General features: G+C 42.8%; 5 protein-coding genes and 1 long non-coding RNA gene across 18 annotated transcripts in view; 2 read left to right on the top strand and 4 right to left on the bottom strand.

Moving 5' to 3' along the window:
* Positions 1 to 9,684: 9,684 nt before the first annotated feature.
* Positions 9,685 to 15,435, bottom strand: il1b (interleukin 1 beta). Its single transcript, XM_002932572.5, has 7 exons — positions 14,520 to 15,435; positions 14,358 to 14,416; positions 13,880 to 13,925; positions 12,755 to 12,974; positions 11,881 to 12,060; positions 11,541 to 11,686; positions 9,685 to 10,424 (listed from the first exon to the last, which is right to left on the bottom strand). The coding sequence occupies exons 2-7, from the start codon at positions 14,402 to 14,404 to the stop codon at positions 10,203 to 10,205; spliced, it is 861 nt and encodes a 286-aa protein (XP_002932618.1). The 5' UTR covers positions 14,405 to 14,416; positions 14,520 to 15,435; the 3' UTR covers positions 9,685 to 10,202.
* Positions 15,436 to 21,582: 6,147 nt separating this feature from the next.
* On the bottom strand, positions 21,583 to 26,218 carry LOC101733873 (platelet binding protein GspB-like). The gene is made up of 3 exons (XM_031899283.1): positions 25,997 to 26,218; positions 23,044 to 23,657; positions 21,583 to 21,923 (listed from the first exon to the last, which is right to left on the bottom strand). Exons 1-3 carry the CDS (start codon positions 26,082 to 26,084, stop codon positions 21,717 to 21,719), a joined length of 909 nt encoding a protein of 302 aa, XP_031755143.1. The 5' UTR covers positions 26,085 to 26,218; the 3' UTR covers positions 21,583 to 21,716.
* A 216-nt stretch (positions 26,219 to 26,434) lies between these two features.
* Positions 26,435 to 31,178, bottom strand: LOC116409785. Its single transcript, XR_004222066.1, has 3 exons — positions 31,083 to 31,178; positions 30,614 to 30,718; positions 26,435 to 26,629 (listed from the first exon to the last, which is right to left on the bottom strand). It is a non-coding gene; the product is annotated as an uncharacterized LOC116409785 (long non-coding RNA).
* Positions 31,179 to 49,226: 18,048 nt separating this feature from the next.
* LOC116409784 lies at positions 49,227 to 58,036 on the top strand. Of its 3 annotated transcripts, none has more exons than XM_031899281.1 (7): positions 49,227 to 49,314; positions 51,309 to 51,351; positions 52,336 to 52,384; positions 52,838 to 53,000; positions 54,322 to 54,504; positions 56,511 to 56,626; positions 57,642 to 58,036. In XM_031899281.1, exons 2-7 carry the CDS (start codon positions 51,338 to 51,340, stop codon positions 57,972 to 57,974), a joined length of 858 nt encoding a protein of 285 aa, XP_031755141.1. In that variant the 5' UTR covers positions 49,227 to 49,314; positions 51,309 to 51,337; the 3' UTR covers positions 57,975 to 58,036. The 3 variants fall into 3 exon arrangements, with proteins under 3 accessions (XP_031755141.1, XP_031755142.1, XP_031755140.1); XM_031899282.1 differs by lacking the exon at positions 49,227 to 49,314 and adding an exon at positions 49,345 to 49,574; XM_031899280.1 differs by lacking the exon at positions 49,227 to 49,314 and having other exon boundaries at positions 50,786 to 51,351.
* A 9,871-nt stretch (positions 58,037 to 67,907) lies between these two features.
* On the top strand, positions 67,908 to 103,867 carry psd4 (pleckstrin and Sec7 domain containing 4). 2 transcript variants are annotated; one of them, XM_004912561.4, is made up of 17 exons: positions 67,908 to 68,206; positions 83,907 to 85,005; positions 89,233 to 89,415; positions 90,246 to 90,375; positions 92,387 to 92,744; positions 93,226 to 93,399; positions 95,208 to 95,288; positions 95,511 to 95,623; positions 96,363 to 96,421; positions 99,837 to 99,926; positions 100,126 to 100,169; positions 100,552 to 100,721; positions 100,835 to 100,905; positions 101,429 to 101,574; positions 101,915 to 102,059; positions 102,500 to 102,643; positions 102,731 to 103,867. In XM_004912561.4, exons 2-17 carry the CDS (start codon positions 84,013 to 84,015, stop codon positions 102,986 to 102,988), a joined length of 3,159 nt encoding a protein of 1,052 aa, XP_004912618.1. In that variant the 5' UTR covers positions 67,908 to 68,206; positions 83,907 to 84,012; the 3' UTR covers positions 102,989 to 103,867. The 2 variants fall into 2 exon arrangements, with proteins under 2 accessions (XP_004912618.1, XP_004912619.1); XM_004912562.4 differs by lacking the exon at positions 67,908 to 68,206 and adding an exon at positions 76,593 to 76,696.
* Positions 103,868 to 110,794: 6,927 nt separating this feature from the next.
* pax8 (paired box 8) overlaps positions 110,795 to 112,781 on the bottom strand; it is a 17,932-nt gene continuing 15,945 nt past the window's right edge. For all 10 annotated transcript variants that reach the window (XM_031898084.1, XM_031898085.1, XM_012959282.3 and 7 more), the window contains 1 exon segment: positions 110,795 to 112,781. This exon segment is cut by the window's right edge and continues 452 nt beyond it. The gene's annotated coding sequence lies outside the window, so the exon portion shown is untranslated.

Raw genomic sequence — 112,781 nt, 5'->3', positions numbered from 1 at the left:
GCCCTCTCGGATCCTGATGAGACTATACACCCCACGGAGATCCAACTTAGAGAAAATCTTGACCCCTTTAAGTTGGTCGAAAAGTTCTGAAATAAGGGGTAAAGGGTATCTGTTTTTAACAGTTATTTTATTGAGACCCCGATAGTCAATACAGGGACGGAGTCCACCGTCCTTCTTTTCGACAAAGAAGAAGCCAGCTCCTGCTGGGGAGGTAGAAGGACGGATAAATCCACGCTGGAGGTTCTCGGAGATATACTCCTTCATGGCAGCCGTCTCTGCAGGGGATAAAGGATAGGTCCGCCCACGGGATGGCATGGTTCCAGGAAGGAGATCAATAGGGCAGTCATACCGCCGATGCGGGGGAAGAAATTCTGCTGACTTTTTGCAAAAAACATCAGAGAAGTCCCTGTAGACGGAGGGCAAGGCTGAAAGACTCGTAGAGGAGACTGTAACCCGCTGGAGTGGCTGAGGAATTAAACAATGTCTTTGGCAGTACTGACTCCAACGAGAGATTTGACCAGATGACCAATCAATGGAGGGGTTATGAAGTCGTAACAATGGCAACCCCAGCACAACAGGAGAAGAAGGACATGGGATGATCAGGAATGACATCTTTTCCAGATGTAGTGCTCCAATCTGGACGGATAGTTCACCGGTGGTTAAAGTGATGGTGTCCGTGGAGAGGGGTCTGTCATCAATGGCAAACACCCGAATAGGAGGAGTCACTGGAAAGAGAGGAATGACAACCTTTTTTGCGAATGCCACGTCCATAAAGTTTCCTGCAGCTCCGGAATCAAGGAAGGCTGGGACTGGAATTGCCTGTGAGGACAACCGGATCTGCACAGGAACATGAAATTGGTGAGATTGTTCCGCTGACTTAGGAACAATACTACCAGCAAAAGAAACAACAGTCTTACTTGAAGCAGGAGTATTCCCCAGCTTGACAGGGCAGGAAGCCGCTAAGTGGGATTGTCCGCCGCAGTATAGACATAGGCCAGAAAGGCGTCTTCGAAGCTTCTCTTGTGCAGTCAGTCGAGCCTTCCCAAGTTGCATGGGTTCCTCCGAAGGGGAAGTGGTAAACTGCGGAGAAGATGGGGGTATCATAGGGTTCTGGAAGCGCGGTGCCAGGACTGGATGAGACTTTTTATTCCGCTCTTTATCAGCTTGGTGTTCTTTAAGGCGGGTGTCCACCCTCATAGCGAGAGCAATCAAATCTTCAAGGGAGTCAGGTAGATCTCTGGATACCAGGTCATCCTTCAGGCGGATGATAGGCCTTGGTAGAAGACTGCCTTATAAGCCTCCTCATTCCAGGATGTTTCCGCCATGAGGGTTCTAAAGTCTATGGCATACTCACTGGCACCCAGATTGCCCTGGCGGATCTGCGGATCAAGTACTTGCCCGATTCTGACTTGCTGGGATTCACACGCCTCCATACGGGACGCCAGCCCGCGAAGGGCTCTTCCGACGTCCGGTACAGCTTCCTCAGGATCCATGGCCCGAGTATAATGTCAGCGGGGGCCTCCGGCACCCACAGGGAGGGTGTAGTCAGGATCAAGGAGGAAGGCCGCTTCCAGCGAGTCCGAGCGAAGTACAGATGCGGGGTAATCCAATAGAGAGGTCAGGTTCAGGCAAAGGTCACTTGAGGCAGGCAGCAAGGTTCAAAGTCAGGAACAGGCAATGGAACAGCAACAGGAAAGCAGAGCAGACAATTAGAGACCCAGAAACACAATAGGAATATTGAGCTATACTCGGGCATTGAACCTGGGTCTCTGGCGTCCTTTTAAGTTTGAATTTGGCGCCATAGCGCGTGACGTCATCGCGCCGGCGTCCTTGCGCCCACGTGGAGCCCTGGGCGCCGCCATCTTGGATTCGCCGCGCCGAGAAGGAAGACGCCGCAGCACACCAGGAGCAGGTAGGAAGCGGCGATTCATGACATGCATGCCCTTCAGATTTTTCATCCTCTCTCTCTTTTGATGCGGCCATTATTCACAGACCATCGGCTGCCACAATTTCTTCTTATCTGACTTTGAAACTTGGCTTTCTTTCTTCCTCTGAACTGACAGCTCTGCAGTTGTCCTTGGTGATTTGCCATATCGATGATCTTTGGCACATTGACCCTCTTTCTGGATCTATATTAGGCTAAAAAAAACATCCATCAAGTTTAAAATTTTGTCTAAAGGTGCCTCACTGCTAGTTGATATAGAGGAGGACAAAAAGCCCCTGCTGAAGCCTCTCTAATTTGCCTCAGAGAGGAAAAAAGTCCTTCCTGACCCAAGATGGCAACCAGACCAGTCCATGGATCAAATTATACTAATAGCTATTTATATATCTATCTAATATCTGTGCATCTGCCAGTGCTAATACAACCACTTCAGGGAGAGAATTCCACCACATCACAGCAAGGCAGAAGTTCTAAGCACTGAGCCACCATGTTATTTTGATTATAGTGTCCCTTAAATAAATAACATCATAAATTATTTACTCAGTAACTAACCCACACCCACAGGCCGAGGAACCCCAAAAGCTAGATGCAGAGTAAAAACTGGAGAAGCAGGGTCCAGAATGGGGATCGTGGTCACAGGGTGGGTTTGGCTGGGATTTCAGGGGTAACAGGTCCTTACAAGAATCCCCTCCCACAATTTTGTGTTTGCTCCCCACTAATAATATCACTGTATTCACAATTATCCACAACAGAATAAGATTACAAAAAAACCTCTGGAAATAATGAACTGAGACTTAATTAAAGTATCAAATAAGACTCAACATTTTTTCCTTAATGAACAGAAAAAGGTGTGTGCAAACCTGCTGAACAAAAGAATTTGGCCGTTCCGGTCACTCTTCCCCTCAACCTATACTTTCTGTGTGTTATTACAATCCCTGTTATTGCACATATGTACTATGACACAATCACACTTACTGGAAAATTCTGCCAATTAGTAGGTGTGTCTTCTGCTCCTCCCTGTTCCTTCCTAGAGCCTTCCCACAGTGGAACAATAACTTGCCATGCATGAATTATTTACTGGAATAAGATAATGATAACAAGTTGAAGATTATGCATGGCCTTAGATGCTTTGTAGAAAGTGAATTCTTTTGCAAATACCTGTAAGCAGCCCATGCATTTTGTAGCCTGGTATGCAAAGCAGCTAAATATATCTCTTTGTAATCAGTGAGAGTACTGCTGTCATGATTTAAAATAGTTGTTGCCTTTTTGATATTGTCCTCACAGAGATACACAGGACTGGGGCATAATATGGCTGCCTCCTGCTCTCTGCAGTGTCAAACTAAACAGGGAAAACAAGGAAACAGAAGCTCCTCCATGTTTGCTCCTTGCAAGGCAGATAATTTGATTACCAGTGCATAGATAAACAGGAATCCATTAGCCAGAACATTTGCCTGTGTTTTAATTGGCAGAGGTTGCTTCCTCCTCCTCTAGGTATGTTCACTGTGTCGAAAACCTGGAATTTAAGTTGACTAATAGAGTGTTTTGCCTGGTGGAAGTGCACTGATACTAGTAATGTGGTTTGGAAACTGGTAATTGATCTGTGTTTGGAAGTACGGTCTGCTGTGTACTTTCCCCTACATTAGACCACATGGACATTTCAGAAGGTACTATATATCACACAGGTTGATTCACAGGTGAAGAAGTGCTTAATTGCATAGTTTTGCAAGTGTGAGGATGATGAAAAAACAAACGCCCTTCTTTCTTTACACTATGTACAGTGTAAACAAGGAAATGTACTTGGGATTATTTAAGAACCGTTGTGTGTTAATCTTAAAACTCCCAATGTTGAAAGGTGATCATGAAGGTCCTTTCTCCTTTTGTAAGCAATTATGGGTGGTCTCTGGAAAAAGGGAATATGGGGTAGACACGACTGAGGAATGTAGCAGTGTTTTGGCATTATATTAGACTTATGTTGAATTTGCTCACAAATTATCAATGTAACCTAAATAGAGAATGCAGTGTTTAAGATAAACTTGATTCTGATACACATAGGTGTGTGTATATAAATCACAGTCTTTATATTTATAAAAACTTTTATATATATATATATATATGTATATATATATATATATATATATATATATATATATATATAAACAAAAAAAAAGGGAATAAAAGGCTGCACTCCTTCTCCTACATTAAAAATATTCCTGTATTGGTTTATTAAAACCAAGGGTGGCTGCCGTGGTACACAGGCCTGACGCGTTTCAGGTATAAACCCATAATCATTGGCATATCATTATACATGACAATGACCCCTGGTGGATAGAAGCGCGCAAATATGCATATGGAGCAATAAATATTTTTTTATATTTTTATATGTAATGCGCATCACTAAATTTACAATTTTAAACAGGCTCAGTGCACCCTGCCTAATGATTTAAAATTTAGTGGTGAGTACAACTCATTGTAGCTCCCACCCACCCTTTCCAGCTACAGTCAGGTGATCCCAGTGGCGGCCAATAAAAGGGCAACCATTTGGGGCTTTTAACTTTGAAAGCAAGTAAGTTGCAGGTAAAACTTGGTTCCTGTGTAAAATGTCTATTGTAGCAGTAGAATTCTTAAGGAATCAGCTGAAAGTGAAGACTGACCAGACCAGGGATGACAGGGTTGACCAGCTTGAATATATTGCAACATATGGACAAACAATATGGACAAACAAAGACTTTACTTAGTGAACAGCATTGATTACAATGTTTTTGAACAATATTTGCTATTAGTTTCACTATTTGAACAACCACCCTCTCCAAATTACATCATAATTAGTGAAAAAAGCTTGAATTCCTTGCTAGTTCGATCTTAATGTGTTGTTCCCAATTCACCACTAGGTGTCATCCTTGTGAAGTTTTAGTTCATGCTCAAAACAGAAAAAAAAAAGTATTAGCAATTTCTGTACATTTCTGTCTATATGTATGTGTATTTTGTTCTTTGCATTCTTTTTATAAAAATTCAATCTCTGCAGTTACATATTTTGTAGATTCAGCTTTTTCAAACAAGAAAAGGTAGCAGAAGTAAAACAGAACAAAGACAATTATAGATCACTGATGTATTATTTATGGAGTAACGGTTTCACTGTTTAATAAATATGTAACTTGGGTTGATTTATGTTATGAATATCTCACATCTTTGTAAATATTTTCTATTCCATTCTAGTGGAATTTCTGACTCAAAGTCTAAATTAGAAGATACTTCCTTTCTATCCTTTAAAAGGATAGGTGCCTGTTGTTGTTTTCATAGTCGTGCTAGTACTAGTTTACTAGCTTATTAGTGGCTTATTTCCTAAGGCCGGATACATATGTAGTAACAAGGTTTCTGGAGAGTTCAGCCAAATATCCTTTGTGACATCTGAAAGAATTGTATTGTGGCTGACTAAAAGGGCTAGTCAACCATAACAAAGGTCAGCAGGTATAGAGCATATCTTATTCTTTTCCCAATCTTGCCAACATAAGGACAATACACCTGGAAGCATTTTAGAGAACTTACATGGCATTAAGTATCAATTATATAGTATCTTGTAAAGGTTTTTGTGAAAAAGCATTCAGCCAATCGTCATTAGAGATTTTTATTTCTCTAGTATTTGCCTCCCATTTCTAGGTCAGGCGTTATAATGAATTATTTCAGTTCTGCTAGAAGAAGACCTTTCTTAATACCAGACTCAGAAGACAACATCTTCTCAATTGTAGTTAGGGGGGCACAATTTTTTCAGTGGTAAAGAGTTTAAAAATTCTCTCAATTGCATATACCCTTAAAATTCTGAATTTTCTAGAGATAATTCTTGCCTAAACATAATGTTTTGTCTAGAGATAATTCTTCTTCTTAGAATTTCAAATGTTTTCAGAGGATCTATGCGTTATAAGTCCTTCGGTTTCAGTAGACCTTTCCTTTTCCAGGATCTAAAGTCAATTTTCAAAATCGTCTCCAATATTCGAATTGAAGCCAAAGGAGAGCGGAAGGAGGAGTCCAAAGAACTTAACTAATAAATATCTCCATATTTTGATGGTAGCTTTAATAGCTAAAGGTATATTGTTGTTTTGACCAACGGATTAGGTTGAATGAAGATAGGGCAAGCATGTTATTCTTAATTATTGTTTATAATTTCAGAGGTTTGGGGGACAGTAGTTCTGTTGTTTGATGAAGAATATTAGCAATATAATATCATTTGATATCCAGAAACTTGAATATATAAACGCTCAGCCTTACTGCTCACACGGCACGATGCGCCAATCCCCAATAGCCCACCGCTTGGCTTTTTGGAATATCACAGGAAAAGAGGAGAGCACCTTCACGCAGATGAACTGCTTCAGCCTTTATTCAAACCACACTGTGGTTTGAATAAAGGCTGAAGCAGTTCATCTGCGTGAAGGTGCTCTCCTCTTTTCCTGTGAAATATCATTTGATATCTAGGGTCTGTAGTCCTGTCATGTATATTATTTCTTCCTTTATGATTTGTAGTAGAGTAGAAGAAAGTTATCTTAATATAGCTTAGTAGATCAGTGGTGTAAGTATTGGGGAGGCAGACATGGAGGCCCGGATCATTGGGTCTGTTTCCTGTATAGCTGAATAGCATTCTCCCCACAGGCGGACAGAAGACGTGAGTGGGGTAGGTGCGGTATGGTTTGCTGTGCAACGGGCCCCTCCAAAGATTTTTTTGTGGGCGGGGTCCAGCGCATGCTAGTTTTGTCGCTGCTTTAGATGCAATTTCTATGTCAAAGATCTCATTTGAACTTTTTTTTTTCCATTGTTGAGTCTAATATTGGGGAGAAAGGGCAGCCTTGTTGCATACCAATTTCATGTGCATGGTGGGTCATCACTTGGAGGGTTTTGACTGTTTATTTAGATCAGCGGTACCAAAACTATGGAGCTGGCCTGAAGCAGCTGTTGACCAGGGGCCTGCCTGAGGGTGAGTTAGGGTTAGAATTTGGCCAAACACTTATTTTCTGCTGTAGCTATGCATAGAATTGTGGCTGAATGACTGATCCACCAATATTTTCCTATATCTCTAACAACCAATGATTTAAAGCTTTTTATTTTTTTAATGCATTTACAAACGCATTCTGAGCACATAAAAACGCATGAGGGGCCATTTACATTGCCCAACGCAGTGCCCAAAGTGCAAAAAAGGTTGCAGTTTGCCATTTTTTTGCCCACTGCGTATTTCTGCACATTTCAGAGCGCAGAGACATCCAGACAGCTCTTTGAATGTAGAGCAGCCTGCATTAGACTGTGCTAGATTAAATGGGGGGGGGGGGGGGGGGCAGGTGAAGGCATGTAGGTTTCTTCCCCTCCCATCCCTTCCTTGTGTGTCATTCTGAGGCGAAAGTTAGGAAGGGCAAGGCAGTAAGGGCAGGCTGGAGCTGTGTGTCATGTCACTGCAATCTTTACTGGGTACAGGATTTTTCATCCGGTGCTTAAAGGGACAGAAGTGCTCTTTAGCTCAGCTCTAAGAGGAGCGCTCTTGCACCCTGAAGCAGAAAAAAATGTATATATATATAAAAAAAAAATATATATATATACTGTTAAATACATTGTCCTAAAGGAAAGTCGCAAAGGCGACTGTTATATTAAACTGTAACGTAAAATAAATTCTTGGCATAATTACACTATGGAAGTGTGGTTTAGTGGTTTAACTTGACCCCTAAGAGCCCTGGTAAGGAAATTTAAAACAGAGCCCCCCCCCCGTCACCCCCCATAACCCCTGCATGCTGTGCTGGACCAAAACATTACTGACCTAATGTAATATGAAAGAATATATTTTACTTACTGGAACTTGTACAGCATCATTTGTAACGTATTTTCAGAAATACAACGTAAAGGAACAGATAACCTTCAAAAGCAACAGGAATCAACATGGTGGGAACCCTGGAAAAAAGAAGTGCCTAAGGGCAATGGCACATTGGGTGACAAAACGCTAGAAAATGCCACTCTATCCACTATGCTGCCATTGCAATCATGGCAAAGTGAATCATTGTTGATCATCATCTGACCTACTCTGGAAGGGTCAGAGCATTTATCAGCATAGTATAAAGTGCAAATTTCTAGAGTTTTGCCACATTGGCAACAAAATGCGTTGTATGCCATTCCCCTTAGTAGTACTGTTTGGACAGCCTGCTTTCTTGTAGAACAGTGGGCCTCTTTCAAGACAATGCTCTATTCTTAGCTACTTTTCAGTTAAACATGTTTATGCTTTTTTTCCTCACTCTTCTGCCTGAGCTGAACCCACTAAAATCAGAAACTCTTAGTAAGTTTCCATCAATTCATTTTCTTTTTTTTTTTTTTTTTTGGTTTATATTACCTGTAAGTGAGTTTCTCTTCAGGGGCTTGTTTTCCCTCCAGTCCATAAACATACACGTAGTTAACTGGTTTCTGATGAAACTGAACCTATTATACTATGAAGTGCTTGTGGTAGAGAAATAAGGTACAGCCTCTAGAGCACCAGCAAAAATATGCTATGTCTGGGTCCTGGCGGCCCCCACAATACATTTGGTGCAGTGATAACTTCACTCTGCTTCACTGAATACTAAAAGCACATCAAGTCACACCTGTGTCATACCCAGGGCTGAATGATACCTGTACTGCTTAATCTGAATGGTTGCCTATGGGAGGTACCAGACCAGCGTGTTACAGTACTCTGCTATTATCGACCCTTGAATATCCACTAGAAGAGGAAGCACAGAAAAGGTTCTTGTGTAAAAATCTACTTTTGCACTTCCACATAATTGATTGGTTCTGATGGGTTTGTCCCACCTTATTTTCCAATTTCAGTGCAGAGCTCCTATTGGCACTGACAGTGGCAGTTACTCCCGGGTTCCCCAAGCAGCAGCCTGTGTCAATTGGCACAGCAAACTTGCGTCTAAAGATTTCAGTGTACCTATTGTTTTGCTGGAAGTGATGACATATGGAATATGCAAAGTACACGCATAGGTGGGTGAGTGTTGGCACATCAACTCTGCGTGACAGGAATTTCACATGAATTGTAAGGGAAAATGCAGCATTTGTGGGTAATAACTGAATATTGTGGCAGTTTTAGCAACATTTAAAAGCTTAATACCAAAGCGGAATTGTTACGTAATGTAGTTTTGTTTACAAAATGCTTATTTTTAAGCTAACTTCCCCCTTAGGCCTGTTCTGTGTTTCCAGAAAGGAAGTGGTGAATACAGAAACCCTGAGAAACAGTGGGAACAGCGCTTTTTTATTTGTACTGTATTGATACACTTCCCATTTGAGAATTTCTGAATTTCATGACGTTTAAGCATGACACTCACTGTACCATTCTCCACACCCAGGGTACTTTTTCGTGGACATTTTGGTGGCCAACCATTATGTGTTATTGGATCATAATAATCACGTAGAACTGCCTATTAATATTTCCCATGGGTTGCTAATTTCACACAATTCTTCTGATGACCCCTTTGAGTCAAAGAGTGATAGTCTTTAGCCTTCCACCCATAGTATTGTAGGCTGGATAGCCAGTGGCCTCGCTGCATGGGAACTACCTAGCTTTTTGGTGGCCCCAGTACATCTGAATGACCCACAGTGCTGCCCACCCATCATCCTTTCTGAAGGCAGCACAACCAAAATTTAGACTGAGGCAGGGCATGGTGGAAAGTGGAAAGGTAATGGTGCATTGTGCCCATTTTTGCACTTTTGCTCAATCTTTAATAAAGGAGGCCAAAACTTTCACCTTATTATTTAGAAACAGAATTATTTTATTCAGATTGACAATACATCACATTCTGCAGAGGGAAACACAAATCACAAGAACACTATGTAAAGAAATATTTCACTGATATAATAAATAAAATATATAATATATAAATAGAATAAATAAGAGGCCACAAATAAATAATACAATATAAATAATAAAAAGTACATATTTGCCCATTATGTCAGCAGCATCCCAGTATCCTCACCTGGAAAGCTGGGTGTCACTAAACGAAGAGCTAAAACCCTGGATTGGGTTACTTGTGAATTCTCAGACAGAGAAACTGACTTTATGAAAGTCAAAAAAGGAAACAAACAATGGGATTAAGTAATGCTGTGATGAGACTTCTGAGTTATTTCCCTCTATTTTATGCTTTATCACTTAGAAGGAGGCAGAATTATAATGCCAGCATAATGTGGAGGGAAATATCACCCAGAACACTACGGTGTGCTCTGTACTTAGTACATACACGCAGTTGGTTGAATTGCACAGGGGCAATCAGACAGTTGGGAAAATATTAAAATCTTTGATGGCTGCCTGGTTCTTCTGATGCACCATTTGGACCAGCTCATTTTCCTTCTGAGAAGTGCTGATGTACCAGCCCGGAAATGTGGCCGATTCGAAGCTGTGCGTGGTGCTTTCGCTGAGCCCATTCTGAGACTTCATGAAGATGAAACGGTTCAAGTCCTCGCCCTTCACATCTTTGATGTTGCTTATCTCCTAATGATGAGAAGTGCAAAAGAATAAGGCAACTGAGTGGAAAAAAGACAATTCTAGGAATATTTTAGAAACTGATCTGGGGAAAAAAAAAAAGATTGGTCCATATCTTGACATATTCTTGTAAAAATTAGACTGTGCAAAATAAAAAATGTTTTCAATATAGGTAGGCAAAAATGTAATCTATAAAGTTGGCAGATGTATAATATAATGGCCAGAACTCTACTTCCTCCTTTACAGCTCTCTAAGCTGTTAGCAGTCAGTAACCAATCAATGACCAATCAGTAACTTTTTGTGGTCGATAGGCCCGCTACTCTAGTCTGTGCCTTGTTAGAGAGAAGGAAGCAAAGTGTCAGCCTGTGCTCAGTCTAGTGCACAGGGCAGAGGCCTCCCCAATTCCCTCTGTTCTTACTTGCAACAATCCATTTGGCTTTAGTGGTTACCATATCCTCTGCTAAAAATTGCAAGGCTGGGGAAATGCCACAGTGCTGGTTGTGAATGACAAAAAGGAAGTGAAAAATGTCTAGGGTGAGGTTGAAATAGCAGGACTTTCCCAGCATGTTGGTGTCAGCATGTGCCCAAATGCTGGGGTTATTTGCAATTTAGCGCTTCTCAACAGATGCAATTCTGATACTTAATATCAGCTAAGGGCACAAAATATTTTTTTTCTTTTTTGCTTTTGTAATGGCTCATTAAATATGCAATTCTTAACCTACAGGCTTGGAAATCCATGTAGTATTTTAACATTGTATAGGTCATCCATACAAGTTACATTATTTACAGGGGCTGAATGCAACTGTAGTATCCAAATATGTCATTGGGAGGCTATTACTGACTTATCCCAGAATCCTTAAGTCTTAACTGTATCAGTCCCTAATGTTCATCTTCAAGAATTACCTTTATTCTACTCTGGCCTCTTACCCTATATCTTTTAATATGTTTTAGGAAACCCCCTTTACAAAGTAGATGAGTCTTGCTAGTGGGAGCTATTGGGTTAACCAGCCTGAACAAGTTGGGTTCTTAGGGCCCGTCCAATTAAAAAAGTTTACCCCTCTGGCATGACGAGAGCTTGGCATGGCCTTGTTTTGGTGATAGATGTATTTAGTGGATGGTTCTTACCTCTAGATAAAGCTGTGGTGAGCCTTGGTCATTTTCTGCTGCTATGCAAGACAGATAAAGATTCTTTCCAACGAGTCCCAATGCAACGGGCCTTTTGCTTCCACCCTGAAGCGGCTGTGTGGCATAAAAAGCCATGCTTACCTTCTCTGCAAAACAGAAGTGATGCAAATATTTAAAAAATGGGCAAGAACTAAAGAGTGATGGCTACTAAACTTGTAACAGCCCCTTCTGCCATTTATACATGGCAAAGTCATGAACCCCAAACATAATGGTTTGATCTGTTTTTATATTCATTATAGTTAAACTTTTACTGATTCAGTATAATACAGGGCAGACTTACCTTCTCTTTGAATGTTAGCCCCTTGTAACTGCAAAGCCACCAGTTGGGCATTTCCATGGAACCGCTGCAGGACAAAGCATTTGTTTGAAGCATCCTTAATTCTGCAATTGGTGGCCCTCTGGTATCGGTATGTGGTAGCGGAGGCGTGTGTTTCTTTGGCTCGGCTGAAAGCAATTTCCTCTGGAAATAAAAACACAGGAGCACTTGTAAGTTTTACGTAAGAGTTTTGGAGATGTTTTGAAGTATAAAATGCTGAAAGATGTTTGATATGGAGAGGCTGGTTAACAGAACTCCTGTGGTTTTACAGTATAAATAATATAATGGATTGCCAACATTCCTTGGCACTAATTCAGGTTTCTGAAAAGCCTGATAATTGTTGGACAACAATAACCCCTGCACTCCCTGGGAAATCTGTGATGGACCATGAAATAATGGTAATGATTCCAACACTGACAACCTGTGGCTCTCCTATTGTTTCAGAATTATTGCCCGCAGTTCTAGAAATTACAGCTCAACAGCAGAAGGAAAGGCATGGGTCATGGTGACTTATATTTTTGGACTAGCCCTCCTAAACCTCTGGTATATTCTGTCAGGGTAAAATTTGGGGGTGAATGATTATTATATCTGTCACCGAATGGGAGGGATATCTCAAATCCAGACTTTTGGGAGTGGGCCAAATATGTGGTGCTTGTTTAGTACTTTGATTGGTTGGCTGAACATTAATGACTTGGCCAGAATTCTGCAAAACTGCTGGGATTTAGATGAATCCTGACCCAAATCCTGGATTTGTTGTATCCCTACTGCATCTTTTATCTCAAGGTGCACATTTACTGTCGTATGATCAGACAACATGGAATCCTCTCACTCTCTTTACCTTCCACAAAAATGCTATCCAGAAGGCCTAATAAATCTGCATCCCCAAAAAAGGTTTCTTTTCCCCTTTTCAGTTTCTCCACAGCGACCACAAGAATGACAGCTTTTTTGAATGACTGTAATGATCCCTTTGCTTGGGTGATCTGTAGATGGATATCCAGGTTGTATTGGGAGCAATGGCCGGGGTGTGAGTGCCACTGAGAATCATCTTTCATGGAATCCTATGGGAAAAGGGCAGAATTTAATAAGTATATTGCTACTTGGCTCATACTGATATTTATGCTAGTGCTTTGTAATCAGCTATGAACTTAGAAAACAATACACAATATTATGACTTTAAATTCTGGGTTCATTCCCCCCTTCCATGTCTAGGAGCTACTAAAGGTTAACTTCTAGTATGTTACAGAATGTCCTCTTGATAGTAATTTTGCATTTGGTCTTGATTATTTATTTTTTTATAGTTTTTGAATTATTTTCTTATGACTTTTTCCAGTTCTCGAATGGGGATCACTGACCCCCGCAGCCAAAAACTATTGTTCCTTGAGGCTACAATTTTATTGTTATTGTTTATTTTTAAAGCTTATATTTCTATTTAGTCCCTCATCTATTCATATGCCAGTCTCTTCTTCAAACTACTGCCTGGCTGCTAGGGTAAATAAGACCCTAGCAACCAGATATTTACTGGAAATCTGCTGAACAAAATGCTAAATTACTCAAAAACCACAAAAAAACTGATATTCCCCCCCCCCTGATCATGCTCCTGGGCTGCTAGGTCATGCCCCCCAGCTTACCCTAATGGCCTTAGTAGGTGATAATGGCATTGTACCCAGCTACCCTGGTGACTATGCACTCATAGGGCACGCAGAAACCTCAAGCTACCTTCCCTTATCCCTTATCTGGAAAACACCTTCATTAAAGCTACTAATAAAATATCTACTTATAATATTTACATTAGGCAAATGCTTGGAAGGGGCAATATTGCTATGAGGCAATCTAGTGGCCCCAAGTCTCCCTACCCAGAGTGCAAAAGAGATAAGGGCAGGCTTAGGTGACAGCAGACCCAGATCTCCCTTGATCCTTTGGGAATTTTCAGAAATGGTGGAATATCATTTGATATTAAATTTACCTTCATTCCTGGTGGGCTGTCACTGTAAAACATTTCATCGTCCCCACTGAAAAGAAAAAAGAAAACAGCATAAAAATGAAGTTCTTATATACAGGTATGGGATCCGTTATCCGGAAAGCTTTGTATTAAGGAAGGGTCATCTCCCATAGACTCCATTTTAATCAAATAATTCACTTTTTTAAAAATGATTTCCATTTTCTTTGTATTAATAAAACAGTAACTTGTAATTGATTCTAACTAAGCTACATTTAATCCGTATTGAAGGCAAAACAATCCTACTGGTTTATTTAATATTTAAATGATTTTTTAGTAGACTTAAGGTATGGAGATCCAAATGATGGAAAGACCCCTTATCCGGAAAACCTGAGCATTCTGGATAACAGGTCCCATACCTGTATTTATATATTTTATTATTTTTTCTTTTTTAATCCTCTGGACAGACAGAATGATGGCGCTGCTCTAGAATCAGATCCCTTACCTGCAGCTCTCCATGGGAATGGAACTCAAGTCGGGAACCAATGCCATTTTTTTTTAGCTCTGTTTATAAGAAAAAAAAGAGCAGGATTATGATGAGTCCACAAATGATAACAAGGAGCAGTAGTAGGAGTAGGAAGATATATAAATACACTGCAGCTGATACCTCTAATCTGTGTCCCAAAGGCAGTCGGCTTGCTTGATCCTTGCTATTGCTAATACTAATGCCTGTGGTCTCTGCTCATTGCTTTTATACCTTCTCAGCCAAGGGCCACTTCCCACTGATTATGCAAGGCAGGAGTTTCTGCATCCTTTATTCTCCGAGCAAGTCTGTGCGTATACACACACACACACACACTCACACACACACACGGTGCCAGAGAATAAAGGCTGCCAGATGTTTGTGTGACGTTGACTGGGCTTTCCCTTCATTACAGTGGATACCCGTGAGAAGGAGGGGAAAAAAAGGAAACTTTTCATCTGCAAAATATATATACAATAGTGTGTAAACTATTAAAATTGTTATCTGATGAGAAAATGACTGGGGGGGAGTGCATATTTACCAAAGGAAGTTACATCAGGGAAAACATTGATTATCACATTTTATATATAGTGTGCAAAGGTTTGTGCAATGCCACAGGAAGAGCAATTGGAAGTGTTTATTAGGAGGCAGTGCACACTGCAGCTTCCAATCACAGGCTGGAGCTGTTGCACAGACAGTCACACTTCCAAGGAACAAAGTTCATTGATATTAGGTGTAATGCCAACAGGCTTTCATTATGTGGGTCTGTATATATATGCATGTACGCAAGTCTGGAGTTGTGGGAAGGCAAATATTTAGAGGGCAGCATGTCACCAGTCCAGGGCTGGGATTCAAAATAGGCCCTGGCATTTCAAGTACACAGAGGCCCAATAAATAGTGATTGTCTGTGGCATTTACCAGAATCCAAAGATTTCCAATCCGGGCCTGTGGGTAACATTGCATACATCCCAACATTTGAAATATCAAATAGGACAAAGTAGACCATGCCTGTCAAGATCAGCCGGGATTCGAACACCACTTGGGGTGTTCCTGACAGCATGCATTTGCCTCTATAGCCACTGGAGGCATTTTGGGCTCTGTCTTTTTCTTCTCTTGTCTCCTACTTTCTGTCTGCTCCCTTTCCTCCGCCCACCTCATTAACCTCATGTGTTTCCCATCTCCTAATCTTCACCCTTTATAAGCCTTTCCCTGACCATTGCCCCTTGCTTGGTCATTAATTGTTTTTCGTGACCCTGCCTCCGTGTTCCCTGTTCCTGGGTCTATTCTTGTTCTCGCTGGTTCCAAGCTCCAGTTCCGTGTCCTGATCCTGCCTTCTGCCTTGTTCCTGAGTCCTTCCTAGTTCTGCCTTGATTTCCCGGTTTTGACCTTGGCCTGTCCTTGACTTCGCTTGACTGACGCTTGCCCTGACCTTTTGCCTGTTTGGATTCTGCCTCTGCCTGCCGTGTTATATATGCAGTGTGTATTTCCATTGTGTGCACTGATACGTCACTAGTTATTAAAGTTCTTCATTTTCATCATGGCCTCTGACACCAGTTCTGTGATCTATGGTTACACTCCGGGTTACCCAGTCTTCAGGCTCCCACCTTCCTGGTACTCCATGGCGTCTCCTCAGGGAGATCGTGACAATGCCCCAGTTCTGCCATGACCACACCCTCGTGTTGTTTAAGGTCTGCGATGCAAGGCAACGCAGATGCAAAAAATGGGACCACTGGGAGGTTGAACATCGCTAGTAAAATAAATAAGGGTGCTGCACTGGGACAGATGTCAAATCTCCTGTCCGTCTACTCTTATAAACAAGCTGTGAATGTCAAGTTTCTATGGCCAGAGCCATTGGAAATCAGCCCCTGCGTGTACATTATGCAGGCTGCCTTAACATTCAAAACTGGCCCTTGGCATTTATGGGCCTGCACCGTTTAACTAAACATCAGCAAAGATTTAGGTTAGAAATTCTTTGTATTGTGCCTAAGGCCAACACAGGCCTTTAGCAGTGAAGATTTGATAAGTTACAATCGGCTCGTGTATGGCCACCTTTAGGGTGAGGAGTGAGGATCTACATTTAGTAGCATTATTAGGGTCTACCTCCTCAAAAATATTCACAGTTGCTGCAGTGTGCACCGGGGGCAAAAAACATTGCACTTTGCATCTGGCATTTGCACTTTTCACCTTGTTTTTGTGTAGACACAGTTGGCAGTCTTTAAGAAAAAGGTTGGCCATTTAAGAATTTAGATTGTTCCCTTTCAGCACCATTGACATAGGAAAGACCTTTTAACCATTCATCTGAAAGGTAACAGCCTGGCACAGATTGGTGCCAAGCTGTGCAATTGCTAAAGTATCTCTCCTATAATTAACATGGGACCACTGCCCAAGATTATTTATAGATTATGTATTCCCCTGCACTAAGTAGTATATAGAGGGTTTTGAATAGGCGTGCCTTTATTAACGTCTTTGTATTTTAATCACCGGCAACCTGAGAGCACTCCATAAACAAACCACAGCTTAATTTACAGCTAAACTGGAATGATTTCTGTGGTTGTATGTTCAGAATATTCTATTCTCTTACATCACTATTGATTTATTAAAGCTACTTGTTATGTTGTGGGAACACTGAATAATCCCTAATTTTAGTATGCTACTGTCCTGCCTGTGCAATACCAAGCCAACTACTCACTACACCCACTAAACAGCTCCCCTTTTTCCAACCATAACAACCTGCCCCAAACATTCCCTTACACATCTTTATTTCAAGTGAATTATAATTTCTACGTATGTGTGTAACCCTTTCCAATCACTGCTTCAGAGTTCTGCATACTTTAGATTTCGAGGCTAAAAATTCTAATAAAAGTAGTTTACTCTAGGAAACTATACATTTCTATAATGAACACATTATGAAAATCCAAAATGGGTATATATTTTTTCTTTTTGAACAACCAAACCACAAACCTTTCCTTAATGTAGTAGTTTTGATTACATTTCAGAAAATCAGCTCAAATTTTCCACTTTTTAACAGGATCTGCATATAAATCCAGTGCAGAGCTTCTCAGACAACTTAAATTGCCCCTGGTGGCTCACAGTGTTATGCCCCCAAGCAGTGCCAGTATTATCAAACTAAGAATCTCCTGTACTGACTTTTCTCATTCAAATCAATGGGAAGCAATATCAGGCATGTATCAGCCAGCTTAAAAAAAAGTTATCATTTTTAGGGTTAATGTAATACAGGTGCAAAGTCTAGTAACCAATAGCAACCATTCAGCTAGTAGCACTTACTGATCAGCCGTTTGAAAACAAATATCTGATCAAGTTTCTTACACCACCCTATCATGTTATAAGTGCCTAACAGGAAGCCAATCAGGGCATGAGCACTCACTGGGCATCAAATTGTGTCATTAGGGGTGCGACTCTCCAAATAGTTATGTAATAGGAACAATGCCCTAGCATCTTAAAACAAAAATTTTAAAGTATTAAAGTATTTCTGTCCCAAGGGGCCTCAGGGCTATTCTGCCTATAGGTTGCTCGCTAGCTGTATTGCCTAGCTACTCCCAGCATATGGTTCAACTGTTATAGGGACAATGCAATATTTCACGGGCCAACTGGCAACACTATTAGGGGCTTCAGGGAGATATTGTTCAATAATTTATTCTAAAATTAATCATACCACAGTTTTTCTCTGTAGTTTCCTCTAGGAATCCAGATCCAGAACCTCTCAAATAGAGAACTTGCTCAAGATTTCCCCCTGAACCCACTCTCCTTACTGCAAAAATAGCAACTTTACTCTCCTAGGTTCCTCTTTGGGTCTGGAGTGGAAATTTTTAGCATTCTTTTAGGTTCCGGCTGCTGAATCAGTTTAAAGGGACAAAATACCCTCACATTTTAAGAACTGTAGTTCAGGGGAATACCAATAGCAACATGGTATGGTATCTGTCTATCCAGATCCTAGGGCATTGTTCCTATTACAGAACTACAGAGTCGCCCCCCTAACAACACAATTTGATGCCCAGTGAGTGCTTATGTCCAGTGATGGGCGAAATGTTTCGCCAGGCATGGATTCACGGCGAATTTCCGCGTTTCGCCATTGGCAGATTGTTTCATTTACATTTACATTTATATATAAAGCGCCAACATATTCCGCAGCGCTGTACAATAAGTGGGTTACATACATTGGACATACAGAGTAACATATAAAGCAACCAATAACCGATACAAGAGGTGAAGAGGGCCCTGCCCAAAAGAGCTTACAATGTACAAGGAGAAAGGGTTGAGACACAAGGTGTGGGAATGGGCATGACCAGAGTTGTGAGAGGTGGGGCACAGGGTATTGCTAAACTAGATTAGGGTAAGCCTCTCTAAATAAATGTGTTTTTAGAGATTTCTTGAAGGCAGAGAGATTGGTAGAAAGTCTGACAGTTTGTGGGAGTGAATTCCAGAGAAGGGGGGCAGCCCTTGCAAAGTCTTGAATGCGAGCGTGTGAGGAGGGAATGAGAGAGGAGTTGAGGAGCAGGTCAGTAGAGGAGCGAAACAGATGAAAAAATTTGCAGCAGAAAAATTCACAGTGCGTCCAAAAATTGTCGCAAGAATAGTGGCGCGTCCAAAAATTGTCGCAAGAATAGTCGTAGGCATCAAAAGAATAGTCGCACGTCCAAATTGTCGCAAGAATAGTCTCAAAAAATAGTCGCAGGCGTCAAAAAAAATAGTCGCACGTCCAAATTGTCGCAAGAATAGTCGCAGGTGTAAAAAAAATAAATAGTCGCGCGTCAAAAGAATAGTCGCGGGCGACAATATTTTTTCCGCTCGACATTTTCGCCGTTTCGCAAATCTTTTGAAAGATTCACAAATTTATTGGTGAAGCAAAATGGAACAGATTCGCTCATCACTACTCATGTCCTGCTTGGCTTCCTGTTAGGCACTTATAACCTGATAGGGTGGTGTAAGTGGTAATAAGGAAGGTTGTTATTAAACCAGCCTAAGAAGCAGTGGCAACATAGAGATGACTTGCACCCAGCTTGGCAACGATAAAGCAGAGCCTGTACCTGCTGGGGCTCAGTGGAGCCTGGACTGGGGAGCTATTTCATTATTGAGGAAATAAGGTGATTCTCTATTTGCTAAAAATCTTTTTCTTATTACTTTTTGTTTGTTTTTCATCCGACGTTTGTTGTTCTTTAAACCTAAAATGTATTCTTAATGTTGGTCTGTTCAGCCCAGATACCTTCCTATGTCTGTCTCCCCTATAGGTAACATGAGCTGAGCCAGGCCCAGACTGGCAATCTGTGAATTCTGGCAAATGCCAGAGGGGCTGCTGTAAGATGCCATAGACAGTCACTATTTATTGGGCCCATGTGGGGGCTGTTTGGGCCTCTGAGTACTTGAAATACAAGGGCCTTTTTTTGCATCCCAGTCCGGACCTAAACTGAGCAAGCAAAAAAATACTGAATGGACCAACGCTGTTGCATGGTGAAACGCACCCTTCTTAATTGGGCCTGAGGATGAGGTGGATCTTGTAGTATTATTTTAGCCTTCTACCATCAAGTGGTGTGCAAGTAATTGTAAATTTGGAGCTTTGTTTCCATTGGTAACCAGTGCCATATTTCTATATAGCCACCCGAGGGCCAGCACCTAGGGAGACAGCTTTAGGGGGGGAAGCGGTTAGGTGTCTACATAGAAAAATAATGCTTAATAGTATTTTACTGCATTTAGGCAAAAATGGGCTGCGAAGATCAGCACATTTGCAACAGCAAAACTTGGCAAAAGGTAAATTTGACACTGAATTTAACTGTGTCAGAGTTGTCCCTCATTGTAGTAACTATTGAACTATGGGGGTACATTTCCAAAGGGAATGGAACACATGAATCAGCAAGACTGTAACTTTCTGGCGGCTGGTGAATACCTACTAGAGGATCTATATGCAGAGCCCAAGCATCATAAACTGGGGAACATGGCAATAATGGCAAACTAGTACAATTGCTGTCTTTTTTATCTGTATTATTCTATTTTATGTAAAGTTCTTTGGTGGTTATATCACATTGTTGTGTACTGAAGAGAAAACAGGACTGTACATGAAGTCCAGTAATAAAGAGAATTCTGAAAAGATGGGCAAAAGGGTAGGAGACAGGGTGCTAGAGAACTTGTAGGAACCAGGAGGCCTCAAAAACTGCCCATGGGAAGACTACAGTTATCATTGCATGTTTATCATCAATGCCAGTGTTAATTGTGGGTAGGGGTCACATTGCTCTCTCATGTTACCACAGGGAGACTTGCTTGTGCCATATCTTTATTCATACAATACGTGTATATATTAACATATATATGTAAGGGTCCTGTGCTATGATATGAGGATAATAATGTCAGATTATGAGGATGATATATACAGATTACATCAGTATTATAGATTGTAAGCTCTTTTGGGCAGGGCCCTCTTTACCTCTTATATTGCTTATTGGTTGCTTGCATGTAATTCTGTATTTCCAATGTATAAACCCACTTATTGTACAGTGCTGCAGAATATGCTGGCGATTTATAAATGCATGTAAATAATAATAATTATACAACAAATGCAATGCCCTGAACACATTCTATTCAGCACATAACTGCTCAGTCCTCTTCCCTTTAACAATGGAGAGTTGAAAATTCAGCCCTTTCTGATCCAGAGCTGCATTTCCCACCTTCTATTGTCCTGAATATGAATGGAATACCTGAGAATCCATGCCTAATTCCCTCAAATTAATTTAATGTTTACAGGGACTGGGGGGGTTTCAGAGCCCACTGGGGCTGCCATACGAGGGGCCCCGCACCCCCCCAAGGGACCCCCGCCATGGCCCCCACACATGCCCCCTGCCCACCAAACCCCCTCCCCCGAGTATGCATATTTAGGCGTGTTGGGAGAGGGGGACCTGCGGGACTGGGAACGCCCAGCAGGGATCGGTTCTGACCCAGCCGGTGCCCCGTCGGCCCAGTCTGACCCTGAATGTTTACTGACCAATCAAAACTGCACACATAACCCAAACCTGGCTAAATGTTAGAAAGTTCTTTGGAAGCAACATGCAGTGAGGACACAGATGCCAGTAATAGGTTGCCTTGGGGTAAAATGTACTGTCGTTTTGTGAATTCTTTTCCAGAATCTAATATAAAAATAGGAATATTTTTGAGTTGAGACATTTTAGATTAACATATATATAGGAAGAGACTTGAGTCTGTGAACATAAAGAAAAATAGAACACACTGTGTTCCTTTAATAAATTAACCCTGAGGTTTCCCCAGAAACCCCGCCTATAAAGCAAATATTTGCCACAGGTATTTTAGTTTGAAAATTATCATCTGGCATCTTGCCATTCATACATCTTGGAGGTAAAAGTCCCTTATAAAGTCATTTCTTATTGTGTTCTGCAAACTTAGCGACTGATCCGCTCGTTGGGAGGTGCAGAGGGTGCACTGGGAATAATTAATTGGCACATAGGTCGCTGTGTGAGTCTGTTGGGTAGTGCTAAACAGCAGGTTTACATTATCCCCAGATACAGAAGGCGGAATTGCATCCAGTTTCTAGAAGATAAAAAAGGGGGGAATATTAGGATTTGAGCAAATCACTCCAGTAAAGAAAATATTATGGGGCTGATTTACAAGCAAAGCAAAAAAAGTGCTCCAGAGCCTTACCCATAGCAAACAATCAGCTATTTGATTACATTTTCTAACTTGTACGTTGTAGTAGGTTGCTGATTGGTTGCTATTGGTACCTGTGCTTGTGCAATTTAGCACCTATGTTAGCAGAAGAGCTTCCAGGGCTGGAACTAGGGGTACAGGCCCTTGTTCCCCCCCACACCACCTGTACCTCTCTCCCCGTCTTCAGCACAGGTGCAGTACATGCTAGTTCACACTTGTGCAGGCAGGGGGGTGGGGCAGTCATGTTGCCTAGGGCACCCTGTTATGGATATATTTTACTATCTTTTAATACAAATGTATTGCAGGCCAAGAATCTCCATTTTCTACGGCTTCACTAAACCGGGGGTGTATAAACAGCAGATAAAATACAACTGACAAAGCAAAAATCAGGCAGGTGCCACCACAAAACAGAATTCAGAATACAGAATTTAATTGCATGATTTTCATTTTGGTGTTATTGACCCTTTCAGACAGTCCCCATAGCTATGGGTGAAGCTGTTGCCAATTATCAGACATGGTGCATCCCCTGACCATACGATGCTGCTCCCCCATCTTGCCCTTCCCTTCAGTTGCATCTGCCTATCAGTGCAATCTGTTCAATTTAATTGAATGGCAGAAGGAGAAAAATTTAGTATCCAGCAGTCATAGCTGTTACATAGGGCTAATACTAGGGGTAGGCAGAAGGGGCATATGCCTAGGCTGCAACGGGGGGGGGGGGGGGGGGGGGGGACGCTAGGCAGGTACCTCTTTTGCCTACCCCTAGTCTGGGATTGCTTACTCCCACACCCAGTCACCTCTCCCCCCCCCCACTCCAATGTCATCGCACATGCACACATGTGCACAAGTAGGGAGGGGGGGTTAGTGGGTGAAGTGGCCCCTTGTCTTGGTCCCCCTCTGCTGTTATACCCTGGGCAGGCAGATAAACACCATCAGAGAATCTTTAGCCTTACTTGGCTTTCCTAATCATAACTTACAGTAGACTGGTTTATCATTCCCAACTTACCTTATATTCCAGCGTGCCAGACGAGGAGTAGAGAAAAATCCTTTTCTGAGAATTGGTATCAAGAATGCTGAAAGCAATGTAAAGGGCAGACAAGCTTTCAGTAATTGATAGGCTCTCAGTAATTGAGCTATTAGGCAGGCTGTCGGTTATTGAGCTATTAGGCAGGCAGTCGGTTATTGAGCTATTATGCAGGCTCTCGGTTAATGCGATACAATGCCGGCTCTCGGTTAATGCGATGTAATGTCGGCTCTCAGTTATTAAGTTACAAGGCCAGCTCTCGGTTACTGAGGTACAAGGCAGGCAGTTGGTTATTGAGCTATTAGGCAGGCTCTCGGTTACTGAGGTACAAGGCAGGCAGTCGGCTATTGAGCTATTAGGCAGGCTCTCGGTTACTGAGGTACAAGGCAGGCAGTCGGCTATTGAGCTATTAGGCAGGCTCTCGGTTACTGAGGTACAAGGCAGGCAGTCGGCTATTGAGCTATTAGGCAGGCTCTCGGTTACTGAGGTACAAGGCAGGCAGTCAGCTATTGAGCTATTAGGCAGGATCTCGGTTATTGAGCTAATATTAAGGTTCACGGTTACTAAGCTGCCATAGGTTGTAACTTCGATTGGCGCTGTGGATAGAAATTAAAACACAGGAAGGTTAAAAAGATCATATGGAGCAACACAGAATATACAGGTCAGCATAGGGCAAAGCAACAATTGGGGAGAAGGATTCAGACATTTATTTCCATGATGGATCAATCTGAAAATGCCAGCAATGTTTTAGTGGAACTCGGCATCCTGGGATATTGGGTGCAGGACAGAAAGATTAAACATAGCAATTATACAAGGCTACGTTACAATATGATGTTAAATGATCAACTGAAAATGTGAGTTTTAAAAATAATGTAAAATCTGCAGAAGTACCACATTGGCTCATAATTATTTAAAGATCCGCTCAAGGTCTCCAAGCGAGCAGATCTTCTCCTGATATTCACACCCATGGGTGGGCGATATCAGGCTAATTTGATTGTTTGGCTCATTTTGGCGTTCGAATTAGAACAATGGGTATAGGCGCCATTGGTTTGGGGACCGCATCAGTGGGCTGATGTGATCCCCAATCTGTTGGAAAAATGCTGAATCGGTCTAAAGGATCGATATCGACAGCTAGAATCTGCCCATGTAGGCCACCTTTAGCCGAACTTCATCAGACAAAGGGTCTCTGTTACTTTAACAAGATGCTTTGTTCAAACATTTCATTTCAAACAATAAACAACCTTAAAGGACAAAGAGAGTGAACATCACTGGGGGGTGCCTATTTGTCGTGCACTCCCTTTCATTACAATCACTGATCTTGTTTCAGTCACTTCCCAGCAGCCAGTGGTGTAACAATAGAGGAAGCAGACCCCGTGGTCGTGGGGGGAACAGGGTGGCCATTGGAAAATGGCTGAAGATGGCACGTGGTGCTGTTTGGAGCATTCGCAGGGCTGGGCCACTTTCAGTGAAGAGTAGGACTGGCTCAGGTAACAAGGATAGTGATTGTATTCAGACCCAGATTTGTTGAAATCTCACAAAGGCCTGGGCCTGGGGCAGTAAGAGTTTAGTGGAGGCATGCTGCCCAGCTGCATCTGCGCTTGTGTTTTTCTTCAGTAGCACTGGGACTGGGCTTGCGGAGATTCTGACAGTGGTTTGGGGGGGCAAGTAATGTCGGGGCACCATGCCACACAGTATTCCCCTGGGCGCTAATCTTAGGGCTGCCACCTTACCCCTTTAATACCGTTCATATAATGAATCCACAATCTGCATGGCTAATTAGCAACAAATTCAGATTCATTCTGCAGACTGAACTGATTTATGTGCAGACATGTAGCATGCATCTAAACTGATTGCTAACTAGCCATGCAGGATGTGGATTTAGTATGTAGCCAGTATTTAAGTATGAGGCTAATGCCACACGAGGCGTAGGGCTGAAATTTTCGGCAAGTGGAAAAGCGCTTGCCGAAAATTCAGCCCTACGCCTGCTACTTGTGCCTGCACCCGAATGAATGAGATACGCTCGGGTGCAGGCACATGTAGGCGATATACGCATGAAAACGCGAGACTTTGCATTCTCTTGCGTTTTCATGCGTATATCGGCTACATGTGCCTGCACCCGAGCGTATCTCATTCATTCGGGTGCAGGCACAAGTAGCAGGCGTAGGGCTGAATTTTCGGCAAGCGCTTTTCCACTTGCCGAAAATTTCAGCCCTACGCCTCGTGTGGCATCAGCCTGAGGTGGCAAACCTAATCCTACATGGCTTGGTCCAAAGTAAAAATTCCCCAATTCAATTTGCAAAATGCATTGAAGTCAATGGCTATTTTATTTACTGCTTTTTTTTTTGCAGCCATTAAAGTGTATGGGCATTTTTTTCACAGCTCATTAATGTTGTTTCATGCATGAAGGATTCAGCAAGACAGCAACCATTCAGCTGAATCCCATGCAAAGTACAGGGATTTTGTGCATAACTACCAATGACACCAAAAAGTGTCATCGCTTGTGGGGTATGTATTCTATACAGCTTATCCGTTATTAGCTAGGCAAAGTGTCTACAGGTCCCTGCATGGCTGCCACCTCTGCCACAAATGGACTTTAAATTATAAATAATTGAAGCTTCTCAACCAAAATAACGTTGTTATACCAAGGCAGGGCACTAGTGCATTATTCTTACCTTTATATGAAGCTCTTTCATTTTTTGGTGTTACTGGCCCTTTAAAGCAGCGCTACCCAGCATCCCTCAGCTCTGGCCAATGTGTGATGGAAGTTGTAGTGCAACAACTCCTGGCTGCTTTAATCATATCAAGCCCTGACTGGGACGCCTGTTCTAAAGGGATAGCATATACAGGGTGTGCGCAGCCTTGCCGGCAGCTCTTACTTATAACAATTGGTTAATTTGAGAACATAAATAGATACAGTAAGGAACATCAAGCTCACCTCTGAGATGTAAGTTTGCATTGTTCAACTCCTTTGCGTAAAGACCACCATTTTTATATATAAGCCATTTGTTATTTGTATCCCTCATGTAACATGTCTTGCTTGACAGTTTTCTGTATGAGCTTACATTTGGAATTACCAAGATCTCTGCATCTCCCCCAATCTCTGCATCTCCCCCAGTCTCTGCATCTCCCCAAGTCTCTGCATCTCCCCAAGTCTCTGCATCTCCCCCAGTCTCTGCATCTCCCCCAGTCTCTGCATCTCCCCCAGTCTCTGCATCTCCCCCAGTCTCTGCATCTCCCCAAGTCTCTGCATCTCCCCCAGTCTCTGCATCTCCCCCAGTCTCTGCATCTCCCCCAGTCTCTGCATCTCCCCCAGTCTCTGCATCTCCCCCAGTCTCTGCATCTCCCCAAGTCTCTGCATCTCCCCCATCTTCTGCATCTCCCCCAGTCTCTGCATCTCCCCCATCTTCTGCATCTCCCCCAGTCTCTGCATCTCCCCAGGTCTCTGCATGTTCCCGAGCCCCTGCATGTTCCCGAGCCCCTGCATGTTCCCGAGCCCCTGCATCTCCCCCCGTCTCTGCATCTGCCTCAGGCCCTTCATGCTGGATATCATGATATGTAGACATGGATCCTGAAAGGAGAAGGGAAAAAATAAACAAAGTGTGGATATGCACCCGTTAGCATGGGCACCCATATGATTTTTATGTCAGTGGTAAATTGTTTATACACAAAACGTAACTTGAATCTTAACTTGTAACACTTGCTTAGAACAGACAGCTCCATAAAAAAAGAAAACATCACACATAGATGTAGGAAAGTACAGAACAGTACAGTAGATACAAATGCAACTTTTTTTTTCTGGCCCTATAGGGCTCTTACACATAGGCGTTTAGCCCTGCATTGCCTTGCAGTGGGTTTCAGATGCGTTCCAATGAAGAGGAGCACAGGACGGAAGATGGACTATTCTTCCTTATCTGCCCGTGCTGATACCGGCACATCCAGTGCTACATGCAGGTGGAACGCATCTTGAAGCAGGAAAAATCCACTGCAGGGAAATGCAGGGCTAAATGCCTGTGTGGACGAGCCCTTAAAGGAACAGTAACACCAAAAAATGAAAGTGTATAGAAGTAACTAAAATATAATGTGCTGCTGCCCTGCACTGGTAAAAGTTGTGTGTTTACTTCAGAAAGTCTACTATAATTTATATAAATAAGCTGCTATGTAGCCATGGAGGCAGCCAATCAAAGGAGAAAAGGCACTGGCACATATCAGATAACAGATAAAACACTATTGTATTCTACAGAGCTTATCTGTTATCTGCTATGTAACCTGTGCCTTTTCTCCTTTTTTCCAGCTTGAATGGCTGCCCCCGGGGTTACACAGCAGCTTATTATATAAATTATAGTAGTGTTACTGTAGCAAACACACCAGTTTTACCAGTGCAGGGCAACAGTGCATTATATTTTTATTACTTTAAAGCTCTTTCATTTTTTGGTGTTACTGTTCCTTTAAGCAATCATTGCACTTACTCACTTACTGTCACCATTATGTTAAGGGGAACTCCACCTAAAACTTGTTGTAATTCTACATGTAATTGCAATTCTCTGGTTCTGACTCTTGAAACAATGCTGGGGAAGTCAGTTCTCCCCCAGGTCTGTTAATCAGGTGGATTCTGCTACACAGTATAATAAAAAAAAAAGAAACGTGAGGCAAAACCTTTAGCAAGAATTAGAATTTTCCTAAAATTTTTAGGGTTGCCAGCATGCAAAGTTCTTTAGGAGGCCATCACCTCCTTCCTCAGCTGCTACATTGTTTCAGGCGCAGAAACCAATAGTTCAGAGAACATAAACAACCAGACAGATACACATAACTCTAAAGCCATTGAATTTTTACTAATGTAAAAACCCTCAAAGTTCCCTTTCTATCATTGCCCCTGTGTGATGCATAGGCTGGTATAATATAATATTCCTTGGGATGCATTTAGGCAAGAGCCAGTAAATCTGCATAGGTTTCGGGTTGGGTGAAGGTCTCTATGGACCAGCTGGTCCACATTAATATTGTTTTTAATATTGCAAGGTTATTATTCATTTGTGTTCAACATTATACAGTCATTATAAACTTGTGTTCAGCATTGTACACTTGTATTCAACATTTACTCTATGAAGCCATCTTGCATAGGATATCAATCCAAGTATTTTATTAGATTCTCCCATATAATGAACTCTTCCTCTCCTGTAAGCCTGAGACACACTATGCATGACGTCACTTATGTGCCATAGGGGGTGTATTTAGCCTAGGGTGGCACCAGACCTAAATACAGCCCCGCATGGATGCCAAGCAGTTGGGGTTGTTCTCAACCTGGTCTTCATTGACTTCTATGACTACTAACCCCATATATATTACAGTAAAAGGCACTAAGTTTGCCCTGGCGCAGTAATGTATAGCAGCCAATCTGATGTTTGCTTTTAAACAGGTAACCAGTAAATGCTACCTGCAGGTCAAACATTAAGGGGCACATTTACTAATCCACGAACGTCCAAAAAGCGTCCAAATGCGTTTTTTTTTCGTAATGATCAGTATTTTGCGATTTTTCCGTAAATTGTCGCGACTTTTTCGTAAATTGTTGCGACTTTTTCGTAGCTATTACGACTTGAGCGAATTGTCGCAACTTTTTCGTAGCCGCCACGCCGAGTACGAAAGTTTCGGATTCATTCAAGCTTCAGTATTGTGACTTTCCTTGGGCCAGGTTGGAGCTGCAGAGTGCCATTGAGCCCTATGGGAGACTTTCCTTGGGCCAGGTTGGAGCTGCAGAGTGCCATTGAGTCCTATGGGAGGCTTCCAAAATCATGCAGTCTGAAAGGTTTGCCCGCCGTTTACGAGCGCTCAATACGAAAAAGTTGCGACAATATACGAGCAAATCGTAACGGCTACGAAAAAGTCGCAACAATTTACGAAAAAGTCGTAACGGCAGCAAAAAATACGAAAAAGTCGCAAAGTGTTCGTTTCCAATCCAAATTTTTCCCATTCAGATTCGTGGATTAGTAAATGTGTCCCTAAGTCTTTTTAAACACTACATAACCATATATGAGTTTAGCAGTTCATGTAACAAAAAATTTCCCTGGGTCTAGTAATACACAGCATAAGGTCACTTCAATAATATCTGTGTATTTGCTTTTGGTGGGGTCCTGCAAATCTTCAGTGTTACATATTCTGAATATTCTCTCTCCAAATTCCTGTATTTTTGTCACGTTTTTCTTCGCTACCCCTAGCATGCAGACCCTTGCTCTTCTGGTTCTATAAACGGAACAGCAGCATCTCACGAATGCCTAAGCTCCAGTGTTTCCAGTTAAACACCACCATACAAGCTGGCAGAATAGAACTGGGAACAGCAGGTTCTCATTGCCTTCAATGCACAAAGATAGTGACAGATTAAGAATTCCTAGGGCTTTTTTTCCAACCTGTAACCTCCAGATCTTGCTGGGATACACACTGTAACACATGGGTTTAGAGTTGGGTACTGTGAGTGGTAGATGAACAAGATCATAACAAGCTGCAGCTTGGCCTTCCCTTCTTGGCACTACTTGTCAGTCTAGGCTCGCTCACCCCCTTCCCCAAGCCTTTAACATTAACAAAGGGCAAAGCTAATCTTGGCCACAAGGTACACACACAATGGCATCACAGGTAACTTGTGTGATATGAAATTATAGATTAGTTAACACTTTTTTCAAATATTTCTTTCGAAAACCTATAGCAGTGACCTCTAACTGCAAGCAATATATTTTGCTACAGCCAATCAGAATCTGCTTTAGGATGGTAGCCCACATAGGGCTAATGAGCAGCCTACCATAGCACATACATTGCCACCAGGAACATTTATTGTGCCAATGTGGCACCCCAACGCTTCGGGGACTTATGGTCTAAGGTTTGGCAGTTTTCTAACTTGGTTGCTAGGGTCATTGGTCAACCAGTGACAGACTGGAATGGCAGCTGGTTGGTGGCATAATACAGGCTCTTAACAGAGAGATAATGCATGAAAGATAAAGATAGCACTTTGGACTGCTTTGGATCTATAAGGGCTCTGGTACACGGGGAGATTAGTCGCCCGCGAGCAGGGAGTTTTGCCGCGGGCGACTAATCTCCCCGTGTAACAGAGCCCTAAGAGCACCTTTCTGGAATAAATTAAAGGGGTGGTTCAAAGTAAACTTTTATAATGTTATAGAATTGTCAATTCTAAGCAACATTTTAATGTCTTAATTATTTTTTTTTTTTAATAGTTTTTTTTTTATCTATTTGCCTTCTTCTTCTGACTCTTCCCAGCTTTCAAATAGGGGTCACTGACCCCGGCAGCCAAAAAACTTTTGCTCTGTGAGGCTACAGTTTTATTGTTACTATTTATATCTTCTTTTTCTATTCAGGCCCTCTCCTAATCATATACCAGCCTCTCATTTAAACCACTCCCTGGTTGCTAATGTAATTTGGACCCAAACTGGAGAGCTGCTAAACAAAAAGTGAAATAGCAAAAAAAATACAAATAATAAAAAATGAAGACCAACTACAAATTGTCTCAAAATATTACTCTATTTCATAGTAAAAGTTAACTCAAAGCAGCTCTTACCTTTGAAATGACGTTGCTTTATCACACATACAGCCGCAGGTTCCATTTGCTGTCTCTTTTATTGCAGGTAGATAAAGGGCAATGGGGAAATTAGTCTTCTGAATTCTGTGTATAACATTAGAGAAAACACATGAGCTTCTGGGACTCTGGGGTTTCATGCATCAGTGAAGAGTCACTTCCATCACTACCCATATCCCTTCTCTGGTAATGTGTGTACCAAGTACCCCGCCCATCTCTGCCATCACTGGATTGGGCAGCTCAAATGCTGATATGAAAAATGGGAAACAGCAAGGGCCATTTGTACTGCGTGTTTTAATCTATACTTGCTTAAGTGGTTACTTTCACCCAAATATGCAGGATATTATTTAACCCAGGGCCAGTGCCAAACAGACAAAGGGCAATATAAAGATATTCTGTGCTTGGACAGGACATGAGGGATACAGATCTGTAGCAGTGAGAGAGCACCTACCTGTGCCGATGACACCTTTCCTCTGCACCCACTTCTTCACTTGTGTTGTGCTTTCCACTTTCACATTTTTATATGCAGCGTTGCGCAATCCCAGGTGGGAGTCTGACATACAAATACCTGCATGCCTTCCACCTCCTGTTGCACATCATTTACTTGATGGACATATTCAGTTCAGGGAAAGTGACTGCAAATTTTTGTTCCTGTTCTTGAAAATGTGATATATAACATGACAAACATGTTTGTGTTGTGTTCTACACCTTTAAAAATATAATAACTGTGTCTTTACATTTACTTCTTAGATTTCCAAAAGAAACCATCCAGCCGCTGATTTGGCTGATTTTCCTACTCATTACTTTGCCTTGTAGGATGCCAGCTGTGGGTAAATAGGGTCCATTTGTAGAACTGCCCAGTCAACCTCCCTGTCTCTTTTTTTTTATCACTTTCCTTCCTTAATCTTGTAGGGACCCATAGGGTTTAGCTCCCCTATGACTTTAATCCTACCTCTTAATTTATTCTACTGTTACTAGGCAGAGTCCTATGTATATAGTGTGCACTATACTTATACACTATTGGCTTAGTCTGGTTGACCACTCCCATTGCAGACTGATATAATGTCTAGCAAGGAGGAGTGGCTTCCTCTTTGGCTACCTGTCTGCTATCCAACAACAGCTCCACTGAGCCTGGGTGCAGCAACAGGCCCCAGTACAGCCAAGATTTCCCAGATACCAATATCTATTCTGGAAAAGTCGGGGACAGGGCCCCTTGAACGGGGTTTCTATAGAATTATCATTTTTATTATAGCACCCTCTAGGACGAGTAAGAGTAGTAAGAACAAGGTAGTAAGGGCAGCTCAGCCCCAACTAGAAGACAGTTGGAAGTATTTCTTCCACTAGGCAATGTTGCCTTAGCTCAGGGCCACAACTGGTGACAGGATACAGGTTAGTATAAACCCTGATCTTTGCCCAGCCATAGGACCCACAAGAGTTAAAGGTTATCAACCTGGGGATTGACTTCACTATCCAGACTGCCTTGCAAAGTGGTGCCCAGCTGACAGGTACTTTACGCTGCGCAGACTCCCAAAGAGGTGGGATGAACCGATGGTACCCTCCTTTGCTATTCTAAGTGGGCTCTGCTATTTCTATCTTGTAATGTGAGTATTGATCCTCTGTGAATTGATAACAATTCTGTTTCATAGTTCAGCTACAGAACCTCCTGGTGTCCTATCTTATGCACCAACATCACACAGCCTCAGTGAGTTGTAGTTTAACCACAACCTCAGCTCCATCCAGGTATCTTCCGCCTAAGCGAAGGCCCATCCTTAGAAAGAGAGCCCCAGTGTGCCCCATGCTCTATCCATGGCCTGGTGTTTAAGTGCTTTTTAGCCAAAAAGGGGTTACAATCTGCTTTTTTTTATTATTTTTTTAATTTTCTTTTTACCTTGCCTTCATGACACAGGTTATTTACCAATTGGTGCCTAAAATCACTGGGGGGGGGGGGTATTTTCTATGTGGGGACTCTGGGCCTTTTTGCACATTTTTTCTGCTCCTGATAAAGGTTCCTGTGGGGGACCGAAACTTTGAGAAAACCACTAAATGAAGCTGACTTGCTGTTTTTTGGAACAAAATCCTGAGTGCCGACACTTTGTTTCTCTACTATTACTTCTCCTCCAGCTCTGGCACCCAGGTTGTTATTATGTAAATGCTGTGCATACTACAGGCTCTCTATATTAATAGTATATATATATTTGTATGTATTTATTTAAAGGAGAAGGAAAGGCTAAGTCACTTGGGGGTGCCAAAATGTTAGGCACCCCCAAGTGACTTAGAGCGCCTACCTTGTACCCCGGGCTGGTGCCCCTGTACGGAGGGAACAGCACCAGCCCAGGGCACCTGTAGACACCGCTTCCTCCTTCCTTTGCGCGCTGCCGGCGAAATCCGCCGGCCGGCGCATGCGCAGTAGAGTGAAAAGCCGACTTTAATGTTTAAGTTCGGCTTTTCACTCTACTGCGCATGCGCGCGCAAGCGAGGAGGAAGGAGGAAGCGCCGGCAGCTACCCCGGGCTGGTGCTGTTCTCTCCGTACAGGGGCACCAGCCCGGGGTACAAGGTAGGCGTTCTAAGTCACTTGGGGGTGCCTAACATTTTGGCACCCCCAAGTGACTTAGCCTTTCCTTCTCCTTTAAGTATATAGTTAACATAGACAGCTTAGTTTATAGGCTTGCATGAAAAGTTGAGTTTTAAGTGATGGTTTTAAGGCTGCAGGCACTGACAGTCAAAGACTTGAAATAAATAAAAGGACAGCAATTACATGCGAGAATATATAAAAACAAAAAATAAAATTTTGGATATTCTGTAAATATTTTCGGTATGCTTCACCTGCCAGCCCTGAACCAGAACAGGAGAGAAATAGTCTCTGCAGTCAGTGTGCCATGCTACTGTAATAATAATAATAATTCCAGGATTCCCACAGCAGGTTCGGCCACTACTAACTTGCCCAAACAAATCCCACTCTATTGCTATTATTGACTGCATGGGAATTGGTAGTGACTCCTTCCCCACTGTGAAACTGCTCACCACATGGTGCATGAAAATGGCAGGTACGATAACATACATTTGGGCATTTTGTGGGTAATTGTGGCAGATGCTCGAATCGTGGGTAAAAAAACACTGCACTACAGTGAAAACATTGTGAATTGAGTTTTGCACAACATGCTTTATAAATGAATGCACCTTACAGCCCTTTGAATTGCCACCTCATTCACCTGGAGGCCACCATGCACCCGTGGGAGCCACTAACAGCAGCAGGGCCCGGGGGGTGCAGGAGTAAAATACCAGGGTGCGGCACCTTTCTAAAGAAGTATTTCCTTCTTTCCTCTCCGGGACGGTGTTTTCTATACTTTTGCCCCCTATTCATTACTAGCTTTGAAACTAACAAAAACCACAACAGTTGTGAAACCTGCACGTCATAGATATTCAAAACATGTTATTGTATTGAAGCATTTAGTGTAAAAAGGGAAATTGGTGTGATTATCCCTTTCCTGTTTCCTCATAGACAGTCCGGATGTTCTTAACAGAGCCCAACCAAGTAGTATTGCTGCCCAAGGCAATATTACCATACCCCTTGTTATGGGAAATTTTATTTTGACCTGATAACATTTTGGTCCCCATTACTTAGTCTTAATCCTAAGAAGTTGACTGTAAAGAATGGAATGTACTTAGATTTTGGGTAGAAACTCTGTGCATTGAGGTAGCTGTTTGTATCCATAGGTTTTTAACATGAATCAGTGTCCTATTCTGGGCTGGATTTATAAGCCGGGCGCCCCGAGGCCGCCCCCTGTCCGTCGGTGTCCCCGCCCCCCGCGCGTGCGCATTCGCAACCGGCACACGCACCACCCCCCCACCCGCGCACACTCGCAATCGCGCAGTCTTTTCAGTCGCATACGGAGCAGTGGGGGAGAGGTCCCCATTGCTCCGTATATGACAAAAAACTTTAATATTTTGGTGCGGCGGGGTGGCGTGCAGCGTGCCGCCCCCCAATTTGTGCCGCCCTAGGCCCGGGCCTTTGTGGCCTTTCCACAAATCCGGGCCTGACTCTAACATCCAGAAACTCTGCTGTTCTTTCAGATGAGTTCCAGGTAAACTTCATTTATTTAAATACATACAGATGTTGGCCAGCTGTAAGCAGCTATGTAAACTTTTTTGTGTTCAGGGATTTCCAGGAACCTGTCCATGCTGGCCTAACAAGCGGCTGTTAATGTCTATGGCACATGGGGATATCACTTATCATTTTTGCCACTGTGGTTTTCAATGTGGGGCACCATACCCATAACAGCCTGCAGCTGATTCTCAAGCTATAGCAGAAGTGGCCTTTTACATTAAAGAAGGCATTGTGCAGTGCGCAAGAAAATGCTGCAATCATCCATTTTTTGCAACTTGCACACTGCATTCTGCTCTCTGCAAACTGCCTCTGTTTCAGACTGCAGAAACCTGTGGCTTCCCCCACTGACTGGGGGCAATTATGTGCGCCTCTGGCCCCAACTTGCACGTCATTCAGTTTCACTTGCCATTCACATGGCTTACCATCTGCCCTATGGCATGGATTAATGGAAAAATAGCGGAACACCACAGGGAGCAAAATTAAAGAACAGTCTTTATTCAATCATATGTAACGGCACATGTACATCCAAAGCACCTACGCTTTACACGTTTCGTTGCATCCCGCCACTTCCTCAGAAGCAGTAACAGTCCTTACATGGGGGGAAATATATATACCCATAAATCACAACAGGTTACTCCCTCATCAGATTAACCCTTACCCCCCACACATATTAAATAAGAAAAAACCGTCACACCACAATATGTACATAAAAACAAAATTATACAATAAAGAATAAGTAAAGTTAGGGAACCACTGAAAGTACCAAAAAGCAAAACAGAAGAAAAAAGGGGGGGATCGGCTATATTTACACGGTCTTAATAGAAACAGGATAATTCCCATTCCCTATTCATACCCCCCTGAAGCTCCAGGGAATTTAAGTTATATATCCAAAATGCCTCTCTTTTTAATAACCTCCTCTCTAGGTCACCCTTCCTATGGATTCCCTGCCACTGCTCTCTGCACCAGTTGCCAGATTTGTAATCATTATATATATATCCTGCTACTGATATCTTGTCATTGTGAGCGTTTATTTGGGTCCAGTACTGCTAAGGAAATGATAGAATCCTGCAAATATAATAGAAATGGGATGTTGCGCAATGTGACTTCTTTTACCAAGTTCCCCTTTCACTCCTCACACTATTCCCTAATCTCAGCTCTTGGAAACTGACAGTGGGAAATCTCCAGAATATGCTCACTGGGGGCAACAGCTTTGCAAAACGCTGACATCAATTCCCATGTTTCATCATAAATTAATTTACTGGTTATTTCTTGCACATTAGCTCATTATCTATCATTGTAACGAGATGTATTCAACAAGAATGAAGGGCAAGCTTGGGGCCCCCCCCAGCACTGCCCCCCTCTCCTCTCTTTAACTGGGCACCCCACCAGGATGGCCCTCCCTGCCTATGGTGCAGAGACGCACAGAGGGGTCAGTGATTATGCCAGAAGGCAGATGAGCAGTCATGGCAGCCACCAAGCTTACTGGAACTGGTGCTGGGGACCCCTGATTAAATTTTGCCTTTTGTTCTCCTTTAAATAGGGAACAGGAGAAACTCTTCACCATCAACTGCTCCTTGCCTTTTATAGTTAATGGGACACTATTGGCAGATAATAGCCCCTGTTTTATAATTCCTTTTTATACAAGCTTTAAAAATACTATATCAATCCCTAGAGGTTCATAATCTATTTATTCTTTCAAAAGACAGTGCACTTTAAAAGTAATTTTATTTACAATGCAGACAGTAATATGCTGAAACAATTTTTAGTTGGTCTTCATTCAAGGCCCAATTTCTTAATGTTTTGGGTTCTCCCGATCAGCTAGTTTCTTTGTACGTCTATACTATGGCCAATCACCATTCCTATATGACAGGGATCCCCAGCCTTTTATACCTGTGAGCCACATTCAAATGAAAAAAGTGTTGGGGAGCAACACAAAAGGTTCCTGGGGGTGCCGATAAGAGCTATAATTGGCTATTTGGTAGCCCCTATGAGGATTGGGAGCCTACAGAAAGCTCTGTTTGGCTTTACACTGGCTTTAATGCAATAAACACTTGCCTCCAAGCCAGAAATTTAAAAATGGGCACCTATTTGAGGCCACAGGGAGCAACATCCAAGGGGCTGGGGAGCAAAGTGTGGCTCACGGGCCACTGATTGGGGATCACTGCTATATGATAACAAAGAGGACAAATGGAAGGAAGGATAGGCAATAGTAAGTAAGGAGAAGTAAATTAGAGAATAAAGAAGCTGAATGAAGATGGAAGGAAAAATAGTTTGGAGAGGGTCCCTGACACCCCAGTCCTGCAGGCCACTTGCAATTCAGAAAATGACAGTTTTTGGATTTAACATCTTATTCTCCTTGCAGGAATGGTTAGTTGCAGAACATGTATGTATGTATAACTTTATTTATAAAGTGCCACAAGGGTATGCAGCGCTGTACAATCTTACAGAATACAAAATTACACACAGGGAGGACCAGTGATATAATAAATAAATACAATAAATATATATATATATATATAAGTGCCATGTGGTATGAGACACAGTAGGAAGGAGGTCTCTGCCCCATAGAGCTTACAATCTAAGTACATACATACATTAACTGATGTAATTATGAGTTTAATGATTTGGATGGGCATTACCGCTTAGTGCTACTGTTCAGCTACCCTGAGCACTAACTTAATAGGAAATAAATGTATTCAACTGCTCAAAGTGCTTAAACACATTCTGCCAACAGATGCCCCCATCAGCTTTGAGAACTGTTTCAATGAATTAAATAGTTCCTTACCATCATTGTTTGCCTGGGCAGTAGTGATGGGCAAAATGTTTCGGCAGGCATGGATTCGCGACAAATTTCCACGCTTCGCCATTGATGGATTGTTTTGCGAGACAGATGAAAAAATTTGCCGCGGGAAAATTCACCTCACATCCAAAAATTATCACAAGAATAGCCGCATGTCCAAAAATTGTCCCAAGAATAGTTGCGGGCGTCAAAAGAATAGTCGCATGTCCAAATTGTCGCAAGAATAGTCGCGGGCGTCAAAAGAATAGTCGCAGGCAAATTTTTCACCGTTTAGATTCGTGAATTTATTGGCAAAGCGAAATGGGACAGATTCGCTCATCACTACTGGGCAGTTATCATTTTTTCAGAAATCTTTTATGGGTTTTAAGTTCTTTATTTATCCAGCCTGAATGCATGCATGGAGTGGTGACAGCCAGACCTCCACATGGAGACGCTAATGTGACAGGAAGCTTTTACAAATGCACTTATCTTGCCCCCTGTACAAAGAATATCATTTACATTCCCACCAGGGTACAAGTACGAGAGTGCTAAGGGGCGCCAAGTGATCATCTATCAAGCACTTCTCATGGTGGCGTGAGTTTATTAAAACGATATACAGGTTAAAGGGGCCAATCTATATTCTATGAGCCATCAGGGTGTTGTTATAGGAGAGAAACTGGCTCTCACATATGACCTGGAATTTTTCAGTTGCCCATGGCCCAGTGATACAGATGTGGCGCTGAATGTGACTCACTAGGCATGTGTTGCTCTCATGAATTCCTCAGTTGTGCAAAAGCCAAAGGCAACAGTTTCAAGAAATTGTAACAGTGTATAATAGTATTTTGGGGAACTAATCCCCATGCTTTTTATCGCAATGGTACGTGCATAAAAGTCTGTATATCTGTATGTAACGTGACACGGCTACATCTGTGTGTGGGGTGGGGAGATACTTCTGGGGTTAGAGCAATATATGCCCTGATCTAATAACCCAGAGCTTACTGGCTAACCACAGTTAGATTAATGGAGAAAGGGAAATTATTTGTATAGCGTTCCCTGCAATGGGATGGGAGTCACAAAGAATAAGCTGCTGTGTAGCCAGGGGGGCAGCCATTGAAGCTGGGAAAAAAGGCTCAGGTGACATAGCAGATAACAGATAAGCTCTGTAGAATACAATGGTGTTTTACAGAGCTTATGCGTTATCTACTATGTAACCTTTAGCCCTATCGCAATTTAAATTGCCAGGATGATTTGATGTATCTCTCTCTTTTTATATGACCACCTCTAGTCACGTGCCCATTCATGAATACAACATATTGTGCAGCTTATTGAAAATTTTTTTAGAGCACAAACTCAGTAACTGGCTTGGACCCACCTATCGCTCTGCACAATAAGGGGCCAATTTATTATTGTTTAGGTACCTATATGTTAGCACTAAGTGCTGAGCTGCTCTGAGTATAGGTTTAGTATCTGTTATCCAGAATGCTCAGGAGCAGGGACTTGGATAAGGAATCTTTCTTTAATTTAGTTCCCCATACCTTAAAGGGGTTGTTCACCTTGGAGTTAACTTTTAGTATGATGTAGAGAGTAATATTCTGGGACAATGTGCAGTCTTTATTTTTAATTATTTGTAGTTTTTTAATTATTTCAGTTTTTGTTTAGCAACTCTCCAGTTAGGAGTTTCAGCAGCTATTTGGTTGCTAGGGTCCAAAATACCTTAGCAACCAGGTTGTAGTTTGATTTAAACACTGGTATATGAATAGAAGAGGACTTGAATAGAAAAATAAGTACTAAAAGGTAACAATAACAAACTGTAGTTTCATAAAGCAATATAATTTTGTCTGCCGGGGTCAGTGACCCCCATTTGAAAGCTGCAAGAGAAGAAGAAGGCAAATTATTCAAAAACTATGAAAAAATAAATAATGAAGACCAACTGAAAAGTTTCTTAGAATTTGCCATTATGTAGCATGCTCAAAGTTAACTTGAAGGTGAACCACCCCATTAAGTCTACTAAAAAAATAATTTAAACATTAATTAGACTCAGTAGGATTAATTATATCTTAGTTGGGATCAAGTACAGGTACTGTTTTATTATTACAGAGAAAAGGGAATCATTTAACCATTAAATAAACCCAATAGGGCTGTTCTGCCCCCAATAAGGGGTAATTATATCTTAGTTGGGATCAAGTACAGGTACTGTTTTATTATTACAGAGAAAAGGGAATCATTTAACCATTAAATAAACCCAATAGGGCTGTTCTGCCCCCAATAAGGGGTAATTATATCTTAGTTGGGATCAAGTACAGGTACTGTTTTATTATTACAGAGAAAAGGGAATCATTTAACCATTAAATAAACCCAATAGGGCTGTTCTGCCCCCAATAAGGGGTAATTATATCTTAGTTGGGATCAAGTACAGGTACTGTTTTATTATTACAGAGAAAAGGGAATCATTTAACCATTAAATAAACCCAATAGGGCTGTTCTGCCCCCAATAAGGGGTAATTATATCTTAGTTGGGATCAAGTACAGGTACTGTTTTATTATTACAGAGAAAAGGGAATCATTTAACCATGAAATAAACCCAATAGGGCTGTTCTGCCCCCAATAAGGGGTAATTATATCTTAGTTGGGATCAAGTACAGGTACTGTTTTATTATTACAGAGAAAAGGGAATCATTAAACCATTAAATAAACCCAATAGGATTGTTCTGCCCCAATAAGGGGTAATTATATCTTAGTTGGGATCAAGTACAGGTACTGTTTTATTATTACAGAGAAAAGGGAATCATTTAACCATTAAATAAACCCAATAGGGCTGTTCTGCCCCCAATAAGGGGTAATTATATCTTAGTTGGGATCAAGTACAGGTACTGTTTTATTATTACAGAGAAAAAGGAAAGCATTTTTAAAAAAATGGATTATTGGAATAAAGTGAAGCCTATGGGAGATGGCCTTCCTGTAATTCAGAGCTTTCTGGATAACGGGTTTCCGTTAAAGGACAATGAAAGGTTAATATAAATTAAATGTAAGTCTAAAGGCATTCTTTTTAAGTACTTACTGCATATCTAAATTCCCAGATCCCTGCTTGCTTCTCTGAGATATGGTGCTGGCAGCCTACAGCAGTGTGAAGCCTACAGTGACATCACTGAAATCTCTCTCCCCTTCCTGTAGGTGCCAGCGGCAGCCTTCCTATTCTCTGAGCATGTGTGTAACTTGATCCTGTCTCCTGTTCTGAGCTACACATGCCCACCAGCCAATCAGAAGCGGATCTGGCAGAGGGGAGGGGGGGAGGGAATGAAACACATGTGCAGTATGAAGCAAGGAGGGAAAGGAAGGGAGAATACCTTTTTAGAGATGGCTGCCTGTTCTAGAAAATGTGAAGTAAGTGTGACTGAGTAAATATGTGATTAGGTGAGCCAAAAGTGTGGTGTTTTTACTAAACAATAGGAGGGCTATTGGGCAGTATGCTTTTTACATTTTGACTTGCATTCTCCTTTAAACAGTCCCATAGCTGTACTGAGAATAAATGGGGTAGTCAAACATATTGTGACAAACTGATGCACCATTTGCTTTGTTTAATCCTTTCCTGACTGCCTGGAAACTTCTCCTGTATATTAAGTCCCAAACTGCTGGGAATCATTCTGGCTTATTCACTTTCATCTGTATTATTACATTCACAGGACCCACTGTAATACATGTGAATGGAGTCTACAGTGAGTCCGACGCACACTTTACTATCTTATCCTTACAGTCTGTACTTACATGTATTCATAGCCACTAACTAGTCATCATATCGTGACCCATTTGCTGCTCCAGGGTCAGGGGGATGAGGCAGTATTGGGCAATAGTCATTATGTACACGCACTGAGCAATTATTATGAGTGAGTGGCATTTCCTGAATGATAGTAAATCAGTATATACATTTACATAGGTATGCAAGCTTGACTAGATGTTATACTGGTACTTACATACCTTACATGTCATTACTGGCTTTGCTTCCTGTAACCGTGCCTCCAACCTCTCATTTTATTTAAATCAATGCTTTTTGTATTTACAGTTGCAGCCTTCCTGGTTCTCTTCTGAGAATTTGGGTCTCACTGGAAGAAGGCTTGGAGGCAAATTGATCAAAACGTGGGATTAGAGCTCACCACAGAAAAATTCACTCACTTTCTGTTCTTTCCTATGAGATTTTTAGTATTATATTTATCAAATGGTGAGTTTTAACTAGGGTTTCCCCAAATCATGAGCTGCAAAATTGTTTTACTTCCGTGTTCAGGTGACCAAAAGTCACATGATTTTAAGGATTTGGATTCGGTCAGGCCAGGCACTTGGATTTGGTCTGATCCGAATCCTGCCAAAAAAAGGCCAAGTCTTGGCCAAATCATGAACAAAATCCTGGATTTAGTGCATTAGGAAAGGCTCGGAGCATTAGGGAAGGCTCGGAGCATTAGGGAAGGCTCGGAGCATTAGGGAAGGCTCGGAGCATTAAGGAAGGCTCGGAGCATTAGGGAAGGCTCGGAGCATTAGGGAAGGCTCGGAGCATTAGGGAAGGCTCGGTGCATTAGGGAAGGCTCGGTGCATTAGGGAAGGCTCGGAGCATTAGGGAAGGCTCGGTGCATTAGGGAAGGCTCGGTGCATTAGGGAAGGCTCGGTGCATTAGGGAAGGCTCGGGGCATTAGGGAAGGCTCGGGGCATTAGGGAAGGCTCGGGGCATTAGGGAAGGCTCGGGGCATTAGGGAAGGCTCGGGGCATTAGGGAAGGCTCGGGGCATTAGGGAAGGCTCGGTGCATTAGGGAAGGCTCGGTACATTAGCCCGATACTGCTACTGATACTGCATATTGGGAGATAATCTGTTTGTTTGACAACCTTGCCAAACGAGTGGATCACAATGTGTATGGCCACCTTAAGGGTGAAGACACACAGTGCTACTAGTAGCAGCTACTTGTTGTGCCTACTAAAATAGACAATGCTGATCATTTACTGAAAATTGTCTCTTCGTGTGTTTTAGCAAAGGCAATTCTCAGTATTGTCTATGGCAGGGTATCTTCTGGAGTTTAGTAACCGTGAAAAAGTAGCTGCTGCTAGTAGCCCAGTGTGTCTTCACCCTAAGACTTTTTTTTTTTGCTGCAGAACTTGCTGAAGATCCTTTTAGGTTAGCTGAAAGCAGTTCTAATGTGTAGCGCTGGCTCCTTCTACACACATTAATTTTGTCTCAATTCTTTCACCATTGTTTCTTCTCCTGACAAGTTTTTGTCTTATCACCTCTTCTTTTAATGACATCTTTTCATTGTTCTCTCTAAGTGTTTTGTTCTCTTTCCTCCCATCACTATCCCTAGGCTAACCCTGTTCTTGTCTTAACCAGTTGTACCAGCCTCCTCTGTTTCCTCATAGTTCCCTCCCAAGTTTTTTAGTTCCCAAACATTGGCAAATTTTCCATAAAAATACCAAAGGTGAATCCACAAGAATCCCCAGCCAGTTCCAGTGAGGTGTGTGACCCACTAATGAAGCTACACTTGGCAGGTACATGGGGATTCCTGGAGGCACCACTGCCCGTGCCAGTATACAGTGAGCCCTGCTGAGGCAATAACATACATACAGAATGCAGGCAGAAACACACACACTTCTCAGAATTCCTAGCGACAGTGTCAGGCGCAGCCACAGGTGGGTGGCTGGCAGGTAGGAGCTTATATGCCGTGTAATATGGGTACAGGGGGTACTGCGCTTGTGGATAGCCAGGAAACAAGTTATGTTGCTGAAACATGATTTATTAATGAAAATTGAGTAATAAGAATATGGAAGTCCTTACAACAGGCCAGTGGTCAGAGGCAGGCAGAAGACGAAACAAATCCGTAAAACAGGCAGAGGGTCTGGACTGGCAGCAAACAAGGAGGGTCCGGAATAACAGGCAGTGGTCAAAGGCAGGCTGAAGGCAGGGAGAGTCCAAATAATCAGGCCGAGGTCAATACCGGGAGATCAAACAGAGGTCGGAACCAGGAGTTGTGGAACAGGGTAAGGTAACGGAATCAGGCAGGTATGCGGGCAGGAGTCAGGCAGGAACAGGGACTGGAACAAGCAGGTAAGGTCACTGGAACGTAAAAGGCTCAATGATCAAGCAACCAGGGGTTGCTAGTAACAGGCTTATAAAGTCCGTTAATTGACTGATTGCAACCACCTGGGCTAATTAAGGGAGGAGAAGGTGAACATAAACACAGAAGCAAAGAAGAGGGGTTAACAGAATGTACAGGGATGGATGCCCAAGGTCTCCAGTGGCTCAGTGAGGTAATGCTGAACCTGCCTAACATAGAGTCCAGAGATCTGGTACAGGCAGGTCCTGACAGACAGTTGCACACTTGTAACCCTGCCAGTTTCCTTAATTGTGCAATAAATTGCAGTGACTTTGATTTCTAAGAATGGTCCGTGTCTACGTCTTTATATGCCTCTTCATTTTTCCATACCCCTTTATCAGTGTTTCCCATGAGTCTCTCTTAAAACCCACATCCTTGATTTCTCCCCAGTTTCATTTGTTCCATTTGTCCCTATTTGTTCTGCTTACCCAACACAGTGTATCACTAGTCAGATCATTACTAACACAAGCATTTCATTTTGAAGGTTTACTTATCCTTTAAAAATACTGCATTTAGCTCTGTTGCCTCTGTCCCATCTCCTGTTCTAAATCGCACACAAATGTGCCTATTAGTGCATGGGAACCCTGGAGCTGCAGCACCCTGCAGGTAGTGACTGCTTTCATTAGCAATTTTATGTACAAATTACGATGAATTCCTGTATATTGGAATAATTATATTTTTTTTATATATTTATAATGAGAACTGATTGGCCTTCCATGCAAAGCGGGCCTAAATAAAACCATTGTTGTCATGTAGAAAGGGCAGTTTTAATACATAGTCTGCATCCAAGCATTTGTCTTTATGAGATATATACACAGGATAATGTACCCCCATTATAAACTATAAGGATATTATTCATTCATTAGTCATTGAGGAGTTCCATGACCATATAAAGGCATGAGGCTGAAGGCCATGGGCTTTTAATACAGATAATGGTACTCTGAGGGGATTTTCAAATATCTCTTATATATATATACAGTGGTGTGAAAAACTATTTGCCCCCTTCCTGATTTCTTATTCTTTTGCATGTTTGTCACACTTAAATGTTTCTGCTCATCAAAAACCGTTAACTATTAGTCAAAGATAACATAATTGAACACAAAATGCAGTTTTTAAATGAAGGTTTACGTTATTAAGGGAGAAAAAAACTCCAAATCTACATGGCCCTGTGTGAAAAAGTGATTGCCCCCCTTGTTAAAAAATAACTTCACTGTGGTTTATCACCCCTGAGTTAAATTTCTGTAGTCACCCCCAGGCCTGATTACTGCCACACCTGTTTCAATCAAGAAATCACTTAAATAGGAGCTACCTGACACAGAGAAGTAGACCAAAAGCACCTCAAAAGCTAGACATCATGCCAAGATCCAAAGAAATTCAGGAACAAATGAGAACAAAAGTAATTGAGATCTATCTGGTAAAGGTTATAAAGCCATTTCTAAAGCTTTGGGACTCCAGCGAACCACAGTGAGAGCCATTATCCACAAATGGCAAAAACATGGAACAGTGGTGAACCTTCCCAGGAGTGGCCGGCCGGCCGACCAAAATTACCCCAAGAGCGCAGAGACAACTCATCCGAGAGGCCACAAAAGACCCCAGGACAACATCTAAAGAACTGCAGGCCTCACTTGCCTCAATTAAGGTCAGTGTTCACGACTCCACCATAAGAAAGAGACTGGGCAAAAACGGCCTGCATGGCAGATTTCCAAGGCGCAAACCACTTTTAAGCAAAAAGAACATTATGGCTCGTCTCAATTTTGCTAAAAAACATCTCAATGATTGCCAAGACTTTTGGGAAAATACCTTGTGGACCGACGAGACAAAAGTTGAACTTTTTGGAAGGTGCGTGTCCTGTTACATCTGGCGTAAAAGTAACACAGCATTTCAGAAAAAGAACATCATACCAACAGTAAAATATGGTGGTGGTAGTGTGATGGTCTGGGGTTGTTTTGCTGCTTCAGGACCTGGAAGGCTTGCTGTGATAGATGGAACCATGAATTCTACTGTCTACCAAAAAATCCTGAAGGAGAATGTCCGGCCATCTGTACGTCAACTCAAGCTGAAGCGATCTTGGGTGCTGCAGCAGGACAATGACCCAAAACACACCAGCAAATCCACCTCTGAATGGCTGAAGAAAAACAAAATGAAGACTTTGGAGTGGCCTAGTCAAAGTCCTGACCTGAATCCTATTGAGATGTTGTGGCATGACCTTAAAAAGGCGGTTCATGCTAGAAAACCCTCAAATAAAGCTGAATTACAACAATTCTGCAAAGATGAGTGGGCCAAAATTTCTCCAGAGCGCTGTAAAAGACTCGTTGCAAGTTATCGCAAACGCTTGATTGCAGTTATTGCTGCTAAGGGTGGCCCAACCAGTTATTAGGTTCAGGGGGCAATTACTTTTTCACACAGGGCCATGTAGGTTTGGATTTTTTTTCTCCTTAAATAATAAAAACCCTCATTTAAAAACTGCATTTTGTGTTTACTTGTGTTATCTTTGACTAATAGTTAAATGTGTTTGATGATCAGAAACATTTTGTGTGACAAACATGCAAAAGAATAAGAAATCAGGGGGGCAAATAGTTTTTCACACCACTGTATATATAGGGCCAAACAATCAAATTAAATCTACGGGCATAGGCGCCGTTGGTTCGGGGACCGCCTCAATGACCCGAAGAGGTCCCCAATCGGATAAATCAACCCTGCCTGATTTTATGCCAGGTGTCGGTCAGGAGGCCCACCGTTGGTGCCCATACAGGGCAGATAAGCTGCCAAATCTGTCTAAAGAATCGATATCGGCAGTTGAAATCAGCCCTTGGAAGGCCACCTTTAGCCAATGCTGTTCCCATTCCTTCACCCCAACAAGTCACCCACCAGCACGTCAAGCTCCTCTGTCCGTGGTCAGACTCAATATGTCAAATCACACACTCCGGAAACAATAAAAGTTGATGGGAATAAAATCGTAGGCGCTGTACTAGTTCCAGCACTCACATCCAGTTTGTACTGCTGACCTCCTACTGGAATCAGCCCAAAGTCTAAAGTGAGAACAAGTGATAATAGGACATTAATTCAGTGGGTCCAGGAACTAAGGGAAGTGCAATGCAGGCCTCCTTGTGCCATCACTTCTTGCATAATAAATGCAGCGTGTCACAGTCATGCCAAGAGATACTAAAGAAGGAAATTGCGACAAAGGCAACCACTGTATTGGTAATAAAGCTTTATGCTGTGCTGCCATCTTCTGGTCTTATGTGGACTTGCAGCCCTGGCATATTTTAAATATTTCACACAACGATAACACAAAGTACAAATTACAGACTATATGTATGTATGTATAACTTTATTTATAAAGCACCACAAGGGTACACAGCGCTGTACAATCTTACAATATACAAAATTACACACAGGGAGGACAAGTGTTATAATAAATAAATACAATAAATACAGTATATATAAATGCACAGGGAATAAGTGCCATGTGGTATGAGACACAGTAGGAAGGAGGTCCCTGCCCCGTAGAGCTTACAATCTGAGTGGTTGGGTAACATACAGGCACAAACTGGAAGGTAAGAGTGCACCAGGTATGGGCATTTGCCCTTAAGCGCAGGACTAGGCAAAATAATGTTTTAGTGCTCCAGAAGGTATATGACTATAAGGCTCATGTGTATCCGCAAGCAATTTTCCTGCAGTGAGTTGCTCATAAAACCACTTTCATTAAAAAAATGCTCTCCTTGTGTTTGTCTAGTTATGTTTGTGCCTCTCAGTCCTTCCGGTCGGTAGCTTCAGGGTTCCCTACATGCCCAGCGTCAATAGGAGCAGCACACTTGTGGGGGCAGATGTCATTCATATGCTGAACACAGGAAATGGCGTCAGATAGACTTCCGCACAATTGCGGCCAATTTGCGGCTATATGTATGCGCAGTTGCAGTAATTTTGCTAAATCATATGAAATTGCAGCAAGTGCGGTGCAATTGCGTCAGGAGAATCTCCACAATAATGCCGGAATTCTGAGGAACAATGCTGCGTTGTGGAAAAAAACATGGTGTTTGAAATTACACTTTGATCTCTGCACTTTAAGATGTACGTTAGTCCTACTATTGGGCTGATGTAGCAACATGGCAAAAATGTACCCCAGTCCCATCACCCAGTGTAAACAAACAGTTGATTTCAACATTTCAAATGCATTAGTACAAAACTGTATTGCTAATTGGCTGCATTGGACCCCTGCACCAGACCAAGTTTATCTTTTGTTGCTGCATAAGCTCAAAATGGATCATTTTTTATAACCACAGGGTGAGGGGGTTAAAGTGCACCTAAATGCTTATTTGTGAAGCACTTGCTTCCCCCTGCCTGCTGTGCTCTGTATTGAGTGATGGGTGAAAAATCTGGGGCTCAGTGAAGAAAGCAGCTTTAGGAGGTGAAGGTAGCCCTGTCCTTACTGGCCAATACCTTGTTTCTCTTAATGATGCACAAGGTACGGGCCAGGTCGGCCCTTACATTCCAAGTACACAGAAGCCCAAACAGCCCCCCCCCCCCAGCCCAATAAATAGTGACTAGAATTTTATTTTCAAGGTGCAGAGAATGCAATTGAACTCCCTGCACCAGTACTGCAGCCCCCACCTTAGACCCGCAGTGAAGCACCAGAAGGTAAGCGAGGGGCGCAGAGGCTGGCCTTTGGATTGGACAATCAATCATGTAGCCACACAGGGTGCCACAAGGCAGAGGGGGTGCTGAAATAACCAAGGCCTACAATAATTAAATATCATCCTGTGTGGAAGGCACTGAAATGAACAATATCATAGTAACATGGAATGTCACAAAAATGTAAGTGGTATTTTACTGCCATCTAGGAGCTAAGTGCCCCCATAATAACCACTACAATGAGACGCTTTTGGGGCCAGAGTTTGGTGCTGTCACCCACACACATAAGGGGCCATTATGGGTTCACCTGTAAGAGTGGCTGCTGTAAAACAGATAGTGGTGAGCACAATCCATTAACCTACTTGTGCCCAAATACGCCCAGCACTTGCTGATGCATCCATCCTACCTCTGCTGATGAATACAACTGCGCCTATTGATGCGGAGGAACCATGAATCTCCAGCCAGCGACTTGCCCCCACTGACCAGATGCTAACCTTGTCTTTAATGCCTGCTCCAGAAGTGACCCAATCCCTACTCTAAAAATAGTAGATGCATCTGGCACCACTGCAGCAGATGCAACTCGCCCACCTACAAAAAAACTCTGCATTATGGGGAAAAACCAAGGAGATCTACATCAGAAATTGCACTTTGCACCCTGCACTTTCATTTGTAAATGTCCTCTACCACGGGCGACTGATCTCCTGCAAATACTTTCCCATCTGGAATAATATAAATGGCTGGTGGGAAAACATTTACGTCACTTCGGTTTCCCAAAGTTGCACCCTGAGTCGTAGCTGAAAGAGCTGTCGACTCTGCACTCAAAGGGTTAAACATACATTGCCGTCTGGTGGATGACAATAATAAACAAGCTTATAATTATATATGACTTTATGGCAGCCAGTCCTTAAATCGATGTTATTCTCCGCCTCTGTTGCATTCTTTATATCTGCACAGACCAGTCCGGGCACTGTCGTTACGAAATCTGGGGCTTTCGCGTGGAATCGCTGCGCTGAAGAGGAATCACTTTCATTCATTTAAAAGGTAAATACAGGGGAAACAAAAGGAAACATCAGTGTTGATCATTCTGCTTTATCCCGTACATCACTAGTGAGCAGGGAATTCCATGCAGGAAGATTAGATCCCATGGCAATGCGATTAGATGCCAAGCTCTGTGCATCAGGCCGGCGGGTATGATCTCATTATCTCTCTCACGCCAAGTTACGCAACATAGAAATTTGTGCACAAACAAAACATTAATAGGAGGGAAGAAGCAGCAGCAGAAGAAGCTCTTGGCTCTACGTGTAAGTACATTGGTCTCTTGGTGCTGCTCTCGTAGGGAAAATGGAGCCTTTACCAGGGTTTTGCTTCCCCTTTGATTGTCCTACTGTATATCTGGGCTAACTGGAGCCTTAAGGAGACATATAGCATAAGTGAGAACCTCCCTAATCTTGTAGGCAATAATGAATTATATCTGTGTCAGCTTTCATTTGGGGCTAAAAATTATCTTTAAAAGAGAGCTAAACGCTAAAACTCAATAGCAGCAATGATCCAGGACTTCAAACCTGTCACAGTGCTCAGTCCAAGCATGACTTTTTATCAAAGTAGGTTCTGCCTGTGTAAGCCTGCATTCTTGATTGCATGAACTTTACAGCGCACATGTTTGCAGATGTAAATGTCACTGATGATGTGTCAAAGGGAAGATGGCTGCTGGGTAAAAGCTGCTATTTGTTTTGGGAAAATGTGATGGCGAATAAAGGCGATATATGCAATACAAATGGTGTGCTATGGGTGGGGGAGATGTGCCAAAGGGCTAGCCATATTCTTCATTCCCCAGGGTGCCACAGCCATGTGACCTGTGCTCTGATAAACTGCAGTCACACTTTACTGCTGCGCTGCAAGTTGTAGTGATATCCCCCCCCCCAGCAGCCGATCAGGAAGGGAGCAAGATAGCAGCTCCCAGTAGGTATCAGAATAGCACTCATTAGTAAGAAATCCAAGTCCGGCTTGGGACTCCTCCAGTTACATGGGAGTAGGAGAAACAATAGGTTAGCTGAAAGCAGTTCTAATGTGTAGCGCTGGCTCCTTCTGAAAGCTCAGACTCAGGCACAATGCACTGAGATGGCGCCTACACACCAATATTACAGCTAAAACAAATCAGTTTGTTGGTTCAAGAATAACATTTTAAATGGTAGAGTGAATTATTTCATATGTAAAGTGTAATTAATAAAAAGTACATCATAAAAATCATGACAGTATCCCTTTGAAGGCTCACCTTTAAGTTAACTTTTAATAGGACGTAGAGAGTAATATTCTTAGACTATTTGGATTTGGTCTTCATTTTTTATTATTTTCATTATTTCAATAATTGTTCAGCAACTCTGAAGTTCGGAGCCTCGTAAAGCAATATTTTTTTGACTACTGTGACCCCCCCCCATTTGAAAGCTAGAGAGAGTTTAAATAAGAAGGTAAATAACTATAACAAATAAATAATGAAGATCAATTGAAAAGTTGAATAAAATTTTTATTCTATAACATACTAACAGTTAAATTAAAGGTAAGTAGATTGCACAGGAACTGTGGTTTGGCTGTAACACTGTGAGTACCTACTCATGGTCAGTGTCTGCCAGGTCCCCTATATATACACAGCAGTGCTATCCATATGTCTGTTAGCTGATATATGTATTACACTGGAATCATGTCATTTTAAGAAGTCTATAATGGCCCTTGCTTAGGCTTAAGCCATATCAGTTCTTGCTCAGCCACATCCAGCCGACCGGTTGCAGTTGCACAATGGATATACAGGCTATACATGAAGGCTACACTGCTCTTGTGCAATATAATGATTTACTGTAGGTGCCACAGGCACACTTGCCTCAGACACAGCCAGAAAGTGTTGCTATTTGTAGCGCTAGACTGATGTTGGAAAGAAAGTCAATTGATATTAGTCATTAGTTCCATGAATATCCAGGGCAGGAACGTTGCTCTCGTTGCATCTCACGCTAGGCTTTCTTACTCACAATGTGTTTATTTGGCAGATTGTTCTGAAAGTCTCATTAATCCCACAATGGCATGTAACTGGTGAGTAGAATGAGCTTTATATACAGTTATCTATATTGCCTGTGCATAGCATTTTGCAATAGATTTTTGCCCAACAATGATCACCAGAACATCAGGAGAGGAGTGCCCCAACCTAAACCTATTCATAAAAATAAATGAGAGCCACATGTGGCAATCATGGCCATCCATTCATGTGGCAATCATGGCCATTTTTATCCATTCTTGACCCCCTGCCCTCTGGCTTCCACCCAATACACTCAACAGAAAATGCACTCACCAAAGTAACCAATGATCTTCTAAAAAAAAAAAAAATCTACAGGTCACTATTCTATACTCATCCATTTAGATCTCTCTACTACCTTTGACACAGCTGACCGCCCTCTCCTCCCAGACATTCTGTACTCAGCTGATATCCGTGACACTGCTCTTTCTTGCGTCCATTCTTATCTTTCTGACCATTCCTTAAAAGTTGCCTTCTCTAACTCCACTTCCACCTCACTACCTCTCTCTGTTTCACAAGGTTCTGTCTTAAGATGGCCATACACGTTAAGAGGTCGTCAAGCGAGCGGATCTTCTCCCGATATCCCCACCTACGGGTGGGCGATATCGGGCAAGTGTAGGCTAATTTGATTGTTTGGCCCTGGGGCCAAACAATCGAATTATAACTGTGGCAATGGGCGCAGTCGGTTCGGGGACAGCATCAATGAGCCGGTCTAAGGGACCGATATCGGCAGCTACAATTGGCCCGTGTATGGCCACCTTTAGACCCCCTTCAGTTCTCACTCTATACTACTCCTCTAGGAAAACTGATTCAGTCATTTGGACTTCAGTGCCACCTGTATGCCGATGACAACATACTTTGCCTTTCTACTCCTGTCCGCTCTTCTGTCCTTTCCCAGCTTACCGACTGCCTTTCTGCTATCTCCTCCGGGATGTGAGCCGGGCCCCACACAGAATCAGCGTTATAAGTAAATGTTATTTTACTTACATAGTTTTTCATTTCAGGGTTAATAGGAAGTCTCTTACAGGGAATCGATTTTCTCCATGGAGCCAGGTAAATCCTTATGTATAACAGGACAGCGCCACCTGCTGTACATTTCAGGCAACTGTACACAGTCAGGCTTTGTGTGCCTGTAACCCATGGCTCTGTGTTAGGTTTCCATCTGTCCCCTGTCCTTGCTCATTATTTTATTATAAAGTGGGACAGTGACCTCTTTATTGGCTACTTTATCCATTCTGTATTGCATTACTTTGGAATCTAGGGCTAGAATACATCTCCCTCATTTGCGGAGTTGGTTCAAGAACATGCAGGTCCCAGTGCTGTAATATTTTGGGCCTCTATTTCATCAAGTATGACTGGAAAGCCAAAGGATATTTCCATATACTGTTTAGAACCTAATGAGCCCCTCTGCACTGCTAGTACCAATGGTGGCCCCATCTCTGATCCGCTGAGTTGTATAATAAGCAAATCACTAAAACCACGTATTTTTCCTTATGTTCTACACAGGATTCCAGCGACACGGTCTTTCCGGAGAAACTTGGGCCCCCTGAATATATCTCCTACCCTATTCCCCCCTATGGCACCCTATATCAGTATGGAAGGAAAATGATGTTTCCAATTATGAACCGCCATAAAATTTTTGATATGACAAAAAAATTTGATATAAATGGTAAGTTTATTATTGCTTTGATTTTCTCATTTCTAAATATCAGTCGCATATGTCCTGTGTCAGACTGGGGAGCCTTGGGCCAACCAGGGGACCTAACCTCAAGCCACTGCTGATGTTGCTAACCTCGGCACACCGCTCCCCCCAGCAAACTGTCAGCATCAGTGGACAGGATTCTGGGGCCCACCAGTCTCCCACACCAACGATGTCATTCATTACATACCCCTTCCCCCAACAATTTGAGTAGACTTAAGGTGGCCATACACAGGACGATTGTATCTGCCGATATCAGTCCCATGGACCCATTCGGCAGCTTATCAGCCCATGTAGGGGCAGAAACGAGGGGCCTGGCTAAATGATATCTGGCCTGAAATTGGCCAGATATTGATCGGGCAGGTTAAAATATTTAGTCGGATCAGGAACTGCATCGGCTCATTGATGCGGTCCCCGAACCGATTGCCCCATTATAATTGCACCATTATAATTCGATCATTTGGCCCCAGGGCCAAACGATCAAATTAGCCTACATTTTCCCCGATATTGCTCACCCGTAGGTGGGGATATCGGGAGAAGATCTGCTCGTTTTGCGACCTCGCCAAGCAAGCGGATCTTCACATGTATGGGCACCTTAACCTAGGGCCAACCTGGATTTTGCCTAGTGGGTTAGTCTTAAGAAAGTCTTTCGAGTGGGAGTTTTAGATCAAACATCTAAATCGCTGCGCAAAATATGCCTTGTAAAGACAAATGTTCTCTTGTCAAGAGGGATTTGGAGCTAAAAGTCTGGTATTAGCGGCCTAAAACTGCAAATATCTTTAAAGCCAATTGTAAACGTGCTCAGGTACATAGGTATAGGGTATAGATCACCTTTAAGTTGCCAGCAGAGAAACCCTAGTGATAGCTACCCGCTGTCCCATTGGAGATTGGTGCTTTTCTTCCTAATGAATTTAATTCAATGGGAGTCATAGGAGGCAGTCGGGAGGGTAGAATTCACCCCATGTAATATTAATAAGGCCTAACAGCACCCTGTAAAAACAGTTGCATGATTGATCCTTGACTGACAACAGCATCCCACCCACAGCTGTAGTAGTATAATGACCATTTAGCATAATAGCGCCAACTGAATTAGGGATGTGGCCCTGCTCATACGCTGAAGGGGTAAGCACGAGTGGGTAAGGGGGGGGGGGCAGCATTGGGGCTACAGCCCCGGGATCGCCTCTGAATGCAGTTCCTATCTTGCTGGAGAGTGATGACAACTAAGTGCCAATTGGTTGCTAGTGACTATGATGTTTATTTAAACAAATTCCTTTGTTTTTGTTCCTTTCAGATATTTCCTATATCTACTTGGATTCTTTCAAGCCGAACCAGCAAGAGTCTCTCACACCAACTTCCTACCGGAGAGAGTCCAGCAGAACATACTGCATCCAGGGCAGTGATAATAAATGGTTTGTGTTTGAGAATGGAGCTCTGAAAGGAAAATATCTGCAAGGGGCAAACGTCAGAAATAAAGGTCAGTTTCAAATTACACTGCACAAAATTTACACACACTTACACACACATACTGTATATATAAATATTATCCTTATCATGATGTCACTCGGGAAAATACTTGGGCAATAGTCCGATTGCCCCTTGTATCATTCTAAGTCGCTTATTCAACAAAAATTTTATGGAGTATTTGTCTGAGTATTTCATGTTAATAATCCTATATTATTATTATTAACATTTATTTATAAGGCGCCAACATATTCCGCAGCGCTGTACAATAAGTGGGTTTCATACAAACCGGATTCCAAAAAAGTTGGGACACTAAACAAATTGTGAATAAAAACTGAACGCAATGATGTGGAGGTGCCAACTTCTAATATTTTATTCAGAATAGAACATAAATCACGGAACAAAAGTTTAAACTGAGAAAATTTACCATTTTAAAGGAAAAATATGTTGATTCAGAATTTCATGGTGTCAACAAATCCCAAAAAAGTTGGGACAAGTAGCAATAAGAGGCTGGAAAAAGTAAATTTGAGCATAACGAAGAGCTGGAAGACCAAATAACACTAATTAGGTCAATTGGCAACATGATTGGGTATAAAAAGAGCTTCTCAGAGTGGCAGTGTCTCTCAGAAGCCAAGATGGGGAGAGGATCACCAATTCCCACAATGTTGCGCAGAAAGATAGTGGAGCAATATCAGAAAGGTGTTACCCAGCGAAAAATTGCAAAGATTTTGCATCTATCATCATCAACTGTGCATAACATCATCCGAAGATTCAGAGAATCTGGAACAATCTCTGTGCGTAAGGGTCAAGGCCGTAAAACCATACTGGATGCTGCATACTGATCTCCGGGCCCTTAAACGACACTGCACCACAAACAGGAATGCTACTGTAAAGGAAATCACAGAATGGGCTCAGGAATACTTCCAGAAACCATTGTCAGTGAACACAATCCGCCGTTGCCAGCTGAAACTCTACAGTGCAAAGAAGAAGCCATTTCTAAGCAAGATCCACAAGCTCAGGCGTTTTCACTGGGCCAGGGATCATTTAAAATGGAGTGTGGCAAAATGGAAGACTGTTCTGTGGTCAGACGAGTCACGATTCGAAGTTCTTTTTGGAAATCTGGGACGCCATGTCATCCGGACCAAAGAGGACAAGGACAACCCAAGTTGTTATCAACGCTCAGTTCAGAAGCCTGCAACTCTGATGGTATGGGGTGGCATGAGTGCGTGTGGCATGGGCAGCTTGCATGTCTGGAAAGGCAGCATCAATGCAGAAAAATATATTCAGGTTCTAGAACAACATATGCTCCCATCCAGACGTCATCTCTTTCAGGGAAGACCCTGCATTTTTCAACAAGATAATGCCAGACCACATTCTGCATCAATCACAACATCATGGCTGCGTAGGAGAAGGATCCGGGTACTGAAATGGCCAGTCTGCAGTCCAGATCTTTCACCTATAGAGAACATTTGGCGCATCATAAAGAGGAAGGTGCGACAAAGAAGGCCCAGGACGATTGAACAGTTAGAGGCCTGTATTAGACAAGAATGGGAGAGCATTCCTATTCCTAAACTTGAGAAACTGGTTTCCTCGGTTCCCAGACGTCTGTTGAGTGTTGTAAGAAGAAGGGGAGATGCCACACAGTGGTGAAAATGGCCTTGTCCCAACTTTTTTGGGATTTGTTGACACCATGAAATTCTGAATCAACATATTTTTCCCTTAAAATGGTACATTTTCTCAGTTTAAACTTTTGTTCCGTGATTTATGTTCTATTCTGAATAAAATATTAGAAGTTGGCACCTCCACATCATTGCGTTCAGCTTTTTTGGAATCCGGTTTGTACATTGGACATACAGAGTAACATATAAAGCAATCAATAACCGATTCAAGAGGTGAAGGGAGCCCTGCACAAAAGAGCTTACAATCTACAAGGGCTTACAATCTACATTATACAATCTATAAGTGATGTGAATATGGAAAGTCTGATTCATGTGATATTTCTGCGCTTTGTGTCCCCAGCAACAGTTACAATTTGTAAATACTCTCCATGGGTTGAAGGCAAAATTCCTGTCACCTTAAAGATTGAAGGGCCCAACATTTTCCTCAATTGCTTATCTGGTACCCTACAATACGAGGTAAGTTAGTTGTGCCATTGCTCTCTCTGTCTGGAAATGTACCCCCCCTTCCCCTGGATGTAAGCGCAGGGGGTGAGGGACTTGGCATCGGTTCTGACTTCCTGCTGCCTCCTTTCCCGGGCTGTGCAGGGGGGGGGGGGGGGGGGCGGCGGCACCCAGCACACTGCACTGTAGGATAGGAACCAATCAGCAGCTAGGCTGACCTGATAGGGAACTGAAGCCTGTCTTTGCTTGTGTGACTGCAGGGCTGTGATTGGCTGTCCCCCTTCTACTGTGCTTTTGGCAGGGACTGTTAGGACACACCCACCCTCATTTCCAACACAGACTGGGACCAGAGAAGATCTATAGTGAGCTCCAGTGCACTGGTCTTTTTTTAAAGATAATATAAATTTTTTATTTTGGCCCAGAGCAAAACCAGCACCACATATTATTCATGATTGCCTACAAGATTAGAGGGGTTTTTAGCAATGCTATGTGTCTGGATTATAATGTAAAATGTTGAGGAGGAGGGGCAGAAACCGATACATACAGGGTCATGTAATAGGTGCAAAATATTGGAAACCATAGCAGCGTACCTCTGAATTAAAAGGGAGTTTGACTGTAAATAAATATAATACGTTGGCTTAGTCCAACCTTTGGATCAACTTGGTGTCAAGCCAGGAACCAGCGGTCAGTTGTAGAAGTATCCCCGTAGGTGCCATACACTAGGGTCAGGCATGCCTGGGAGAGCAGGGAGTTCCTCAACTGAATCACTGTAGGAAACTGACCAGCAGGTGGTGCTGTTGTAATAAAATGAATTCATATTATCAATACATCCCTTAATATCTTGGAATTAAAAAAATCAATGTAAATAGCAATAGCAATGTAAATAGCAAATGTTCTTAGAATAGCACTCAGATATTTAACATTCACTTTTTTTTTACTGACCCTTTAAGACATGTTTTATTTCATTGCACTGGAAGATCACAACATGCACCATATATATTTTACCCAATTTACTGTCACCTTCCTATAGGCAACAAATGAACAGAATCTCAGTGAAATAGACCAGAGTGAAGAAAAATTTCTCTTCTTCCAGAATGCGACTGGCTCCTCCACCTGCTCCTTTGAGCCAACAGCAAATACCCAGCTGACCCTCTGCACAGACTCAGCCAGCTCCAATGTCAGCGTGCAGCCCAAATCCTCCAACACCCCCAATGTACATTTCTCTCTCTTCCCTCCTCCAAGCAAACTGTTTGAAAATGTGGGTGGGGGCAGAATAGCCCTGAGGCCCAATGAGACAGAAACACTTGACTTTGATTCCAGGCGGCTGCTTTCAAATCAGTGCAATGGGAAATCATTTTTTTAGGACGCAGAAACATTTCCCTTTTAGGTCTCCTCTTAATAAAGTTTATAAAAATTGTCTACAAACCCATTATTGCTGCAAATATTTTGCAACAAAATTCTCGCAGCTCCCATGGTAACTAAAGTGCGATGAAACAAATTTGTCTGGAGATAAGTGACTTTATTTTTGGCAATTTGTGAGGTTTTTTAGGTTAGTTGCATAATCTGCTATAACTGCGTAATTTTTTTGTTTCCACTGCCAAGGGCCACGCTATTGAATAGTTTATATAAAATACTATTTATTAGCTATTTATGAATGTATTGTTAAATATTATTATGGCCAATTAAGTAATCAAGTAATCAATTATACAGTGGTGTGAAAAACTATTTGCCCCCTTCCTGATTTCTTATTCTTTTGCATGTTTGTCACACAAAATGTTTCTGATCATCAAACACATGTAACTATTAGTCAAAGATAACACAAGTAAACACAAAATGCAGTTTTTAAATGAGGGTTTTTATTATTTAGGGAGAAAAAAATCCAAACCTACATGGCCCTGTGTGAAAAAGTAATTGCCCCCTGAACCTAATAACTGGTTGGGCCACCCTTAGCAGCAATAACTGCCATCAAGCGTTTGCGATAACTTGCAACGAGTCTTTTACAGCGCTCTGGAGGAATTTTGGCCCACTCATCTTTGCAGAATTGTTGTAATTCAGCTTTATTTGAGGGTTTTCTATCATGAACCGCCTTTTTAAGGTCATGCCACAACATCTCAATAGGATTCAGGTCAGGACTTTGACTAGGCCACTCCAAAGTCTTCATTTTGTTTTTCTTCAGACATTCAGAGGTGGATTTGCTGGTGTGTTTTGGGTCATTGTCCTGCTGCAGCACCCAAGATCGCTTCAGCTTGAGTTGACGAACAGATGGCCGGACATTCTCCTTCAGGATTTTTTGGTAGACAGTAGAATTCATGGTTCCATATCTATCACAGCAAGCCTTCCAGGTCCTGAAGCAGCAAAACAACCCCAGACCATCACACTACCACCACCATATTTTACTGTTGGTATGATGTTCTTTTTCTGAAATGCTGTGTTACTTTTACGCCAGATGTAACAGGACACGCACCTTCCAAAAAGTTCAACTTTTGTCTCGTCGGTCCACAAGGTATTTTCTCAAAAGTCTTGGCAATCATTGAGATGTTTTTTAGCAAAATTGAGACGAGCCATAATGTTCTTTTTGCTTAAAAGTGGTTTGCGCCTTGGAAATCTGCCATGCAGGCCGTTTTTGCCCAGTCTCTTTCTTATGGTGGAGTCGTGAACACTGACCTTAATTGAGGCAAGTGAGGCCTGCAGTTCTTTAGATGTTGTCCTCGGGTCTTTTGTGGCCCCTCGGATGAGTTGTCTCTGCGCTCTTGGGGTAATTTTGGCCGGCCGGCCGGCCACTCCTGGGAAGGTTCACCACTGTTCCATGTTTTTGCCATTTGTGGATAATGGCTCTCACTGTGGTTCGCTGGAGTCCCAAAGCTTTAGAAATGGCTTTATAACCTTTACCAGACTGATAGATCTCAATTACTTTTGTTCTCATTTGTTCCTGAATTTCTTTGGATCTTGGCATGATGTCTAGCTTTTGAGGTGCTTTTGGTCTACTTCTCTGTGTCAGGTAGCTCCTATTTAAGTGATTTCTTGATTGAAACAGGTGTGGCAGTAATCAGGCCTGGGGGTGACTACAGAAATTGATATTGAAATTGAAAATTGAAATTGATAAACCACAGTTAAGTTATTTTTTAACAAGGGGGGCAATCACTTTTTCACACAGGGCCATGTAGATTTGGAGTTTTTTTTCTCCCTTAATAATGTAAACCTTCATTTAAAAACTGCATTTTGTGTTCAATTATGTTATCTTTGACTAATAGTTAATGGTTTTTGATGAGCAGAAACATTAAAGTGTGACAAACATGCAAAAGAATAAGAAATCAGGAAGGGGGCAAATAGTTTTTCACACCACTGTACATCAGTTTCCATCCCACTAGCGAAAATGTAAGCCGCCAGTGGGATGGCACACGCAGCGGCGCAATTTCGGCAAATCGCCGAAAATGCCTCGCGAGGCAACTTCGGCGATTTGCCGAAATCGCCTGCGGAAAGTTTTCCATAACTTTCCGTAAGTTGGATCTCCTACCATAAGTCTATTTAAAAATCATTTAAACAATAATGACATCCAACAGCATTGTTTTGCCCCCAATAAGGGGTAATTATATCTTAGTTGGGATCAAGTACAGGTACTGTTTTATTATTACAGAGAAAAGGGAATCATTTAACCATTAAATAAACCCAATAGGGCTGTTCTGCCCCCAATAAGGGGTAATTATATCTTAGTTGGGATCAAGTACAGGTACTGTTTTATTATTACAGAGAAAAAGGGAATCATTTTTTAATATTTGAATTATTTGATTATAATGGAGTCTATGGGAGATGGCCTTTCCGTAATTACGAACTTTCTAGATAATGAGTTTAGGGATAACGGATCCCATACCTGTATCATTCTTCCCCAGTGCTAATTTTCACTGCTCCTTACAGCTCCCCTATCTTTAGTAACAACTACAAAACGACTCATGTAGCATGAATGCCATAATAGGCAATAATATATATAAATGCCAAAAAAATCTGCAATGACAAAAATGCTTGCACTTTAGCAAACCTGCTCTTGCGTGTTTTCTGGCATAGATCATTATCGCTGCCTATCGAACTTTACCAAACAGATGCCTTAGTCTGACATGTCAAATAAAATTTGTAATGAATAAAATGTGATGCATGTGGGATATTTAAAGACACAAGGACAAACCATACTGCTTTAGAAAGTGGCAGGGACCAAGACAAAACATATTATTTGGGCCCCTTTTATTTATTTATACACCCTATATATGGCTCTTCACCCTTCAGCTGTCAAGGGTGCTTGGGGCTGTACTTCGACAGCAGCTGAAGGGTGACATGTAGGGTTGGCAGCTTTACCTACCCACTGGCATAATAATATCGAAGCATTGCTCTGCTTTGAAGATGAAGTTAATGTGCAGAAAAGCAACATCTAATATTTCTATTGTCAATTCTAAGAGCCACATGACAAGACTTTTCTCATGAAATTCATTTCAGCAGCTATCCTTCCAAAATGACCAACAGGTGGCGCTATTGTTTTAAATTCATTATCTTAAATCTATTAACAAGTTGCTAATTATCTTGAATACTAAGAAAAAAAAGAATTTATAGATAGAGGAGTTAAGGTGGCCATACACGAGCAGATCCGCTCGCTTGGCGATGTCGCCAAGCGAGCGGATCTTCCCCCGATATCCCCACCTACGGGTGGGCGATATCGGGGAGCATTTAGGTAAAAAAAATAATAATCCGATCGTTTGGCCCTGGGATTATGTGGGCAGCAATGGGGCAGTCGGATCGGGGACCGCATCAACGAGCTGATGCGGTCCCCGATCTGACCGGATTTTCTAACCTGGCCGATCGAGATCTGCCCAATTTCAGGCCAGATATCGGTCGGCCAGGCCGCTCTGCTCTCCCCATACACGGGCTGATTAGCTGCCGAATCGGTCCAAGGGACCGATATCGGCATCTATAGTCGGCCCGTGTATGGGGACCTTTAGCCGAAGCTAAAAGGTTACAACTCTGGCTACATCAGCAGTCAGGCCCTGCCCATCTCATCAGAAATTATGTGACCAGCACAAAGAACGTGCAATTTTTATTGCAGTTAGTTGCACTTAAGTGTGAGGAAAGGCAGCAAATTCACAACAGGGCATGTAGCTGTAGCGCTGAATTTCCACTTGCTTCGCTGTGGCTTTGCAAAGTCTAACCTACATCAAGCACATAGGTATGTACTCTAATGGGCTTATTTATCAATTTTTGAATTTGAGTTTGTTTTTCTAAAGCGAATAAACTTGCATATCCAGTGCTCTCTTGTTAATGTGATAAACTTGTGCTATTAAAAAAAACTTGAATATCTCAAATAAATCTTGATAATTCAAATATATTGAATTGAAAATATGGCTTGGCTTTGCCTAGGACAACTCCCTATTAGATGGCAAAGTTTTACATTTACGTTTTCGGGGTTTTTTGCACTTTTTTAAGCGCAAAAAACACACTCAAACGTTGAAAGATTCCTGATTTACCCTCAGTAACATCCAAGAATACTTACCTCCTTGTGGCAAGTAATGCAGTAGAACACACAGGTTAAGGATAATGTTACTTTAAAAAGAGGGAGTATTTCCTTCCCTTTTACATCACCCAGGAAGTCACAATACAGACACTGAACCAATGATGTCAGACATCTATTTCCCCCCTGTTATGAACTACAGCTCCCAGAATCCTCAGTTGAGCTCAAACCACTGGGAATTACATTTCAAAAGAACAGTTATTTGACAATTTTAATGAAATGCTCCAAGTTTCTTTAGCCACAAGAGCTTCCTCCTGCATCGGATGCAACTCTATGCTCAGGAAATCCCGTAGAACATGATATTAAGTGCCACGCTGAGCTCTGCAAAGTCTTTCCCCACAAGCTCCGCTACGTGGATTTCAGGAAATTACCACACAGAGAGACAAAGAAACAAAAGCCATATGGCCTCACTAATATAGGCAGCAATTACAAAGCAGCTCAGCCTCATGAATTACATGCCATTATTCTCTATGCACTAGATTACACTGGCTGTTGAAATTGCAACTCCATCCATCTGCAATTTCATAAAGCCAGCACAGGACAGGCTTCAAGGGACACCTATTCATGGACCACTAACCCACCAACATCAATACATTCCATCATGCAGCTGCCAAATGTGTCACATAGTTGGTGTGGCTAGACATAACCAGGAATGGAGTGCATGTACTGCTGTTAGGGGGCAGGCACAATGGGTGGTTATTGACCACATTTAGGCTACTATGGCTATAGAGACCCAATACATTAAATAACATTGTTCCCACTGGTCCATCATAGCCACCAATGCCTCGCAATATAATAGGGGGGTGTAGCCCCCCATGCTATTAGGGAGACAGTAATCCAGCCCAGGTGTTTGTAAAGTGTTATTCCCCAACACAGTGCACTCAACACAACAATCCAATGCTTATATTAAGCACAAGTGCTGCAGGCTACACTGACTTTTAAGTAATGAAGCAACTTGTAACTGAACTGATCACTATGAACTGATCACTAATCACTATGGTGGCACATAGACTTCTTATATTGCCAGTATTTAAGGGATGAGATGTAAAGCCAACCCTACCTAAACAAAAGATACCTTTATGGCCCTACTAAATGCACTTACCTGTACCTTGCCTCATTGCAGAACCAGTTCATTACCAATTCAGTTCATTATCATTGGCCTCCTATTGTGTTATAATCCCCTAACAAGAAGCCAGAAGTGAGCATGGCATAGGAGCCCATGGAGGCATAACCAATGAGGATGGAAACAGCCACAAAGAAGTGGTTAATAGAACTCTTCATAGGATGATGCCTTCCAAAGCTTTCTCAAGGTCTGTACAGAACTAAGGGTTTAGCACAAAAGAATGATAAAGTATGTTTAACATCCCTGCGCTTGGGCTCACACCATGGCTATTTCTGCTCATGCAAACTGATTTTTTACGTTCTTACACATTCCTGGATGAAAATAGGTTTCACAGGTTTAATCAGGGAGGTGCAAATTCCTGGATTTCATTTGGAAGCATTTTTGCTGCACAGATCACCATATATAAATGTTCATATCACTAGAGAGTAACTGCAAGCTCCGCCCAAAGATACATAATAATCACATTTTTGCTTTTAAACATGAGAGCAGTAAATGCTGCATGGTGATTGTCTCCTGTGGGTCACAACGTCTAATCCCTGCCTTAAATATCTGTATCCCTTAGAAAAGGGCAAGCAGTAATGAATGGCGGCTACCAGTTCACTATAAAAGTACAGCTGCACTGTAAAGTTGCAGAAAAAAATTTGCTTATGTTATATTATCATATTTTCATGTCTGATAAAGTGTCAGCTGACGCATACTGTCCAATCATGTACCTTATATCACTATAAGGCCATTATCCGCATTTCTACAGGCACCATGTTGTTTACACACTGTACTCCTCCCTCAGTATCTTCCCTTTTTTAGAATCCCTTTATGCTTGAAAGAAGTCTGTTTTGCTGCCCCACCCAATTGGGGTCCCTCAGACTGATTGGGCAGCTTATCTGCCCGTGTATGGGCACCTCCGATGGGCCTACCTGTCCGACATCTGGCCAAAAATTATCCAAATCCGGATTGGGCAGGTTCAATTTTCTTAAAGATCAGGGACCGCATTGACTCGTTGATGCAGTCCTCATTCCAACAGCCTCTATACCCACTGTCTTAGTTCAATCATTAGGAACCAAGGTCCAAACCATCGAATTAGCTCAATATCACTAATAAACGGCCACCATGACATTATCAAGGGGCACAAACACTTAAATGAGACTTTATTTAGATATAGATACAGGCACCATCTTGCCTTCTTAAAGGACATGTCAACCCAAAATATAAATTTTGCCTAATAAAATGAAACATAATTCTAATCAACTTTGCAATATACATTTAATACAAATTTGTAATGGTTATTTGTATATATTATTGCTATTAAGAGCAGTCTGTCCTTTTCTAGTCCCTGCCCTGGTGGCTCTTTGAAACAATGTAAGGCAGCAGCCTGACAGGCCTGTCTCTGGGGGGGATGAGGCCTTTGCAACATTGTTTAAAAAGTCATAACCAGGAGTTCAGCAAATGTTGCTTTTAACTGAATTACATTTACAAATAACTTTTAAAGCACTAGATTCATATTGGAATGTAACTTAGAATTGTGTTTATTAGGCAAAACATTATTTTTTAGTTTGACATATCCTTTAAAACACAGCGAGACCCACTGCTACTATAGGCACCATCTCTCCCTACTATACCTGCTATCCCACAGCCCCAGTCCCTTCCCAGAGGCTATTATCCCACTGCTACTATACGCACCATCTCTCCCTACTATACCTACTATCCCACAGCCCCAGTCCCTTCCCAGAGGCTATTATCCCACTGCTACTATAGGCACCATCTCTCCCTACTATACCTGCTATCCCACAGCCACAGTCCCTTCCCAGGGGCTATTATCCCCCACTGCTACTATAGGCACCATCTCTCCCTACTATACCTGCTATCCCACAGCCACAGTCCCTTCCCAGAGGCTATTATCCCCCCACTGTTACTATAGGCACCATCTCTCCCTACTATACCTGCTATCCCACAGCCACAGTCCCTTCCCAGAGGCTATTATCCCCCCACTGCTTCTATAGGCACCATCTCTCCCTACTATACCTGCTATCCCACAGCCACAGTCCCTTCCGAGAGGCTATTACCCCACTACTACTATAGGCACCATCTCTCCCTACTATACCTGCTATCCCACAGCCACAGTCCCTTCCCAGAGGCTATTATCCCCCCACTGCTACTATAGGCACCATCTCTCCCTACTATACCTGCTATCCCACAGCCACAGTCCCTTCCCAGAGGCTATTATCCCCACTGCTACTATAGGCACCATCTCTCCCTACTATACCTGCTATCCCACAGCCACAGTCCCTTCCCAGAGGCTATTATCCCCCCACTGCTACTATAGGCACCATCTCTCCCTACTATACCTGCTATCCCACAGCCACAGTCCCTTCCCAGAGGCTATTATCCCCCCACTGCTACTATAGGCACCATCTCTCCCTACTATACCTGCTATCCCACAGCCACAGTCCCTTCCCAGGGGCTATTATCCCCCACTGCTACTATAGGCACCATCTCTCCCTACTATACCTGCTATCCCACAGCCACAGTCCCTTCCCAGAGGCTATTATCCCCCCACTGTTACTATAGGCACCATCTCTCCCTACTATACCTGCTATCCCACAGCCACAGTCCCTTCCAGAGGCTATTATCCCCCCACTGCTTCTATAGGCACCATCTCTCCCTACTATACCTGCTATCCCACAGCCACAGTCCCTTCCGAGAGGCTATTACCCCACTACTACTATAGGCACCATCTCTCCCTACTATACCTGCTATCCCACAGCCACAGTCCCTTCCCAGAGGCTATTATCCCCCCACTGCTACTATAGGCACCATCTCTCCCTACTATACCTGCTATCCCACAGCCACAGTCCCTTCCCAGAGGCTATTATCCCCACTGCTACTATAGGCACCATCTCTCCCTACTATACCTGCTATCCCACAGCCACAGTCCCTTCCCAGAGGCTATTATCCCCCCACTGCTACTATAGGCACCATCTCTCCCTACTATACCTGCTATCCCACAGCCACAGTCCCTTCCCAGAGGCTATTATCCCCCCACTGCTACTATAAGCACCATCTCTCCCTACTATACCTGCTATCCCACAGCCACAGTCCCTTCCCAGAGGCTATTATCCCACTGTTACTATAGGCACCATCTCTCCCTACTATACCTGCTATCCCACAGCCACAGTCCCTTCCCAGAGGCTATTATCCCCCCCACTGCTACTATAGGCACCATCTCTCCCTACTATACCTGCTATCCCACAGCCCCAGTCCCTTCCCAGAGGCTATTATTCCCCCGCTGCTACTATAGGCACCATCTCTCCCTACTATACCTGCTATCCCACAGTCACAGTCCCTTCCCAGAGGCAATTATCCCCCCACTGCTACTATAGGCACCATCTCTCCCTACTATACCTGCTATCCCACAGCCCCAGTCCCTTCCCAGAGGCTATTATTCCCCCGCTGCTACTATAGGCACCATCTCTCCCTACTATACCTGCTATCCCACAGCCCCAGTCCCTTCCCAGAGGCTATTATTCCCCCGCTGCTACTATAGGCACCATCTCTCCCTACTATACCTGCTATCCCACAGCCACAGTCCCTTCCCAGAGGCTATTATCCCCCCACTGCCACTATAGGCACCATCTCTCCCTACTATACCTGCTATCCCACAGCCACAGTCCCTTCCCAGAGGCTATTATCCCCCCACTGCTACTATAGGCACCATCTCTCCCTACTATACCTACTATCCCACAGCCACAGTCCCTTCCCAGAGGCTATTATCCCCCCACTGCTACTATAGGCACCATCTCTCCCTACTATACCTGCTATCCCACAGCCACAGTCCCTTCCCAGAGGCTATTATCCCCCCACTGCTACTATAGGCACCATCTCTCCCTACTATACCTGCTATCCCACAGCCACAGTCCCTTCCCAGAGGCTATTATTCCCCCGCTGCTACTATAGGCACCATCTCTCCCTACTATACCTGCTATCCCACAGCCCCAGTCCCTTCCCAGAGGCTATTATTCCCCCGCTGCTACTATAGGCACCATCTCTCCCTACTATACCTGCTATCCCACAGCCACAGTCCCTTCCCAGAGGCTATTATCCCCCCACTGCCACTATAGGCACCATCTCTCCCTACTATACCTGCTATCCCACAGCCCCAGTCCCTTCCCAGAGGCTATTATCCCCCCACTGTTACTATAGGCACCATCTCTCCCTACTATACCTACTATCCCACAGCCACAGTCCCTTCCCAGAGGCTATTATCCCCCCACTGCTACTATAGGCACCATCTCTCCCTACTATACCTGCTATCCCACAGCCACAGTCCCTTCCCAGAGGCTATTATCCCACTGCTACTATAGGCACCATCTCTCCCTACTATACCTGCTATCCCACAGCCACAGTCCCTTCCCAGAGGCTATTATCCCACTGCTACTATAGGCACCATCTCTCCCTACTATACCTGCTATCCCACAGCCACAGTCCCTTCCCATGGGGCTATTACCCCACTACAATACAGGCACCATGTAATTAAACCTAGTGTGTGACAGAGCTGGGATGGCTGCCTGAGGTACAAGGTGCCTATTCTATTATAGGCGGAAGTGGCAGGAGCAGCTCCAGCCCAAGAGCCAAGGCTGACAGACTGAGCCAAGGAACTTTCACTTTCTCGCTTTCACGCTCGGCCTGTCAGTGTGGGAGTAGGAAGTGAGGGCCGCAGAACAGCTGGAAGGAGCTAGAGCAGAGGAAGGTGCTACAGCAAGAGGAGGGGGTGTCGAGGTCACTGGGCGTAAGCAAATGGCAGCCCGGCAGACGGGGGTGGAGAAGCGGAGGGAAACAGCTGGGGACAGGGTTGACGCTGCGGATAAGTTACAGGGAGCCCGTAGAGCGGAGTGTATGGCAGCCGAGTGACAGCTGCACCTCAGGATGGGTGAGTAACCGCTTTGCTATCCGGGCTCCTGTCATTCTCTCCAACCTGTGGCGCAGCCTGACTGCACCGGAATGCCGGGACTTATACTCCAAAGCAACTTTCTCATCCTTGGACTGAATAGATTGCTATCACCCCCACAGTCCATTGGTTTTGGTATCGCCCATAGGTAGAATCGGAGTGATAAATACCATTTTAGTGAGGTTTGGGGGGTGCTTTAGGACTCTGGGCAGCTGAGCATTGTGGGTGCTTGTAGCTGACATTAAGGGATAGCTGGCCCCACAGTATGAGTGGGATTCTCACATCTGCTCTATGTATTGCACTGTTGCAGCTGGGTGGAGGGTTCAATTTATATTTATTATTACTGAATTCATGGGTTTTGCTTTTTGGGAGCTAGTAGGACCAGGGGGATGTGATAAGTTGTGTAGGGCTGCTGCTTACATTCTGGATTTGGCTTAGGGGCCAATAGTAATGTGCTGGTGTATTTAACCCTTGCAGTAGGGCTGCCATAGGTACAAGGGCAACAACTGAACGCTCCCTGACTCTGTGACATGTGACTTTAGGCCTTGGCATTTCTCCCTTTCAGACTGAGACATACTGATAGGTGCCAGTGTAGGTACAGTGCCCATACCAACTGGGTGGCCAGAGAATGTGGGACTCTCCTTTACACCAGTAGGGCAAGACTGCAGTTGTGTTCCCGGCGTTTTTTGTTTTCTTTAAAATCTCCAAAGATCTTTAGCCCAACATTACTTTCTGTCATTTAGCTTGGCATCTGGCTGGTATTTTAGCAGCTTAACTGGTATAAGTGATATAAGATGCTAATGTTATAAATAGGAAAGGAAGATATTATAGGTACATAAAGAAATGTAAATACATTAAAGCCATGATTTTGTTCATAGTAAAGGTGGTGACCCTATCTGTCATAAGGCTGCAATGTGTAATCATAGGGCTCCCGTGTGCAATCATAGGGCTCCCGTGTGCAATCAAAGGGCACCCGTGTGCAATCAAAGGGCTCCCATGTGCAATCATAGGGCTCTTGTATGCAATCATAGGGCTCCCGTGTGCAATCAAAGGGCTCCCGTGTGCAATCATAGGGCTCCCGTGTGCAATCATAGGGCTCCCGTGTGCAATCAAAGGGCTCCCATGTGCAATCATAGGGCTCTTGTATGCAATCATAGGGCTCCCGTGTGCAATCAAAGGGCTCCCATGTGCAATCATAGGGCTCTTGTATGCAATCATAGGGCTCCCGTGTGCAATCAAAGGGCACCCGTGTGCAATCAAAGGGCTCCCATGTGCAATCATAGGGCTCTTGTATGCAATCATAGGGCTCCCGTGTGCAATCAAAGGGCTCCCATGTGCAATCAAAGGGCTCCCGTGTGCAAACATAGGGCTCTTGTATGCAATCACAGGGCTCCCGTATGCAAACATAGGGCTCCCGTATGCAAACATAGGGCTCCTGAATGCAAACATAGGGCTCCTGTATGCAATCATAGGGCTCCCGAATGCAAACATAGGGCTCCTGTATGCAATCATAGGGGTCTTATGTGCAATCATAGGGCTGCTTTATGCAGTCATATTGTAAATGTATGCCATAATAGGCAAAGCAGCCCTGCAATAAGGGGATCCCACAGCTGAGGCCTTGAACCTACACAGAGACTTTTCTTTGTCATACTATAGGCACTATAGGTGGATGACTCTAGTTGTCAGCAGTCGGACCAGAATTTCAGCATGCCATTAGCAAGGGTTCCTCTTTTCTGACTGCTAGGATACAACTGTATGAATGGAATTTGGTGTTGGCCCCAAGTGTATGTTTGTGCTTCACAGGTGCAAGGCACCACAACAGCCTTTGGGGAAGGAATGAAAATAAAGTTTATTTCTTCGTTGTCCTAAGGCTGCTTTGCACATAGTCACATACAGCAGTTCTGTGAGATGGATTGGGGCTGTGTACTAGACTCTTCAGTTCCTCTAAAATGCATAAAAGTCTGTATAGGATAGCCTTCAGTGCAAAGAACATTATTCATATGGGGTAATATACACAGATACATAACTTGACATTGCAAGGAGCTGCTTCCCACTGTTGTGGTGCATATAACTCATTTTTAAAATTGCTGCCCCTTTAAATATTAATGAGTATACTATAGATTGGGGGTTGCTGGAGTGGGCCTGGATAAGCCAGTATCTCTGTACCTTCAGATAAGGCTCCTGTTTGTTTGACCCCTCACACAGTGCCATGGACCTATTGACTCACTGCACGCTGCCGGCTCACTCCCCTCCCTCTCTGCCATTCCCCATATGAGCAACACTGTGCGGTTATCCCTTGCCCGGAATCTCATGGCTTCCTTCTCACATCTGGAGCACTTCCAAGAACTTAATTTATATATTCACCCTCACTGATGTATCTGCCAAGGTAGGGCCTCGCAAATCTCACCTGACGCTCACACCCATTTTATTTCTCAGCCGCTCCCAAATTCACTCTCTGAAACACAACCCATTATAACAATCAACTGGAGCCACCGTATAATTAAATAATATAATAAAAACTCTGTTCTAGGGGATAAGTATATCGGCTATATCCAGTACAGCCATTCGCTAGTGAGAGGAAGCTGATTGTGGTGCATTGTGGCTGTGTGTTCATTTGTATGTATGGATGTATGGATTATGTATAACTTTATTTATAAAGCGCCACAAGGGTACGCAGCGCTGTACAATCTTATAGAATACAAAATTTCACACAGGGAGGACAAGGGATATAATAAATAAATACAATAAATATATATATATATAAGTGCCATGTGGTATGAGACACAGTAGGGAGGAGGTCCCTGCCCCGTAGAGCTTACAATTTAAGTGTGTGCTTTACACTCTTTCTGCATGCTGTCAGTGTGTGCCTGTGTTTGAATTATTCTGGATATAGTGGTGCCACTAGTGCCATCGGGCATGAGCATAAACTTACTTAATGGCAACACTGCAGATTCTCTGTTTCTACCTTTCCCTTTGATCTGTGCCACACAAGATCAAAGAACCACAGAACTTAAAGGGTAAATGAAATATAACAGATGTAGGGAGGACTGTAGGTGGATAACTGTCAACATGTGGGTGTGTGAATGAATTTTGGCAGAGTAAGGTGCCTCCAGGTGGGTGCAAATGTTGCATAGAGCAACACAAGACATGCTTTAGCAATAGCTATGTGCTCCCAGCCTGAGGGAGTCTGAGTCAGCAAATAACACCATTTTCTGTTTAATTTGGATGGAGTGCAAGGTGATGCAGCTCATGATTTCCATTTATCCAACGGTTCCACCGTTTTGTGCGTGATGCACAGGGTGCCTAGCTCTGGCAACCAGACAGCAATTTCTGTTTCAGTTTGGTGAGAGGCGGAATGGCCGCAAATAAAAACTAAGACCAACTGCAAGATGCTAGGATCCTGTCATGCCCTGCTATTTTAATCAAATCTGCTAGGGCTAGTGGAACCAATATTAATGTTCTGGAGGCCACACCTACTGTATATTTAGTGAGTGAGACAGGGAGCCTGGGCATGCACATAATATCACACAGTCAAGCTAAAGGTGCCACATGGCTACCCAGAAAGGCATTCTGGATTTGGTAGGCCAAGGTATCTCCTTGCTGTAGCCATACATGGATGGATATATGCTGCAAACTTGGCCGCTCAAGAGGAGGCAGCAGCTTATTGACGCGTAATTGGCAACCTCGTTGTGCCCCGTCCGATCAATATCTGGCTAAAACTCAGCCATATATCAAGTGGGCAGGTATGAAAATCATGCCAGGCAAGAAGTGCATAGGCAAGCTGATGCAGTCTAGGTGGGTGCACATATTCCTCCCAATGGTTATCAGTTGCAGACCCCCAAAATGGGCTTAAGAGTAAGTGGGCATGGCTTTGGTGCGATTGGTGGTATGGATAGATGTAGCTGGGCATAATTAAGTGGATGCTAAACTGTATTTTTCTGTTGAAATTTTGTTGTTGCTAGATGGGCTTGGAAAGTCTGAGTTTCAGGTGCAGGTAATAGTCATGTTTATTGCATTTACCCCACACCCAATTTATTCCTCCATGTAAAGGGGTAGATCTTGGATTGGGCACGGTCATGGTCATGATGTCCTAAAGAGCACTTCACCTTTAACGTATGCCTTTAGCCGCCTGTTGGTACATCACCTACATTATGTAAGGAATGTTTGATCGTACAATGGATAATCCCAGGGCTGACTGAACAAATGAAGGGGCAGGGGAGAACCTGCTGAGTAGGGGGATCAGTTGTAAGGTGGCAGTTAAAGAGAGACTACAGCAGAGAATAGAAGCCATTGAAAGCATTAATCCCTGCAGAAATGTTCTTGTTACAGTGAGTGACATATGGCAAGCAGGCTTTAGTTCCATGGCTGCGCATTTTGTTTGCCTGCCAGAAGCTTTGTGTGCGTGTGTGTCTGTCTGTGTGTGTTTGTCTGTGTGTGGTTCTCTCAGTATCTGCAGTGTGGTGAAACCCAGGCAGGAAGCCCCCGGTGTGAGTATGACAGGATATGCATCACACCATCAGGCGCGTGATAACATATTCATTGTGGCATTATACTGTGCTGTGGCGTCATCCCTTGCTCCACTTATATGTGTAGCAATTACAGAAGCTGAAGGAAATAGCCTCTTGTGGTAAAACAGAGAGAGTTCAGCTTAGGGTAAGGCTCTTTCTCATGGATACTAACAGCAGCTCTGAAATCTCAAGCTACCCGGGGCCCTGTGCTGTGGGCTTATTTTCTAATGTGCTATGTTGCCCCAGTGCAGTTTCCCATAACCTATATTTAGGTAGTAGACTGATAAAAGTAATTGCTGATTGGTTGCCATGGGAAACTGCAATGGTTTAATGCTGTATCTGTTTAAGTAAATCAGCAGGAATTCAGTATAGGGCTCCCTTGCTGCGCTCTGCTCCTTGCACCAGATTTTTAATACAGACGCAAGTGCTTCAGGATGAGACTCTTAGGGTAATGGGTTTGGTAAATGAGCCACCCATTACAGCATTAAACTACAAAACACTGTACTGCTTTTTAAAAAAGTAAGTTCCCAAAGTTAATGTGTATAAAAAAGGCATAGCTGTTTGTAGTAGGGCATCGAACTGCCGTATAGTTTTTCACAAACAGCAGCCTGATGAAGCCTAGTTTCCAGGACCACCTTGTATGATCCTGTGTTTTGGCTCCCTCCTCCTCCTCACCTGGGGCAAAGGCTGTGTGCAGTGCTCCCTCTAGTGGGGCTTAGTGTTTGTGCACACCACTCCTGCCTTTCTATTTGAGTTAAAAAGGCTGCTCCACAGGGGCCTGAAAGGTATGTTGGGGGACCCAGAGGACGGTTGCGTAGGACTGCTGTTTGTAGAGAGTAAAACAGCAGTCCCATGCCTTAGTACAACTAGTGAGCTATAGTTGTAGGCACATTGACTTTATCCCTGGGATCCATAGCAAGATCTAAGCTTTGACTGATCGACTGCTGCTAGAATAATGAAGTTTACAGGGCAAAGACAAACATTACCTGTGTTTGTTCATTATCCAGCTTTGCCATGTGACCCAAACTGCCTACCTGGCATGGGCACAGGTGAGACAGCATAGTGTTTCCCAAGCCTGGAGAGCTGCTGAACAAAAAGTGAAATAGTTAAAAACCCACAAATAATAAAAAATTAAAGCTACTAGCAAATTGTCTCAGAATATTACTCTCTGCATGATTCTAAAGGTTAACTCAAAGCTGAACAATCCCTTTAAGGACAGGGGCCTCTGATCTCAATTGCATTTCTATGTTTATCACAGTGGGTTCCCCCAGTTCATTTTCTCGCAAAACCTGCAAGAAAATATCACTTACCAATATAAATGAATTACATTTCTTCAACAGTTTGAAGACATAGCAAGTTTTTCTATTTATTATAACATTTGTAACCAAGGCATCAGGAAAGCAAATGTTAATCTGACAATTATTACTTAACGTCATGTGTTTTCTGACCAAGCTGTTGTTTTTCGAGACTTGTGTTCGCCTTCGTTTGTCAGCACTCTCAGCTCCCGGAGAATATTAAGCCAAAGAATGTACTTTAACCCTTTTTGGAGCTGTCTCTTCTCTCATTATTAGAAGGAAGTTTGCAGACCAGAGTGGGGCACACACACTTGATGAAGGATATACCAAAAGCATCATTTTTGCATTCGTCCAAATTCAAAACCCTCCACTAAATTCTGAATTCCAAACTAAATCCAAACATTAATTTGCTTACTCAGGCTTGATTAAGAAAAAATAAATTGATTCCAGTTGTCTAGTTCTTTACAAGCATGTGACTTAAAGGGGCAGATTTATCAAAATGTGAGTTTAGAGCTTAATACATAAAAGCTCACCCACGTGCTATTCATTCCTATTGGATTTTTAGATTTGTATTTATCAGTTAGAACTCACCATTCTAAAATCCCATAGGAATGAATAGAATGTGGGTGTGTTTTTATGTATAAAGCTCTAAACTCACATTTTGATATATCTGGCAAAATGTGCTGAGGTTTGTCCCATACTTTACTGGACGTAAGTTATGTTTCCTCTGAGCAAGCCACACAAGGTATTGCCCAGAGCAAAACTTGAATTCAAACACTAGATATGACAGATGAACCTTGGTAAGTGGGACATGAACTTCCTGCTATTCAAGGCTTTAGATTTGGACACAGCAAGCCTGCCTCGTGCCAAGCTGTAACATATATCTCTGGGCCTGTGGCTGATTTGTTTATACACCTGGCTCAGTCACATGGCATCAGTTGCATTTCCTCCCGCGGCACTTTGCTTCCTGTCTCCTCACCATCTTGGACATTCTTGGCAGTGTTTAAGCATTTGGTCAGTGTACAGGGGTATTACTCAACGGCCGGTGCTTGGATATGAGCATTCGTGGCTGAGCGCCACGCCCTTGTAGACATAAATGATTATCAGACAGCTCAGAAGAGTGATCATCCGGTGACAGTGTTCCAAGTGGAAGTGCATCAACAGAATCAGAGCTAGTGGAATATTTAGGTGGTACACTACATGCCTTACCCCTGTGATCTCATTTGTATGGTACTTAAATAGGCAGAATTCATCATTTATTTAGGATTCAGAGAATTGTTTTGGCAAAATCCTTATTATTGCTTAAAGGAACAGTAACACCAAAAAATGAAAGAGCTTTAAAGTAATAAAATATAATGCACTGTTGCCCTGCGCTGGTAAAACTGGTGTGTTTGCTACAGTAACACTACTATAATTTATATAATAAGCTGCTGTGTAGCCATGGGGGCAGCCATTCAAGCTGGAAAAAAGGGGAAAAGGCACAGGTTACATAGCAGATAACAGACAAGTTCTGTAGAATACAATAGTGTTATCTGTTATCTGCTATGTGCCTGTGCCTTTTTTCCTTTGAATGGCTGCCTCCATGGCTACATAGCAGCTTATTTATATAAATTATAGTAGACTTTCTGAAGTAAACACACAACTTTTACCAGTGCAGGGCAGCAGCACATTATATTTTGGTTACTTTTATACACTTTTATTTTTTGGTGTTACTGTTCCTTTAAAGGAAAACTATACCCCCGAACAATGTAGGTCTCTATAAAAATATATCAAATAAAACAGCTCATATGTAAAACCCTGCTTCCTGTACATAAACCATATGGGATCATACGATTCACAGTGCACTCAAACAAACCAAGGCACACACACGTTAGATCCCATTGGCCAATTAATGGACTAAGTTCTGTCTTTGACTCCCACACTACTTCCTGTTACGGTTAGAGCTGGTCATGTGATCTGTGAGGCCCAGAAAACCCATCACTAAATGGTGGCTCAAGGTAAAACATGCAAAATGGCAATATTTACTGATATATATATATTCCAATTTGGTAAGATTATTTAATAGGTTCTTTAATATGGTATAATCTATCTGTTGGCTAAAACACATTATTGTGTTTATAAAACCTTTTAGCTCTCAGAAACAAAGACATTCTGTATATAGTCAATTAAAAAAAAGGGGAGAGCCACGGAAAACATTTTGTAGCGTAATGAAGAATGTATTTGTAATCATTTTTTTATGGTTATAAGTTATTGTAAATGTAATTTCTATTGGCAGCATTATCTGTCTGGCTTTTAATATTCTTTGCACTTCTGGTTCTGACCTTGAAACACTGCAGGAGGTACCAGCTAATTTACAGTCTTTAAACTGTTGGGTGTGTGTGGCAGGGCAAGAGAAACTTATTACCCCTTCCTGTTGACTTTTTTTGCTCTTATTTGCCATCTTCCTGTTGCCTGCTCCGTTACAGCAGTTTAATAATGTAGGGTACGAAAAGTGAGAATGTGAGTTTGGGCTGCGCTCCTCCCACGCTGCTGCACTTGCTGGAAGATACAGACAGGAAGTATGAAAGAGACTAACGAGGGGGGGTAATTTCTCTTCATTTGTGGAGAGCAGGTTAACAGCGAGTAAGAGGAACCCTATTCAGTGTGTTCTGGTACTGTCCTCACAAGTGGTAAGTAGTGGTGAGTTGGGCATTACATCTCTGTGACCCAGTTTCTTTCTGCTTGTAGTTGTTTTTTATTAAAGGGGAACTCCACCTTAAAACTGCATTTGCATAATGGAAAGAAATGTCATTCTAAGCAACTTTCTGTCTGGCGTGTTATATCTTTTACATTCCTGGCTCCAAAATAATGTTGCAGAAGCCGGCTGATTTAACAGACCTGGAGGGGAACTGACCTGCTGTGTTGTTTAAGGATTTACAGAGATCAGAAAGAAATGCAGGTTTCCATGGCATTTACATTTGCAACCTTTTAAACCCTCTGGAAATGTTTATATTGGAAAAGCTGCTTAGAACAGTCTGAGAGAAGGAGCAGTTGGTAATTTATTGATGAATTTAAAAAGCTTATGTATGTGTATATATATATATATATATATATATATATATATAGTCGTTGGGCTAGTCTTTCAAAAGAGGAAATTGCTTTTTTAGGGTGTTTCTCATAGCCAATGGCTGCCTTGTGCCACTTAAGTATGACTGTGATTTACTTGTATCTTTCACAAATGGTTACTTAAAAAAGAATATTTATACTAAACCCCGTGCCGTGCATGAGAAGCCTAAATATTTAATGTATTTACATGGCTATCTCCTATGCCTTATACAGTATGGCACATTTATTTCCAGCATGGAACCACTATGTGCCCAAGCATTGATTCATCCACACTCGTTAGCCAATCAGGTGATAATTGTTTTGTACATTTTGAACATTTGTAACATCCCTGTCTTTCCATGTTTATTGGGTTTTCCTTAGCTTTAGATGCACCTGAGATGACAGATTTGGGAATTTCCTGTTGTGAATAAGCAAAAGTGGGTGTTAAATGGTTTTTATTAAGTGTATCTGTATCTTGCTGTTGGCGTTCGGCTAAAAAGCTTTAAAAGCAAGAAACCCTGATTAATGTCCAGAGTCTGCTCCTTGTGATCTTATGCCGTGCACATTGGCATTGTTTGCCTACTTTTGGTATAAACAAAGCTCTTGTCCAGTCACTGTTGCAGGCCCTGACTGGCAATCTGTAGATTCTGAGGGCTGCCATAGACAGTCAGTATTTATTTGCCTTCTGGGGGCTATTTGGGCCTCTGTGTACTTGAAATGCCAGGACCTATTTTGACCCAGGCCTGCACTGTTGTATCATAAGCACTGCAATTTCCCAATGATAACAGAAAACTTGTGGTTCAATGGCACATTTTAAGATTGATGAAGGTGATAAAGATTGATGAAGGTGGCCTTGCTTTAATTTCTTCCCACCTCAAATATGCCACCTACCAATTCCAGAGAGGGCAATGTTGTCTAACAGTTTTCTGTATGGTATTGGCCTTGCTTAGGGCTGGCTGCACTCAGGTGGATAAAGGCAGACATAGGAGAATAGGGGTATAGTAATGATTTAGGGAGGCTTAGCCAACCTCTTTATATTTATGTATAATATATTATTCTCCAATAGAATATCTGCTATTTGTGATGTTTCTTCACAAAATACAGATATAAAAAATAATAATATGTTTAGTAGTGTTAAAGGGTGTGATTTTAGGTAGTGCAGGGTACAAAGGCATTTCCTTGAAAGGAGAATGCAAGTTAAAATGTAAACAGCATACTGCCCAATAGTCCTCCTATTGTTTAGTAAAAACCCCACACTTTTGGCTCACCTAATCAAATATTTACTTCACATTCCCTCCCCCCCCTCCCCTCTGGCAGATCCGCTTTTCATTGGCTGGTGCAGGGGCGGGCCAAGCCGACCGGGCGCCCTAGGCAACCCAGTCGGCCAACTCCGCCCACCTCCGCCCAGATCGGTCATTGCCTCCGCCGCTAATGACAAGCGGCGGAGGCAATGACAAAGTAGCACTAGGGGTAGGCAGGAGAGGTTCCTGCCTGGCGCCCCTCAATCGTTGCGCCCTAGGCAACTGCCTCTTCTGCCTACCCCTAGTTCCGGCCCTGGGCTGGTGGGCATGTGTAGCTCAGAACAGGAGACAGGATCAAGTTACACACATGCTCAGAGAATAGGAAGGCTGCCGCTGGCACCTACAGGAAGGGGAGAGAGATTTCAGTGATATCACTGTAGGCTTCACACTGCTGTAGGCTGCCAGCACCATATGTCAGAGAAGCAAGCAGGGATCTGGGAATTTAGATATGCAGCAAGTACTTAAAAAGAATGCCTTTAGACTTACTTTTAATTTATATTAACCTTTCATTGTCCTTTAATAATTTGTGGAAGCAGAACAAAAAAATATAAAATGGTATGCATTGAAAGGCCATAAAGAAAAAATGCCTCTATTACAGTGTTTGTACCTTAGGAGAAAAAGCAGTGAGCAGAGCTTTCATGTTCAAGGGAACCCTCTACTTTACTCCTGACATTGACCAATAAGTCTTGGATTCCCAATGTGTTATTACATTACTGGAAGTCTAGGAATAAATGCTGCAATATGGCAGATTGTTCCAATTGTTTGCACTTCCCCTGTTATTAAATATAGGGTCCGCTGGTATGTGTATGTTTCTGTGTGTTCTCCATGTGTGTGGAGTTGAGGGGACAGATCACAAAAAGTGCAGTGATGCTCCAGATTAGAAACCCTATCAAACAGTTACAGATGTCTGTGAAATGCCCACAGTAACTAAGAAATTAACACTTGAAACCCTTGTATTGGTGGTGGGCTACATTGGGGCAGGCCATTTGGGGTGCACCAAACTGGCACAGGGGCATATGTTGTCAGTGGACAGCGAAATCATTCTTTTGGGCCTCCATTACACAGTGACCCTAGCCTCTGATGCTGGCAGTGTCCTCAGTATAATTGTAGTATAGTGGTCCCTGCAATATAAAGGCATAGGGGCAATGGCATGTAGTGAAAGAGAGGGCAGTAATAAATTCTACAACCCCCGGTATATTTTGACCCCTACCATACAGTGTTACAGAGTCCCTAAATGGAGGTGCAGTTGTACAGGTGCAGGTGCATGGCAATTGGACAAAGCAGAGCATGTGACAGGGAGTGGATAGTGATGTCAGCTTTTAGTCACACATTCAGTGCTATAGTGGACAAGAGTTTTAAACAATGAATTTCCAGGTTTCTTTCCCAGACCCCCCAACACTCAGGGTGTTCTTCCCACAGCAGCAGCATGTCCCTCAGTACTGGAAACCATTGCTTGTCATGCTTGCATTTGCATCACTGGGGTCCCATCTGAGTTGCTCTGCTCCCTTTCTTTTCCAGAACCATTATAACATACATTTTCGTTTAACACTGCATAGGGTTTTCTGAAGGACAGAGTCCTTTAATCTCAAATAAAACACTGAGTGCTTGTGTAAGAGAATTTTGCAGGCGGTTTAATTGAGCAAACCACTTTGGGTAACAGTTCTAAGGAAAGTTCTGGTTATCACAGCAAGAACTGATCTGTCATTCACAGGCCCTCTCAGAGCTAAATTTAATCCACCCTCTAAGGCTGTAATTATGTGGTGATAACCACTGCTTAATTTGCAGTTACATGGAACAGCTCATAAATTGCAAGGGCAGCAATGAGAATATATAATGTATAGGTATGTGTAAATATAGTTTCACCTATACAAACCTACGAATGATTCACTCACACGTGTAACATATACCCCCAAGGATCCTATACAAGTGCCTGGGTGCAGATAAAGTCAATTTAAAGCAAACAGTTTCAATTATTTTCATGATTTTTCTTTTTTTCTGTAATAATAACATGGTAATTAATGGTAACTAAGTTGCATGAATCCATATTATTGACAACACAATGCAATTGGTTTTTCTTAGTATTTAAATATTTACACTTGTATGGAAAGTGGATTCATACCATATATCAACCAGTGCTTTTGCACAGGGTGCCATGAAGACAAAAGCCAGCCCTGACTAGAACTATTATCCTGCAGCAGAAGGTGCTGGGAGTTTGATATTAGCTGCAGCTGGAGTGCCCCAGGCAAGGCTCCTATTTCTCTGCTCCATGTTCTGGATTTATATTTAACATGCTAGATTAGGAGGAGAGGCCCTGATTCTGGGTGTGATCCCATGCAACAAGTTTGGGCAGAATGTAAATCCTCCTTCAGCATGGTATTATTATTAATAACATTTATTAATATTTATATTTATATTTATTAAGCGCCAACATATTCCGCAGCACTGTACTGTACTGTAGGTAGCTCATAAACAGAAGCAGAAACATCATTGGGGGAATTCACAAAAGTGGCAGTAAGTTCTCAGTTCTTCAAGTGTTGGTTGCCAAACTGTAACAATGTTGCAAGCACTGCGAATTCACAGAAGGTGTCTATCTATAGTTTTAAAAATTGTCATATACACTGTAAACAACTTGTTACTGTGCTGTGAAAATGTCATTTGTGCACCAAAACATTTTCTCTATACAAAAATTATCCTATTTATCCTATAGTCATCCTTTTCTGAGGATGTGGATGTGGATCGATGAGAGTGGGTGACAGGGCAGGGCTATGACGTGACAGAGAAAGATAAAATACCAGCCAGGTGGCACCCCTACCCATTGCCAACAAATGTGTTCCAGTGACTCTAAAGGCAAAACCCTTCTACCTATATTAAACTTAGCCCTAGGATAGTGCTGCCCCGAGTTGCCCCCCCCCCCCCCCCCCCGCCCCTCCACACTTACTTTTTTTTAGCGAAATAATACTCTCTGCACTAGAGGAGCAGAAATTTTGATGTAAAAATCCGCCCTTTTATGTTACCAGAACTAAGTAGCTTTTTGCCTCCCCTGGTAACCTCAGGGGTGCAGCCTGAGTTTCTCAGCCTGTCCCATTGTAGCAGTGTCCCTGGCCCCTTCACTACTTGGGGGGGGTTGTGACTTGTAGTTCAGCCAGTATTGTGGTAGAGAAGGGCGCCATCCTTGTGCTCTTGTTCCTCTTATATATATGCAGACTCACACTATTTCTCAGAGAGTTTAGGCGGGTTACATGCCTTTACAAAAATAGTTCTCTTTTTACAGTTGTGCAAGGGCTACATGATGACAGAGCGATGGCACTACATGTAACCTTGCTTGTTCCACTAAGAACTGCCAGTGAATACTAAATTGCGCAAACCTATGCTACAAAAGATTAGTTATTTACTGAGAGGGACAGATGAACAGACACCATAATTAGACTATTTTGCCGGTAAATGTATGTGCCCCATTTTGGGCCCTTAGTATAGCACCTCTCCAAATCTATTCTTTAACCATAGTAGATCATATTATTCACTTGCTTTTTGTGACTTCCCTCATTCTGTTCAGGAATGTATCAGTCTGTATTTTATACCTTTGCACTGTAGGATGCCAGCCAATGCCCATTTGGTGGGCAGGCAGTCAGCTTCCAGGGGGACCTGATAGGTCTCTGAAGTCTATCCTTTAGATTGTAAGTTCTTGTTAGCAGGTCCTTCCAATTTTATATGTATTATTTTTCTTGTTGGTTACAATATTGTAAGACCCCTCTTTGCAATAAATGATTGACCCTAACTAATAGGTGGGCTCCCTTATTGTGCACTGATAACAGGAATAAATGTGCACGTTTTGCTAGGGAGAGAAGTGGCCACCTTCAACTTTCTCTGTCTGTTCTGTCGATTTGACCAGACCAAATATCTGTTTATGTTAGCTGTATAGAAATTCCATAAAATTCTCGCTTCGTCCCCTTATCTAGGGAGAAAATTGTAACCCCCATGTCCGGTAAACCTTGTCTTCCTATGTGCTTGTGTAGATATGTCCAAAATGAATTCAGTAGTCGCATCTCACCGAGGCTTTTCATTTGTTTAATGCCAGAAGGTGAGGCTGTGCATTCACCCCTGCCGGCCAGCGGTTTGCCATAGCAAAAAATACATGCTGTTCTTATTTAAAAGGCCATGTGTCATTTTCAGATACATGGAAAAGGTCACAAAGCACCATAGAACTGCAAAGTACAAAATCATTAACTGCAGTGTATTATTGGAATGTGTATATTTTTACCTATTATTTTTTTGAAATCCAGCCTGAAGTACAGCTATACTGTATTGAGAAGCCCCTGCTGAGGGCAAGCAATGAGAGAGGTGTTCAGACTTTATGGTGTAGCTAAGAGCCATCATTTTAGCACTGAGAACAGAACTGTAGACTGCATATTATTCATATTTCATAAAGTTGGGCTTATCCAGGTATCAGTGAGAGAATGTGGTTGTGTACAGTACTTAATAAACTTTATTAAGCTTGTTTACAAGGATATCAAACCCTTCTCTGGCTGAACTGCAATCACTATTACCACGGCAGGAAAGTTTGAAAAAATATGCCAAGCTGTAAATAACTAAAACCAACATTTGTTAAAGAGCCCCACATAACACGGAAACCCCTGATGTACCTATTACTGAAATCTGTTCCTTTGAAAAGTAGGAATAAATACCATTTTTATATGCTGAAATCCAGCTGCAAAACAGTTCTTCTCTTTCTGCATCATTTGAAATCCTGGCAGGGGAGGAGGGACTAAAACATTGATGTTTCACATTGTAACAACTTCTCCACAGCTTACAGACAGCATGCAGGAACTACATAACCCACAATTCATTGCACTGTGATGTTTCTTTCCTTATTGACATAACGTGGGCAGGAAATTGTGGGATTGGATGAGGCAGGCTGAAGGCAGGCTGAGGACAGTCGACTTTTATTACATTTATTTGTAGTCAGCCAGATCAGCAGGGGGACAGGGGGCGGGGCTTAGGTAACTGTTCCAAAACATTATTACATTAAAAATCATAAAAAGCATATTTTTTTAATTGATGTATATTGCAAAGTTGCTGGAAATTATGTTTACTTTTCAAAAAACTTGTGTTTGGGTGGAGTTCCCCTGAGTCTTATTAAACCTTTAAAGAGGTGGTTGACCTTTAATTTAACCATTATTATGTTATAGAATGCCCTATTCCAAGCAACTTTGCAACTGGTCTTCATTGTTTATATTTTATAGTTATTTGCCTTTCTCTTCTACATCCTTCCAGCTTTTAAATTCAGTTCTATTGGGTTAGACTAACCTGTAAATTATTTTTTAGTAGACTTAAGGTATGGCAATCTAAATTACAGAAAGACCCCTTATCCGGAAACCTCTAGTCTGAATAACAGGTCCAATACCTGTATACTCAATAACATCAGAGATTTTACATTGATACCCTGCGATTAAACATTTACTTACCATTCTTGTTTGCTTTTATTTTTTCTTTTCAGGACAGCTATTAGAACAGGAGAAGTCATCTTTGATGTGCCAGGGTTTCTCAACCCATGATGGCATGAATCCAAGATTATCCAGACTGGGAGTACGCTAGGAAACATCATGGCCGCCGGTGAAAGGTATCCAAAGACAAATGAAAATCAGGCAACTTGTGAAATGGAAGATCTGCGACTCGATCTTGACAATGATCACTTGCCTATTTACATTCCTCATTCTGGGATAAACGTACTTTATGGGGAAATGACCAAGGTTTGTGCCCATTTTAGTGAGCCCGCAACAAACTTTGATGCCCATGTCAGTGATGCACTTGTGTGGTGTAGACAGGATCCCACATCAGCACAAAGAGATGTATTTTTGCCAGGTACGCCTACTGCTGTGCCCTGTGAGGCTAAGAAAGATTTGTGTGGTGACAATGTAAGAGGTGTGGAACCATCTCCCCTCATGCCATTGGCACCCACTACTCTGAGAAGCCAAGATAAGGAAAAGGGCAGTGCAGCTACCAATTTAATACTGGCGAGTATGCTCCAGGCTCAGCTGTGTATGGCAGAACTTCAAGATGAGATTGAGAAAAAAGAGAAACCATGGAGATCTCCAGAGACTTTTCAATACCAAGAGAAAGGTTCATTGACAGATTTGGACACATTTTTTGAAGACCCAGAGGATCATACACAGGAGAAAGCTGATCTGAAGGAAACCCTTGAAAATGATGAGAATTTCTTAGAGGAGGAGCTACAAGATGAAAGTTTGTTCTGTGAAAATCCTTTATTTAGGGACACTCCATCTCCACAGCCTGTTCATCCCCATTCACAAACACACTTAGATCTGAGGACTACTAGGAATGGCCTCATCTCATGTGATGAGGACAAGAAACTTGTGGAAGGATTAGTTTGTGGTCATCCATTACCAGGTCAGGGTCTTAATGCCCTTTGGGACAATAAACCTAATTCTACAAGAAGGTATTCTGAGAGGCAGATGATACAAGCGGCAGAATCACTGGAAATTCTACAGATTGTGGAAGACTGGGAAGAAGATGAAGTCTTATCCAACACTCGGAATAAATGGTCTCCACCTGTTGACCCTCACTGTATTGAGGAGGTATGTGGGACAAACTTATCTATCAGGGCTTAGATATTCTCACCTTAGGCTGATTTGTTGGCATGGCTTTTTCTTGAAAAAATTTTAAAACTGGTACAGCTGGCAGAAGCAGCAAGGGAATGAAGGCCTATATCAACTAAACCATACATTCAAAAGAAACATTCTTGTTGTCTATATATTTATATACATTCTATAATAACTTCTTTTTAGATATTCTTTTTATATCCCTGAAGGCTTTACATCCCATCTTTTGGGGGTTTTGCACTCTGTTCATGAGTAATTTTGGCCTGTCCTTCAAGGAAGATTTGCCCCAGTTGTTCACCCCCAATCTATATTAAAAGAACAGTAACACCAAAAAATGAAAGTGTATAAAAGTAATAAGAATAAAATATACTGCTGCCCTGCACTGGTACAACTGGTGTGTTTGCCTCAGAAATTTATATAAACAAAGCTGCTGTTTAGCCACGGGGGCAGCCATTCAAAGGAGAAAAGGCACAGGCACATAGGAGATAACAGATAAACACTATTGCATTCTAGAGAGAACATCTGTTATCTGCTATGTAACCTGTGCCTTTTCTCCTTTTTTCCAACTTTAATGGCTGCCCCCATGGCTACACAGCAGCTTATTTATATAAACTATAGTAGTATTACTGTAGCAAACACACAACTTTTACCAGTGCAGGGCAACAGTACATTATATTTTAATTACTTTAAAAAACTTTAATTTTTTGGTGTTACTGTTCCTTTAACAAGCAGCTCCACAGCATTTAATTGTGATAATACAGTCTGTCGAATGGCAGCAAGAGAATAAAAAAAACCACATCCCTTTTCTGTTTACTACCACATCCCTTCTTAATTATATAGATGTTGCTATTACTCTGTAATGTATAAAATATTTTTCTGACTGTTTATCTGTAAAATTTCTTGGTTTAGGGTCTACGTGCCGTGCTCTAGACAGTAGGGAATCTACCCAGGACTCCTTAAAGGCTAATAATAGCTAAAGGACATTTTGTTCCTTAGGCTGAGAAGTTGGTAACATTTATAAATATTATGCGTTCAAGCATAAATCACTAGCCTCTTTCAGACTTAAAGGAAAAGGAAAGCTTTAATCACTCTAATTGAAGCTTCCCTTCTCCTTTAAAGGGCTTTATTCAACAATGCCCCTGGCCTGGACCGGGCTTCAAAATAAGTCCTGGCATTAAAAGTACACAAAAAGACCCCCACCATTCCTATAAATGGTAACTGTCAATGGCATCTTACAGCAGCCCCTCATTTGCCAGAATCCACAGCACTGGGGGACACAAGGCAGCCCAATCCTTCCCCCCTGCAATAGGTCTCCTCGGCGCTACCTTTTGTGTCTGAATGCAAGTTAGGGGGTGCTAGGGAGGAATGCCTATGTGCCTTCCTGCACCCCACCCCAGATACAGTGATTTTGAACAAAGGCAGTACTATATTCATGGGGCAGATGTAAGCCTTTTCGCTGCACTTTGGCTATTGTTAAAAGGTCAGATCATGGTGCAAAAGTGTGAAAAGCATAGCAATATCTACCTGTTTTTATACTTTGCACCCTGTCCTGCACTTTATCAGTAAGGCCTAAAATCTATTGCTTAGCCTTTGGCTGCATAGTGTATTGGTGCACCCTAAAAACCTAGAAAATGGGTCACAGCGGTACTAACATGTGGCTTAACTATTCATAAATCAGGCCTCAAGAGCGTACAGATTCCTGCCTGGCCAACTGTTTATTTTAGCAAGTACATATAATGGCTGTGTGTTGATATCACTTTCCATATGGCTGCAGCTCACTGCTTAGCCCCCATGGTGGGATAGAAATTGGCATGGATGTCAGCTGTATTGGAGAATGTAGCACTTTTCTAGCTAGTTAAAACAAGGGGTTCATCGTTTTGGCCAAATGCTTAATTTACCTGAAAGCGTTGTCACTTGCAGCACCATGTCTCACCATTTGGCCAATGGCCTTTCTTTGAATTGGGTGAAACCTACCCTGAGATGTGCCAAGTTATTTTCTACCTGGCACTAGGGGCAGCAAGCTTCTTTATAGGTGGAGAGCTTACAATTTTAGACTGGCTATGCTGACCATAACCAGACTTATGGGGCCAGATATATATATATATATATATATATACCTCTAATTAAAAAAATTGATTACATTTTGCCTTAGACAACTCCCATTGACCTCTACAAGTTAGTTTTACATTAGAGTGTCAATATACCTCTATACCATCATTTGAATTTGGAAGTTTTTATGCTAAACATTTGAATTGTAGACAAAATTTAAATCTGAACATTGATAAATCAGCCCCCAATAGTATAATGCAACACAGGTCTATAGGGAAAAATGCTTTTTATTGTTAAATGTAATTGGTGTTGAAAGCAGTATCTGCCAGATTGTATGCAGTCTCTGCACTCCAAAATCTGACTCCTGAAACAATGTAGCAGAACCCAGCTGGTAAAAAGACCTTTAGGAGAACTGACTTCAAGAGCCAAAACCAGAGACCAGAACAGAGATGAACAGGCACTACTTTCAGTTGTAATTACATTTACAAATATCTTTATAACTAGTGAAAAGTGATTAGTGTTTCTAGGGAACTTTTACTTTAAAAAACATATATTTCTTTGACAATTTCTAAGGACCGTGAGTCGAGTGACAGAGAGGTCTATTTCTACTCTGCAGAGGCCTTTGCCAATGGTTTCTGAACTGTTTGCTGCTCTGAGCTGCTTCTCCTATTTCAGCCATTAATAATTTATTGTAAGCCTCCTGCTTGTAACAATGATAATGCAAGGTACCGAATTACTGGAAAAAGCCCATAACTTGCCCTTGCAGGAGAGGCAAGTAGTTTAGGAGTAGAAGTGAGAGGAGAATGAACTCCCCTGTGCCCAAAGCCCTTGCAAGCAGTGGCTTGGATGAAAGAGTTGCGTGACCATAGAAAGGCTGCAGGCATGGGGTGACTTCTATGTAGATATTTCAAGACTTGTTAAGGGATCACATACAAAATTATGTACTGGAGAATGGCATTATGGGCAGTAATCAGCATGGCTTTATGAAGGACAGGTCACGACAAACCAATTTAATTGCTTTTTATGATGAGTTGAGTAAGAAGCTGGACAATGGGGATGCAGGAGATGTGATTTGGATTTTTGCCAAAGCATTTGATACCGTTCCCCACAAACGACTGCTTTCTAAACTAAAGCTGGCCATACACGCACCGATACTATCGTACGAAACCTCGTTTCTTACGATATTCGGTGCGTCTATGGCATGTCGGCGAGTCGACCGATATCGCAGGAAGCTGCTGATATCGGACGACTCGCCGATTGGCCAGGTTAGAAAATTTTGATCGGGCGCCATAGAAGGCGCCTGACCAAAATCTGCCGTCAGGGCTGAATCGGCAGAAGGAGGTAGAAATCCTATTGTTTCTACCTCCTTATCTGCTGTTTCAGCCCTGATGGTCGCACGAAACATCGTCAGATCGCCACATGTATGGCCAGCTTAAGGTCTGTTGGTCTTAGTGAAGTCGTTTGCACATGGATAGGAAACTGGCTACAGGATCGGGTACAGAGGGTGGTTGTTAATGGTACATTCTCTACTTGGAATAAGGTTCTCAGTGGGGTCCCTCAGGGTTCTGTACTGGGGCCACTTTTGTTTAACTTGTTCATAAATGACTTAGGGGACAATATGGTACATAATGTATCGGTGTTTGCAGATGACACAAAACTCTGCAGCCCAATTAGTTCCATCCAGGATGTGGCATCTTTGCAGCAGGATATTGACAAACTGGCAATCTGGGCGGCTAAGTGGCAGATGTGGTTTAATGTGGAGAAATGTCATGCACCTGGGATGTAAAAATATGCAGCCACTTATACCCTTAATGGGACTGGTCCGATTGCTATCTTGGAGTCAGGAAGGAATGGGGTTCAGATGGGGTTTTTTGCCTTCCTCTGGATTAAATAGCAGTTAGGCAGGTTATATATAGGCATAAAAGCTTGAACTTGATGGAAATGTATCTTTTTTCAACCTAACTTACTATGTTACTTATAATATCCTCATATTTTACAACTGGGGGTACTATATTTATTATAATACACAAGTGTAAGTGAGTCATGTGACAGAAATATCATCACTAAGCACCGATTACACAAATTTAATGTATGTGTGACAAAGCTGTGTGTGCAGTGACGTACTTACTCTCATTTCTCTACCTGTTGGGGCAGAAGCCAGCATGTACTTATGTGGAATTACAAAGCACAGGACCTTCCCCGGGACAAAGCAGCAGCTCCTTGTCAGTCCTCTCATTACTGGACCAGGCTAATGCAAAGTACTGCAATGCCAGCAACCCACCAGGCAATGATTGTTCATCACAAACCCCAGAGACAGAGCTGGCAGCTAGATATCAGGTTAGTATTGCAGTGGCTTTTTAAACCCAGACATCGGGATAACGCAGGCTTAATAGTGTCCCCTTCTGCTTATTGCTGTTACAGCTTATACTTTGCTCCCTGTCTTGCAATAAGAAACACTGCCAGTATTCTATACTCCCCCCACCCCACACACACACTGGCCCAAAATCATAACAATTTGATGCTACAAATTACGTTATTTATGGCCTAGGCCAGCAATGTCCTTGGTGTGTGCAGCTAGGCAGCTAGGAGCAGCTTCCCAGGGCCCTTCCAGGGAAGGTAGAAGGTAGCAAAGAAAAAATGGCTACAGAACGACTAGGAGGCAACAGTAACACTATTATTGTGTTGCTTAGCCTGTGGCCCTTAACCTGCAGTTCCAGTACAACTGCCCAGTAGCCACCAGGAACCAAAAGTTACACAGTTCTGCTCTATATAAACAAGAGTTCCTTTTGCGGACACCACCTCCACCTCCGCCATATCCAAAGACCGCAAACCCTCAAACAATTTGTGGGAAACAAACTCACAACTGTAGCAGTGTGGTTCTTTTTTCAAGTGTTCTGTGCTCCACTATACAGTTCAACCCAATCTTAATATCGTCCAGGAACAGCAAGAATTCTTTATTAGTTCACACGCAACTTGTTGCAGGCACTAAAAAAAAGTCACGTTTTGTGATTTTGCTGTGGGGCCCAAGAACTTCTAGTTATGCTGCCCTGAAACTAAACAGCAGTAAAATATTCCTTAAACATGTACACTCAAAGTAAATGCATAGTGATCCCTTGAGCAATTTCTGATTTATATTTCTAAGATTGTCACCAATTTGTGTCTTCCAGAGTACAACTTGGCCGGAGGACACTTCACCCATAGAAGCCCATAGCTCCTTCCAGTCACCCATAGAAGCCCATACCTCCTTCCAGTCACCCATAGAAGCCCATACCTCCTTCCAGAAAGCAGATGAAGTGGGTAAGTGTGAATTTTAATTTTTGTTTTTACTTAATACACAAATTGCTGCTCAGAAATTCCATACCACTAATAGCTTCTTATTCTCATGCAGCCAATTGTGGGTTAGAATAGCTAAGTAGTAGGTATATAATCCTCAAGGCAGGTGAGAGGTCTGGCCCTGCATCTTCCATGTTACAGTGTTCTGGTTTCACAAGCAAAAATACAGGCCTAAAATGGGTTGTTTATGTATACAGGGCAAGGGCCAGAGCATGTAATGCACCTGCCGTGGGTACAGACACATGTTCTCTAGGCTCTGTATGGTGAGTGGGCACATGAGATGATTCTGTGCATGTACAGCAGTTGCAGTGTGCCAGTTGTAAACATGAGAGCAGTCTCTTCCCCTTAAAGTAAAATGTGCCTTTTATGTTGGGATATGTAACATCTTTCTACTTAGATATTCCATTTTTCATTGTGTGGAGGCAGCTGGTCCATGTACATTGGACATTATGCAGAAGCATGAGCAAAGTTGGCACAGTACAGCAAAATGCTTCAACTTGTATTTCTATATATAATATTAGCCTTAGGGTTTTTTCTTGTGTAAGGCTCACCCACAGTGCTATAATTTACACTATGTTTTCCATTATCTCTTATCTGTGTTCACCACTGTCAGGATGAGTAGAGGCTGTGGCTTTTTCTGACAGGCCAGAGAGGACTTGCTACTGTACTTGCAAACATCAGTGCTTCCTGCCCAATGCCCACATCCAGTACACTTAAGAACATAGGCAGGAAAGCTGTTGGCTTCCTTGTTAAAGGAAATATTTATATTTGCTGGAAATAATGTGCATGGTTTAGTTGAAGAGAGGAATCATGGGTAATTCTGTCTTTAATTCTGAAACTTGAATAACCACCTTACTGCTTTCATATTTCCTGGTACACATGGGCATATATATTATGTATTATGGAATACATACTCAGTCTCGCCAAAAACAGTCAGCTGTCCTTAGTTCTCTTATATTCATTATTCTTTATTGATAAACTGCCAACATGTTTATGCAGCTCTTTACAGGGACTGGTCAACAGTCACTTCAGTACCAGTGGATTTCAAAGTATGTGGTCACAAACAAGATCAATGTCATCAAGAAACAATTATTTTGTCTGTTATCCCTGTGTCTCTGTGGGTTTCCTCCTGTTTCTATCCACACTCCAATAACACACAGGCAGATTAATTGGTTCCTGATAAAATTAACCCTGGTGTGTGTGAATGTGATAGATATTTTAGACTGTAAGCTCCACTGGGGCAGGAACTGATTTGAGTGATATATAACTTCTGTAATAGCACTGTGTAAATGGTCAGCACTATAAAAAGAAAAACAAATACATTGGTAATAAATAATAAGCCTGCCTGTGTGACTTTATGGTGTAGGAGGAAACCAACACAGACACGGGGAGAGCAGAACCCCAGACCGGCAAGGCAGCCTTGCATAACCGCAGAGCCACCCTGCTGCTATACGTGACAGTGAAACTTGCTGTCACAGTAAAACCACAGAACTTTTTTTTTAAACAGAATTTTACACATGACTATTTAAGTGTTTAGTATTTGGGTTGATAAATATGAACCACTCAAATTCTTTGACTGGAAGGAAGTTTTATAATTAATTTTTTTTTTTTTTTATTACTGTCATGGCACTTTTTTATGTAAATACATTTTACAGGCCCAGACTGAGACCCAAAATAGACCCTTGTATTTCAAGTACACAGAGGCCAAAAAGCCTCCCACCAGCCCAATAAATAGTGACTGTCTGTGGCATCTTACAGCAGCCCCTCTGGCATTTGCCAGAACCCACAGATTGCAAGTCCAGACTGTTAGGTGATCGATTAAGTTTCAGTATCCCTTTTAATTTAATGTATACTCTCAGTTGTTGGATATATACACGTAGATGGATTTGTGTTCATGCGTTACTCTTCAAACTTTTTTCTTTTTATATTTTGTACTAATTGTTTTCTTTTTCCCTTGTCTCCTCTTGTCTCCCAGCTGTTTCTCTGGATGTTCCATTGGTAGAGGAAGGATTGCTGTTCTCTCCTTCCAGTTCATCCCTGGTTTCAGGTCTGTTGATACCAAATGAATCAGATCACAATCCCCAAGCTCCCCTGGAGAATCTACCTGCTCTTCATATTCAGAGAATGCCGCTAGAAGAGAGTAACGCCCATGACCTGGAAGATCATCCCGTATGCCAAGGGTGCCAAGACAAGGAGCACGCAGTTAGAACATTGACATCAAAAGAGAGGGAGGAAGAAGAGTTGGCAGTGCCGGTGGAGCACCAGGATGGACCTGAGATTGTCGCTGAGCAGACTAATGAAGTAACTGCACAGATAGAATTGGAAACATCCGGGTAAGTAACCAGCTCAGTGTAATTATATTGATTGTCACACAGACCTGCTGAACTGCTCCTATACTGTATGCAGAGTAAGAGGTCTGGACTGGGACTATTAGTTGGGCCCAATAAACAGTGACTGTTATGGCATTTTACAGCAGCCCCTCTGGCATTTGCCAGAACCCACAGATTGCCAGTTTTAGCTTCCATAATGATCTGATCAACATTCTACTTTGGGCATCTAAACCAAAGATCAGAAATGATATACTTTATGAGTAGGGTTGCTGTACTACCCTGGAGATACAAGAGCCATAGGGCAGGTGGTAATTACAGAGCGCTGTGCCATCATGCTAATGCAATATGTTAGAAGGCATGTTGATACATGAGTGTCTGTATCATGCCTACCCTGTAGATACTACCATACCAGAGGCAAAAGGGGCTTGCTATGTGGCAGCATTCTACCCATTCTCTCCATTCTCTTTCTTCTGTCCACCTTCAGTTCTAAGGAGGTACCAAATGGAGACCCTGTTCCAAATGGCGACTCTGTTCCGAATGGCGACCCTGTTCCAAATGGCGACAGTCAGGATGTTGAGACAGCAAGGAGATTGGCATCAAAACTTTTCAAGCTGGATGGCTTTGAAAGATCCCAGGTGGCTCCGTATCTTCAGAAAAAGTAAGTGGAGCTCAAGAATTGAATTTCTTTGTTGGCTTTTAAACAATAATGAAATTACTCCACCTTTCTAAGGTAAATATGCAGCATTTAAGAGTTATTGTGAGCTGCAGTTCAGCACAATCTGTAAAGCCACAAACATGTAACATATTTCTAAACATACAGTGTTGTATACAGGCATATAAATAGTCAAGCTCTCAATTGTATTGCTTTCTGCTTATCTGGAACCATCAGTGAGCACAGCAGCTTCCCAAGTCATATCTAGATGCAGAGTCAGCGTGTCAGCAGCATCTGAAACTCAGCAGGCCAGTGGCACATGGTACAAAAGGTACATTGCTCATGCCATACACAGCCATTTAAAAACACTCAGCAGATATTATGATGGAGGCAGGATGGCTCGATGTGTTTCATAGTAAAGGCACCGCTTCAGCAGGAGATGTTTCTCTTCATGGAGATTCCTAGATTAGGAAAGCTCAGAAAGCTACAGCAGTTAACTGCTAAATGTCCACATCCTCCCTGGTCATGTCCGATATGATTATTTTCCTTAGATTAATCAGGGAGGGTGATGAATTGAGTGCATGTGGATAAGTTATTTTGATGTCAGTGTTAGCTACTTCTTCTTAGAGAAGGAAAGTCATTTTGGCATTTTACTGACACATTAGTGCCACACTATATTTAGTTTTTACCATACCTGAGTAAACAGCCCTAGAAGCTCCCTCTGTTTGTTTAAGATTGCAGATGCCATTTTAGCTTGGCCTTTGTAGCTTCCTGCTGCAGCTCTAGCCATTGGTATCTCAGATTATACATTCCTAAGGGAGGGGGGAGGGAGTTCTTAGCATTCTTGTGGGATGGGGAAGCAGGACAAGGAATTAAGGATTAAGTCTAATACCCGAGGACATGTTTCCAAAAAGGAGACAAGAAACCCTGTGTTTTTACCTTTCCTTCCCCTTTAAATGCAACCTAGGATGAATTAATTTCTAGATAATATGTTCAAACTGAGCATTATGTTCATGGTAGCAGCGTTTTGTTTATATATACATAAATAGCAGTTGTAGCCACTGTGTAGGTCCTAGACTTACCAGGATAGTATATTATACAGATGCCTGGCTAAAGAGATGGGCAACTTGAATATATAGAGTGAGGGCACCTTTTGGCATGTTTGGGGAATGGAGTTCTGAAGAGTGCCAGCAATATGGATGAATCCTGGGCACCAGCCCAGGATCATGGCTGTTTCACAAAGATTGAATTGGAGTGTATGGAACTGAAGGTTCTGTGAGTTTATTGGTGCCCTTAACCTTGAGCCAATTGTAATTGAAAATGCCTAAAGCAGCGAACTCAAAGCAGCTTCAGTGAGGAATAGAGAATAAAGTGGCCATACATGGAAACATTGCTTGGCCTCAAGCCCATGAATCTGATTGTACCGGGGCCCCTGCAGAGCCACCACAGCCCAGCGCAGTCCTGGTCCAACAGGATTTTCCAGACTTCTCTACTGATATCTAAATGAGCTATTATTAGACAGCAATTGGAAAGCTTGTAACTGAGGCATGTATCTTAAACCTGTAACAGACAGAGCATTAAAAACCCTGTATCCTCACACGAAGTTTAAATGTACAAGAAAATCTGCAGGAATTGAGATTGTTTAATGAAAGCTTGCATTTGGTCATTTGGCATTTAAGAAGCGTTTGTTGGGAACATTGATTCTCCCACAATAAACTCATAGCAGTGAATCACATCTGCTGGACACAGAGCAGCTCAGATGGTCCATTCTTGCATGTAAATAAGCCAGTATCCCTTCGCTTGTGTCTCTATAGCAATGAGTTTAGTGCCAAGGTGGCAGAGGAATATCTCTCCTTCTTTGACTTCACTGGAAAACCTCTGGACGCGGCTCTCAGGTAAGAACAGGCACAAGCTGCCTACATTCTGTCTATGTTATGCCTTCCTTGTCAGTGTTTCCAGTATCCAGTACAAGTTAGCTAAATATTCCTTTTTTTTCCTCATGTGTCTGCTGGGCCCAGCCCCATCCTCATTATAGTGTATTTGCACAGTAAGGGAAATGTGTTGGGCCCAGCACTTGCCCATGATTTCTTTGTAAAATTGTGCCTGCCCCATTATAGGTCCCTTCTGCAGGAGCTGGTGCTGACTGGGGAGACTCAGGAGAGAGAGCGTGTTCTGCTGCATTTCTCCAGGCGCTTCCACAGCTGCAACCCCAAGGACTTTGGTTCTTCTGGTATGTGCGTCACCCTCTCATACATTTTAATACAAGTATACAGGCACCATTTGCCCTTCAGTACAATTTTACTGTAATCATAAACACAGAGTCTACCATCTCTAAGAACTGTACCCTTGGAGATGTCATACTGTTTGCCATTGCAGAATTAGCGGGTTATGTAACTTAGAGCCTTTGATTACATATGGGGGATAGTTCTGAAACACAGTGATGGCAGCAGCAGTGCCTCTAGTGGTGAGCAATAGTTATGTCATCACTGGTGCCTATGGAGAGTTTTCAGATGTACTTTAGCCAAGGGGGCATCCCATTAAATATATTAAGCATTAATCTATGCAGAAACACAATTACCTGTTGTCAGGCTACATTGAATTTTCAGAGAGTTTCAGTTTTATATTCTCTAGGTGTCTAAGTCACAAAAGTTTTGTCTGTTTGTACTATAGAAGCAATGAATTCATAACTGGACTAAAAACCAGATCTTTCACAAAAGATCTGGCTGTAGACTGAACCTAATCCAGACCCTAATTCAAATAAGTTGCCGAATTGCTTCATGTCTGAACAAACATTTTTCAACTGAGCTGAATCTAAACCCTGAAGATTTGTCCAGTTCCTGCGTTTGGTGCATCCCTAGTTTGCTCAATCTCTGTCAGCCATACCCCCTGTTGCCCATGTCTAGCAGGCCTTTGGACTGGCAGATCCATACAAATGCTGTGTAACCACTAACCTTGTGCTTTGTTGGCAGATGCTGTACACACGCTGACCTGCGCTATCATGCTTCTCAATTCTGACCTACATGGGCAGGTAAAGCTCTGCGCACTGCTGCCTGGAATAGCCCATAGCTATTGTTCCTTAAAGGAATACTGTCATGGGAAAACATGTTTTTTTCAAAACCCATCAGTTAATGGAGCTTCTCCAGCAGAATCCTGCATTGTAATCTGTTTTTAAAAAATTCAAACAGATTATTTTTTATATATAATTTTGAAATGTCACATGGGGTAGCCATATTCTTCATTTCCCAGGGTGCAACAGCCATGTGATCTGTGCGCTGATACTTCAGTCACACTTTACTGCTGTGCTGCAAGTTGGAGTGATATCACCCCCTCCCAGTAGCCGATCAGCAGAACAATGGGAAGGGAGCAAGATAGCAGCTCCCAGTAGGTATCAGAATAGCACTCAATAGTAAGAAATCCAAGTCCAGCTTGGGACTCCCCCAGTTACATGGGAGTAGGAGAAACAATAGGTTACCTGAAAGCAGTTCTAATGTGTAGCGCTGGCTCCTTCTGAAAGCTCAGACTCAGGCACAATGCACTGAGATGGCGCCTACACACCAATATTACAACTAAAAAAAATTCATTTGTTGCTTCATAATTAATATTTTAAATGGTAGAGTGAATTATTTGCTATGTAAACAGTGTAATTTAGAAATAAAAATACTCCATAAAAATTATGACAGAAAGATACCTTTGCCTTAGTGTCAACATGAATTGGTAAAACCAACTGTAAAAGGTACAGTATCTTGCCCCCACTGGAGTAGAATAAGCATGGGCAACAAAATGTGCCATGTGCTATTGCCCCAAGCCTGGACTGGCAATCTGTGGATTCAGGCAAATGCCAGAGGGGCGGCTGTAAGATGCCATAGACACTCACTATTTATTGGGCCCACATGGGGGGCTGTTTGGGACTCCCAAATCCCAGTACAGACCTGCATTGGCATTAAGAACAGGAAATGTGTAAATGACTGGGCAGCATCAATTTATTACCATCACTAGCCTTGGACCCCAGGCTGGGCCTCATCTTCTCATCAACCCGAGGTATAGTCCTGGCATCACTGCACCTTCATCTGAGCCTGTCTGAGTTCCAGGGATCCTTTATAACTGCCAGGACCAAGTGCATGCACTGTTCAATACAATATTGCTTACTATGCTGCGCATTTGCACGGTCCTGGATCTCAGCAAGGAACCTGGGTATTTACAGAATATGGTGTCACTGACAGGATTACACTTCTGGCCATTGCGTTTTTCAGCAAAGAGAAGGACTGGCCTGGGGCCCAAGTAACAATGATTACAACATATTGTTGCCCACCATGAGTTACACTTTCCTTTTCCTTTTGTGGATAGGACCCACATTAAATAAAGGGTGCTGTAACTATAGCATTACTGGGGAGGAACTCGCAGATAGAGGGAGCCTGGTAAGACCCTGTGATCCTCCCTGTGATTTACACTGCATGCACTGGCACATGGGGATGGCTGGGGCGCAGGGCACCACAGGTGTTGGTGGTGGGAGGCCAAGGTTTCTATAGTTAACATCCTGTAGTCAGCTTTACCAACCACAAACTGGCTTAGAATGAAGGAAATGTCTTCCTTCCTTTTGTACATATGTATTTTTAGGGTTGTGGTAACCAACGTTGAACAGCATGCAACCATAGGCAGATTTTCACTGAAGAAAAACTATACCCCCAGAATGAATATTTAACCAACAGATTATATTAGTTGATATTATATTAGTAAATATAATAGTGACCTATTAAAGAATCTATATTGAGCCACCATTTAGTTTTGGGCTGTGTGCCCCCTCAGAGATCAGCTGACAGGAAATAATGCAGCTCTAACTGTAACAGGAAGTAGTGTGGGAGTAAAAGGCAGAACTCTGTCCATTAATTGGCTGATGGGGCCTAGCATGTATGTGTGCCTTGGCTTGTTTGTGTGCACTGTGAATCCTATGATCCCAGGGGGTGGCCCTTAATTCTTAAAATGGCAATTTTCTATTTAGGATTACCCAATGGAACATATTTCTAAATTACGGTATATTTTTATGAAAAAGGTTCATTTAGATGAAGCAAGATTTTACATATGAGCTTGTTTATGCAATATAATATTTATAGAGCTCTACATTGTCTGGGGTATAGTTTCCTCCCCAAACGTTCCTGACACATCCCAAAAAATGAAAAAACAAAAAAGAAAAACAATAACAAAACAAAACCTACAGCCTGCAGCATGTCCTGGAAGATTTCTTATTGGGCCATTGGTGGTTTCACTGGGGGGTGACATTTGCTTATACCTCCCTCATAGGAACATCAGGTCCATCAATAAATGTTTACTCATTTCCAGAATTACATTGGCACTATGGAGCACAAATTACAGGAGCACAAGTTACAGGGGATTAGGCTTCAACATATGAAGCAAAAATGAAAAGCAGTGCAGTAAGCACCATACTTTTTTGAGAATTTAGCAATATATATCTTTTCTACACAAGACTGCACCTTTAACTCCGTGGGTATTGTAGTACATTTTTACATTTCCCCTCGTTTTACACAGTTGTTTTGTAGTCCCACAACTATATAATGCATAAAACATTTCCCTGATTTTACATTTTACTGGTTTATACATAATCTTTTTCTGGTCCCTTGAAAAACATAAATGGGGGAGGGGGGTCTACTGTATTATAATTATCCTACACTGTGAGTGTTCCAATGTTTAAATTGTTTGGCCATATAGTAAACACTGTGGTACTGTGTAAGCCAGTGGCAAAAATAACAAATACAAAACAAACAAATACAAAAGTATTGTAGAAGTGATACCCGGTATTGGCTAAAATACATTCAAGCTTTTAATGCATCAAGGCCCCTTCATCAGGTAAATACGAAGTGTTTATTTTCTCATAAATTCTAATTTAACTTTAGATATGTCTTTAGTTGTTTGGCTTTTAGCCCCCCAAATAGATAATCCACCATTTGCCTATGCATGCAACTAATTTGTGACAGAGTTTTTTAACCCGTCTGATAATATCTGACCAATAAGGGACCAGTAAACTGCTGATATGGTCTGAAGTGGCTTGTGTATTAATCACCCTAACCTATACAATTCAACGGTTTTCCACATTTCTCAGTCAACCTGCAGTCATGCCTACGTGATACACAAGTATATTATCAGTACATTCCAGCAATGAATCAGTCACAGCCAGCCTGGAACAGGGGCACATCAGCCAGTGCAATTTGGCCATCCAAACATGTGACATGTTAGGCTACCATTCACCTCATTGTCCCACCGGCAGATCATTTGTATATTCCACATCTCTCATGTATGGCCAGAATAAGACTTCAGTATACCTTTCATTGATTCACTATCACAGCTTGCCATAACAATATGTTGAAATAGTTATAGCATGACGACTGGGTAATGAGCATTTGCGTATCTTTATTGTGTATTTGTACCCACAGAACATTGGCAAGAGTATGAGCCTGCAGGACTTTATCAATAACCTGGAAGGAATGAATGATGGAGTCAGTTTTTCTAGGGACATTCTCAAGGTACATAACCTTTGGTGACATGCCGCAAGTGAATTAAGCCACCGGGTTTTAGGTTTATCTTGTAGGGTGGGATGTCAAGCTTTTGTGAGTCTTGCTGTTGTCAACTGGTGATGCTTTCTGCTGGGCTGCTGGGATTTGACACCCTTGCCATTGCAAGTATAAGTCCTACCTGCAGTGATGTCCTTCATCTTTCTTCCAGGCGCTGTATAATTCTATCCGAAATGTTAAGCTGGAATGGGCAATGTAAGTACGGCTGCTTAATCTCCATCATTCTCTTCCCTATCATTCCATCTCATAATAATGGGAAATTTGTTGAACTCTTCCATCATCTCTCACACAACTGAAGAGTATTGGTAATACCTCCCTTCAGTACACTTGTCTGTGCTCTTGTCACATATATTCACACCAGGTTTGGGCTGGGAATAAAAATAGGCCCTGGCATTTCAAGTACACAGAGGCCCAAACAACCCCCCCCGTGCAATAAATAGTGACTGTCTATGGCATCTTACAGCAGCCCCTCTGGCATTTGCCAGAATTCAATTGCCATTCCGAGCCTGTGCCACACACACATACCCCTTGCTCTATCTCTGTATTCACTGGCATCTTCTTTCTGTTTCCTCATCAGAAGCGAGGGGAACCTGGCAAGCACTCTGGTTCCTAAGCCCGATAATATTTTTTCTGCTCGCAAGAAGAGCAATCCCTTTCTTGAAATGCTTGCCCCAGATCCTGATGCCCCTAATTTCAAACGTGGGACATTACAACGGAAGGTTCATGCAGACATAGACGGCAAGAGGAGTAAGTATCAGTGCCACCATCACCAGTCTTTGTGAGCTTGTTTGTTTCCGTTACTGTGGTGCAAGAGTATTTGCTTATAGACCACTTGCTAATATGTATTTTTATATTGACAGCCCCCTGGGGAAAACGAGGATGGAAGTCATTCTATGCGGTGTTAAAGGGAATGCTACTTATTTTACTCAAGGTGAGGAACCCACAGCACTACAGATAGTGTTTGATCTTGGTTTTTTTTGCTTTTTCTCAGGGCACCCAAACAATGTATGTTCTGTACAAGCCCTGTCCATTGAACGAATGTTAAAAAAGGGAGTGGTATGCCTCTTTAAAGGGACAGTATACCCCCCACCCCACTTTCAACATAAGACTAATGCCACATGGTGCTGGCAGTGGCAGTGGATATCAGCTCTGAAATGCAAACTCTTGCATTTCTTTGCTAAAATCTGCTATGTGTGCCTACACCCGGGCCAATACAATGCTTCTTGGTGCAAGCAATGTAAAAGGCCGATGTCAGCGTAGTGGCTGATTCTTGGCCTTCGTTTTTTCAAGATTCTGCCCTGTGAGGCATCAGCCTATCTCCTACCTACTTTGTTGCTTTTGTTACCAAGAATCCATTATGCTGGGTGATTGTGCACTGGTGTGTTCATGTGTTCTATACCTTCCATGATCCCAGGAAGCTAAACCCATGCTGATGCCAGTGTCTTTCTTCTCAGGACGAGTACAGGGCAGACTGGCAATCCCCAGAGGAAGTGATCAGCTTGCATCATGCCCTAGCAGAACAAGCCAATGAATACACCAAGAAACAATATGTGTTCCGACTGCAGACAGCTGATTGGCGAGTCTTTCTCTTTCAGGCGCAGTGAGTAGAATTTACCATAGTGTTTTTGTCCTAAAAAAATAGATTTATGAAATACAAAGTTTTTTTCCTCTGACTCTGCCAACTAATGGAATGCTCAAATGTACCCTTGCTATCTCCCCTGAACCTCCAGCCTACTGCAATTCCAGCAGCTCACTCCTCCCTACTTCAGTTCAGTTTCAGTTCTGCTAACAGAGACCTTTCATTCTTTCCTAAAGCAGAACCGACCCTACTAACCATCTATATCATCATTTTATACAGAGGAAACAAGTAGCTATTAGGTCAGGGCACAGTGATTGTGTAATGCTTTATCCTTATGCAGTTTCATTCCATGTTGCTTTAGGACTGCAGAGGAAATGAATTCATGGATCCATCGTATCAATCTGGTAGCAGCCATGTTTTCTTCACCACCGTTCCCTGCCGCCATTGGCTCCAAGAAAAAATTTGTCCGTCCAATCCTTCCCTCAGCTCAGTGCAAGCTAGGCCTGGTAAATCCATTTGTTTTTGTTGTACTGATCTTGCAGATACTATGGGAGTACCTTTGGAATCGGTCCATAGTACTTTATTCCAGCAGAAGAGATGGGGTAAGGCTCAGGCCTGGAGTTGAATTCAAAATAGGCCCCGGCATTTCTTTTCCACAGAGGGCCAAACATCCCCCCCACCAGCCCAATAAATAGTGACTATGGCATCTTACAAGCAGCCCCTCTGGCATTTGCTAAAATCCACAGATTGCCAGTTAAGGCCTGGTGTGACATGAGGGGCCACTAGGTGGGCTGTTGCCATAATATCTTTGTACCATTATTTCGGATGTAAAAATATACAATAAATTCCACCCCAAATTTGAATTCTAAAGGTAGGGCCTGGGATCAGGGTGGCTGTGAGGGCCAACAGTGGCCCAGGAAGCTGACAGACTATTGTGCCCCCACAGGAGGAGCAGCTGCAGTCACATGAGACCTGGATGGACACGTTTACTGATGACCTGACGGAGCATCTGCGCAACTTGCCAGAGCCCAAGAGCAAAACTCGCGACTGGGAAGATTATCATGTAAAAGAGGATTATCTCCGCTATGAGGTTAGTAGCTTCCTTTCCTGCATTACCCCCCTTGGTTTTATTTTCCCACTGAATTCTGATCTCCCTGCTCTTGGCTTTGAAATGCAGAAAACCAGGTACGAGACTTATGTGAAGCTGCTGGCCTTACGCATGCAAGGGGGATGTGAAGACATCAGCACCTGGGAGTCCATGCTTACAGAACCTGATGGGGTCAGCGAGGAGACCAATGGGGAATTAAAGAGGTCCCACTCAAGCCCCTCACTCAATGCTGAAAGCTCCCCAGTGGTTGTAAAGGTTAAACGCAACATATCAGAACGTCGGACTTACCGCAGGATAATCCCCAAGCGTAATAAGAACCTTGTGTGATCTAAGTACCTCCTGCAACATGGCAGCACCCCTCCTGCATATGGAAGGGCTCACACTTACAAAGGTGCCCTCTACTGAAGAAAACTGCACCATGGAAATTTGTATATGGCTGGAAAGATTTACAGAGATATGTGTAAAAGCCATGAACTAATGTAGGCAGTCTTCACCCACCCAAGCACTTAGCATGCAGCTCATCAACACACAGTAAGGCCCATGTGTTTGGATCCCATGGAACCCCTGGCAGACTTAATGCCATAGCTGAATGGGAGCCATATAGATCCTGTAGTAATGAGTCGCAAATCCTGGGCAACTGTTTCCTTGTTGAAAAGCTGCAGTGGGTTACTGTTAGTGTGGGGCAGTATTCTCTGCTTTTACCTCTAGATGGCGCCCTTGACTTATGTTAAAGACTTTGGTCTAGAAGAGGAAATTCTATAGCATAGTGTTCACCTAATGTTTTTAAAAAATGTTAATGAGCAAAAAAAAAGATTTAAATTATTTATTTTATTTGATGTTACTCAGTTCTCAGGCAGGCCTCAGGCCACATAACGATAATTGTGACTGCTAGTCACGACCCTGCAGGAGGGGGTCCAGTGGACTGCACAGTACTCTCCCCAGGTAAATGTACAACTGTAACTGGAAATCAGTACTGTAAGTGCAGAAATAGAAGGATCTGGATTGAACTGTTATCCTGCAACTTGCCTGATTTCCCCATTGCAATGTAGAACTGCATGATCCTTATGTGAATTTGCATCCAGCAAAAACCCTGCATCTTTATTAGGGGACATTTTCGGGTAGAGAAGAGAGGGCAGTTGTCTTGGGTCAACTGCCTGTGATATGGCTCTTGATTAGAAAATGTACTTGATAAAATAAGATATTATTGCCTTGTGTAATGACTGAAATAGAGTAGGACTTTATGTACTTACCTTGAAAATTTGTGGCCAAGACAGCATGGAAGTCCTTTCTATTCCCCAAAGGCATGGATTGTCAGTGAGTGGATGCACATCCCGGTTACAGAAATCTCTGTATGTTAAACTGTCAGCTTAAACTTCATTCAGCCACTCCCCGTGCATTTTGCAGTGTATTTGGTACGTTAGGGGACTGTAGTGCAAGAGAAGCTACTTGATGTATTTGTGCCTTGCTGCTCTGTTTATGTTTACATACCAACTACTGCCTTTGGTCTTTCATTTGCTCAGGATGTGCCAGCCGTACTTGATAAAGAGCGCCATGCTATATAATATGCTATATAAGTGACACACTATCTAATCGGCTCAGTGTTTCATCCTTTAGTGTCTGTGCAGCTGCCTTTGTATCAGCAGGATGAGACTTTCGCTTTCCTAAAGCTGGCCATACACATTGGTGAAGTCGTCAAACAAGCAGATCTTTCGATATGCCCACCTATGGTGGGTGACATTGTGCCAACACAATACATTACAATGACCGAAATAGGAGCTGTCGGAGCAAGGATGAGCCAATGTCCTCAATCTCATGGAAAAATCAAACCTGCCCAATCAAAACCTGGCTGATTTTTGGTCAGATATCATAGGCCTGTCGGAGGGCCCCATACATAAACTGCCGCATTGGTTTAGGCTAATGTCAAACGAGGCGTATGGCGGATATTTTCAGCAAGCGGAAAAACAATTGCCGAAAATTCCGCCCTACACCCCCTACTTGTGCCTGCACCCGAATGAATGGAATACGCTCGGGTGCAGGCACATGTAGCGGAAATATGCATAAGAATGCAAGAGTTTGAAAGTCTGACGTTTTTATGCTAATTTCAGCTACATGTGCCTGCACCCGAGCGTATTCCAGTCATTCGGGTGCAGGCACATGTAGGAGGCTAGGGTGGTATTTTCAGCAAGCACTTTTCCGCTTGCCGAAAATATCCGCCCTACGCCTCGTCTGGCATTAGCCTTAACAGGCTCTAATCTGTCTGTGTATGATCACCTTTAGGAAAATTGGAGCCTTTGAGATCAGATAAATGTGTTTCTTTATGGCTGTCTGAGACCAGTAAGGAGCCATCTCACAGGCATGTAATAGGAGGAATAGTATTTGTTCCATATGGGATGACGGTACTGTGGCACTCTCAGAGAATGTACATATCATTTCAGTGTCAGTCTGCGCAGTAACATTTTAACGTTTTCTGGTTGCATGCCTGTTTGCAGTTTTACATTTGTTTAAGTTATGAAACATTGGGTGAGAAATGGCCGAAAATCTCACTCTGGCTGGCCTTCAGGCTCAGGGTTCCATCCGCTACTGGAAGTGGTGGGGATCCCCTAGAATTTGGTAATGTCTCATCTAGAGCTGCACCGTAGAGTCTTCTCCGAAGCTGCCCTCACCCTGCCTCTCAGGTACTCAGTTTAGATTATACAACCTGCAGGGCCTCCTGCTTTTTTGCACTGGAAACCAAACTGAAATAAAAGTGGTATATCTAAAGAAAACAGAGTGTTGATGTTTTTTAGAGGGGAAAGAATCATGGGGCTGATTTACTTCCAAAAATACCAAAATTCTGACCATGGAGATTCCACATTTGTTGGTGCAGGGAATAAAGGTAACATTGTTTTATAGCAGTGTCTGCACCCAGGGCCCCTGCCCCTCATTATGTAATCAACAGTCAGCAAATGAAATAAGATCAGGTGAGAAATACCAAAATAGGTTTTGGGGGAGCCCCACCCCCCTTCCCAATTCAGTGCTAGCCCTTTCAGGTACCTGCGGCTAAGGAGACCTGACGGTAGTAACAGGGATTCTGCACGGTGACTGTAGGTGGGTGCTGGTATCCCAAAGAGTACAACAGCTGAGAACAAAGCCCTTTTGTGATGTTTTTCTATTGTGACATTGTTGAGATGTTTGCCATCTCTTTGCTTTTAACTCTTAAGCAATTAAAAAGGCAGAGCCAAGTATCATTTGGCAAGGAAACTTAACAACTGAAAGCACTTAACCTTTCCAAGCCTAACCAGGCTCTTAATGTTCTCTATATATACCTTCTATCCAGCACTCCCAATCTACTTGCTTCCCAGCCTTTCACTGTTTGCACTCCCCATCTACTGTATGTACAGAACCAGCCCCAGACTGGCAATCTGTGGATTCACACGCAAAAATTATATATTCACACATACTTTAAGGGCTAGTTTAAACATGGAAATTAGTTTAAAAATACAGGTGCCTGTCTGGAAAAAGCAGTTCCCCTACATAAAAACTGCTCACCGCTCAAATCCTTTGGTCCAGGTGCAACCTGCCCCGGACCCTGCACTCAGGTGAAAAAACTCACGGCCAGGGAGAACCCACTTCCAAATAAGAAAGCATTATGCTTACCAAACGGTCCTGTTGACCCGGGTGCTCCCGCCCCGAGTGCGTAGCCAGGGGACAAATCTCGTCACAAAACTTCACACATTGGCAGTGCACTCTGGGTCAGCATAAAAAGCCGCAACAGTTGGAATTAAAATCGATCAACCTTTATTTGCACATCTAAAAAACACAGCTTGAGGTCTTACGCGTTTTGTGACAGCGCACTTCCTCTGGGGATTCAGGCAAATGCCAGAGGGGCTACTGTAAGATGCCACAGACAGTCACTATTTATTGGGCTGGTGGGTCTCTGTGTACTTGAAATGACAGGGACTATTTTGGCTCCCAGTCCAGATCTGTACAGAACCCTGTCAGACAAAATGCCCCCTGCATGTACTGTTACTGTAATGTACTGTTATTATAAAATATAAGGATATTATGTCAGCCCTCCCAGTTTAGTAAACTGTGGGTCAGTCTAGTAAACTGTGGGTCAGTCTAGTACACTGTGGGTCAGTCTAGTACACCAAGGGCCAGTCTAGTACACAGAGGTCCAGTCTAGTACATCGTGGGCCAGTCTAGTACACCGCAGGCCAGTCTAGTACACCGTGGGCCAGTCTAGTGCACCGTGGGTCAGTCTTGTACACCGAGCGCCAGTCTAGTACACCGAGCGCCAGTCTAGTACACCGAGGGCCAGTCAAGTACACCGTGGGCCAGTCTAGTACACAGTGGGTTAACCTAGTACACCAAGGGCCAGTGTAATACACTGAGGGCCAGTCTAGCACACCAAGGGCCAATCTAGGACACCACGGCTCAGTCTAGTACACCAAGGGCCAGCCTAGTTCTGTGTGGGTCAGTTTAGAACACTGCCTGAATACAGACCTCCAATATAAATCTGCAAGTAATGTGTAATGGGAAAGTGTAAATCTAAATATCTCTATTTTTAAGGGGGGGGGCAGTGGGCACAATTTTTCCAAAACTCGCTTTCCTTTATGCTTTATTCCTTTTTGCCCATTTATCATTTCATTTAGCCCATCTCTCTCAGCCCACAGAGCCGTCCCATCAGGTATTACCCCTATTATTTCCCTAAAGACTTGGGGCAGGAGGCTATAAAAAATGGTACCGGCCTGCACAACCTTCCATTATAAAGGGATCACACTGGCAGAACAGGCAGCTTCCAACAGTGGCACAGGGCTGGCATTGCTGGGGTTCTACACTTTACTGGCTCCTGATAAAGTTGATCTTCTGTGTTTCGGGGGGGGGGAATTAAACAGGACTTTGGGGTTCTTTACGATAATAATAGAATAATAAATAGAAGCCTTAAAGCCAGAGTAGTGGAATGAAAGACTGAGGCTTGATGGTGTAAATAAGGAATAAATATAATATTCTGCCTGTGCATGACACAAGGGTGCAGATAACTGGAGGGACCCCTGGAAGCTTGGGACTGAGTAGCTGTGCATTTCAGCAAGACAAAGACAAACAGCAGCAAAAGTCTTTGTTTTTGAGCATCCATGCGGGATACAGAGCCCCTGGCACTATGAGTGGGAGGGGGGCTCTATCCAGAGATACAGCGAATATCAGATTCAGTCGCTAGCTCCTACCACTCTGCCCTTTCCCCACCTTGCTCATTGGTCTTGCTTTGGGTCCCAACATTAGCGGGCCCAATGTAAAAGAAATAATATTGTGCAATAATAATAATATTTTTCTCATTATACACCTGCAGGCAACCAGCTTTGTGGAACTCCCTGAAGCTGAATGCTTTAAGGGGAATTCTGGGAGTTGTAGTTCCCGACATCGCTGATTTAAATGAATCCAGCCCTGCCAGCCCCTTCTATCTATAGGTGTGTGCTGCTTGGGCTGCATATTCTGTGTTGGTAGTGCCTGGCTCCCATGGGATCCCCCATTTTACTGGGCGTATAAGACTGAGGGAGCAATGATCCTGAAAATTGTCACATCTGTATGATTTGCTTTTTTATTTTCCGCATGAGAAACTTTTATTTGCAATTAGCGACCTCCTTACTACACGCTTACCCTGCCCCTTCCATCCGTAATCCATCTCGGTCTCTACTACGAACCCCAGAAACAGGGGAAGAAGGCCTTGGAGGGCAATACTTAGGGCAGGACAAAGGGCCCAAGCTAAGCAGCCCCCTTCTTGGCCCAGAACAGATCATACAAAGTATTTAATTATTATAACTGGGGCTGTTGTGAAACTGCAAATCCCAGCATCCCCTTACACCCAATTTTACTGATGTTTCATTTTGCACATAAATGTTCTTATATTTGATGCTCCTCTAGGTCTGGCCTGGGCCCTGTAATACACAAATAGTAAGCTGGAGGCTGAGGTATGGCAAGCACCTTTACCCCACTATATTTATTTCAGCCAGTTAGCAGTGGCAAATACCTAGGTGCCACATGGCTCCACATCATTTGGGTACATGAATCCCCCAACCATAGATCAGTCTGGACCCCCACTGGGCACTCTGTACCCCTGGCCCCCAAGCAGTCTGCTTTCATTATCATTACACCCTTTGCAAATAGCCAACATGCAGTATAAGCGCAAAGGCATGGTTTAGTCTATTCCCCCTGTAAGGAGCACATGGTATGAGCAATCTGGCTTGTGTGCATCCAACTCCCCCACCATAAACGGGGAGGGGGGGAATGATATTCCCTGTGCTATAGGCAGGAAGGGAGCCGAGTGGTTAGAGAGGGGGGCAGTATTGAGTGGTGGGTATAATGTTGCTGTTCCCTGCTGTTACTGCTTTGATTTATCCCTAATGAGTTCTCGGCACATGAATGATCAGAGCTCTCCGAGGAGCCTGCCCCTTAATGCAGCATCCTGCAGCTCTCCCATGGCTCCCTGCAGTCTTTCTCACTTTCCCTCTCTCCATCTATTCTGCCATTACCTAGAATGATGTTCACTCACTCCTCCTCTATGCTTACATCCCATCATTTCCTTCTCTCACTCTGTATCAGTCCCAAAATACAGTTCCAGTTTCCTCTAGTTCTGGGCCAGATCCGCTGGTATCCCCACACACAGTTAGAGCTCATTCTGTCTCCTTGGCCTTCCTGCTTCTAACCCAGAACTGCTTATGGTTCCATCTAAATCAAGCCCAAAAGTTTTGTGCCCATTTCCGTTCCACTTCTGTCCCAGATCCACATGCTGAGTCATCTGTCCCACAAGTTCTTAGAACAGTCCTTTTTGCCTTTGACCTAGAAGTCCCTGAACTCAGTTGACAGTGGGTGTACAGAATTTGTCTGTAGGTTCGGTGCACCTTTGTCCCTGTAGATCTGTTCCAGAGTTACCCACTTATCATTCCTCCTGCTTTCTCAGAAATGCCAGGACTGGGTCAGTATCTCAGTTAGATGATACCTCTGGATCTAATAATCTAATATCAGCTTCTCCCTATACATTAGAATAACGTTACTTGATTTCCAAAGCGAAATATCGGAACAGGACGGGACTGCGGCACATGTGCACATGCCATTGCCACTTTTTGACCACTCCCCCATTGCCGTTAGGGTTACCACCCGTCCTAGCCAGTAAAACACCTGCCAAGGCTGGGGGGTAGCCCTGTTGCCATGGGGAAAGCCAGTGACAGCCTTTTAGAGGTGGGGGCACTTTATGGGGGTATATTTTCCATGGGGAAAGAGAATCTAAAATGGGGCCAGTCCCCCAGAAACAGGGACTGATGGTAGCCTTACACTAAAACATCATATAAGGTAATGGAGGACACCTGACACTGCAGGGCTTTGCTGCAATTAGTGTTTTAATAGTGTGTCCCACAACATGTTTTGGGCAAAGCCCTTTTTCAAGTGGTTCACTTGAAAAAGGGCTTTGCCCGAAACATGCAGTGGAACACACTATTAAAACACTAATTGCAGCAAAGCCCTGCAGTGTCAGGTGTCCTCCATTACCCTATATGATGTCTACATGCAATTAGTGCTACAACAGGAGCACAGGAGTGATAGCCTGCTTGAATGAGGTAGCTGAACTGGAATACTGGACTTGGAAAGATTTTGCCTTACACTAAAAGACAAAATGGCACCTTTGTGTATGGCAGAAGAGTATAGAGAGACCAGTAGGACCCAGACTTCTGTGTCATTTCAAAATATGTGTTTGAAACATTTCTTCTTCTTGGGTTAGTGTGACCAAAAGAGCTTCAGGTCAAGTGGAATTGGGTGGGGGGCAAATTTTGAACTTTGGCGTTCCGCTGCACCATGTCTAATGTGCCATTTTTATGACTTTGGAGTACAGGTATAGGATCTCTTATCCGAAAACCTGATATCCAGAAAGCCCTGAAAAGGCCACCTATTAAGCAAAACCGCATTCTCCAAAATACCCCAGGTCTCAAGCAGGGCCGGAACTAGGGGTGGGCAGAAGCGGTACTTATCTAGGCCCTCCCATGATCCCAAGCATTCTGAATAACAGATCTGATCTCTGTTTCACATTTTATTTTATTTCCCCCCCAAGTGTCAATATTCTGCCATCAGAAGTACCGCAGATCCATAAACACACACCCCACAAGCCACTTTCCTTCATGCTTATTTATTTAAAATATTTTATATTACAAATATTTATTTACAGTCTGGCCCTGCAGTTACTGTATTCCCACAGACAGGGCCATGTGATAAAGTCATTTAGTGCGGAGCAGACACAATCCTGGAATAATGCCTGATCTTAAGTCTTTCCTTCATTGTAACCTCTTGCATTATATTCCCCAGCGTTTGTGTGCACTGAGCCGCCACGTCGAAAACAGGAAGGGCAAACAGAATATAACTTATGTCTATGCCTTGGCACAAGTAATTAGAAACACTTGCAGGTTGATGTCCCAATCAAAATGAAGTTAATTCATAGCCTTTGGCCCAACTGGTTAACACACAGTCATGGGGCTGACTCACTGACATAGGTATTAACGTGTCCCAGTAACCACCAATTAGATCTTTCATTTCTAACATAAGTGGGCAGATCACAGTTAATTGTTGGCTGGTTGCCATGGGTGATTACACTCAGGGGCAATTTAGCACCTATCTTAGTAAATTAGCCCCGCTGTGTGATTTGCATCTTCTTCCAAGTCAGATTTCTAGAGTGATTGTGAACCGGCACTAAGAGTATGAATAACTAGTGCATTCCAGTCACTGGTACAGCCCTTGTGGCTATAAAAACAGTATATATATATAGAGACAGAGCTCTGCATAGATGTATATTTTGTACATACATATATTTATATACAGTTTTGAGTCTATTTGTGCAGTCTTTGCTCCTGCAGCTGTGCAGGGAGTGGAAGTACAACAACTCCAGCATTTCCCCTCCTCACTTACTTAAATGCAGCATTACAAACCCAACTTGTACTCCCTTCCCAGCAGGGATGCTTTGAGTGTGTTCATTGGGCAGCCTTGGGAAAATTCTGCTTTCAAAAAAATTATTTCTTTTAAAAGTGGACAGTAATAAAATCCAAATGCTGAATGGCAATTTATTTAGGGGGCCCAGTGGGCCACTAACTGATAAAGTGGTATATTGTATCTTATTCCCAAAGCTTAAGGGGCCCTAAAAAGATTGTGATATGGGGCCAGGTATCCTATAGTTACTCTACTAAATTAATGGATATGTGCATTGCTTATTCTTAAGTGAGAGGAAAGGGTAAGGGGGTTTATGTTCTATGTTCCCTCCTCGTACTGGATAAAATATTGCTGCATTTGTAAACATGCCACGGAACACGGCATTGGGATGAGAACAGCAGCCTGCGGGCCCACCTCATACAACTCTTTTCTGCCTCCGTTTATCCAGAAGGCACTTCCACCAATAGGGAGGAAGTTTTTTGCTGTCAGACCCCAGAGCCAACTCCATATAAATAAGGGACAGTTATTAAACTTTTAAACCAAAGAGGGCAGATGAGAGGAGCAGCTGAATGCTTACTTCATTTTTTTTGTGTTACAGAGAAAGGTAAATCAAGGGCAGTTCAGGGTGATTACCTTTAAACAATGTGTAGTGTTTCCTGCCAACATTCTTTTTGGTGTTTTACTTCACCATTTTAATTTGGGGATGTTACGGAGAGGGGACGAATGGGCTGCAGTTGGTTTGTTTCCTGCCAGGTCCAGCACTTGCTCAGCTCTGAATGTACAGAACAGTGCAGTTGGAAATCCTTGTACTACAGTGTTCTCTTGCTCCATCTGTTGTTAAACTAAATTGCCCAGCATCCACTGCAGGTTGTTGGAAGTTTGAGAACAGATTAAGAAGCTCCATTTGCAGAGCTGCAAGAGTTGCAATGAATTTGCAAATTGGGTCACCTAGGGAACATAGGAGAACCTGACAAGGAGGGCGCACAGCAATTCCATGTAGACTGTGCTAAACCTATGGTGAAAATAAGAAAGGACTGAAGGGAATCATCCTGGGCCCATTTAGAGATCCTGTGGTACTCTGGCAGCCCAGTCTGACCCTGGCCGTCTTTACCATTGTCCTTAGGATCAACAGGAGAAACTACACATTGTTAGGCTAACTACACATCGCAGCTGAAATGCC

This window comes from Xenopus tropicalis, chromosome 3 (assembly GCF_000004195.4).
Source record: "Xenopus tropicalis strain Nigerian chromosome 3, UCB_Xtro_10.0, whole genome shotgun sequence".
Classification (NCBI taxonomy): Eukaryota; Metazoa; Chordata; class Amphibia; order Anura; family Pipidae; genus Xenopus; species Xenopus tropicalis.
This window is presented reverse-complemented; position numbering and strand designations above follow the sequence as displayed.

Coding starts and splice junctions, on each gene's coding strand:
- il1b (XM_002932572.5), bottom strand. CDS start 14,404: ATGGCATTGGTTCCCGACTTGAGTTCCATTCCCATGGAGAGCTGCAG. Junction 12,975..13,879: donor ACAGCCCACCAGGAATGAAG/GTAAATTTAATA, acceptor CTTTTCCCATAG/GATTCCATGAAAGATGATTC. Junction 11,687..11,880: donor GGCTAACATTCAAAGAGAAG/GTAAGTCTGCCC, acceptor TCTGTTTTGCAG/AGAAGGTAAGCATGGCTTTT.
- LOC116409784 (XM_031899280.1), top strand. CDS start 51,230: ATGAATATCCAGGGCAGGAACGTTGCTCTCGTTGCATCTCACGCTAGG. Junction 51,352..52,335: donor CCCACAATGGCATGTAACTG/GTGAGTAGAATG, acceptor TTTTCATTTCAG/GGTTAATAGGAAGTCTCTTA. Junction 53,001..54,321: donor AAAAAAATTTGATATAAATG/GTAAGTTTATTA, acceptor TGTTCCTTTCAG/ATATTTCCTATATCTACTTG.
- LOC101733873 (XM_031899283.1), bottom strand. CDS start 26,084: ATGAGGGATACAAATAACAAATGGCTTATATATAAAAATGGTGGTCTT. Junction 23,658..25,996: donor TGCAAACTTACATCTCAGAG/GTGAGCTTGATG, acceptor TTCTATCCACAG/CGCCAATCGAAGTTACAACC. Junction 21,924..23,043: donor CTGGCACGCTGGAATATAAG/GTAAGTTGGGAA, acceptor TTTATCTTCTAG/AAACTGGATGCAATTCCGCC.
- psd4 (XM_004912561.4), top strand. CDS start 84,013: ATGGCCGCCGGTGAAAGGTATCCAAAGACAAATGAAAATCAGGCAACT. Junction 95,289..95,510: donor CCTCTGGACGCGGCTCTCAG/GTAAGAACAGGC, acceptor GCCCCATTATAG/GTCCCTTCTGCAGGAGCTGG. Junction 99,927..100,125: donor TTTCTAGGGACATTCTCAAG/GTACATAACCTT, acceptor TCTTTCTTCCAG/GCGCTGTATAATTCTATCCG.